General features: G+C 43.4%; 2 protein-coding genes across 20 annotated transcripts; one reads left to right on the forward strand and one right to left on the reverse strand.

Moving 5' to 3' along the window:
- Positions 1 to 15,170: 15,170 nt before the first annotated feature.
- Slc25a53 (solute carrier family 25 member 53) lies at positions 15,171 to 113,235 on the reverse strand. 18 transcript variants are annotated; one of them, XM_036175011.1, is made up of 9 exons: positions 112,933 to 113,220; positions 107,332 to 107,467; positions 100,113 to 100,207; positions 98,321 to 98,524; positions 97,750 to 97,917; positions 75,436 to 75,510; positions 43,521 to 43,716; positions 42,641 to 42,757; positions 15,171 to 17,643 (listed from the first exon to the last, which is right to left on the reverse strand). In XM_036175011.1, exon 9 carries the CDS (start codon positions 17,610 to 17,612, stop codon positions 16,674 to 16,676), a length of 939 nt encoding a protein of 312 aa, XP_036030904.1. In that variant the 5' UTR covers positions 17,613 to 17,643; positions 42,641 to 42,757; positions 43,521 to 43,716; positions 75,436 to 75,510; positions 97,750 to 97,917; positions 98,321 to 98,524; positions 100,113 to 100,207; positions 107,332 to 107,467; positions 112,933 to 113,220; the 3' UTR covers positions 15,171 to 16,673. The 18 variants fall into 18 exon arrangements, 15 of the variants coding, with proteins under 15 accessions (XP_036030904.1, XP_036030899.1, XP_036030897.1 ...); XM_036175006.1 differs by having other exon boundaries at positions 97,754 to 97,917; positions 112,761 to 113,220; XM_036175004.1 differs by having other exon boundaries at positions 112,761 to 113,220.
- On the forward strand, positions 26,926 to 30,078 carry Zcchc18 (zinc finger CCHC-type containing 18). Of its 2 annotated transcripts, XM_036175002.1 has the most exons (4): positions 26,926 to 27,175; positions 27,505 to 27,556; positions 27,726 to 27,865; positions 28,272 to 30,078. In XM_036175002.1, exon 4 carries the CDS (start codon positions 28,385 to 28,387, stop codon positions 29,561 to 29,563), a length of 1,179 nt encoding a protein of 392 aa, XP_036030895.1. In that variant the 5' UTR covers positions 26,926 to 27,175; positions 27,505 to 27,556; positions 27,726 to 27,865; positions 28,272 to 28,384; the 3' UTR covers positions 29,564 to 30,078. The 2 variants fall into 2 exon arrangements, with proteins under 2 accessions (XP_036030895.1, XP_036030896.1); XM_036175003.1 differs by lacking the exon at positions 27,505 to 27,556.
- Positions 113,236 to 120,653: the final 7,418 nt, after the last annotated feature.

Here is a 120,653-nt window from a genome sequence, read left to right on the forward strand (position 1 = left end):
ACACTGATATGCCTCTTTGAGCTAGTCTGCTCTAAAGTTTCTACCACCTGCCCTGGAAACTTCTTGAACTAACTTATTCAAAATTTTCACCCACCTGCCATGGAGCCATCAACTTGAGACTACCTTCTATCATATTAGCTTGGGAAGACATTTAGGACACATGGCATAATTCTTCCTTCATGGTATATATGATTCTGTTTGAATATTCTGCTGTTTCTTTTCTGTTAAAGTTGCCACAATTGCTATAATATTGTGTAGCAAATATGTATGTGGAGTCCTTTATATCTGATACTCCAAAATGTGATTACCACACATAGAAAAGCATGTTTGTTCAAGATATAGTACAAAAAAGCATATCAAACCAATTAATTAGCAGTGTGTTTATGTTATGAATGTATTGAAATGGGAATACACTGCATTGCAAGGACATAGCAAAAGTGTATAAAATTTAGTTCGTTCCTGTCACATGATGAAATGTCAACACCACTGCTTTTAATTTCTTAATAAGGAAATGAAACAAAAATAACCATTTATGTAGTTTTTTTTTAAATAAACCTAATTGCATTTTAAAGATCTAGCAAGAAAAAGCAAAAACAATGTCTATATTGTTTCAATTTTTAAATGATAACATACCAATTTCAGATTAGCTAAGCAAAAATATAATTAAAAGTTACAGAATTTTGTTCATAGTTCTCACGTATTGAGATGATATTGGAGTATATCTCAGAGACATAAAACATGAAAATTTATCTACAAAACTAAAGTTGCTTGTATGATTACACTTATATTTTGCAAAGTGTCACAACATGGGTGTGTGCATTCACATAGAAAACTCAGAGGCACCTTAATAATGAATTGAGCCTTTCACAGCTGCAGGGGATCCAGTCTCTAAGAACTGAAAATCTTTCCCTTCACCTAGGGCATTTTTATTTTTCTCTATATTTACAGTTTAGCCAGTTGATTTCCATATGTTCAAAACAACCTGAAAGAAGCTCCCAAAAATATAATGGCAAGTGCAAATTCTTCAATTCATCAGGCACCACAGTTTTCCCATCCTGAACCAAGTTTTGCTTAGGCCTTTGTATCCTTGGGAGACTCTGAGATAAGATTCACATAGAGCAACAAAAGAAACAAAAGGTATCAGTTCAACAAAAGATGGATTAGGGCTAGATGCTACTCTCTGGAGCCTAGACCGGGTGTAGCCACAGATCCTCCATTCTTTTATACAAAAATCAGTTCTCTTGAAGGTTATGCAGCCTCACAGTAAATATAGTCTTTTTTCTATCTGTCTTACAATCCTTTGTAAGTAGACCAAAACACATTTGAAAGCCAATAAAGTTCCCATTGCTAGAAGGAGGGCAACACCTGCTAGGATGAGAAGCCTATTAAAGTGATTCGGAGGACTGAATGAGGCTATGGTATCTGCAAGACTTTCCATAATGTCCATTCCTGTGGTATCAGGTAACTTTTTTGCAAAAGTTTCTTATTTTCTTTCTGTAAGTTACAAACCATTTGAGAAGAATTAGGGTGACCCAACAAATGCATCTTAACCTTACCCCAATCATACTTGCTTTCATTAAATCTCAAGGGTGTGATACAATAAGAAGAAACATTATAATCACATTTTAATTTCATCTGCTCCTTCAAAATTTCTAACTGACACCCTAACAACATGACAGCCTGCCTTAACTCAGCTAATTCATTTACTATCTCATCAATTTTATTCTGTTTAGTCCAAAGTTCTTCTGAATGTTTATGCCAATCTCTAATGAATTCAGCGGTTTGGATTTCTTTGTGAAGCGCTACTCCAGCTGTCGCTGCTGTAGCTGTCAATGCAATGATTCCCATAATAACTGCGAACACCAGTCCAACCATTTGATGTGTTCTTTTTAATATTCTTTCAGTGAGCTTCTGTACCGGGATCATCATAGGAGAGTCTTACCATGGCCATGACAACTTCACTGGTATCCAGATTGGTGGCTTTGCACTAAGATTATACAATCTTTCAAAGGTCAAATTTAAAAACATACTTAGAATTAACACATGTATGAAGGGTACAACATTCACAAATAATGCTGTATTTATTTGGGTGACATTGTACAGGCCCTTTAAGTAGCAAGTAAGGTAATGGTGCACATGCCATAGAAGGATGGCTTTGATTTAGTCTAAAAGACAGAGTGTACTTATCATCCTTAATGTTTAATTTTTCTTCCCTTGCCTTAAGAGGTAGAAAGCACTTGCTAATTTCCACAAGTTAGTCTGAACTGAATTGCCAAATTGCAGGAGGGGACTTGCCATTCCAACTCCATGCCACTATCATAGGTTCATTAGCTGGAGCACTGATTTCCACAGTTCCATTCAAATTATACCATTTCCATCTTAATTCTGAGTGAGAATATTTTGTCTGAGGGGAGCAGTAAGGGCTCCAATCAGTGACATCTCCATTGGAGATATTAATTAGCACTCAAGGTTTCTCATTCTTACACTGTTGTTGGTGTACCTAGTCAGATTCCTTGTTGGTAACCCTCAGCTCACAGAAAGGTAGATTTATGGAACTAATAGCATTAATCTCCTATCCTTTAAAACCAGATGCATGAAGCATATAAAGCTTATTACAATAATCTTGGATAGTATTGACTATGGATAGCCATATTTTATAAGTTGTATTTAGGCACTGAATTCCATTTCCCATGCAAATAGGAATTCCTTGTACTCCAATGGTATAATTGTCAATAACTCTACCCTCCTATATTAGCTGAGCACGACCTCGGTTGTCATAAGGACCAGGTAGCCAAGAAGATTAACCATTACAGGAATGTTCATACCTCCCCAATTTACTGCTAATTTAATTGAAGGATTGGGGATAAAAGCCCAATAATTATGGTCCATCCCTTTTTCCTGCACCATTACCATGGAAAGCGTGGCAAGAAATGTTTGTAGCTTTCAGAGGCTTGTGAGTCATGTGAAGTATCATCTCTCCTTTACCACACAAACTCTTAAGCTGTCCCCAGGTGGAAGGATTAGTTGTTTGTTGCAAAGATGTCCTGTGTCTTGACTTGGGCAGAGGATCTCTGCATCTGCAGAATCTTGGAGATGTCTCTTGCTCATGGCAGATTTTTATCAATTTCAGTGGAATCCACAATTTATTATCTCCTGTGGAAACATAAACATAACCTCGGCCTTAACACTTCCCCTTGGCTATTTTGATGTTAAAACATTTATAATACATGGGCTGATTCAATTGAGCAATTCTTTCCATAACTCAAATGTTCTTTTCTGTTTCATTGGTATTTAAAAATTTAAAGTTAGTAAGGCATTGTGTAGTCTATCTCTGGGGGTCCTCATATCCCCATTATGTTTAGCAAACATCTCTTTTAGAGTGTGATTGGATCTTTCAAAAATTGCTTGTCCTATAGGATTGTGTGGTATCCTGGTAATATGTTTTATATTGTAGCATGAAAAAAATTGTTTCATTTTACTGGAATCATAAACTGGGACACTATCAGTCTTAATTTGTGCTGATATGCCCATTAGAGCCATTATTTTTAATAAATGTGTAATTATAGAATCTGCCTTTTCAGAATTTAAGGCAGATGCTCTTTGGAACCCAGAATAAATGTCAATGGTATGATGAACATATTTTAATTTTCCAAAATCTACTAAATGAAATACATCCATTTGCCAAATTTCATTCCTTTGAGTACCTTTAGGATTACTTATTGCAGGTAAAGGAACTTGATTATAAAAAGAACAAGCAAGACAGATTTTTTTATGATTTCCTTAGCCTGTTGTCAAGTAATAGAAACTTTTTTCTTTAACCCTCTATTATTAACATAGTGTTTCTTAATGTAAGAGCCCCAGAAATAGGTGCTTTTTTATTATGCAAGGAAGAATCCATTCAGTTTTTTTTTTTATAAACTGAATTTGCTTACTTTTTGGATATTTGTTAATTTCTCCTAAGAAATTACTACAAGCTCTTTACCAGTCATCATTAATCTCCCACAATTGCCTAATTTCAGTATTGGTATAGGGTACCACAATCTCAGCTGGATCCATACCTGACAGTTGATGAAATCTTAATCTTCCCTTTATGGTTAGTTCAGAAACTTTTTCTATATAGGTTTTTTATTTTTTTACTCTGTGAGATAAGAAAATCCATTCCAAAATATAATCCTCTCTCTGCATAATGAGTCTGTTAATACTCATATTGTGGGTACCCCCCAAAAGACCACCAGAGACAATCCTGTATGTAAAAGCAAAGAGCCTTTATTCTCAAACTCAGAGCTTGGACTCTGTCTGACACAGAGAGCAGAGATCCCAGAGCCCAGGCAGGGTGGGGTTTTTATCAAAGCAGAGGCTGGGAGTATAGGGAATGCTTGGAATGTCAGGTATTTCCTCTTAGATGCAGGCCCCACTGGGTGGGGCCAGCTTATGGCTTTTCCTGAGTCGAGGTGTTGCCTGTCAGAAACTATGTCTGGGCCTCTAAATCTGTCATAGCAGCTATGTGGTCAAGCTGTTTTGGTGCCCCCCCCCCACTTCCTCCCTTCACAAGTACCAATGACAGGACTGGATCATGAATTCTATCTGTCCAGGGCTTCAAGGGTATTGGGACCTAAGAACCATTAGCTAACAGATTTTTCTAGAGCAGCAACATCTGTATCCATTGCCATTCTTTAGGCCCTGTAGTTCTGATCTTTGAGTACAACCAGATTATAATCTTATATAATACCGCTTTGGTTCTGAACAAAGAAAGTCAAGTGTCTTATCTTACTGCAGAGCCATTTTAGTTAATAAATTTATCAACTGACAATTCTGAACTTATTTTCCTGGTATGTCAATGGGTATTATAGTTGGCCATCTTGCCTCTATGCCAGGGAGTTTCCTTTTGATCCAGCATTTTAACCTATTTTGGGCAGGGAACATGGGACAACATATTCTCTTCTGGAACTGCTTAGAGCTGGCATTGGGTCACCATTGTCAGGGCTCCAAAAAGGTTGAAAGGCTAGTCAAAAGCTGGGCATGGGGCATCTGTCAGAAGTATGTGGCTATCTGACCCAGCTGTAGAGACAGGGAACAATAACATTGGCTGGGCTGGTCTATGTCAGCTTTTAGCAAGTCCAGAGTAGTGTAGTCAACAACTGAAGCTTGGAGATGTCTGCTAGCCAAGTAGAGACCTGTTGAGACAAACTAGGAACAGAAACTAAAACTTATGAACTGGCCAACCCAGTGATATTTGCTGTAGGGAGGGGAGTGGCACTTAGCCTGGTATGGAACATGGTCCTCCTTTGGCCTCTGGTCCTTTGTTTTCATCCATAGTGTAAGTTTATTGGAACATTAATTATTCAAGTCCATGATTTCCTTGCAGTAAACACATGGGTACTTCTGAAAGGGACTGTGGGGCTTGGGCCTTGCTCTCCTTTGCCTGGTCTGGGCTCAGATGTGCCTGTTACCAGAAGGGCTACTTTGTTTCATCTTCTTGTCTGTTTTTCTCTTTGTAGTTTGTACCTGGTTTATTAACACCTTATTGGCTACCTTTAGCAATTGGATGCTATTCATAAAAGCAAATCTCTAAGTTTTTGTAGCTTTCTTAGAATATCACCTTGTGCCAGACACAGTAAAGCATTGTTCATCATTCATTCAATTTCAGAAGCTTCAGAGTCAAAGCAAATAAATAGGTAGATTGCCTCACATAGTCCCTCACAGAAATCAGATAGGCTCTCTTCTGGATTTTGAAGGATATCAGTGATTTTTGACATGTTATTAGGTTTCCTTGCTCCCCGTTTCTTCTGGAGTCTGTCTTTACAAGTTGGCTCTATTACCATCTGAATTTATTTGTTTTGATGATCTTGTTCTGGAAGGGGGTCCCTGACCCATGACTCTGCCTTTAACTTTCCTGCTGGGAAACAAACCACCAACCATTTCCAGGCCTCAGTCCTTATTGTTTGCTGTTCCTTGGTGTTGGAAAGAATCAGTGGGAGCTGGTGGTAGCCACTCTAGGTGGGGAATCTACAGGTGGGGAGAAAGATGGACTCTACTAGGTCTATCACAGCTTGAAGTTCCATAGAGTGTGGGGGGTATGGTGCTTCTAATTGAACAGGTTGGTAGTGGAGAAAGGCTGGTAATAAAGACACAACCTGTCCTCCCTGGATGCTTCTGTATTGTGCCATGTGCTCAGAGGGCCCCTGATCTCAGAGTGACATATGGAGGGCAGCATGCTGGTTCTGGGTTTAACAGAGGCACCTTCCCAGTGATTTGGGTTCCTTAAGCCTTGATGGAGATACCAATGGTGGTGGACTTTTTGGTAATGGTAGGAATCTCTGGTACAGAGTGGTGCAAGGGGACAGTGGCAATAGCAGCTCCTCTGAGTCTTCCTGGAGGATCAATAGGGTCTTGATGGGGCTTCTGTTTCTTGGTTGAGATTGCATTTTGACTAGGAGGATTTTTTTTTAATATTGTTTCTGCCTGTCAATGCTCAATTGTATACAAGGGGGTGAAACAATGCAACTCACAGCTCAAATTTTCTATACAGAAGTTACATCATTATGCTGAGCAAATATATGGTGGGGTATTGGAGAGAGATCGAGGCAGAATGGATCATGTCCTGTGGAGAATGGCAGATTTGAAGAGGAAGGCAGTGTGGAATGGGCTGATGTGGGTGGCCTGCTTGTCCTCCACTTGTCGGGGGGGAATGGAGATGTCCTACCTAACTTGCAACTGAAGGCCATGTCTGGGTCCATGGTCCTACTGCACCCAGGATCTGTGTTGATGTCCATGGCTCCAGTTGCCACCATGGACCATGCAAATGCCTGGAGTCTGAGCTGATACCTGAGGCCAGGTTGGTATCTGAGGGTTATGCTGCTGCTGGGGCCATACAGATCTTGACCATCTTGTGTTGCCACCATGGTATCCAGGCTATAGCTGCCATGGTCCTACCACAGCCAGGGTCTGTGTTGATATCCATGGGCCATGTTGCCACTAGGGTCTGGGCCCACCCCTGTTGCCATTTTGGAGTCTAGTGACTACATTACTGCTGGGCTTATGCCAATATGGGAGGCCTGTGCTTCCACTCAGGGCCATGGTGACATCTGGGCCCAGGCTACTGCTGATGGCCATTTCTGGGTTCATGGTTCGGCTGCAGCTGGGGTCTGTGCTGATGTCCATTGCCTGTGTTAGCACAAGGGCCCATGTGAACCATGTATTGAACCATATGTTAAAGTACAAGGGCCGTGCTGAGCTGGCCCTGTCCCTCACTGGTCCTGGGAGAGCCTCCCCCATCAGAGACTTGACCCCTTGCTGGATCTGGGATAGCAGATATTGGATCCCAATGACCTTGGCACTGGAGAGTTGGTCCTACCCCTCATAGGAGAGCTTGCCAGCCGCTGTGCTTGGGAAAGCTAGCTCTACCCCTCACCTGAGGGGGGTGGTACCAGCGACCCAACTGACCAACTCAGCTACCACATAGACACATATCTAGGACTTTGAGTTTGCACCTCCAGCATCTTCTCCATCTATGTATGACCTGCTGGAGTGCATGAAGAGACTGGTCCTGAAGAACCAAAACTGTAGGATCTCCATGACTCGGGGATGTCTGAGAGGAGATTAGGTGAGGGCCCAGTATTGATGGTGTGCCAGAGGCCAGAGGCCTTGAACCTGACCAACAACAACACATTGTACAATGAACATTTGTAAGTAAAGCTGTTTGGACAAAAGCTTATACTTCATGATACACAGCAGCTCCCAGTAGTGTTAGGTGAATGAAGAGGTGATGAAGAGCTGGGAAAGATGGAGGAGCAAAGTAATTTTTTTCCTGCTTTGTTTTTTTTAATTTTTTCTTTTTAATATCCTTATTTATATTTGTATTTTTTATTTCTCTTTTTATTCTTTTTATTTTTTTCCTTTAGAAAGGGATGCTACAAGGATGAAGGTGGATACAGAAGGACTTGGAAACATGTAGGATGGGGGTGCACAATATGAAATTCCCAAAGAATCAATTTTTTTAAATCGTGTTAAAAAAAATAGACCTGTTAGCCAGGTGGTGGTGGTGCATACCTTTCATCCAGCACTCATGAGGCAGAGGCAGGCAGATCTCTGTGAGTTTGAGGTCAGCCTGGTCTGCAGAGTAAGATCCAGGACAGGCTCCAAGCTACACAGAGAAACCCTGTCTCAAGAAACCAAAAGAACAAAACAAAAACCTGTTAATAGCATTTGTTAGAATACTATTCAGTTTGTGGATTAATGAGACAGACTTACTGTCATGACATGCTCCTCATCCTGTGTTCAGTTCCTAATGGAGTATTGTGGAGAATGACAGCCTGCTGTGGGCACTGAGTATCCCTTCATGTTAGTGTGTATGCCAAAAATGTAGGGCACCGATGACTCTTTACCTTGACTATTTCCTAGGGTCATATTTTCACTGAGCAACCCTGAAGGATGATAAAACATCATCTAGACAAGGTATTTTTATTTTCTATAAAGGCAGCAGAATTTTCAGAATTACCAATACTGTCCTGTAATGAAACCCATTGGTTTATTTTATTTTATTTTTTCATTCTCTCCTTTGTTTTTTTCTTTTGGTGCGAAGCAGAGAATGTGGCCGCATTGAGAGGAGGAAGGATTAAAGGAGTTGGCTTGTATCAAGTTGACATAAAACTAGCCAAGACAGTGAGCTTTAGGAGGGAAAATTGGAATTTCACTGCCCTGGTTAAGGTGTAAATCTGCCCATAATTATCACAGCCTCTTCCTCACAAGGTGGCCCTAAAATGTCCTCATTGCTTCCATGGAGAGGGGGAAGATTGTTATCTTTAGTTACTGTTCTATTGCCATGAAGAGACACTGTAACCAAGGCAACTTATAAAAGAAAGTGTTTAATTAGGAGCTTGCTTACAGTTGACTCCATGACCATTGTAATGGACAGCATGGCAGCAGGAAGACAGGTATGCTGTGGGAGAAGTTGGTGAGAGCTTACATCTGATCCACAAGCAGGAGGCAGGGAGAGGGAGACTGGGCCTGGCATGGAAATTTGACATCTCAAAGCCCACCCTGACTGATACACCTCCTCTAGTAAGGCAATGCCTCTTCCAACAAGGTCACAGCATTAATCCTTCCTAAACTGTTCCACCCATGGAGAAACAAACATTTAAACATGAGCCTCTGAGGGTCATTCTCATTCACACCAGCACAGTCCTCGGATATCCTCGGGTGTCCTCAGGTGATGCTTACTTCTTCTCAGGTGCACCATGGATAATTTCTGGCTTCAGGGTGGTTTGTCATGGGTGCTTATGTTCTTCTGGAAATCCAAAGTGACTCAAGAGGAAAGGCTAATGACAAATCATTTATTTCTGTGCCTTCAGGGCGTAAAGGAGGCAGATATACCAAATGAAGGCAGAGGTATTGGGCTTTCATCCAGCTTTTAGTTCCCTCATGGGACTAAGAAAGAAGTCAATGCTTGTTTATCACAACTGCACCAGTGCACTGTTAGGCAAAGCACTGCAGGGGTGTCTGCAGTGGTTCACACCTCGAATCTCAGTGTGCAGGAGGCTGAAATAAGTGGATGATGAGTTCCAAACCAGCTTGGGCTATACAGGGAGACCTTAGATGTCTGACTTGCATTCAGTTACAAAACTAAGTTGCGTTCCAGACTGGTGGGTGTGTCAGTTAGCTCATGTTTTGAAAAAGTAACCTCCTCTTTACTGTAGCTGTATACATCTTATCTTATATAGGTTGATGAGAGCTGTAGTCCACTGCATCCAAAAGAGGTAAATGGCCAAAGTTCCCATGCTGATTAATGTGACTTATTATGTCACATTTTTTGCTTTGATTACTTCTTTTTCTGTGGCAAATACGTATTTTTTTCTTGAAACGAAAGAGAAATGCTTTATTTGTAAGAAACATAATTCTTTCATGAATATGTCTTTTGTTGTCAATAATTTGTAAAACCATAAGCAACTCGGGCTGGGGGGCTGTCTCACTGGGTAAAGTTCTTTCTGTGCAGACATGATGAACTGAGTTTGGATTCCTAGCGCCATGTGGAAGGGGAGGAAGGGGAGGGGGGTAAATGGGAAGCAAGGGGTGGGGGCAGGAGGAGAGGAGGGAGGGGAAACTGCGGTCGGTATGTAAAATAAGTGAAAAAGTGTTATTTAAATAAAATAAAATTTAAACAAAGAGAAACATTTAAAAAGGCCAGCTGGGGCAATCCACAACAGTAATAGCAGTGCTGGTAGCAGAGACAGGACAATCCTGAAAGTCTGTTAAGAAAGCTGCCAGTCTGTTCAAATTGGAGACTTTCTAGGTTTAGTGAGAGATCCTGTCCCACAAAGTAAGGTGGGGATCAACAAGGAACATTCAACCTTAACCACCCCCCCCCCCGCCGCCGCCCCATGCACACACCAGAGAGAGGGTAGAGGAGAGGAAAAACATAAGCAACTAATAAAACTGAAGCATTTCTGAAATTGGGAGGAAGGGGCTAAGTGTTAGCTCAGGAAGTACTTGCTGGACAAGCGTGAGGACCTGAGTTCAGTTCCCAAAGGCCACATATAATAAAGCCAGTTACAGTGACACACACCTTTCATCTTGGCACCAGGCAGGCTGATCCCTCAAGCTCACTGGCCAGCCAGGCAGCCTAGGCTACTTGATAAGTGCTTAGCCAACATGAGACCTTGTCTTAGAAACAAAAACAAGGTGGATGGCGTGTGTTGTCCCCTGGCATCCACACATGTACATTGCCTATGCATTCATGAACACATGCACACGCATGCAGATATATTTTAATAAGTATGTTGTACACACACACACACACACACACACACACACACACACATATATATATATATAACTAAATGACATGAAACTTTGAGAAACATTAAAATTAGATTCTCAAACGTGTTCACACTAAAATAGTAGTTTCTTTGTCATGGTGTTGAAGGTTGACAGAGGGTCCTTGAGTGCTGGATGATAGATATTTACCACAGAACTGTAGCGATAGCCCTTAAATATAGCTAATTGTGCTAAAACAAAAGTTTCAGCATCTTTTGGAGAAAATGAAATCTCTGTGCTTGTTTTTGTAGACAGAACAGTTACGCTCTGGAGGAAGAAGAATGTGGGAAGACTTCCTTTTAAGGCTGCAGTAATGACACAGGGGCAGATGGCGCAAACTCAGACATGGAAAACGGGGACAGAACAGCAAGACTGTAAGTTGTTGGAAGAATATACAAATGCTTCATTTCGGTTTGGTTTGGTTTGGTTTTTTGAGACAGGGTTTTTTTGTGAAACAGTCCTGACTGTCCTGGAACTCACTTTGTAGACCAGGCTGGCTTTGAACTCACAGAGATCTGTCTGCCTCTGCCTCCCAAGTGCTGGCATTAAAGGCATGTGCCACCACCACCTGGCTCAAATGCTTCATATGTGATAGGATTTCATCATAAATGAGTATGGAGAGAAAGGCGTTTTTAACACATATTAGGATACCTGTGTATTTATCAAGAAAATGTGAAAACGGACCTCTAGCTTCATAGTGTTTCCATGCTAGACCTTGAACATGCTAGGAAAGCACTCTATCTCCAGCCAGTGTCCTTACATTTTACACGAAATAATTCCAAGTATATTGGAGAAATAAATGTAAAAGGGAAAACTAAGAATAGATATTCAAAGAAAGATTTCTTTGGGGAAACACACAAATCACTGCAGAAAGAACAGACTAACAATGTGACATATTATAGTTATCAAAAGAAAACATAAAGGCAATGACAAAGTGGGCAAGTGAGGAAGATTATGTCTTTTCCGTACATAACAGACAGAAGACTGAAGATAGAAGAAATAACCCATTAATAAAATTGAAAAAGTGACAACTCCAAGAAGAGAAACTGTCAAAATTCTTGAATAAATGATTCACCAAAGAATAAATCCTAATGTCCACGAGGCATTTGAAAATATGCTCAACAGTATTAATAATCGCAAGTGTCAAAGCAGGAGACTTCATTTAACCTCCACTGGGTTGGAAAAATAATGTCAGGTAATACCAAAAATTGGCCTGCAGGTGGCGCAACAGAAACTGTTAAGCAAGGATTTACTGTAAGGGTGGAAATTCGTGCAGGATGTTAGAAAATGTTAGGCAGCATTCAGTTAAACTGAAAGTGTGCATACACAAACCAGTAATCCCATTCTTAGAAAAATATCCCAGAGACACCTGTGTTTATGTACGCACATTGTAATTCTTTATGGCTGAATCATATTTTGTAAATTTTTGCCTATTTTAGCCCATTTGTATGTTGCTGTTAAATTCTAAATTTAATGAATCTTTAAACCCATATTTATTAACTCCTTATGTTGTTGATCTCAAGCCCTAAAAGTAATTTTCCAAATATCATAAAAATGGCTAGATTATCATCACAAAATGCAATATTAATGTTGACATTTAAATTCACAACCCAATAATCACAGCCTTAAATTTTTACTGAAAAGATTTAAGTGGGAAGAAATTGGTAGATCTATGTAATTTTACAACATTGCCTAGGTTTTTACATGAACCATTGTTTTAAAGCACGTAAGTTATGCCACACTTTGGTTGTAAATCTTCATTTATAATTCATAGCTTCAAACTTCAATATACACATTTAAAACTCAAGTATGCATAAGGTGATTAGAGTAAATTTAAACAATTACCACAAATTAGTCTTAAAACATGCCATGTGAGTTGTCACTTTATAATATTTTGTGATCAGGATTGGGGCTGTAGCTCAGTTAAAGTGCTTGCTAAGCATACACAAGGCTCTGGGATTTATCTCCAGCACCACATAAATGGGACATGGTGGTGCACACCTGCAACCTGGAACTTGGAAGATAGAGGCAGGAAGATCAGAAGTTTAAGGTTGTCCTTCTCAATAAAAGGAGTTCAAGGTTGGCCTGGGCTAGAGATCCTGGGTCAAAAATTATTTGGCAAGAGCTGCATTTTTATGCATTTATTTATTTTGGGGTTCTGGGGATATCCTTTAGGATGCTAGGTAAGGGCTCTACCCCTCAACTATAGCTCTATAGAATAATCATAGAGATAAAAGATGGTCTTCTTAAAAGAACTTGAATGTATGAATATCATATCTAGAAACATTGAAAATGAATTATGGTCCAGGCAATATGGTGTAGTCCTTTAATCCCAGCACTTGGGAAGCAGAGGCAGGCAGACCTCTGAGTTCGAGGCCAGCCTGATCTATAGAGCAAGTTCCAGGACAGCCAGGGCTACAGAGAGAAGCGCTATCCAAATAAACAAACAAACAAAAAAAGTAAATGTATGCAATTCTCAGTCTAGGAAAAATATTTCTCTGTGTATAGACAGAATGCACGCTCATATAATAGAGCAAATGGGATAAAATGTTAATAGGTTGACCTGAGTAAAGGGTGTATAGATGTCCTTTAACCATTATTAATGAAAATTATCTATAAGCTCAAATTTATTTCTAATAAGTTATTAGAGAGAAGAAAAGGATACAGATTGACACAGTGACATTGGCAAATCCACAGTGTACTTGGAGATAAATGCATCTTTTGGATAAAAATATGAGGAAATGGTGCTCATTATTGCTCTTCAGCTAGTTACACATCTTTGTAAACAAGATTTTCTCCTGGAAGTTAGACATAAGCATAACTAGCTGCTATTTTAATTGTCCTTTCTTTGTCTAAGTATGTATTGTATTATACTTCTTTGAGTGGACAAGCATTGACATCCATCAGTATCCATGGGGATTTGGTTTCCAGTACTCTCTGTGAATATCAAAACCAGTCACTGCTGAAGTCCTATATTTTCAAAAATTGTGTAATTCTATTTGCATGAAACTTCCCAACTAATACATTTTATCGTTTTATTTTTATTTGGGTTCATTTTTTTATTTTGTGGAGAAGGAAGAGGACTTGTCACAACCTTATGCAGCCCAGAATGTCCTGGAACTGTGTAGCCTACGGTTCCCTCAAACTCCTTATCTTCCCACCCCCACAACCCTAGTAAGGATTACAGATATGTGCCACCATGTCCTGCTCTATCCCATGTATTTTAAGTCATTTCTAGTTAATTTCTAGTATCTAATACAGGTTAAGTGTTCTGTAAATGATTGTTAAACTGTGTTGTTTGAATGAATAACAAGGCAAAAAGTTGTACATGTTCAATACATATGTTGTGGGATGTCTTTCTATATGCTGTGAATATGTATTGCTCTGATTGGTTGATAAATAAAGCTGTTTGGCCTATGGCAAGTCAGGTTATAGCTAGGTGGGAAATTTAAGAGATAGACAGGAAGAAGAAAGGCAGAGAGGCAGAAGAAACACCAGCACCACCAGGAGAAGCAAGATGTGAAAATACCAGTAAGCCATGGCCATGTGGCAACTTATAGATAAACAGAAATGGCTTAAGTTATAAGAGCTAGCTAGTGAGAAGCCTGCCATAGGCCATACAAGTTGATAATTAATATTAAATCTCTGAATGATTATTTTGTAAGCAGCTGCAGGACCTCAGTGCTGGGCGGGGCAGGACTAAACCTTCCGGCTACATATGTAATTCCCCCAAATATTTTTGGCCAAAATTATTAAATCCAAAGATGCAGAATCTGTAGGTAAGAAAGTCTAACAACATTGTCCCAGCCCACTCACATCTACTGTGTGGAAGTTCATCTATGACACTTCAGGAAGTCCACTTTCTATTGACCTTCTTGGCAAAGACTAGCATTCTTATAGCCCAACAATCCTTTTTTTTTTTTTTTTTTTTGGTTTTTCGAGACAGGGTTTCTCTGTGTAGCTTTGTGCCTTTCCTGGAACTCACTTGGTAGACCAGGCTGGCCTCGAACTCACAGAGATCTGCCTGCCTCTGCCTCCCGAGTGCTGGGATTGAAGGCGTGCGCCACCACGGCCTGGCTCAGTCCTGTCTTTAATGCCTGTAGTATTCTGATGAATTCTGATCTCTAGACATGTTGGTCATTATAAAGGACTTTGGTTCAGTGAGGAGGTGCAGGTTGAGGAATTTATCATGATATCATGTACAAAGCAAGAACTGCAACACATGCCATCTTGGAAATACTAAAAATTCTAGAGATAAAAGAGATAGGACAGCTATGCAATGTGATTCTGCTTGTGAAAATTTTAGTGCTAATGTTATAGTAGCTAGCATGTTGTAAATAACACAAACTCACCAAATATTCTGGTTGAACATAATTTTATTATTATTGTTACTGTTATCATTGGCATCATCATTAGCACAAAACTAAATCCACTATTAAAAGAAAACAAACACATCCCAAAGGCATGTGTCTTGTTGACGATGAGTCAGTAACATTATCTTCATGTAATAGGGATAGCACCCTGAGGATATAGACCATATCACAGCTTGATGATCAATTCAATAATTCACCAACTTTATTGAGCACCTAGGCACAATGGAGGATTTAAAAATGCATATAAGAATCCCTGCTTTCAAGAAGTTTACAGTCTAGTAGGAGGTATTGAAGAACAGCAAGAACATAGGACCACATGGGATCAGTGACATAATGGAATCAGTGCATGTTGACGAACTGTTGGAAGGGGGTATCACAAAACTTATGTCACATTCAGGTGGGAGAATATAGAGAAGGGGCTCCATACAGACAGTAGCAATGGAGCTGGACTTTTGGAAATTGGAGGCCTTTTAGTGTGTGGGGAGGGCAGTTCCTGTAGCGAGACAGTGTGGGCCAGAGTATGGCCATGGGTGAGATCTTGGAATGTCTGGGGAGAGAAAAGCAACGCATTTGGCTAGCCTATGCAGTCCATGCATATGGTGTAATAATATGCAGAAAGTTATATGGGGTCCATATTGGCAATGGCTCTGAATGACAGGCTAAGATCATTAGGCTGTGGTTACTATATAGTTGTCCACATCAACAAAATTAGCAGTTAATTGTGAAGAGATACGGTCATGTTAGTTCCGGGTCTCTTATGGAAACTTAAATGGTTTGTAGGGAACATAATCACTTTACTATCTAAAAAAAAAAAAAAATAGTCCTAACAGATAACAACAAACCACCTACAGTAATATTTTTCTCTATTTGGCATGTGATTAAATTAATTCAATCTCTTACTTCAAAGCCTTTATTCGTTCTATCCAGGCACCAAATCTCCTCAATCCCATCTCCAGCATCATCATCAGTTTTTGTGGTACCAGATGGTTGAAGTAAACCTAATCTGGGGTTTGTAATCAGAGCAGGTACCCCCAAAGTGGAACCCCCATCACTTGAAGTAAGAATGGCAGTGAGCAATGTCAGGAAAATATAGTACAAGTTCATCGAAATTGGAGTTCCACTTGGTTTGGTCAGGAGGACACATAGAAAGATCTCAGTACCCGAGTAGGGTCTTCTTTAAAAGCATCCTCTTACTAAAAAAAAAAAAAAAATCCTTAAAGGAATTATATTTAATCTGGGCTACAGCTTATTTAAAGGCTCCAGGTTCTGGGCTACTGAAGCTGAGTATAGACTAGGGAGATGTTCCTTCTTTGACTAAGGAATCTGATAGGCTTTGTCTGTGACTAACAGGTGAAAAGTTAGGAGCTTCTCCCATGCAGCAACAGATTACTGATACTAAGTAACGGTTGTATTAGGGAACCGAGCCAAAGAAATATACTATACACAACCAAGAGTGAAGACTTAAAACAAAGATGCCATGGTCACACTTCATTTAGTCAGTCTTTCATCTCTTTTTTCATCTTTCTTGGTGTGAGCCTTTCTCTGCAAGAAGTCATGGATAGCAGTAGTAAGACCCCAGGTCACACTGGACCTGAGAATAATCAGAGATCCTCCTCTGTATATCAGGAGTATTTTTCGACCTCGAGTGTCCCACACATCTTGTGCAGAGGCCCACAGGCTTGGCATTCTCTGCCAGCCAATATGAGACTGCATATTGGCAACCAGCACAATCAGAGGATACAGAACCAGGCAGGTGATCGTTCCATTGACACTACCAGACACCAAAGCAGGAACCCAATGGGGCAGGCCTTGCCTTGTCAAGACATCCTGGATAGGATCCTTGAAGGAGAAATAGAGAGCACTTCCCAGGCTGTTTCTGACAAGGACTGGCCAGAAACCACGATAATAGCCCAGTGACAGCCGCCCCCAAAGCCCATAAGAATTGAATTCCTTGAGAATGCTGGAGGTGCTGGGGAAGCAAGCCTGCTTGCGAGCATCCTGAAGCACATTTTGTACCCTTTCAAAGGGGCTGAGTGCCACAGCTTCTACCACACCAGACATGAGCCCTGCAGTCCAGCGCTGTCCCAGGGAGTGTGGCCCCACAGGGGAGAGTAAGCACAACAGACTATCATAAGTGCCGAACAACAGAGTCCCTTGCAGGGTCTTGGAGAGAAGAGGGGGGTAGATGCCCCGGTAGAAGTGCTGAGGGCCTTCATGCCAAAGCTGTCTCACAGCCTCTGACACTGCCATAGCATGGATCTGCTGCCGGAACACAACCTTATAGATAGGAAAGGTGAGAAAAGTAGACATAAAGTTGGAGATGGCCCCCAGGGTGTAGGCCTGTGAGTGCCAGATTTTCTTTCCTGGAACTTCTGCTCGTGTCCTGTGTTGAAGCTCCTTCCCAGCAGACTTGTCCTGCTCCTCCATGCTGAGGACAACTGGATGCAGATGGAAGAAACTAGCAAAAGGAGACAAGAAGTTAGGCTGACTATTTTCCATGTCTTCACAAGTGTTTTCCTGGTGTGGTCTGACACAGCACCATGAGAAACTCACATGTCAGGAAACACTTTTGAAAGTTCCTAAGAACAGACATGCCATTAGGAAATTAATAATTCATCAACCTAAATCAAAAGTTTACTTGATTTCCCTTGACAGTCACCGCTGTGGTATTTGGTGACACAGTAAAATTCAAACATTCAGAAAATTATGACTGAAAATCATAGAAAGGGGGAAAGAGGGCTTAAAAACCCATTGCATTCTATTCTTTCCACAAAACTTTGCATTTTAAAAATGCACATTTGTGGGCTGGAGAGATGGCTCAGAGGTTAAGAGCACCGACTATTCTTTCAGAGGTTCTGAGTTTAATTTCCAGCACCCACATGGTGGCTCACAACCATCTGTAATGGTATCTGGCACCTTCTTCTGTGTACATAATAAATAAATAAATCTTAAAAAATAAAACAAAAAACCAACACACCAATCAGCCTGGCAGTGGTGGTGCATGCCTTCAATTCCAGCACTCAGGAGGCAGAGCCAGGTGGATCTTTGTGAGTTCAAGGCCAGCCTGGTCTACAGAGCGAGATCCAGGAAAGGCACAAAGCTACACAGAGAAACCCTGTCTCAAAAAAACCAAAAAACCAAAAAAAAACCAAAAAACAAAAAAACAAAACAAAAAAACCAAAACCAAAAAAACAAACAAACAAACAAACAAACCACCAATCAACATAAAATACAAATAAATAAATTTGGGGTTGGGGATTTAGTTCAGTGGCAGAATGCTTGCCTAGCAAGTGCAAGGCCCTGGGTTTGGTCCTCAGCTCCAGAAAAGAAAAAAAGAAAGAAAAAAATGTGCATTTGTGCTTGCATGCGTGCCTGGGCATGCGCACCCAAGAGGCCAGAAAAGGCCACTGGAACTCCTGGAGTTACAGCCAGCTTGAGTCACCTGACATGGGGCTAGGAACTGAATCTTGGCCTTCTGCTGAGCTGTCTGTTGCTCCATCCCCAAACTTTGCTCTTTGTTACCTACTAGATAAGTAAGTTTTTTCTCTCTTTCCGAATCTACTGTGTGCTGTGCTCCAGGTTGAACCCAGGCCTTATGTGTGCAAGGCAAGTGTACAACTGTACAACCAGACTCACAGGCTCCACTCCACAACGTTTTTGGTGTGTGTGTGTGTGTGTGTGTGTGTGTGTGTGTGTGTGTGTGTGTGATATGTTTATGTTAGTGTTCATGTGTATGTGTGTGTGTATGCATGTGTACACTTGTAGAGGCTAGAAATTGATGCTGGCTGTCTTCTACAGGTCTCCAACTTATTTTTTGAAATAGGGTATGTCTCTGAACCTGGATCACACCAATTGGCATTGCCTTCCCAGTGCTAGGATACATGCATGTGCCACCGTGCCTGGCATGTTTATGTGGGTGCTAGGGATCCAAGCTTGGATCCCCACTTTTTCAGAACAAGCCCATTACTGATTCACCTACTGCTCTAAAACCCTGCACAAACTGTCTCATGACAACACCCCACTCCTCCCTGACTGAAGGAAGGAAAGAGCAGCTGCTTCTGGAAGTTCCATGTGACATGGCTCAGTACCTGGCAATTTTCAAACTGTATCTTTTATGTGTATAGCTACATAATACAGCAGGGTTTCTCATTTTGAGCTCTGCTGACATTTGGGGCAAGAGAATTCTTTGTCTTAGTGTCTGTCTTAGCCACTGAAGGATGTTGATCGGTGTTCCTGGCTACTACTCACTGCATACCAGAAGCACCAGTCATGATCCACACATATGATAATCAAAGTAGCATCATCAGGGGATGTAGCTCACTTGAGGGAGTGCTTTCCTACTGTTCATGAAGGCCTGTATTTGATCCCCAAAACTGTACATAATGTTGCAAGTGTGTAACCCATCACTTAGGAAGTAAAGACAGGAGGATGAGAAGTTCAAGGCCATCCTCAACTACTTATCAAGTTCAACCAAGGAAACATAAGACCTCACTTAAGAAATCTTAAGACATGGAGAAGTAGTATTAGAAACAGTTTGGGGGCCAAGACAGAGAAGAAACTTTACAATCAAGAGAGAAACAAGAGCTAGATGCAGTAGTCTGTAGCTGTAGTCAGAGTTACAAGGGAGGATGAGGTAGGGGGATCACACTTGAAACTGAATTTCAAAAGCTAGCTGAGAAACAAGTGAAACCTTGTCAGGAAAGACAGAAACAGGAAAGAAAGCGTGGAGAAGGAAGGAGGGGAGGGAGGGAAGGAAGGGGGTCTATAGCGGAGAGGATAGGTTTGTACATGTCTGAAAAGAGAGAGTGTGCAGCTATGGCAGCTGGCATGTCAGGGAGAGGAAGCACACAGCTGGCCAGGTAGAAACAAGGATGTAGAGAGCTCATGCCGATCAGGATGGAAGGCAGGCAGAACAGGAAGTCTAGTAACAATTGTAGACAGCAAGTTTCACACAGAACCTAGGTCACTGTGGTCTGTGGTTGAGACTCTGCCTATGTTTGTAGGCTCTATGGCCCACTCGATAGGGACATCGGGAGCTCAGGCTGAGGCCCCAGTGAGAAGTAGAGGCCAGCTGCTACATGCAACCTATGCAGGCCTCTCTGGGATGCTGCACTCACAACTTGCCTTCCAGTGCTTCTGCTAGAATCACCTACTTGGCTCTGCTTGGGCCTGGCCTCTGGTCCTGTTTCACCTCCCCTCCCCCCATATCATTTCCACCCCCTTTGCTGAAGCCACACTCATTTCTTGGAGGTGTGGGGGAGTCAACCTTCTTAGCTCTGCCCATTACCACCTCCCTTGCTCCAGCACTTCATGTTATCCAAAAGCCCCAGCCTCCTTAACTTCCAAGAGCAGGAGAGAAGAAGGGCTTGTGTTCCTGGGATCCTTTGGCTGAGAACTTGCCAGAGGCAAAGGTTCAAGGGGCCCATTTATTGCATCCTTCTGGAATAATTCTGGGCTTCTCACACTCACTTCCATATCTCAGGGGCTAGAGTGTGTGTGGGGAGGGGGCGCTAATCCCCTACCTCTTCCTGCCTAGGTCGCTCAGACCGCCACAGCTACAGGAGCCTGGACCATTTCACTGCTCTCCCTTCCACATCTTACCTTGGCCTTAACAAGGGATGAAATAAAGGGTCCGCACATCTTCTAACCCTGAGTTGAATAAAACACCAGTTCCTGCCCTCCTTTTTATAAAGATCTGTTCATCCACTCCATAAGGCAGTCTGACTTAGTAGAAGGAAAACGGTTTGGCACAACCGTATCGGAAAGCCTGGTTCTGTTTTTAACATTTTATATGACTTTAGAAAGTTCATGACCTCTTGGAGCCTCCTTTACTTTACTTATAGAATTATCAGGCAGGGAAAATTGTTCTGTAGTCATCCCCAAAATTGGCTATGTGAGGGTTTTGTTTTGTTTTTTACCTCTGGCTGATAATGAAGCTGAACTTTTGTACCACCTATTCCTCTTACCATTTATGCAAACAGTTTTGAGGGATTGAAAGTGAACAGTAATTTAAAAGCGCCTTACCTTAAATATCTCACACAGCATTGTAGAGATCTAGTTATCTGTATTTTACACAGGAAAGAAAGTTCATATTTTTCTTGTGGATTTTTCTTTGAAGACACTTTGGGGGGCAAACCTAGAACTGAATTCTGCCTCCACCACTTTCTTCTTTTTTTAAATTTATTTATTATGTATATAGTGTTCTGTCTTCAGGCCAGAAGAAGGCACCAGATCTCATTACAGATGGTTGTGAGCCACCATGTGGGTGCTGAGAATTGAACTCAGGACCTCAGGAAGAACAGCCAGTGCTCTTAACTGCTGAGCCATCTCGCCAGCCCCCACCTCCACCACTTTCTTAGCTGTGTGATCTGGGGAAAGGCAGGAATTTCACTGTCTCACATTCTTCTGCTACAAAGTGGTGACAAAAAGGTCTAACAGAGGGCTGCTGTAAAGATTAGTAACATAAAATGCAATAAAGTTGCTGAAAATTATGACTTGGTGACCTTAATTTTCAAAGGTATCAAAAAAGATTATCCCCAACCTCATTATCTGTCTTCACAGAGCTCATGTTCCTGAAGACCAGCTAGAGCCATATGAAGTAGTATGCTCAAACTGTTCCTATGGGAGGCTGGGAAGGTCTTTCTTCTATGAATTCTAAGGCTCAACAGAATCTTCCAGGAGAACCTGGCACCCTAACATTAATTTCAAAGTGTGGGATGAAGAATGGGCTTGGAGCCTGCCTTGACCCTATGATCTGTCTCCTATGTCTACAAACCTAATCAACTGAGCAGATGGCAACTAAGACTTCGCATGCTAGTCTAGTGAAGATGGGTATCATAGATGGGCATCTTAAGACTCAGTCCTACATCTATCTCTTCATTTGGGGGACTTCTCAGCCAGTCCTTTGCTCAGTTGCACATATTGATCACCTTTCAAGTCGTTGTTAAATCACTATGGACTTAAAGATGGATAGAATTTGGTGCCTGTCTTCAAGGACATGGGAGTTTAGTGGGGATAGACAGTTCAGCAATGGACTGAACCACACTAGAAAACAAAATAAAAATAATCAAGAAGAAGAAAGACAAGAACAATTTATTTTGTCCAGCACAGGGAAAACTCAACCGTGGCAAGGATGTGGAGAAAAGACAACCATATAACACTCCTTATGAGTATATAAATTAGCATAGAAACTATGGATATCAGTATGAAGGCTCCTCAAAAAAGTCAAAATAGGGGCTAGAGAGATATCTCAGAGGTTAAGAGCACTGGCTGCTCTTCCAGAGGTCCTGAGTTCAATACCCAGCAACCACATGGTGGCTAACAACCATCTGTAATGGAATCTGGTGCCCTCTTCTGGTGTGCAGGCATACATGCAGACAAAACACTGTCTACATAATAAATCAATGTTTAAAAAAAAGTAAAAATAGATAAAGCCAATGGTTCAGCTATTCCACTCCTGATATATACCTGGAAAAAAATAAAATAGGCCTACAAAAGAGACACCTGAATTGTCAAGTTTATTTCCACACTATCCACAATGATTATTACAGAATCAGTCTAAGTGCTCATTAACAAATGGATAATGGAAATGAGGTACATAGTACAGTGGAGTATTATTCAGCCACAAAGAGTGAAATCCTTCATTTGCAGCAGAATGGAAGGGCCTGGATGCTACCATGCTAAGTGAAATTAGTCAGGAACAGGAAGTCAAATACAGCATGCTCTTTTTATATGTGGAAACTTAAAAATCGTAGATCTGAAAGTAGAAGAGCAATTATTAGGGATTGGGAAGGTAAGAGGGCATAAGAAGGCTGGTTCAATATGATTGATGCAGGCTATATTCATATAAGGCAACATTACACTGACCCCACTCTAATGCTAGAGATCTACAAAAGTCAGGAGTCACTCTCTCCAGAGGAGTTTTTAAGACTTCCCAGCGCACTGAAATATGCAATTAATATGTGTTAATAAAAATGTTCTCAGGAAAAAGTGTGACTTAAATAAGTCACCTCTTGTTAGGTGGAGGAGTGGAAACAAGTGTTTTGGACCGAGGAAGAGATCTAAAGGAGGAAATGAATGTTGACGGGGCAGGGTCTCCTAGAACATCATGTTTAGGCTTTGCATTCACATTCATAGAAGACCTGCCCTGGCTCCCATAGAACTCTGGATGTGTTCCTGCTTGCCACTTACCTGGCTTTGACTAAAGGAGTATGTACTCTGTGAAGACACAACAGCCCATGGTGGTGGTGGTGGAAAACAAAACACTAACAAGAGAACAAACACACAGAACCAGACATAGCGGAGGCTAACAGAAAGGAGTCCTCATGATGGCCACATTTACTTTCCCCACCGATGTATGCTGTAGAGAACAAAACACTGGAGTCAGACAACACTCTGAATTCTGCTCTGCCATTCCTTAGTCTTGTGACCCTGACTAGTTCTCCTCAACTCTCTGAACCTTACTATCATTATTGTTTTATATTTATTATTTTAGGAAGATGTGGTGGCAGCTAAGATCAAATCATGACAAAATTGCTAACACGTTTTAGTGGCTATATTAGGATCTTTATTGTATTAGGATGGTTCCTTTTATCCTTTTTCTTTTTTTTTTTTTTTAAGTCTTAGGGACCAAAATCAGGGTTTTGCTTTATTTTGTTTTATTTTTCACATATTAAGAAAATAATCTTCCACTGAACTGCATATCTAGCTCTGCAGGATGCATTTATGCTTTCCCCCTCAACATGGAAAAGGAAAGTATTCATGGGTTCTAGAGTTTGGCAGCCCTGGGCTAGCATCCCACTGGTTCCACTCCCAAGTAGCATGGCCTTACAGAAGCGACTTCACTCTCTGAAACACTCACTCCTCTCCTTTGAAAAATGGTATACCATGCCTGTGTCAGCAGGGCTGCTGAGAAGTTTATATGAGATAACAGATAGAAAGTTCCTGGCATAGAGGAGGTCTGCTGCCAAAAGTAGCCACTATTATTTCATCTGAAAGCTTTACCTCCTAACCTTCAAGCTTTTAAGGTTCATTTGTCAAAATTGGAAAATGTGGCCTCATTAGAACCATCCTTTGGTGCCCACTCTCGCACATGTGGCCAGAGATAGGAGATGTTCTGTATCCCAATGGACCTTGCTGGTAACTTTGCTCTAAAACGTTCTTGCTTCAACATCTAATCCTATACACAATCCATTCTTTTCATTTTTTTAAAATCCAAACTCTCAGGTCTATCCTTAGTTTCTTGATCCTACCCACCAGGTCCAACATAATATTTACTTTGGTGATGAAGCAAATGGAAACACAGAGCAAGTGTCTGCTGTGGGGTTGTGGTCTAACATCATGGTTCTAGGAAACAGAAGCAAGAGTATGAAGAAAACCGATTAGTTACTCCCAGACCCACTCCTAACTCTCCAAGGTGAGTCACCTGCCTCCTATATGCCTTTACCACTCCCTACTTTCCGTCACCTCTACCCCACTGTTCCATCCCCAAAGGAAGGACTACAATGGATGATTATACTATACAAATGATGCTTCCTTTCAAATTTGGATTGCTTATGACAAGTCTAGTCATTACAGTTGTAAATAAGAGGGCAGTGGTGGCGCACGCCTTTAGTCCCAGCACTCGGGAGGCAGAGCCAGGTGGATCTCTGTGAGTTCGAGGCCAGCCTGGGCTACCAAGTGAGTTCCAGGGAAAAGGTGCAAAGCTACACAGAGAAACCTTGTCTCGAAAAAAAAACAAAACAAAACAAAAAAAGGCAGACAGTACCTTAGCAGGTTGAAGATGAAGCCAACAGAAATTGCAGGATTTCAACCGGTTCCTGTGCTTCCAAGCATCAGGAGTTGATAGTAAACCCTGCCTAGGGGCCTTCTAGCCACCCACCATCTACACAGAGAAGTGGTTGGTACCTGTTGTCTAAGAAGCAGAAGGCAAGGGAAATGGAGCAGGTTTTCTAGCCTCTAGCTTCACGGCCCATTCACTCTGGACAGCCTTGCATGCCGTTTCCATGGAGTTGCTCCTTCTTTAGGGCCAGTGATGCCAAAGCCAGCAAAGGAGAAGTCCCCTGAAGAGCTCACAGAAGGGCAGCCTAGCAACCTATCCTTGAGCCAGGAAATGAAAGAGCTATATCAGCGGCTGAGAGCTGTGGTGTGGGTTAGGTCAAATGGTGTTTTGTTTCTAACACTTCTTCCTCAAGCAGGTGTTGAAAGGGAAGATGTTTTGAAGATTGTAGGGCAGTGTTTCTTAACTGTTTGGGGGCCATGGGCCCATGTGAAAATTCACAGAGTGATGGTATCAGAAAGAAGGGTTCGAATCCTTTGCATGCAGTTTCAAGAAAGATTTGATGTAGGGACTTCTGTTCTGGGATTTTCATACAAATAGGCTATGGACAAACATTTAAGTGGCAGGCCCATTTTTTGATAGCCTTCAGTATGGCGTGGTGTTTAGAACAGTGGTTCCCAGACTCTCTACAACCCAGAATCAATTATAGCAACAGGTAAAATACAAATGACAGTTTTTTCATCCCCAGTCCCAGGAAAGCCAAATCCCCAGAACTGGAGCCCAGGAATGTGAATTTCTAACAAGCCCTCAAAATCATACTGTGATAGCCAGCTGGGCACCCATGCTTTAGTTTGTAGCATGAATTCTGGATTGAAAGCTCTGGCTTCACCCTGTGATTTTAGACAAGTCATCTCTGAGTCTGATTTCCTTTGGGGTCCTAGAAAAACGCTGATATTTTTATAAACAGGTGGTTTAGTTTTGTGTAAAAAAATGTGACCAGAAAACTACCTCAGTTTCCTCTTTGGTATAATGCATATCATGAAGGTTGCCTTCCTCTTCTTTTCCATCTCTTCTCACTCCCCTCCTCAGTACAACTGTCACCTTAGCAAAGCTGCTGAGATAGGCTGTGAATATGTACGTAAGGGTGAAAATGGGCTCTCTGGGCAGACAAGCAGGGCAGAGTGTTGGCATCAACACAGAGGAAAACGCTGCCATCAACAGAACAACAGACCGGGTAGCAAAATCCGACGCTATTAGCTTATTTGGTGCATGATACGGGGACAAGATGCCCAAGCTCATGGTGGCTCAGTTTTCTCATCCGTAAGTTGTAGACAACAGTTCATTAATTTTATATAGCCCTAAACGGGTCCTTTCATCCTCATTTTGGCTTTTGTCCACTAACCCTTAATCTGACACCAGAGAGGGGTTAGAAGCCAGGGCTTGAGTGTGAGCTGTTAATTCTGTACTTCCTACCCATACTGCCTAGGTGCTTACATCCCCCTCTCTGTTAAATGGGCACACTGTGACGTTTTATCACAAGACTGGTGAGAAGAATAAATGAGATGTCCGTGCAAGCGCGCTGGCACACCGAAAGCGCTCGGCAAATGCTACCCTCTTCCCCCTATACAAAGGTGAAGAACTCTCATTGTTCACTTGCTTTCGGTCCCACCTCGTGTTTAAGTCATCGGGTCGCAAAGCAGCGGAGGAGAGCCAAGGCAGAAGGCGATAGGAAGAAGGGAAGAGAGGGGAAGCTGCAAACTCACGAGTGAAATGTAAATGGGCCAGGTCCGTGAGTCCGAGCTGCACTTGACGCCGCGCCCGCTCCCGCGCCAGTCTGCCGCAGCCCCCTCGAGCAGGTTCCCCCCTCTGGCAGGCATTAGCATCCTGGCCCAGGCTTTGCGGGGAGGCCGCCCCCGCGCACCGCTGATTGGCCACGCCACTGCTCTCGTCACGCTCTTTTGTCTCAATGGGCAGAGGCTAAAAGCAGCCGCTGCAGCTCTGCAGGCTGAACTGGAGAGCAGGCGGGGGCAGCAACAGCTGCCTTGGAAACCGCGGCGGCGACTGCGTTATCCCTGGCTGGGCGGCCCAGCTCCATTGGGTAGCCTAGACAGCTCAGTGGCCGAGGCGCCATACTTTCCCTGCAGGGCCTAAGAGACGACACAGCTATTCCTGGCGCCTGGTTATCCATCCGCCGTTCATCTACGAAGTCCAGGTAAAGAAAGGGAGGTGCAACCGCATAAGGTGGAGATGGGAGGATGAAACCTTACCATTTGGGGCTTCAGAACAGGCAATTTCGAGGCAAGGGGGTGAACACCCTAGTAGTCGGGCTACATGGTGGGGGGAGGTGAGCTAAGGGTAGGATTTGCTTTGATGGGAGAGAAGACTCCCCTCCCCCCCCCCCCCCCCCCCCGCGGAAGGTAGCAAAGGGCCGAAGGAAAAATTCACAATTGGTCTGTTCCGAAGTCCCTTTTCTCTCAATTCTTCGGGGATAGATACGGGGGCGGGAGGGTATCCAACGTCTCTTCTTTTTCTCCATGGCAGCCCATCAAAGCCGATTGCAAACTTGAATTCTGTGTGGCTGATTGCAGAACTGGTAGGCCGCTGGTTACCCGAGTGAAGCCTGTTGGGGGAGGGGCGGGCCCTTTGGCTTTTATTCTGTAGGGTTTTTCCTTCTGGCAACAATGGAGTCGCTGAAGGAAGGATGAGACTGCTTCTGACGTCTCAGACCCTCCTTCTTTTCCCTTCCGTTTGCTGTGGCGCAGTCTAACCTAGAGGTTCCGAGCACCCGGATCTGAGAAGCCCGTGGACAGAGATCAACCCTACCCAGAACCAGAACCCACACGGAAAGCACCTGTTGCAGAGGCTGCATTAAATAAAAGTGAAGGCCAGTTTTCGAGCTCTGGTAAGAATCAAAAAAGGGGGAGGGGAGCGTTGTGACCTAATAGCTTTTAAGGCCTTACTCATTAACATAATTCTGTGAGGCTTACTCTATTGCCCTCTATTTTGAGAGCCTAGTATGGGCTCCAAAAGGCAGCTAGAATTCCAAGCAACAGTTGTTGCCTCTCCTAGAGAACAGGCCGTGAGTAAGGTGGGGTACAGTGAGGAGGGAGTAAATGTATGTGGCTCTGACAAAGGCCTCACTAGGACAGAGAAATCTTATTGCTTCTCAAGGTTGTAAGTGCCAGTTTCCTGCTGAGTAGTTTTAGGGCACTGAGCAAATATACAAGACTGTAGAAAAGGTGATTAGAAGCTTCTTTCCAAGTCCATTGTGGTTTTGAGCTTTTTTTTTTTCTTTCTTTCTTTTACAGTTACTACCCAAACACGAGGGAGATACTGCCCAGGAACGTTGCTGCCGATTGGGCTGGTTTTGTTCACAGAGAGCCCAAGCATCTTGTATTCAGATATCCAATTGTTGTCAGACATGGCTAGCATCCTTGCTCGGATGGGTAACAGCCGAAGGCAGAATTCAGCTTTTCTGCCTTTGGCCCATTCCATGATGAGGGCCCTGGGGAGAAGTCTTGGTCCTTTGATAGCCAACATAGCAGAGAGAAACATGAAGTTGTTCTCTGGGAGGGCAGAGCTGGCCCAGGGGGAAGAAACCTTTGAGAACTGGCTAAGCCAGGTCCATGAGGTCCTTCCAGACTGGCATATGTCTGAGGAGGAAAAGCTCAAACGCCTGATGAGAACCCTTAGGGGCCCTGCTCGGGAGATCATGCGTTTGCTGCAGGCTTCCAATCCCGATCTAAATGTGGCAGATTTTTTGCGAGCAATGAAGTTGGTGTTTGGGGAGTCTGAGAGCAGTGTAACGGCACACGGTAAATTTTTAAACACCCTGCAGGCCCATGGAGAGAAACCGTCCCTATACGTGATCCGTTTAGAGGTGCAGCTGCAAAATGCTATTCAGGCAGGGGTCCTTGCTGAGAGAGATGCAAACAGGATTCGACTTCACCAGCTCCTTGTAGGGGCTGAGCTGAGTAGGGACCTGCGCATCAAGCTTAAGAGTCTTCTCCAAATGCATGCGCATAATGAGCAGGAATGCCTTCCCGACTTCCTGGAGTTAATCAGGATGGTAAGGGAGGAAGAAGAATGGGATAACACTTTGTTTGCTCAGAAGCGGCCCAGAAGATCTGAGTCAGTAATGGAGAGGGCAGCCAGCCCTGTAGTGTTTCAGGGCTCCCTGCCTATAGTGATAGGCGGTGCTGATTGCAATGTAATAGAGATAGATGATTCCCAGGATGACTCAGATGAAGATGTGATCCTGGTGGAGTCTGTCCCTCCACTGTCATCCCCAGGTGCCCCATCCCTCAGAAGCAGAGACTTCATTCAGGATCAGATGCTAGCTATTGACTCCCCCATCAATTTTGATGATGAGTCTCCTTCCACTAGCAGTGGATCTGGGCAAAGGAATAATGGGCCTGGGGATCTGCGTAGAAACAGAAAGCGAAAGTATCCAATCCGCTGTCCGCACTGTGGTGAAGAGGGCCATGCAAAAGAAACCTGTGACAACACCAGCAACAAGGCCCAGGTTTTTGAGAATCTGATAGTCACTCTGCAGGAGCTGACTCATATGGAGAGATCAAAACCCTCTACACCATACTAAGGTGTGAAATTCAGCCCCAGATCAGTGTTTAACCCTCCTCAGAAGCTTATTCTGAAACAAACAGGGATGGGGTGGGCTTCGAAGGAATTACTTCAAAACCAGTTTGCTTGGGGAAGGAAAAGCAGACTTGTATACCACATAATGGGGAGGGCGGCCCCACATCATTCCTTGCTTATTCATCCCTCTGATTGCTTAATGGTTGTGTTTCTCCGTGTGTCTTTCTCTGGTGATTTTAGTCTGTTCACAAAGTAGTCTCTTTTTGAACCTTCCAAGTGAAAAAAAAAGAAAAAAAAGAAAAAAAAAAAGAAAAAGTACATATTACCTGAAATTCTCACCCTGATACAATCATTGTCAGCCCTTTGGTGAATGTCTTACATATTTCCCTGTACCTGTGTGCCTAGATATATATGTATAGATACAAGTGGTCAAATAAGTGCTGTTCTACATGTATTTTTTCATCAAGCAGTATATATTGTGGACTTCTAAATAAATGAATACATACGCATCGAATTTAATGTCATGCATGCTATCTCTTTGGGGAAGATAAAAACTGAGACTAACTAACAGTTGTAGTAGGGTGTTTTACTTAGAGGGAAGATCGGAAACTGACATGAGCTAAGTGTCTCTTCAAAGCCTCCTTGCTCATAGAGCCACCTGCACCAAGTAGTTAATGTCTCAATGGCCTCAAATGTATCTTGTAAAATGTGACCATGGGTCAAAGAGGGGCCATCCCTGTCCATCTGTTTCTGCCTCACCTCTTGGCCAGAGATCAGAGGCTGAAGATGACATCTGATATTTTTTCTTTGAGCATTTTCCTTATGGGTACATTAGTCTTTATACTAAGACTAATGGAGGGTGATTTCATATAAGGCTGACAGGAGAGTGTAATGAATGCTGATCTAAGGAACTGAAGCATTTGTAAAAGATTTATTTTTATTTGAAGTGTAGGACTTTTTGCCTGCATATATTATGAGCCTATAGAGGCCAGAAGAGGGCATCAGATCCCCTGGAACTGGAGTTTCTAAGGGGTAGGTACTAGAACTAAATCTAGGTATTCAAGGGCATAAAGTACCCTTAACTGCTGAGATATCTCTGCAGCCTCAATCTGGATCATTTTACCCCAATATAATAGGGTTTGCACAGGTCCAAGAGAGAGTGTGCAGCTATGGCAGCTGGCATGTCAGGGAGAGGAAGCACACAGCTGGCCAGGTAGAAACAAGGATGTAGAGAGCTCATGCCGATCAGGATGGAAGGCAGGCAGAACAGGAAGTCTAGTAACAATTGTAGACAGCAAGTTTCACATAGAACCTAGGTCACTGTGGTCTGTGGTTGAGACTCTGGCTATGTTTGTAGGCTCTATGGCCCACTCGATAGGGACATCGGGAGCTCAGGCTGAGGCCCCAGTGAGAAGTAGAGGCCAGCTGCTACATGCAACCTATGCAGGCCTCTCTGGGATGCTGCACTCACAACTTGCCTTCCAGTGCTTCTGCTAGAATCACCTACTTGGCTCTGCTTGGGCCTGGCCTCTGGTCCTGTTTCACCTCCCCTCCCCCCATATCATTTCCACCCCCTTTGCTGAAGCCACACTCATTTCTTGGAGATGTGGGGGAGTCAACCTTCTTAGCTCTGCCCATTACCACCTCCCTTGCTCCAGCACTTCATGTTATCCAAAAGCCCCAGCCTCCTTAACTTCCAAGAGCAGGAGAGAAGAAGGGCTTGTGTTCCTGGGATCCTTTGGCTGAGAACTTGCCAGAGGCAAAGGTTCAAGGGGCCCATTTATTGCATCCTTCTGGAATAATTCTGGGCTTCTCACACTCACTTCCATATCTCAGGGGCTAGAGTGTGTGTGGGGAGGGGGCGCTAATCCCCTACCTCTTCCTGCCTAGGTCGCTCAGACCGCCACAGCTACAGGAGCCTCCTTAACCCTCTTTCAGGTTTACAGCTTTTTCCTTTTCTCTAGCACTCTCAAATCTATCCTGAATCCCAGATTATAAGATTATTTCTGCTCACCTTTTCACAGTCTTATGCTATGTTTTGGGGTGACTTCCTCAGGTTTACATTTTGTGAAGCAATAATTTGACTCTGAAAGTAGGTAACTTTCAAGAGAGGCACACGCTGAAGGTACCATTGCCATTCCTTTCATTGCAGTTGCCTGGGAGATTCAGTACAGATCAGTGATTGGAAAACCTCTGCCAGTCATCTTCTTGGCTTCCTGCCCCATCCTTTTAACTACACAAACCTGAAAGTGTGTGGACTTTTATTTCACCAAAAATGATGCAAAGTGTTCGTTTCTATTTCACATTGTAGGACACTGAATTTTCCTTCATTCAAGAAATATGTACTAACTGAGTGGAGTGGGGTGTGCTTTTATCCCAGCACTCTGGAGGGAGAGGCAGGCAGATCTCCTTGAGTTCAAGGCCAGCCTAGTTTACATAGAGAATTCCAGGACAGCCTGGGCTACATGGTCTTAAAATAATTGAAACAAAAAAAGAAAAAGAAAACTATGTACCTTCAACAGGAAGATATCAAGAGGAAAAAAACTGGCATTTCTGCCTTTGTTTTGTGTCTTTCCCCCTTTCCCTTGGGCTACCTGTTAACCTCTGCACACAAGCATGTTCATCATTTAAGGAGTGCCTCCATGCATCATTCACCTCTCTACAATCATCATGGGTTTTAGGAATAGCAGAACCTCACAGGAAGGACGTTCCCTCAGACGAGGGCAATTCTCTATGATAGCACAGCTACACATAAATGTAGAAGTAACCAACTGCAGTGTGCCAGATTGAATCTCTTAAGCACTTATAGCAATAAGGACTTCTTCAGACCACCCTGCAGAACCAGAACTGAGGCAATACAGTCAAGTAGGTAACACTCAGAGGAGACCTGCTTAATTATGCACACCCTGCCCCTTGGCCCAGTCTTCCTCTATTTAAACCTAAAGCTCATGTGGTTACCCAAGACATAGACTTGGGGATATCTGTTCCTCTTCCCAATATTGTCACATTGAATAAATCTCTCTCTGCATTTCACTATTACACATCTAATTAGTATTTTAGGGATAGAGAGCCTACCCTGTGGAGAAAAACTAGCAATGACTATCCTGTTCAGATTCTTCTTGGCTTCCCTGAACAGCACAGATCCCTTTGGAATGAGGAGTGTCTTGTGACTTATTATAGGCAAAAGGTAATCAGAAAGTTTCTTCATGACCTAATATAAGACAGAAAGTCAGGGAAAGATCAGTGCTTCTATGAACCAATTTGGAAATGAGACATTTTAGTTATCTAGGCATGGTATGGGAAAGGAATTGAGATGGATGAAAAAAGTATATATAGTATTTGTGTGTTAAAAAATACAGTTCTCAACTCAAACAGGAATAGCTAGCTTGTTTAGAGTCAAATCTGAGTGACCATGGCCTTGTAAAAGGGATTTAGGTGCCCCCAAATCCATGTTCCAATGTGGAAGTAATTTCATGGAGTCTTTATGGTAAAAGAACATTTTTACAAATGTGTATAGGCAGATTTTTCTGTCCCTCCTGCCAGCTCCCAAATAATGACATGGAGACTTTTTATTAATTATAAAAGCTTGGCCAATAGCTTAGGCTTGTTTCTAACTAGCTCTTATAATTTAAATTAACCCATCTCCATTCATCTACGTGTTGCCATGTGATTCATGGCTTTTACCACTTTTCTTGCATGTCCATTCCCTCTCATCTGCTGGTGACTCCATCTTTCTTCTTCCCAGAGTTCTCTCTGTCTCTCCCTCTCCCACCTGCATCTCCTGCCTAGCTAATGGCCATTTAGCTTTTTATTAAACCAATCAGAAGGTGCCTTGGCAAAGACACATATTCACAGTGTACAAAAAGATTATTCTGCAACATTTCCCCCTGTCTAAATAAAAAGGAAAGGATTAATATCAACACAGTAAAACTATATACAATAAGAACAATTTTCAGGTAAGAATTACATTTATAACATTCAATCCATTTGTATTTGGCAATTTCAGAGAAAATACTCCATTATCTATCCTATCTTGATGAGTCCAAAGTTCTTTATCTAATTTACCTTCTATCATAGCTAAAGAAAACTGTAACTATGACTATCTGTTTTCAATTCCATCAAAGACCCCGGAAGATATATTACCTTAGTAAACAGGAAGTACACTCCAAACAACTTCAAAAATTGTAAGAAATGATAGAAACAGATGGCTTCCTGGACAGTCACCCAAGGTTCCTCTGTAGCATTGGGGTATCCATCTTCAGCCTATAAGTCTAGAATATCTGACAGACTTTTCTATGAAGGAGAAATTTTTGAAGAACTGTCCTACCTTGTCTTGGCAAAATTCAGCAGTCACCTTTTGTGTCATGCTTGTCCAATTTGGACAGCATACTGTCAGCAGTCAAAGCAAGGCAGTTTCTTGCTCAGTGGCTAACTTTTGCCACAAAGAAAGCATACTCCATATGGAGTTTCTTCAATGTACATCATCTTCTCTGAAGTAGATTGGTATTGCCAGGAGCAGATGTGTCTCACTGACATGAAAAGCTTTATGTTACTAAAACATCTTAAATGCCATATGCTATAGGTCTTTGAAGTGTTTGAAGACCATCTATCTATTTAAAATATATATGTTTAGCCTTGAAAACATACCTAATACAACTACGAGTTTGATTGTTATAGATGACTAACTACTAACTTGCATTTCTTAATTATCCTAAATAGCTTATAATAATAGCTTTGTAAAGGACTAAAACTTTACATTATATTTTTATGTGACCTGCATAGGCACAATACCTTAAACAAGAATAGAAACATATAGAGTATGTTCTAACAAAATAACCTTAAGTTTATATGAATATACAAAAATCCATACCAACGTAAAATATTTGAGACTAGTGGTTGTTCAAAAGTGGACTCAATAGTACACCCTTTTATCCCATCATTTCTATATCATATCCCCTCTTTTCCCTTCAGAAAGAGATCCCTAAATCTAATCTCCTTTGTTTACCTTTTTTCTAACCATTACCAATAACAACTTGTCACCAACCCTCTTAAATGATGATAAACATCCATAATCAACTGCAAAACCCAAACCCACCCATTCCTACCACTTGGGAATTTAGGCATCATATTTTCTAGACTGCTTCCTGTGGTCTGGAAGCAACAAGGAAACCCTGGGAAAATTGGGATAATGGTCAAGTCCTGGGAGAATTAGCTATATTATTTGTTGTCCAGTCTCTATGCAATGAACGTGAAAGGCTTATTTGAAGTCCTGGGTGGAATAGTCTGTGAGGCTGGACCATCTCAGCCAGCAACCTTGAAGCTGTTCTAGATGCAGAGCTCAGAGGAAACAGCTCAGAGGAAAGGCACTCTGAGATGCTGGATCACCTGGGCCACAGCTTTTCATTGATGTTTGATCCCCTTGTTCTGAAAACAAAAACTTTTAAAGGTAATATTACATATCTGTATTAAAACAAGTATGGGATATGTGGTGTGCACAAGTCAATTAAAGATGATTTTTTTGTTTTATGTTTGAGCAGGTAAAATATACATCACCTGTCCTAGCAGAGTAGGGAGGGAGGGCAGCCCTTGGTATGACCTACTTGATAGCACTGCTTCACATTCAGGCCTCTTCCTCATTTCCAAACTTGCCTTTAATACTCTTTTATCTCTGAGCTACTGGAGACTTTAATACGTAAGAGTCAATTCAGCTTTATGAAATTTTCCAAATTATTAAGTTTTCAAATGATTGTACTAATTGTTTTTCATGGAATTTTTCAAGCACACAAGAGTTTAGAGAATATTGTAATGAAACGTCATCTACTCATCAACATCTTCAAGAATTGTTCATGTTTTATTTATCTACTAAATAATTAATTAATTTTTGGTTTTTCAAGGCAGGGTTTCTCTGTGTAATCCCAGCTGTCCTGGAAATCACTCTGTAGACTAGGCCAGCCTCTGTACATGTTTTAATGCTGTGGCATATGTCTTTAATCCCAGCACTTGGGAGGCAGAGGCAGGTGCATCTCTGTGAGTTTGAAGCCAGCCTGGATTACCAAGTGAGTTCCAGGAAAAGGCTCAAAGCTACACAGAGAAACCCTATCTCGAAAAAACAAAACAAAAAAAGTAATACATATTACAAATATATATATTTTAGTTCATGCATTTGTCTTTATTTTGGGCAATTCTTTTGTACATATAACTTGACTTTTGAATTGATTTTCCTATCACTTATTTTGTCTTCTACCAATCTATAGTCTCTTTTCTCTTTTACTTACAGTATTATTTATTAAATTATTACATTTATTTTCAATCTTTCATTTTACACACAGTATATACACTTTGGCCATAAAATTACCATTAGGGATTGCTTGAATTCTACAAGCTTGCATGAAAGGCAGATTTTTCATTATTATCCAGTTCTGTGTTTGCTGGTTGGTATTTATCCCCATGGTACTTCATACTATTTTCCAAAATATCTGTTCTACTCTAGTCTCTTCTATGGAGTCCAGACTCATAACCAATTGTGCATATCACACACCTACTTGGATTAAAACAATAAGCAACGTAAATCAAACACCCTCAAAACAGAATTAAAAACAAATGCTCCCTAGCCTGGAGGGATGGCTCAGCAGTTAAGATCCCTGGCTTACCTTGCAGAGGCTCTAGTAAGTTTGGTTTCCAGCACTTGCATTAAGTAGCTTATAACTGTCTGTAGGTCCAGCTTCAGAGGATCTAATGCCCCCTTCTGGCCTTCAGGGTCAATGCACATGGTACAGATACAGAGAAGCAACCAAAAAACACTTATACATCTAAAAATAAATAAAATTTAAATAAATTCCAAAAAAAAAATCTGCTCCTCTGTTATTTCCATTTCAGTTGCTTCTTTTTCAGCAAATATTACCATAGTTCACTAGCTGTTGAAATCAACAAGTTTCTTTTTGATGCTGAAGATGAACCTAAGTTCTTGTGCATAGGCATGCACTTTACCACTGAATGACATTCCCAGTTCTAATCAAAATCTTAAGATGGGTGTTATCTGTGACTCTCATTCACCTGCTGTCAGCATGCCCCATCATGTATTTCTATAGTTTTTCTTGTGTCTTTCTACTTCTGTCTCCCATACCACTATCCTCACACACCCCACAATAACATCTTATCGAGACTACCAACCACTCACAAGAGCAGTCCATTCTCTTCCATCTCTGACTTGAAAGATGACTAATCCATCTGATTATAGGTACTTGAGTACTCTCAACCCTTATTAGAAGTCTGCTGATTGCCTATTTCTTCAGCATACAAGGGTAATAGTAGGGAAATATGTATCATGGTGACTTAAGCATTCATTCTATCATTGTTTCTGAAGTATATAAACGGAGGAGATTATAATTGCTGTGAAACAAGCTGTATGGAAAGCTTGCCCTCCACCTCCAAACATGGAACAGCAATGAGGTCTCCAGATTCAGAACACCTTTAAGAAAAGGAACAATCACTGATCACAGCAATTCTTCTTCCTCAAAACTGATGCAGACTCTCAGGCTAAAGACCAATGAAAGAATTTTGCCTCAAGATAGTGTATACAGAATTCGAACCCATAGTTCCAACCACTTCATCTTTACCCTAGCTGAATACCACATCTTGAGATGTTGAGGAGAGCTGGTCCCATGTTCTCCTACTGTAATGAAAGTGCATCACTACCCTCTTTTGACTACTATAAACCTTCCTTTGGTGGGGCTACACCACTTCTCAAGGATATATTGGTTTAGTTTGAACAAGCAAAGCTGTGCTAATTAAATCATGATCTCAATGCACCTTTTGGACTTCATCAGGCAGTGGCTTAGTGGTATACGAAGTTTATTTTTCAGTGCTAAGGCTCAAAGCCAGGGACTTAAATATAGTAGGCAAGTAGTCTACCCTTGAACTACATATAGCTCTGCTTTTAGAGAAATTACATTTCAATTATAATGTGTTATATTATGTATCAAGGTGGTTAGCCAGGGTTTTGTACCCTGTAATGGTAAACAAAGGAAGAAAGGCATGGTTTGTGTATTTCTTCCCTTAGCAGGTATACAAATTTGGGAAAGTGATTATCCTCAGTGTGCTTCAGCTTCCACATTGGTAAAGTGAAGACAATAACGGGAGGTTCTCCATAGCACTGTAGTGAGGTTTAAATGAGTCAACATCTGCAGAGTCTTAACTTGAAGAGAAATCTCCCAGACTCTCTGCACAGAGTTCCACTAAAATCAGTAGCCTGAGGAACTCTCCCCCATGTGGAGAAGAGGAGATAAGTCTGAGAGAAAATCAAATAGTTCTTCTCCCAGCAGGAACTGTCTTTGCACCAGAAAGGCACTGTAGGATGTTTTGTTAGTTTGGAAGGGGAGGGAAGGAGCTCTGTAAGAAGCTGAGTAGCTCAGGTCTGAAGAGAAGAGGGCTGGTCTGGCTGAGAATGCTTAAGTTCCCTGGTTCCTTGGATTCAACTCCCAGTACCTGAAAAAATATGTTCAATGGAAGGGAGTAAATCAAATCTCATGCAAAAAGATAGCTCCTATTTTGGAGGATAGGAGCTGGCAAGCCAAGGAGGTGTAGAAGCTCAAGGGCTAGGCAGGAGACTTGATGCAAGAGAAATATCAGGGAAATTATTTTGATATTTTTGTATAAGTTGCTAACATTTATTGTATGTCCTCTTAAAATAATTTCTTTTAATATTATTTATAAAATATATATTCTATTAAAAAACAACTTTCAACCACAGAAAGGAAAAAAGTCAATGTGAAAGTTTCCTCCCTCTCTCCCTGTAGTTCTATTTGGTGCATATTCTTCCAAATTTGCTTTTAAACAAACACATGTGACAGGTCAAGGCAGTGCAGAGATTCTTTTCCACCTTGTATTCCTGCTGAGGCCATTTTAGGCTTGACTAGAATTTTATCTCCTTGATGGAGAGTCCCATGGAAAATTATCCAACTCTGTTAAAGTAAACCAAGATCAAGATGCCTCAGCTAACTTAGCTTCTGTTAAACTGCTTGCTTGTGTAAAACCTTCCCCTCCAGCTACCAGCTTACCTTAGTTTCAGTTAAACCACTTGATTTCCCAAAACCTTCCCCTGAAGGTACAAAGCAAGATACCAAGATGTGGGTTTTACCTTTATAAGCCCCTGCTCTAAATGTTCAGTGCTACTCTTGGGTCCCCAACACCTGAATGTAGTCCCAGAGGGCTGGAATAAAGACTTTCAATTGGCTATAAACTGTATCTGAATGTTCATCTCCAGTAGGCTCCCTGTAACACAAGAGGCATACATATTCTTACTCTTCTCCTATAATAGTTGGGCCATGGATATCACATGGTATTGAGATTTTTCTTTATTTTTTTCTATTGTAGTGGAATGGATTGCCTCTGTAATAGTCCTGGTAGGAGCAAAGATAGTATAAAAGAAACCTGTTTCCCTCATTTTGATTATCCAACCACAGAGACAATGAGCCCCAGTGAACTGGAATGCCCCAACGTTGCAGACAAATCTTGGGTGACTGTCCAGGCAACCAGCTGTTTCTCTCATTTCTCACATTTTTTGGAAGTCATTTGTTTGCACTTCCTCCTTACTCAGTTAATATTATTTCCTTCTCTGGTCTCTGATGGAGTTGAAGATTAGTTTAGTTTTCCTTGTTAACAAATTCAAAACAGAAACTCACTAAAGAGGTGTAAAATATGTAAGTTTGAAAGACATCAAAAGATAGTTTTCAGTTGGTAATACAAATTAGGATAGGAAGTGAACTAGGTGCATTTTGGACTCACTAAAATAGGATAAATAAATGAGGGCTTTTTTGTCTGAATTGGTCAAATGTTAATGGACTGGATATTGTTAATGTAATTCTTGACTGTGTATATTGTATATACTTATTATACTTATTGTGTATAATTTCTCTTATATTAGTTACAGCCTTCTTTTATTATTTTAGACAAAAAAGGAGAAATGTGGTGATATATTGTGTACCCTAATAAAGATTACCTGGGGATCAGAGAACAGAGCCAGCCACTAAATTAGAAATACAGGTCAGGCCGTGGTGGCACACACCTTTAATTCTATCACTTGGGAGGCAGAGATCTTCCTGGATCTCTAAAGTTCAAGGCCACACTGGGCTACATGAGAGAAGCAGAACAAGGCAGTGGTGACACATGCCTTTAATCCCAGGAAGTAATATCGCAGGACACAGAAAGGTATATAAGGCATGAGGAAACAGGAACTCGCTCTCTTGAGGCTGAAGATTTCATAGAGGTAAGCTAGTGGCTGGCTATTCTGCTTCTCTGATCTTTCAGCTTTCACCCTGATATCTGGCTCTGGGTTTTTTATTATAAGGCCATCTAAGATTCATGTTATAGTTCCAATTTTCCATAATAGATAATTTTAGAGAGGTTTAATGTTATATTGAGTTGCTTTTCCACTTTCCATTGACACATCTTTTCCTTAGCATGAGAAGTCTGTGGCTATCAAAGGGGACGTCAAAGTGTTTTTGTGATACAATTATATACCACAAACCAACCTACAGCCCTTATTATTCTGAAAGCCCATGGGGCCCAGACCAGCTCAACTCTGTGGAGGTGTGGCTTTAGTGTTCATAAATGGCTTTAGCAGAAGGTAATCCAGTTGCTAGTCCAAAGTATATATAGATACCAGTTACTTTCTGTTTTGTAAGTAATCCTGATAAGGAGCATGTCAACCATCCTTGGGATACCAATTAATTTCTATCTAACTTTTATACATTGTCTTTACTCTAGTACATGGGGAAGCTTCATATTTTTAGAGATCCATGGGAGAGGAAGCATCTCTTTTTATTTTATTATTTTTTTATTTATTTGACATATCAACTACAGTTTCCACTTCCTCCTCTCCTCCCGTTCTCTCCCCCACCTCTTTTCTAACCCCCCACCACTCCTCAGAAATGATAAGGCCTCCCATAGGAGTCAACAATGCATGGCATACAAGTTAAGGCAGGACCAAGCTCCTCCCTCCTACATCAAGGCTGAGCAAGGCATCCCACCATAGGGAATAGGTTCCAAAAAGCCAGATCATGTGCCAGGGACAGATCCTGGTCCCACTGCTAGGGTCCCTACAAACAGAACAAGCTACACAACTGTGACCAGCATTTCTTTCTTTAGAAGCTTAAGTGTACCACCATTCTTATATCCAAGATTAGTCCTATCTCCAGAGTTTGGATCTCATCTTCTCTTCTTAGATACCCTATACATTAGCTCTCTTCTCCCTCTTCTACATCTCTATGCTTCTTTCTCCTACCATGTCTGTGTTAACATATACACATTTCCAAGCACCTACCATCATTATAGAGGAGTTCTCTATTAATATGTACACATTCCCAAGTATCTATCATCATTATAAAAAATGTTCCTTTGGAGGCTAGAGAGATGGCTCAACAGGTAAGAGCACCACCTGCTCTTCCAGAGGACCCAGATTCGATTCCTAGCACCCACATAATGGCTCACAAATATCTGTAACTCTAGTGCCAGGGGAATTAACACCTTTTTTTGCCTCTGCAGGCACCAGGCATGCATGTGGTGCACAGATACACATGGAAGCAAAACATATATACATTAAAATAAAAATAAGGGTATAAATAAATACATTATGCCAAACTGCTATTAAGGGAAGATCTCCCACAAGCAATGGTTATGCTGTGTTCAGTTGATAGCCCTGGGAGATCTGTTCATTTCTGAAGGGAAATGGAGGAGGTATAGATCTGGGGCAGGGGCAAGGTGTAGGGGGATGGGGAGCAGTGGAGGAAGGGAAGTTGTGCTTGGGATATAATGTATGAGAGAAGAATTAAAAAAGGAGAAAAGCAAAAGACAGAGAAATGCTCCCTTAGTTGTATGTGACCTCCAGCTGCTCGTCGGTTATGTTATCCCCTTATGCTCTACTCACTACTGCAACATCCAATGTCCAAGTTAGGCATTGTTGTAGAATAAAGCTCTCTCTAAGTTGGGTCTTAATAACCATCTAATTGCACTCATGATTGTGTAGGTGAGGAATCTGGATGAGACTTACTGTAAAAATTTCCCAAGCTGACCCATTTATTATTCTCTTCTCTTTTTTATTGTTTCTTTTCTCATCTGGCACATTCTATCTGGATATTTCATCCATGCCTATAACCTCATCTATCATTCAATGTATATCTTTATTCCACAGTTCTGTCCAGTCTTCCAAATTCCTGCGCATTTTACCTAGATGCCTCACAGATACTTCATACAGGGCCAAAGCTAAAACATCCTCTCCCTTAAACTTGTTATTTTTTCCCTTATCTTCTTAATCCTATATTTACCATATGCCTAGGTGCCCAAAGGAGAAATCTGGGTGTCATTTTAACACTCTCTTCCCTATATGCATGGAGTCCCTCATGCCTATTTAAGTTTTTAAAGAGCTTGTCTATGTATCCATTCCTTTCTATCATAGACATCAGGTCTGGCAGAGACTTGTGTGGGAGTCTTGCTCTGTCCATCTGACTTATAGACTGCATAGAAATGAAAGTTTACTTCATGTTTAACACTGCTTTTTAAAATACAGAGATATTAGGATAGGGAATACTTGATTCTCGAAGCTCTTCATGGGAGAGATACTTGGGGTGCCTGTGGTGAAAATCTACCTATTTATGGTGGGGCTATACAAATTAATGAAAACCTCCAAGCAGGCAATTATCAAACTTCTCATTCCTCCAAGCATGCCAATTAAAAATGTCATCACCCTTATCTTATGTGCTTAGAAACTCTGCCTAAAAAACTACATAAAAGTATTGACAAGTAACCTGAAGCAGTAAAAAACTCAAACTCAAAGAAAACTAGCATTTCAAAGAAAAGGTCAGAACTAGATGAGATCCCCATTTTTAAGGCTTTTAGCCACAACATAGCCCTAAGTCATGTTCCTGAGTGGTGGCTTAAATTGAACCTTACTGGCTTGAAGATCAGAGGACAGAGTTCAGGGTTTTCATATCAGCTGGACAGTGTGGAGGGAAGACTTCTGGAATGGAGGGAGCCTGATTGGGAGGATCCAGATTCTGCATAATAACTGCCCATGTTTCTTGCTGACCTTTGAATTATGCAGATGTAGCACCATCTCTAAACAGCCTAGCTACAGGCTAAACTCAGTTCCACTTGTTCTTCACAGAGGTTGAGGGTGTTCTCCAAGTTCTGTCCACTTGACTACCTGCTAAAACATAAACAAAATATCAATGCTCTTCATAGGGACACAATGGTACCCATAGTCTGTAGAAAGTCTTTTACAATGTCCACAAGACAAACCAGAATGATTGGATTTACATAGAGAACAGGAAAATGTGATCTGTATTGAAAAGTTTAGGCACTCAAAAAGATTGATCCCCAAATGACCAATATGCCAGATTAGCAGACAAGGGTTGTTGTTATTTTTTGGTTGTTATTTTGTTTGTTAGTTGTTATTTTTTTCAAGACAGGGTTTCTCTGTGTAACAGCACTAGCTGTCCTAGGACTCCCTCTGTAAACCAGGTTGGCCTTGAACTCACAAAGATCCATCTGCCTCTGCCTTCGGAGTGCTGGGGTAAAAGGTGTTCACCATTACCACCTGGGTGCAGATAAGGATTTTTCTTTTTTAAATGTAATTCTTTTTTTTTTCTTGTTTCTTTTTTTTTTTCTTTTGGTTTTTCGAGACAGGGTTTCTCTGTGTAGTTTTGGTGCCTGTCTTAGATCTTGCTCTGTAGCCCAGGCTGGCCTCAAACTCACAGAGATTCGCCTGGCTCTGCCTCCTGAGTGCTATGATTAAAGGTGTACACCACCACCACCCGGTAAATATAATTCTTTATTGATTCTTTGGAAATTTCACACCATGTACTCTAATCCTGCTGACCTCCCAGTCCCTCTCTATCTACCCCTCACTCCTGCAATATGCTCCCCCCAAAAAAATTAAAAACAAAACAAACAAACAAGAAACCCACCTCACTCCTCCATCTTTCCAACACCTCTTCATTCATCCTAATGTCATCAGGAGCTGCAGTGTGTCATGTAGTATATCCTTTTGTTCAATCACCCCCATTTCAATGAGTCATTGATCTGATTCAAGGCCTCTGTCTTCTAGTACACAATCATTACTGGGTCTTCATCGAAACGCCTCTCAGATACCCTGTTGTTGCCCTGAGTCACAGAGAGCCTGTGGTTATCATTCTGCAAGACCAGACCCTTCCAGAAAGTCATAGATGGGGCAGCTGTTAGGGTGGGCCAACCCAAGGCCCAGGATGTGGGTCTGAGTGGTAGCCCAGCTGGTTGGTCCAGGCCATTGGGATCACCCCTTCATGTGAGGGACAGAGCCAGCTCTCCTAAGCCCAGGCCATTGGGACCAGCTCTCCCATGCCTGTGGTGAGGGGTGGGACCATCTCTCCTGAGTGCTGGGGTCAGCTCTCCCATAGGGGGAAAGGGGTCACCAGCTCTCCTACTGCAGTGTCTAGCGATGGGCAGGGCCAACTATCCTGGGGCCAGTGAGAGATATGGTTGACTCAGCATGGCCCTCGGATTTCAGCATGCATGATTCCTATGACCCCAAGAGGTAACATGAGCCATGGACATAAGCCCAGACCCTTGCTGCTGTTGGGCCATGGACCCAGATATGGCCCACAGCAGCAGTCCATGCCCAGTCCCATGTGGCTGTGCAGGCCACTTGGATTCACATGGCCCTCATGGCAACAAGGTCTGTGTATACCAACATGGCCACAGGTGGTGGTGGCCCAGACCCCTAGCATCAACATTGCCTTTGATAGGATCAGGAGCCATGGACATCAACTCAGAGAACCTGGCTGCTGTTGGGCCACAGACCCAGATATGGCCTTGGCAGCAGCCTTGGCCCAAATGACACCATGACCCCAGCAGCAGCATTGGACACCAACATGGCCACAGGGAATGGCTAGACCCTAGGCAACTGTGTGGCCTCTGGTGGCACCATGGGCTACAGCCATCACAGACTCTCACTGTGATAGGACCACGGACCCAAACATGGTCCCTGGTAGCAGCCCAGGCTCAGATACCACAGCCCCAGGTGGCAGTGCAGGCCACCCAGATCGTCATGGCCCCTGCAGCAGAAAAACCCTTGGACACCAACATGGTCCTGGGTGGCAGCCCAGAACCCTGGCATCAGCACAGCCTTCAATGGTATCTGGAGCAATAGACATCAACTCAGACCCTGGCTGTGGTAGGGCCACAGGCATAGACAGGGCCCTAGGTAGCAGCCCTGGCCTGGACAACACCATGGCCCCAGATGGCAGCATAGGCCACTCACATTGGCATGGCCCTGGTGGTGGCATGGCCATATGGTCTGGGTTCAAATGTCACTTTGGCCCCAGGTAGCAGCACAGGCCACTCTGATTGCTATGACTTCAGCAGCAGTGTAGCACTTGGACACCAACATGGCTCCAGGTGGCAGAACAGACCCCTGGCATCACCATGACCTTTGATGGTATCATGAGCCATAGCTATCCACAGAGACCCTGGCTGCTGTAGGGCCGTGGACTGAGACATGGCCCTCAGCTGCAGCCCAGTTCCAGATGTCACCATGGCACCTTATGTGGCAGTGCAGTCCATTCAGATCTGTATGGCCCTGCTGCACCCTCAGATCCCCACCTGGCCTCAGGTGACAGCCCAGACCCCAGGTATTTGCATGGCCTTCAGTGGTATCAGGAGTCATTTATATTAACACAGAATCTGGCTGCAATAAAGCTACGGACCTAGACATGGCCACTCGCCTTAGCCGGGTCTTGGATGTCACCATGGCCCTGGGTGGAAAAATAGGCCATCTAGATTGATATGGCCCCAGTGGAAGCATGGTCCTAGGAGACCAACATTGACTCAGGTGTTTGAACAGACCCCAGTCATCTGCCCAGCCTTTAGTGGTTACTGAAGCCATAGACATTAACATAGACCCTGGGTGTTGCAGGGTCATAGACACTCTCCACCCCCCCCCCCCCCACTGCAGCAGCCCAGGCCTGGATGTCATCATGTCTCCCAGTGGCAGCATAGGCCACTCAGATTAACATGGCCCTGGTGGTGGCATGGACCTCGGACACCAAAATGGCTACAGGTGGCATCCCACACCCCAGGCATCCCTGTGCCCTTGGTGGCAACATGGGTCATGGACATCAACATAGACCCTGGCTGTTGCAGACCCAGATATGGCTGTAGGCAGTAGCACAGGCCTGGACATCACCCTGGTCCCAGGTGGCAAGCAGGCCACCAACATCAGACTATTCCTCACTGCCCTAGCTTCCTCAGAACTACCTCTTACCACAGCTCATGAACCATTCCACCTCTCTTTCTCTCCTATTTTCCACCATATACTTGCTCATCATAATGGCTCCTGACTGCCCAGCACCTGCATGTGGATGATTCAGGCAGCTCGGACCATGAGGACCCAGGCTGCCCCATGGATCAGACATGGTTTACTAAGCAGCTTTGTTACTATGCCAAATGATAGAGAGTGGAAATGCTCATTCAAATAGTGAACAGTAATCCTGTAACAACAATGTAAAGACAGCCAGCCTGTAGATATAAATATCTAGAAGAGTGGGCATAGCAAACCTACTCAGAGCTACAGCAGCCTCTGATGTTGTGGTCCTGTTGATTGTCAGTTTTCAGGTAGACCAACAAACAGTTTTGCAAATTGTCTTCTTGCTTCTGGCTACTATTAATAGCCCTTCTGACATACACACAAATGCTAAACACATTTGTTGTGTGATATTTTGATCGTGTTCTGACAAATAAAGCTTGCTTGGAGTCAGAGGGAGGAGACAACCACTAGCTAACCATAGATGTTTTGAGGACTGTAGAAAGAGGAGACAGGAAATAGTAAGGCAGAGTGGAGAGAGCATCTCAACCCTTTTGGTCAGAGGAACCAGGGAGGTAGGAAGCAACTATGGTTGCTCCCCTGATTTTCTGATTGTTCATGTTTTTACCATGATACCTGACTCCTGATTTTTATTTTTATTTTTATTTATTTTCTTTTTTTCTGGAGCTGAGGACTGAACCCAGGGCCTTGCGCTTGCTAGGCAAGCGCTCTACCACTGAGCTAAATCCCCCAACCCCTGATTTTTTATTGATAAAGATTAATTAGATTAATGCTTCGCGCATCTACACTGATTCCAGAACTGTCCAGCCCTTTAGCATAGAGCTTTAATCAGGACTTCATTGATTTCAAGTAACAAAAACACAAGTTAAACTCAAGACAAAACAGAATCTATTGGAGGCCTCACAGGTAGATGGGACTCAAGTACAAGCAAGACTGGAGATTTAAACACCACTGGGAAGCTCTCAGTTGCTCAGCCACCAAATCCCATTCTTTTAGACAAGTTTCCCTCCTAAGTTTGTAAAAAGGCTACCAGAAATTTCTAACTATACATCCCATAACTGGGCCACACAAAACTAATTGAGGGGGAGTATTTAGATGCCTAATATAAACTGGAACATACTATTTCTCCCCAATTAAACCAGAAAAAAAAATCAAAAAGAAGAATTCTGACTGTCTAACCTAGATCACATAGTCCATATATTAACCAATCAAATCAACTGTGGCTTAGGAGATAAGATATTGTGAATGGAAGGCCCCACTAGAACTACACAGCTGGACAGAAAACAATAGAACTTTAACTGATTTTCAGTCCATGACATAGCTCAGTGGGTAAAGGTACCTACCCCAAGCCTGACCACTGGAATTCAATCCTCAGTACCCACATGGTGGAAGGAGAGAGCCAACTGCAATGGAGAAGGAAAGAACTGACTTCCACAAGTTCTCTTCTGACCTCTACACATGTAGTCACATACATCAATAAAATATAACCAAAAAATGAATTCTATCTAGTTTCTTGTGTTTTCAACTTTAATTGGTGGCAATTATATGCTCCAAGCAACCGTCCAGGTAATGACAGAATCCTGGATTGTCTTTTACAGCAGAGATGGCTTGTTATTTGTTTTTATCTTTTTGGGGGGCTTGCCACCCAGCTCCCAAATAAATCACACATGGAGGCTTATTCTTAATTATGGGTGTCTGGCCTTAGCTTGCTTGTTTCTAGACAGCTTTCCTTAACTTAAATTATCCCATCTAGCTTTTGCTTCTGGACTTTTCCCATTCTCTTACTTACTCCGTGGCTTGCTGTACAGCTGGGTGGCTGGCCCCAGATATCCTCTTCCTTCTGTGGCTGCTACTTCTTTCTCCTAATTTCTCCTTCTATATATTCTCTCTGCCTGCCCTCCAAGCCCATCCTTTCTCCTTCCTTGCTATTAGCCATTCAGTTCTTTATTAGAACATCAGGTGTTTTAGACAGACACAATGACACAGTTTCACAGAGTTAAACAAATGCAACATAAACCAAAGCAACACACCTTAAAATAGTATTCCACAACAATAGATAGTTACTCCTACCTACCCCAATATCTGTTCTCTGTCTCCATTTTGCATTTTGATGAATACAATGCAAATGTGAAAGCTCAGTTGTCTCTAGTATGCTAAGGAAAACTATCAAATTAGGAATGAGAAATACAATCCTATTCAACCCATTTGATATGGATGTCTGGAAAGTTACACCTGAGACTCATAACATTCTCATTTCCCACAGCCAATCAAGGCAAAACAATAAAGTCCTTAAGAAAAGAGGCAGGCCTGGGAGGATAGGCCTGTAATTCTGGCTACTTGGAGGGCTGAGGAAGGAGGATAGCAAGTTGAAGACCTTCTTAGGTTCATGGTTAGCCTTTGGTAGTTAATGAGATCTTTTAGATATGATATGGCAAGTAGTAGAGTGCTTAGGGAAAGCCATAGGTTTAATCTATTGGAGGGAGCAGGGAGGTAATGGCTAGCAAAATCGCCAGAGTTTGGAATATAGGCTCTTCCAATTACTAGTTCTGTACATCAAATGTCTTTATCTCTATGTTCCTGTTTTATCATGCACAAAATGGCGTTAATGATGCCTATGTATCTCATAGGTTTATTGTGAGGATTTAACAAGATGACTCACATGGTTATTAATAATGCTTACTGTATGGCTCACTGAATATTGCTATTTCTCTTAGGGATTACCAAATTTTTTTCTGCTGGAGATCTTCAGAGATGGTACCTTTCTCCACAACTTCACTTTGATAGTTTCTGTCTCCAGTCCTATTCCTCCATAGGAGTCCCTATGCTGGCCCAGCCTGTGCTTTGTAAACCTTACTAGGACCAGGTCAATCCTACCGGAAAAGTACTGATGACTCTCCATTATCTAGAAAACATAGCCCAGAGTACATTGATCTGCTAAACAAACTCATTCTGGATCTGCACTGTTTTAGTTAGGGTTTCTATGGCTGTGACAAAACACCATAAGCAAAAGTTTGTCACTTGAATCACAGCAAGAGTGAGACATGGGCCCTGGCCCCAGAATTAGAGCCAAAAAAGCTAGAAAGGCCAGTGAAAGAAACACAGTTTGGCTCTGAGATCAGAGCTTTCTCTACCTCTGACTAACCAGTGAAACCAACCAATCACAGAGCAGGAAATCTTGTAACAGGACCCTGCATCCCAGAACCAGGAAAAGCAACACACCCTGGATCTGGGACTTGAGCCAGAGAAAGAAACTCCTTCTCCCTCAATGCAGCACCAAAGAAAAGTGCCCTGAATGAGAAATTAGTGCTAAAGAAACACACTTTGTCCCTAGGATCAGAGCCAGTGAAAGGAAAATGCCCTGGATTCAGAATTAGAGCCAGAAAGCCAAGACTGTTCAGTTAAAGGAACACACTTGGGCCCTGATTTCACAGCCCTCTCTTCCTTTATCCCACCAGTGAAACCAACCAATCACAGAAGAGGAAATCAAGAAACCTCACCCTGCAGAGGGGAAGCAGGGAAAGAAACACAGCCTAGATCTTAGAACTGAGCCAGAGAAAGAAACCCTCTAACCCCAGAGCCAAGGAAAAATTACGGGATTGTGAAACCAGGGCAAGAGCAACACACTTTGTATTAGGGGCGGAGGCGGCAGACTGAGTAAAAATATAAGCCCTGGCCCTAGAGTTAGAGCCAAAAGGCTAAGAAAGGTCAGTGAAGGAAACACAGTTTGTCTCTGAGATCACAGCCATCTCTGGCCCTGACCAAACAGTGAAACCAACCAATCACAGAAGAGGAAATCATGTAACCTCACCATGCAGAGGAGAACCAGGCAAAGAAATACACCCTAGGTCTTAGACCTGGGTTAGAGAATGAAACCCTCTAATCCCAGAGCCAAGGAAAAATTGTGTGACCCAGTGACCAGGGCTAGAGCAACAACACACTATGTATCGGCAAGCGGAGTGAGGAAAAATACGAACTCTGGTCCCAGAATTAGAGCCAAAAGGCTAAGAAAGGCCAGTGAAGGAAACACAGTTTGCCTCTGACATCACAGCCATCTCTGACTCTAAGGAACAGACCAGTGAACACAACCAAAACCAGAGCTGAATATCAGGCACGCTGACCCTGCCTCCCAGAAAAAGAGAAAGAAACACACGTGGATCTGGGACCTGAAACTCAAGAAGCAACATTTTCTCCCTAAATGCAGCCCCAGGGAGACCTGCCCTGACTGTGAACCCAGTGCCAAAGAAACACACTTTGTCCCTGGAATCAGAGCCAGTGAAAGAAAAACACCTCAACCAGAGATTCAGAGCCAAAAGCCTAAGAAAAGCCAGTGCAAGAAACACAGTTTGGCTCTGAGATCACAGCCCTCTCTGGCCCTGACCAAACAGTGAAACCAACCAATCACAGAAGAGGAAATCATCTAACCTCACCATGCAGAGGAGAACCAGGCAAAGAAATACACCCTAGGTCTTAGACCTGGGTTAGAGAAAGAAACCCTCTAATCCCAGAGCCAAGGAAAAATTGTGTGACCCAGTGACCAGGGCTAGAGCAACAACACACTATGTATCGGCAAGCAGAGTGAGGAAAAATACATACTCTGGTCCCAGAATTAGAGCCAAAAGGCTAAGAAAGGCCAGTGAAGGAAACACAGTTTGCCTCTGAGACCACAGCCTCTCTGCCTTTAGCCAAGCACTGAAACCAACCAATCACAGAAGAGGAAATTCAGTGACCTCACCATGGAGACCAGAACCAGGGAAAGAAACACACCCTGCATGTGAGACCTGAGCCAGAGAAAGAAGCACATTATCCCTAAACCCAGAGCCAAAGAAACATGCCCTGAGTCTGAAACCACTGCCAAAGAAACACACTTTGCCCATAGAATCAGAGCCAGAGAAAGAATAATGCCCTGTCCTCAGATTTAGAGCAAAAATGCTAAGAAAGGCCAGTGCAAGAAACACAGTTTGGCTCTGAGATCAGAGCCATCTCTGCCTGTAGCCAATCCGTAAGACCAGCCAATCACAGAGCAGGAAATTAAATAACCTCACCATGGAGACCAGAACCAGGGAAAGAAACACACCCTGGATCTGAAACCTGAGCCAGAGAGAAGAAATGCATGATCACTAAACCCAGAGCCAAGGAAACCTGTCCTGACTGTGAAACCACCGCCAAAGAAACACACTTTGTCCCTTGAATCACAGCAAGTGTGAGACATGGGCCCTGGCCCCAGAATTAGAGCCAAAAAAGCTAGAAAGGCCAGTGAAAGAAACGCAGTTTGGCTCTGAGATCAGAGCTTTCTCTACCTCTGACTAACCAGTGAAACCAACCAATCACAGAGCAGGAAATCTTGTAACAGGACCCTGCATCCCAGAACCAGGAAAAGCAACACACCCTGGATCTGGGACTTGAGCCAGAGAAAGAAACTCCTTCTCCCTCAATGCAGCACCAAAGAAAAGTGCCCTGAATGAGAAATTAGTGCTAAAGAAACACACTTTGTCCCTAGGATCAGAGCCAGTGAAAGGAAAATGCCCTGGATTCAGATTTAGAGCCAGAAAGCCAAGACTGTTCAGTTAAAGGAACACACTTGGGCCCTGATCTCACAGCCATCTCTTCCTTTATCCCACCAGTGAAACCAACCAATCACAGAAGAGGAAATCAAGTAACCTCACCCTGCAGAGGGGAAGCAGGGAAAGAAACACAGCCTAGATCTTAGACCTGAGCCAGAGAATGAAACACTCTAATCCCAGAGCCAAGGAAAAATTACGGGATTGTGTAACCAGGGCTAGAGCAACACACTTTGTATTGGGGGCGGGGGGTGGGGGGGAGAGACTGAGTAAAAATATAAGCCCTGGCCCTAGAGTTAGAGCCAAAAGGCTAAGAAAGGTCAGTGAAGGAAACACAGTTTGCCTCTGAGACCACAGCCTCTCGGCCTTTAGCCAAGCACTGAAACCAACCAATCACAGAGCAGGAAAATCATGTACTGTGACCCTGCATCTTGGTACCTCAGCCAGAGTAACAAACAGTTATTCCCTCAATGCAACACCAAAGAAACCTGCCCTGAGTGTCAAACCAGGGAAAAAGAAACACACTTTGTTCCTGGAATGAGACGCAGGAAAAGAAAAATGCCCTAGCTTCAGAATTAGAGCCAAAAAGCTAACAGAGTTCGGTTAAAGAATCCCAGTTTGTGCTGGATGGTGGTGGCCCACGCCTTTAATCCCAGCACTCAGGAGGCAGAGCCAGGCAGGCCTCTGTAAGTTTTGAGGCCAGCCTGGTCTCCAAGGCGAGTTCCAGGAGAGGCACAAAGCTACACAGAGAAACCCTGTCTCGAAAAAACTTAAATAAATAAATAAATGAATGAGTGGATCAGTAAATAAAAGAAAACATAAATAACCGAACAACGAAATAAATAACATAAAACAAAATAAAGAAACACAGGTTCTCTCGGAGATCTCAGACATCATTCACTGCCCCTGAGGAGCTGAAGTGTTAAAACAACCAATCACAGAGTAGGAAATCAGGGACCCAGAACAGGGAAACCAAGGATCCCAGAACCAGGGAGAGACAACAACCTAGATTGGGGACTTGAGCCACAAAAAAATAATTTATCCCCAAAGCCAGCACCAAAGAAACATGCCCTGACTCTGAAACCACTGCCAAAGAAACACACTTTTTCCCTAGAAGCACAGTCAGTGACAGAAATGTGCCCTGGCCCCAGAATTAGAGCCAAACAGGAAGGAAAGGCCTGTGAAAGCAACACAGTTTGGCTCTGAGATCACAGCCATCTCTGGCCCTGACCAAACAGTGAAACCAACCAATCACAGAAGAGGAAATCATGTAACCTCACCATGGAGACCACAACCAGGCAAAGAAATACACCCTAGGTCTTAGACCTGGGTTAGAGAAAGAAACCCTCTAATCCCAGAGCCAAGGAAAAATTGTGTGACCCAGTGACCAGGGCTAGAGCAACAACACACTATGTATCGGCATGCAGAGTGAGGAAAAATACATACTCTGGTCCCAGAATTAGAGCCAAAAGGCTAAGAAAGGCCAGTGAAGGAAACACAGTTTGCCTCTGAGACCACAGACTCTCTGCCTTTAGCCAAGCACTGAAACCAACCAATCACAGAAGAGGAAATTCAGTGACCTCACCATGGAGACCAGAACCAGGGAAAGAAACACACCCTGGATCTGAAACCTGAGCCAGAGAGAAGAAATGCATGATCACTAAACCCAGAGCCAAAGAAACCTGTCCTGACTGTGAAACCACCGTCAAAGAAACACACTTTGTCCCTTGAATCACAGCAAGTGTGAGACATGGGCCCTGGCCCCAGAATTAGAGCCAAAAAAGCTAGAAAGGCCAGTGAAAGAAACGCAGTTTGGCTCTGAGATCAGAGCTTTCTCTACCTCTGACTAACCAGTGAAACCAACCAATCACAGAGCAGGAAATCTTGTAACAGGACCCTGCATCCCAGAACCAGGAAAAGCAACACACCCTGGATCTGGGACTTGAGCCAGAGAAAGAAACTCCTTCTCCCTCAATGCAGCACCAAAGAAAAGTGCCCTGAATGAGAAATTAGTGCTAAAGAAACACACTTTGTCCCTAGGATCAGAGCCAGTGAAAGGAAAATGCCCTGGATTCAGATTTAGAGCCAGAAAGCCAAGACTGTTCAGTTAAAGGAACACACTTGGGCCCTGATCTCACAGCCATCTCTTCCTTTATCCCACCAGTGAAACCAACCAATCACAGAAGAGGAAATCAAGTAACCTCACCCTGCAGAGGGGAAGCAGGGAAAGAAACACAGCCTAGATCTTAGACCTGAGCCAGAGAAAGAAACACTCTAATCCCAGAGCCAAGGAAAAATTACGGGATTGTGAAACCAGGGCTAGAGCAACAACACACTATGTATCGGCAAGCGGAGTGAGGAAAAATACGAACTCTGGTCCCAGAATTAGAGCCAAAAGGCTAAGAAAGGCCAGTGAAGGAAACACAGTTTGCCTCTGACATCACAGCCATCTCTGACTCTAAGGAACAGACCAGTGAACACAACCAATCCCAGAGCTGAATATCAGGCACGCTGACCCTGCCTCCCAGAAAAAAGAGAAAGAAACACACGTGGATCTGGGACCTGAAACTCAAGAAGCAACATTTTCTCCCTAAATGCAGCCCCTAGGAGACCTGCCCTGACTGTGAACCCAGTGCCAAAGAAACACACTTTGTCCATGGAATGAGAGCCAGTGAAAGAAAAACACCTCGACAAGAGATTCAGAGCCAAAGGCCTAAGAAAAGCCAGTGCAAGAAACACAGTTTGCCTCTGAGACCACAGCCTCTCTGCCTTTAGCCAAGCACTGAAACCAACCAATCACAGAAGAGGAAATTCAGTGACCTCACCATGGAGACCAGAACCAGGGAAAGAAACACACCCTGGATGTGAGACCTGAGCCAGAGAAAGAAGCACATTATCCCTAAACCCAGAGCCAAAGAAACATGCCCTGAGTCTGAAACCACTGCCAAAGAAACACCCTTTGCCCATAGAATCAGAGCCAGAGAAAGAATAATGCCCTGTCCTCAGATTTAGAGCAAAAATGCTAAGAAAGGCCAGTGCAAGAAACACAGTTTGGCTCTGAGATCAGAGCCATCTCTGCCTGTAGCCAATCCGTAAGACCAGCCAATCACAGAGCAGGAAATTAAATAACCTCACCATGGAGACCAGAACCAGGGAAAGAAACACACCCTGGATCTGAAACCTGAGCCAGAGAGAAGAAATGCATGATCACTAAACCCAGAGCCAAAGAAACCTGTCCTGACTGTGAAACCACCGCCAAAGAAACACACTTTGTCCCTTGAATCACAGCAAGTGTGAGACATGGGCCCTGGCCCCAGAATTAGAGCCAAAAAAGCTAGAAAGGCCAGTGAAAGAAACGCAGTTTGGCTCTGAGATCAGAGCTTTCTCTACCTCTGACTAACCAGTGAAACCAACCAATCACAGAGCAGGAAATCTTGTAACAGGACCCTGCATCCCAGAACCAGGAAAAGCAACACACCCTGGATCTGGGACTTGAGCCAGAGAAAGAAACTCCTTCTCCCTCAATGCAGCACCAAAGAAAAGTGCCCTGAATGAGAAATTAGTGCTAAAGAAACACACTTTGTCCCTAGGATCAGAGCCAGTGAAAGGAAAATGCCCTGGATTCAGATTTAGAGCCAGAAAGCCAAGACTGTTCAGTTAAAGGAACACTTGGGCCCTGATCTCACAGCCATCTCTTCCTTTATCCCACCAGTGAAACCAACCAATCACAGAAGAGGAAATCAAGTAACCTCACCCTGCAGAGGGGAAGCAGGGAAAGAAACACAGCCTAGATCTTAGACCTGAGCCAGAGAAAGAAACGCTCTAATCCCAGAGCCAAGGAAAAATTACGGGATTGTGAAACCAGGGCTAGAGCAATGCAATTTGTATTAGGGGCGGGGGCGGCAGACTGAGTAAAAATATAAGCCCTGGCCCTAGAGTTAGAGCCAAAAGGCTAAGAAAGGTCAGTGAAGGAAACACAGTTTGCCTCTGAGACCACAGCCTCTCGGCCTTTAGCCAAGCACTGAAACCAACCAATCACAGAGCAGGAAAATCATGTACTGTGACCCTGCATCTTGGTACCTCAGCCAGAGTAACAAACAGTTATTCCCTCAATGCAACACCAAAGAAACCTGCCCTGAGTGTCAAACCAGGGAAAAAGAAACACACTTTGTTCCTGGAATGAGACGCAGGAAAAGAAAAATGCCCTAGCTTCAGAATTAGAGCCAAAAAGCTAACAGAGTTCGGTTAAAGAATCCCAGTTTGTGCTGGATGGTGGTGGCCCACGCCTTTAATCCCAGCACTCAGGAGGCAGAGCCAGGCAGGCCTCTGTAAGTTTTGAGGCCAGCCTGGTCTCCAAGGCGAGTTCCAGGAGAGGCACAAAGCTACACAGAGAAACCCTGTCTCGAAAAAACTTAAATAAATAAATAAATGAATGAATGGATCAGTAAATAAAAGAAAACATAAATAACCGAACAAAGAAATAAATAACATAAAACAAAATAAAGAAACACAGGTTCTCTCGGAGATCTCAGACATCATTCACTGCCCCTGAGGAGCTGAAGTGTTAAAACAACCAATCACAGAGTAGGAAATCAGGGACCCAGAACAGGGAAACCAAGGACCCCAGAACCAGGGAGAGACAACAACCTAGATTGGGGACTTGAGCCACAAAAAAATAATTTATCCCCAAAGCCAGCACCAAAGAAACATGCCCTGACTCTGAAACCACTGCCAAAGAAACACACTTTGTCTCCAGAAGCACAGTCAGTGACAGAAATGTGCCCTGGCCCCAGAATTAGAGCCAAACAGGAAGGAAAGGCCTGTGAAAGCAACACAGTTTGGCTCTGAGATCACAGCCATCTCTGGCCCTGACCAAACAGTGAAACCAACCAATCACAGAAGAAGAAATCATGTAACCTCACCATGCAGAGGAGAACCAGGCAAAGAAATACACCCTAGGTCTTAGACCTGGGTTAGAGAAAGAAACCCTCTAATCCCAGAGCCAAGGAAAAATTGTGTGACCCAGTGACCAGGGCTAGAGCAACAACACACTATGTATCGGCAAGCAGAGTGAGGAAAAATACATACTCTGGTCCCAGAATTAGAGCCAAAAGGCTAAGAAAGGCCAGTGAAGGAAACACAGTTTGCCTCTGAGACCACAGCCTCTCTGCCTTTAGCCAAGCACTGAAACCAACCAATCACAGAAGAGGAAATTCAGTGACCTCACCATGGAGACCAGAACCAGGGAAAGAAACACACCCTGGATCTGAAACCTGAGCCAGAGAGAAGAAATGCATGATCACTAAACCCAGAGCCAAGGAAACCTGTCCTGACTGTGAAACCACCGCCAAAGAAACACACTTTGTCCCTTGAATCACAGCAAGTGTGAGACATGGGCCCTGGCCCCAGAATTAGAGCCAAAAAAGCTAGAAAGGCCAGTGAAAGAAACGCAGTTTGGCTCTGAGATCAGAGCTTTCTCTACCTCTGACTAACCAGTGAAACCAACCAATCACAGAGCAGGAAATCTTGTAACAGGACCCTGCATCCCAGAACCAGGAAAAGCAACACACCCTGGATCTGGGACTTGAGCCAGAGAAAGAAACTCCTTCTCCCTCAATGCAGCACCAAAGAAAAGTGCCCTGAATGAGAAATTAGTGCTAAAGAAACACACTTTGTCCCTAGGATCAGAGCCAGTGAAAGGAAAATGCCCTGGATTCAGATTTAGAGCCAGAAAGCCAAGACTGTTCAGTTAAAGGAACACACTTGGGCCCTGATCTCACAGCCATCTCTTCCTTTATCCCACCAGTGAAACCAACCAATCACAGAAGAGGAAATCAAGTAACCTCACCCTGCAGAGGGGAAGCAGGGAAAGAAACACAGCCTAGATCTTAGACCTGAGCCAGAGAAAGAAACACTCTAATCCCAGAGCCAAGGAAAAATTACGGGATTGTGAAACCAGGGCTAGAGCAACAACACACTATGTATCGGCAAGCGGAGTGAGGAAAAATACGAACTCTGGTCCCAGAATTAGAGCCAAAAGGCTAAGAAAGGCCAGTGAAGGAAACACAGTTTGCCTCTGACATCACAGCCATCTCTGACTCTAAGGAACAGACCAGTGAACACAACCAATCCCAGAGCTGAATATCAGGCACGCTGACCCTGCCTCCCAGAAAATGAGAAAGAAACACACGTGGATCTGGGACCTGAAACTCAAGAAGCAACATTTTCTCCCTAAATGCAGCCCCTAGGAGACCTGCCCTGACTGTGAACCCAGTGCCAAAGAAACACACTTTGTCCATGGAATGAGAGCCAGTGAAAGAAAAACACCTCGACAAGAGATTCAGAGCCAAAGGCCTAAGAAAAGCCAGTGCAAGAAACACAGTTTGCCTCTGAGACCACAGCCTCTCTGCCTTTAGCCAAGCACTGAAACCAACCAATCACAGAAGAGGAAATTCAGTGACCTCACCATGGAGACCAGAACCAGGGAAAGAAACACACCCTGGATGTGAGACCTGAGCCAGAGAAAGAAGCACATTATCCCTAAACCCAGAGCCAAAGAAACATGCCCTGAGTCTGAAACCACTGCCAAAGAAACACACTTTGCCCATAGAATCAGAGCCAGAGAAAGAATAATGCCCTGTCCTCAGATTTAGAGCAAAAATGCTAAGAAAGGCCAGTGCAAGAAACACAGTTTGGCTCTGAGATCAGAGCCATCTCTGCCTGTAGCCAATCCGTAAGACCAGCCAATCACAGAGCAGGAAATTAAATAACCTCACCATGGAGACCAGAACCAGGGAAAGAAACACACCCTGGATCTGAAACCTGAGCCAGAGAGAAGAAATGCATGATCACTAAACCCAGAGCCAAAGAAACCTGTCCTGACTGTGAAACCACCGCCAAAGAAACACACTTTGTCCCTTGAATCACAGCAAGTGTGAGACATGGGCCCTGGCCCCAGAATTAGAGCCAAAAAAGCTAGAAAGGCCAGTGAAAGAAACGCAGTTTGGCTCTGAGATCAGAGCTTTCTCTACCTCTGACTAACCAGTGAAACCAACCAATCACAGAGCAGGAAATCTTGTAACAGGACCCTGCATCCCAGAACCAGGAAAAGCAACACACCCTGGATCTGGGACTTGAGCCAGAGAAAGAAACTCCTTCTCCCTCAATGCAGCACCAAAGAAAAGTGCCCTGAATGAGAAATTAGTGCTAAAGAAACACACTTTGTCCCTAGGATCAGAGCCAGTGAAAGGAAAATGCCCTGGATTCAGATTTAGAGCCAGAAAGCCAAGACTGTTCAGTTAAAGGAACACACTTGGGCCCTGATCTCACAGCCATCTCTTCCTTTATCCCACCAGTGAAACCAACCAATCACAGAAGAGGAAATCAAGTAACCTCACCCTGCAGAGGGGAAGCAGGGAAAGAAACACAGCCTAGATCTTAGACCTGAGCCAGAGAAAGAAACGCTCTAATCCCAGAGCCAAGGAAAAATTACGGGATTGTGAAACCAGGGCTAGAGCAACGCAATTTGTATTAGGGGCAGGGGCGGCAGACTGAGTAAAAATATAAGCCCTGGCCCTAGAGTTAGAGCCAAAAGGCTAAGAAAGGTCAGTGAAGGAAACACAGTTTGCCTCTGAGACCACAGCCTCTCGGCCTTTAGCCAAGCACTGAAACCAACCAATCACAGAGCAGGAAAATCATGTACTGTGACCCTGCATCTTGGTACCTCAGCCAGAGTAACAAACAGTTATTCCCTCAATGCAACACCAAAGAAACCTGCCCTGAGTGTCAAACCAGGGAAAAAGAAACACACTTTGTTCCTGGAATGAGACGCAGGAAAAGAAAAATGCCCTAGCTTCAGAATTAGAGCCAAAAAGCTAACAGAGTTCGGTTAAAGAATCCCAGTTTGTGCTGGATGGTGGTGGCCCACGCCTTTAATCCCAGCACTCAGGAGGCAGAGCCAGGCAGGCCTCTGTAAGTTTTGAGGCCAGCCTGGTCTCCAAGGCGAGTTCCAGGAGAGGCACAAAGCTACACAGAGAAACCCTGTCTCGAAAAAACTTAAATAAATAAATAAATGAATGAATGGATCAGTAAATAAAAGAAAACATAAATAACCGAACAAAGAAATAAATAACATAAAACAAAATAAAGAAACACAGGTTCTCTCGGAGATCTCAGACATCATTCACTGCCCCTGAGGAGCTGAAGTGTTAAAACAACCAATCACAGAGTAGGAAATCAGGGACCCAGAACAGGGAAACCAAGGACCCCAGAACCAGGGAGAGACAACAACCTAGATTGGGGACTTGAGCCACAAAAAAATACTTTATCCCCAAAGCCAGCACCAAAGAAACATGCCCTGACTCTGAAACCACTGCCAAAGAAACACACTTTGTCCCCAGAAGCACAGTCAGTGACAGAAATGTGCCCTGGCCCCAGAATTAGAGCCAAACAGGAAGGAAAGGCCTGTGAAAGCAACACAGTTTGGCTCTGAGATCACAGCCATCTCTGGCCCTGACCAAACAGTGAAACCAACCAATCACAGAAGAGGAAATCATGTAACCTCACCATGCAGAGGAGAACCAGGCAAAGAAATACACCCTAGGTCTTAGACCTGGGTTAGAGAAAGAAACCCTCTAATCCCAGAGCCAAGGAAAAATTGTGTGACCCAGTGACCAGGGCTAGAGCAACAACACACTATGTATCGGCAAGCAGAGTGAGGAAAAATACATACTCTGGTCCCAGAATTAGAGCCAAAAGGCTAAGAAAGGCCAGTGAAGGAAACACAGTTTGCCTCTGAGACCACAGCCTCTCTGCCTTTAGCCAAGCACTGAAACCAACCAATCACAGAAGAGGAAATTCAGTGACCTCACCATGGAGACCAGAACCAGGGAAAGAAACACACCCTGGATCTGAAACCTGAGCCAGAGAGAAGAAATGCATGATCACTAAACCCAGAGCCAAGGAAACCTGTCCTGACTGTGAAACCACCGCCAAAGAAACACACTTTGTCCCTTGAATCACAGCAAGTGTGAGACATGGGCCCTGGCCCCAGAATTAGAGCCAAAAAAGCTAGAAAGGCCAGTGAAAGAAACGCAGTTTGGCTCTGAGATCAGAGCTTTCTCTACCTCTGACTAACCAGTGAAACCAACCAATCACAGAGCAGGAAATCTTGTAACAGGACCCTGCATCCCAGAACCAGGAAAAGCAACACACCCTGGATCTGGGACTTGAGCCAGAGAAAGAAACTCCTTCTCCCTCAATGCAGCACCAAAGAAAAGTGCCCTGAATGAGAAATTAGTGCTAAAGAAACACACTTTGTCCCTAGGATCAGAGCCAGTGAAAGGAAAATGCCCTGGATTCAGATTTAGAGCCAGAAAGCCAAGACTGTTCAGTTAAAGGAACACACTTGGGCCCTGATCTCACAGCCATCTCTTCCTTTATCCCACCAGTGAAACCAACCAATCACAGAAGAGGAAATCAAGTAACCTCACCCTGCAGAGGGGAAGCAGGGAAAGAAACACAGCCTAGATCTTAGACCTGAGCCAGAGAAAGAAACACTCTAATCCCAGAGCCAAGGAAAAATTACGGGATTGTGAAACCAGGGCTAGAGCAACAACACACTATGTATCGGCAAGCGGAGTGAGGAAAAATACGAACTCTGGTCCCAGAATTAGAGCCAAAAGGCTAAGAAAGGTCAGTGAAGGAAACACAGTTTGCCTCTGACATCACAGCCATCTCTGACTCTAAGGAACAGACCAGTGAACACAACCAATCCCAGAGCTGAATATCAGGCACGCTGACCCTGCCTCCCAGAAAAAGAGAAAGAAACACACGTGGATCTGGGACCTGAAACTCAAGAAGCAACATTTTCTCCCTAAATGCAGCCCCTAGGAGACCTGCCCTGACTGTGAACCCAGTGCCAAAGAAACACACTTTGTCCATGGAATGAGAGCCAGTGAAAGAAAAACACCTCGACAAGAGATTCAGAGCCAAAGGCCTAAGAAAAGCCAGTGCAAGAAACACAGTTTGCCTCTGAGACCACAGCCTCTCTGCCTTTAGCCAAGCACTGAAACCAACCAATCACAGAAGAGGAAATTCAGTGACCTCACCATGGAGACCAGAACCAGGGAAAGAAACACACCCTGGATGTGAGACCTGAGCCAGAGAAAGAAGCACATTATCCCTAAACCCAGAGCCAAAGAAACATGCCCTGAGTCTGAAACCACTGCCAAAGAAACACCCTTTGCCCATAGAATCAGAGCCAGAGAAAGAATAATGCCCTGTCCTCAGATTTAGAGCAAAAATGCTAAGAAAGGCCAGTGCAAGAAACACAGTTTGGCTCTGAGATCAGAGCCATCTCTGCCTGTAGCCAATCCGTAAGACCAGCCAATCACAGAGCAGGAAATTAAATAACCTCACCATGGAGACCAGAACCAGGGAAAGAAACACACCCTGGATCTGAAACCTGAGCCAGAGAGAAGAAATGCATGATCACTAAACCCAGAGCCAAAGAAACCTGTCCTGACTGTGAAACCACCGCCAAAGAAACACACTTTGTCCCTTGAATCACAGCAAGTGTGAGACATGGGCCCTGGCCCCAGAATTAGAGCCAAAAAAGCTAGAAAGGCCAGTGAAAGAAACGCAGTTTGGCTCTGAGATCAGAGCTTTCTCTACCTCTGACTAACCAGTGAAACCAACCAATCACAGAGCAGGAAATCTTGTAACAGGACCCTGCATCCCAGAACCAGGAAAAGCAACACACCCTGGATCTGGGACTTGAGCCAGAGAAAGAAACTCCTTCTCCCTCAATGCAGCACCAAAGAAAAGTGCCCTGAATGAGAAATTAGTGCTAAAGAAACACACTTTGTCCCTAGGATCAGAGCCAGTGAAAGGAAAATGCCCTGGATTCAGATTTAGAGCCAGAAAGCCAAGACTGTTCAGTTAAAGGAACACACTTGGGCCCTGATCTCACAGCCATCTCTTCCTTTATCCCACCAGTGAAACCAACCAATCACAGAAGAGGAAATCAAGTAACCTCACCCTGCAGAGGGGAAGCAGGGAAAGAAACACAGCCTAGATCTTAGACCTGAGCCAGAGAAAGAAACGCTCTAATCCCAGAGCCAAGGAAAAATTACGGGATTGTGAAACCAGGGCTAGAGCAACGCAATTTGTATTAGGGGCAGGGGCGGCAGACTGAGTAAAAATATAAGCCCTGGCCCTAGAGTTAGAGCCAAAAGGCTAAGAAAGGTCAGTGAAGGAAACACAGTTTGCCTCTGAGACCACAGCCTCTCGGCCTTTAGCCAAGCACTGAAACCAACCAATCACAGAGCAGGAAAATCATGTACTGTGACCCTGCATCTTGGTACCTCAGCCAGAGTAACAAACAGTTATTCCCTCAATGCAACACCAAAGAAACCTGCCCTGAGTGTCAAACCAGGGAAAAAGAAACACACTTTGTTCCTGGAATGAGACGCAGGAAAAGAAAAATGCCCTAGCTTCAGAATTAGAGCCAAAAAGCTAACAGAGTTCGGTTAAAGAATCCCAGTTTGTGCTGGATGGTGGTGGCCCACGCCTTTAATCCCAGCACTCAGGAGGCAGAGCCAGGCAGGCCTCTGTAAGTTTTGAGGCCAGCCTGGTCTCCAAGGCGAGTTCCAGGAGAGGCACAAAGCTACACAGAGAAACCCTGTCTCGAAAAAACTTAAATAAATAAATAAATGAATGAATGGATCAGTAAATAAAAGAAAACATAAATAACCGAACAAAGAAATAAATAACATAAAACAAAATAAAGAAACACAGGTTCTCTCGGAGATCTCAGACATCATTCACTGCCCCTGAGGAGCTGAAGTGTTAAAACAACCAATCACAGAGTAGGAAATCAGGGACCCAGAACAGGGAAACCAAGGACCCCAGAACCAGGGAGAGACAACAACCTAGATTGGGGACTTGAGCCACAAAAAAATACTTTATCCCCAAAGCCAGCACCAAAGAAACATGCCCTGACTCTGAAACCACTGCCAAAGAAACACACTTTGTCCCCAGAAGCACAGTCAGTGACAGAAATGTGCCCTGGCCCCAGAATTAGAGCCAAACAGGAAGGAAAGGCCTGTGAAAGCAACACAGTTTGGCTCTGAGATCACAGCCATCTCTGGCCCTGACCAAACAGTGAAACCAACCAATCACAGAAGAGGAAATCATGTAACCTCACCATGCAGAGGAGAACCAGGCAAAGAAATACACCCTAGGTCTTAGACCTGGGTTAGAGAAAGAAACCCTCTAATCCCAGAGCCAAGGAAAAATTGTGTGACCCAGTGACCAGGGCTAGAGCAACAACACACTATGTATCGGCAAGCAGAGTGAGGAAAAATACATACTCTGGTCCCAGAATTAGAGCCAAAAGGCTAAGAAAGGCCAGTGAAGGAAACACAGTTTGCCTCTGAGACCACAGCCTCTCTGCCTTTAGCCAAGCACTGAAACCAACCAATCACAGAAGAGGAAATTCAGTGACCTCACCATGGAGACCAGAACCAGGGAAAGAAACACACCCTGGATCTGAAACCTGAGCCAGAGAGAAGAAATGCATGATCACTAAACCCAGAGCCAAGGAAACCTGTCCTGACTGTGAAACCACCGCCAAAGAAACACACTTTGTCCCTTGAATCACAGCAAGTGTGAGACATGGGCCCTGGCCCCAGAATTAGAGCCAAAAAAGCTAGAAAGGCCAGTGAAAGAAACGCAGTTTGGCTCTGAGATCAGAGCTTTCTCTACCTCTGACTAACCAGTGAAACCAACCAATCACAGAGCAGGAAATCTTGTAACAGGACCCTGCATCCCAGAACCAGGAAAAGCAACACACCCTGGATCTGGGACTTGAGCCAGAGAAAGAAACTCCTTCTCCCTCAATGCAGCACCAAAGAAAAGTGCCCTGAATGAGAAATTAGTGCTAAAGAAACACACTTTGTCCCTAGGATCAGAGCCAGTGAAAGGAAAATGCCCTGGATTCAGATTTAGAGCCAGAAAGCCAAGACTGTTCAGTTAAAGGAACACACTTGGGCCCTGATCTCACAGCCATCTCTTCCTTTATCCCACCAGTGAAACCAACCAATCACAGAAGAGGAAATCAAGTAACCTCACCCTGCAGAGGGGAAGCAGGGAAAGAAACACAGCCTAGATCTTAGACCTGAGCCAGAGAAAGAAACACTCTAATCCCAGAGCCAAGGAAAAATTACGGGATTGTGAAACCAGGGCTAGAGCAACAACACACTATGTATCGGCAAGCGGAGTGAGGAAAAATACGAACTCTGGTCCCAGAATTAGAGCCAAAAGGCTAAGAAAGGCCAGTGAAGGAAACACAGTTTGCCTCTGACATCACAGCCATCTCTGACTCTAAGGAACAGACCAGTGAACACAACCAATCCCAGAGCTGAATATCAGGCACGCTGACCCTGCCTCCCAGAAAAAGAGAAAGAAACACACGTGGATCTGGGACCTGAAACTCAAGAAGCAACATTTTCTCCCTAAATGCAGCCCCTAGGAGACCTGCCCTGACTGTGAACCCAGTGCCAAAGAAACACACTTTGTCCATGGAATGAGAGCCAGTGAAAGAAAAACACCTCGACAAGAGATTCAGAGCCAAAGGCCTAAGAAAAGCCAGTGCAAGAAACACAGTTTGCCTCTGAGACCACAGCCTCTCTGCCTTTAGCCAAGCACTGAAACCAACCAATCACAGAAGAGGAAATTCAGTGACCTCACCATGGAGACCAGAACCAGGGAAAGAAACACACCCTGGATGTGAGACCTGAGCCAGAGAAAGAAGCACATTATCCCTAAACCCAGAGCCAAAGAAACATGCCCTGAGTCTGAAACCACTGCCAAAGAAACACCCTTTGCCCATAGAATCAGAGCCAGAGAAAGAATAATGCCCTGTCCTCAGATTTAGAGCAAAAATGCTAAGAAAGGCCAGTGCAAGAAACACAGTTTGGCTCTGAGATCAGAGCCATCTCTGCCTGTAGCCAATCCGTAAGACCAGCCAATCACAGAGCAGGAAATTAAATAACCTCACCATGGAGACCAGAACCAGGGAAAGAAACACACCCTGGATCTGAAACCTGAGCCAGAGAGAAGAAATGCATGATCACTAAACCCAGAGCCAAAGAAACCTGTCCTGACTGTGAAACCACCGCCAAAGAAACACACTTTGTCCCTTGAATCACAGCAAGTGTGAGACATGGGCCCTGGCCCCAGAATTAGAGCCAAAAAAGCTAGAAAGGCCAGTGAAAGAAACGCAGTTTGGCTCTGAGATCAGAGCTTTCTCTACCTCTGACTAACCAGTGAAACCAACCAATCACAGAGCAGGAAATCTTGTAACAGGACCCTGCATCCCAGAACCAGGAAAAGCAACACACCCTGGATCTGGGACTTGAGCCAGAGAAAGAAACTCCTTCTCCCTCAATGCAGCACCAAAGAAAAGTGCCCTGAATGAGAAATTAGTGCTAAAGAAACACACTTTGTCCCTAGGATCAGAGCCAGTGAAAGGAAAATGCCCTGGATTCAGATTTAGAGCCAGAAAGCCAAGACTGTTCAGTTAAAGGAACACACTTGGGCCCTGATCTCACAGCCATCTCTTCCTTTATCCCACCAGTGAAACCAACCAATCACAGAAGAGGAAATCAAGTAACCTCACCCTGCAGAGGGGAAGCCGGGAAAGAAACACAGCCTAGATCTTAGACCTGAGCCAGAGAAAGAAACCCTCTAACCCCAGAGCCAAGGAAAAATTACGGGATTGTGAAACCAGGGCTAGAGCAACAACACACTATGTATCAGCAAGCGGAGTGAGGAAAAATACGAACTCTGGTCCCAGAATTAGAGCCAAAAGGCTAAGAAAGGCCAGTGAAGGAAACACAGTTTGCCTCTGACATCACAGCCATCTCTGACTCTAAGGAACAGACCAGTGAACACAACCAATCCCAGAGCTGAATATCAGGCACGCTGACCCTGCCTCCCAGAAAAAGAGAAAGAAACACACGTGGATCTGGGACCTGAAACTCAAGAAGCAACATTTTCTCCCTAAATGCAGCCCCTAGGAGACCTGCCCTGACTGTGAACCCAGTGCCAAAGAAACACACTTTGTCCATGGAATGAGAGCCAGTGAAAGAAAAACACCTCGACAAGAGATTCAGAGCCAAAGGCCTAAGAAAAGCCAGTGCAAGAAACACAGTTTGCCTCTGAGACCACAGCCTCTCTGCCTTTAGCCAAGCACTGAAACCAACCAATCACAGAAGAGGAAATTCAGTGACCTCACCATGGAGACCAGAACCAGGGAAAGAAACACACCCTGGATGTGAGACCTGAGCCAGAGAAAGAAGCACATTATCCCTAAACCCAGAGCCAAAGAAACATGCCCTGAGTCTGAAACCACTGCCAAAGAAACACCCTTTGCCCATAGAATCAGAGCCAGAGAAAGAATAATGCCCTGTCCTCAGATTTAGAGCAAAAATGCTAAGAAAGGCCAGTGCAAGAAACACAGTTTGGCTCTGAGATCAGAGCCATCTCTGCCTGTAGCCAATCCGTAAGACCAGCCAATCACAGAGCAGGAAATTAAATAACCTCACCATGGAGACCAGAACCAGGGAAAGAAACACACCCTGGATCTGAAACCTGAGCCAGAGAGAAGAAATGCATGATCACTAAACCCAGAGCCAAAGAAACCTGTCCTGACTGTGAAACCACCGCCAAAGAAACACACTTTGTCCCTTGAATCACAGCAAGTGTGAGACATGGGCCCTGGCCCCAGAATTAGAGCCAAAAAAGCTAGAAAGGCCAGTGAAAGAAACGCAGTTTGGCTCTGAGATCAGAGCTTTCTCTACCTCTGACTAACCAGTGAAACCAACCAATCACAGAGCAGGAAATCTTGTAACAGGACCCTGCATCCCAGAACCAGGAAAAGCAACACACCCTGGATCTGGGACTTGAGCCAGAGAAAGAAACTCCTTCTCCCTCAATGCAGCACCAAAGAAAAGTGCCCTGAATGAGAAATTAGTGCTAAAGAAACACACTTTGTCCCTAGGATCAGAGCCAGTGAAAGGAAAATGCCCTGGATTCAGATTTAGAGCCAGAAAGCCAAGACTGTTCAGTTAAAGGAACACTTGGGCCCTGATCTCACAGCCATCTCTTCCTTTATCCCACCAGTGAAACCAACCAATCACAGAAGAGGAAATCAAGTAACCTCACCCTGCAGAGGGGAAGCAGGGAAAGAAACATAGCCTAGATCTTAGACCTGAGCCAGAGAAAGAAACGCTCTAATCCCAGAGCCAAGGAAAAATTACGGGATTGTGAAACCAGGGCTAGAGCAACGCAATTTGTATTAGGGGCGGGGGCGGCAGACTGAGTAAAAATATAAGCCCTGGCCCTAGAGTTAGAGCCAAAAGGCTAAGAAAGGTCAGTGAAGGAAACACAGTTTGCCTCTGAGACCACAGCCTCTCGGCCTTTAGCCAAGCACTGAAACCAACCAATCACAGAGCAGGAAAATCATGTACTGTGACCCTGCATCTTGGTACCTCAGCCAGAGTAACAAACAGTTATTCCCTCAATGCAACACCAAAGAAACCTGCCCTGAGTGTCAAACCAGGGAAAAAGAAACACACTTTGTTCCTGGAATGAGACGCAGGAAAAGAAAAATGCCCTAGCTTCAGAATTAGAGCCAAAAAGCTAACAGAGTTCGGTTAAAGAATCCCAGTTTGTGCTGGATGGTGGTGGCCCACGCCTTTAATCCCAGCACTCAGGAGGCAGAGCCAGGCAGGCCTCTGTAAGTTTTGAGGCCAGCCTGGTCTCCAAGGCGAGTTCCAGCAGAGGCACAAAGCTACACAGAGAAACCCTGTCTCGAAAAAACTTAAATAAATAAATAAATGAATGAATGGATCAGTAAATAAAAGAAAACATAAATAATCGAACAAAGAAATAAATAACATAAAACAAAATAAAGAAACACAGGTTCTCTCGTAGATCTCAGACATCATTCACTGCCCCTGAGGAGCTGAAGTGTTAAAACAACCAATCACAGAGTAGGAAATCAGGGACCCAGAACAGGGAAACCAAGGACCCCAGAACCAGGGAGAGACAACAACCTAGATTGGGGACTTGAGCCACAAAAAAATAATTTATCCCCAAAGCCAGCACCAAAGAAACATGCCCTGACTCTGAAACCACTGCCAAAGAAACACACTTTGTCCCCAGAAGCACAGTCAGTGACAGAAATGTGCCCTGGCCCCAGAATTAGAGCCAAACAGGAAGGAAAGGCCTGTGAAAGCAACACAGTTTGGCTCTGAGATCACAGCCATCTCTGGCCCTGACCAAACAGTGAAACCAACCAATCACAGAAGAAGAAATCATGTAACCTCACCATGCAGAGGAGAACCAGGCAAAGAAATACACCCTAGGTCTTAGACCTGGGTTAGAGAAAGAAACCCTCTAATCCAGAGCCAAGGAAAAATTGTGTGACCCAGTGACCAGGGCTAGAGCAACAACACACTATGTATCGGCAAGCAGAGTGAGGAAAAATACATACTCTGGTCCCAGAATTAGAGCCAAAAGGCTAAGAAAGGCCAGTGAAGGAAACACAGTTTGCCTCTGAGCCAACAGCCTCCTCTGCCTTTAGCCAGCACTGACACCAACCAATCAACAGAGAGGAATTCAGTGGACCTCACCATGGAGACCAGAACCAGGGAAAAGAACACACCCTGGATCTGAAACCTGAGCCAGAGGAGGAGCACATGATGATCACTAAAAGCCCAGAGCCAAGGAACATGCCCTGTACTGTGAAACCACTGGCCAAAGAAATCACCCTTTGCCCATAGAATCAGAGCCTAGAGAAAAGAATAATGCCTCTGTCTCAGATTTAGAGTCAAAAATGCTTAAGAAAGGCCAGTGAACGGAAACACAAGTTTGGCTCTGAGATCAAGCCATCGTCTGCCCTGTAGCCAATCCGTAAGACAGCCATCACGAGAGCGAGGAAATTAAATAACCTCACCATGGAGACCAGAAGCAGGAAAGAACACAACCTGGATCTGAAAACCTGAGCCAGAGAGACCCGAATGCATGATCACTAAAACGCCAGGAACCAAAAGAAAAGTGCCCTGAATGAGAAATTAGTGCTAAAGAAACACACTTTGTCCCTAGGATCAGAGCCAGTGAAAGGAAAATGCCCTGGATTCAGATTTAGAGCCAGAAAGCCAAGACTGTTCAGTTAAAGGAACACACTTGGGCCCTGATCTCACAGCCATCTCTTCCTTTATCCCACCAGTGAAACCAACCAATCACAGAAGAGGAAATCAAGTAACCTCACCCTGCAGAGGGGAAGCAGGGAAAGAAACACAGCCTAGATCTTAGACCTGAGCCAGAGAAAGAAACACTCTAATCCCAGAGCCAAGGAAAAATTACGGGATTGTGAAACCAGGGCTAGAGCAACAACACACTATGTATCGGCAAGCGGAGTGAGGAAAAATACGAACTCTGGTCCCAGAATTAGAGCCAAAAGGCTAAGAAAGGCCAGTGAAGGAAACACAGTTTGCCTCTGACATCACAGCCATCTCTGACTCTAAGGAACAGACCAGTGAACACAACCAATCCCAGAGACTGAAATAGGCACGCTGAAACCTCGCCACCATGCAAAAGAAGAAAGAAACACACGTGAGACCTGGAGCCTGAAACAAAGAAAGCAACATTTTTCCCTAGAAATGTGCCCTTAGGAGACCTGCCTGCTCAAAGAAACCTCTGAAGCCAAAAAATTCCCGCCAGTGCCAAAAACACAACACTTTGTATGGAAGAGAGTGAAAAAAACACCTGGACAAGAATTAGAGCCAAAGGCTAAGAAAGGCCAGTGAAGAAACACAGTTTGCCTTCGGGTGAGATCCACCAGCCTCCTCTCCTTTAGCCAAGCACTGAAACCAACCAATCACAGAAGAGGAAATTCAGTGACCTCACCATGGAAAGACCAGGAACCAGGGAAAGACAACACACCCTGGATGTGAGACCTGAGCCAGAGAAAGAAGCACTTATCACCTAAACCCAGAGCCAAAGAAACCATGCCCGTGAGGTCCTGAGAAACCACTGCCAAAGAAACACCCTTTGCCCATAGAATCAGAGCCAGAGAAAGAATAATGCCCTGTCCTCAGATTTAGAGCAAAAATGCTAAGAAAGGCCAGTGAAGGAAACACAGTTTGGCTCTGAGATCAGAGCCATCTCTGCCTGTAGCCAATCCGTAAGACCAGCCAATCACAGAGCAGGAAATTAAATAACCTCACCATGGAGACCAGAACCAGGGAAAGAAACACACCCTGGATCTGAAACCTGAGCCAGAGAGAAGAAATGCATGATCACTAAACCCAGAGCCAAAGAAACCTGTCCTGACTGTGAAACCACCGCCAAAGAAACACACTTTGTCCCTTGAATCACAGCAAGTGTGAGACATGGGCCCTGGCCCCAGAATTAGAGCCAAAAAAGCTAGAAAGGCCAGTGAAAGAAACGCAGTTTGGCTCTGAGATCAGAGCTTTCTCTACCTCTGACTAACCAGTGAAACCAACCAATCACAGAGCAGGAAATCTTGTAACAGGACCCTGCATCCCAGAACCAGGAAAAGCAACACACCCTGGATCTGGGACTTGAGCCAGAGAAAGAAACTCCTTCTCCCTCAATGCAGCACCAAAGAAAAGTGCCCTGAATGAGAAATTAGTGCTAAAGAAACACACTTTGTCCCTAGGATCAGAGCCAGTGAAAGGAAAATGCCCTGGATTCAGATTTAGAGCCAGAAAGCCAAGACTGTTCAGTTAAAGGAACACACTTGGGCCCTGATCTCACAGCCATCTCTTCCTTTATCCCACCAGTGAAACCAACCAATCACAGAAGAGGAAATCAAGTAACCTCACCCTGCAGAGGGGAAGCAGGGAAAGAAACACAGCCTAGATCTTAGACCTGAGCCAGAGAAAGAAACGCTCTAATCCCAGAGCCAAGGAAAAATTACGGGATTGTGAAACCAGGGCTAGAGCAACACACTTTGTATTGGGGGCGGGGGGTGGGGGGGAGAGACTGAGTAAAAATATAAGCCCTGGCCCTAGAGTTAGAGCCAAAAGGCTAAGAAAGGTCAGTGAAGGAAACACAGTTTGCCTCTGAGACCACAGCCTCTCGGCCTTTAGCCAAGCACTGAAACCAACCAATCACAGAGCAGGAAAATCATGTACTGTGACCCTGCATCTTGGTACCTCAGCCAGAGTAACAAACAGTTATTCCCTCAATGCAACACCAAAGAAACTGCCCTGAGTGTCAAACCAGGGAAAAAGAAACACACTTTGTTCCTGGAATGAGACGCAGGAAAAGAAAAATGCCCTAGCTTCAGAATTAGAGCCAAAAAGCTAACAGAGTTCGGTTAAAGAATCCCAGTTTGTGCTGGATGGTGGTGGCCCACGCCTTTAATCCCAGCACTCAGGAGGCAGAGCCAGGCAGGCCTCTGTAAGTTTTGAGGCCAGCCTGGTCTCCAAGGCGAGTTCCAGGAGAGGCACAAAGCTACACAGAGAAACCCTGTCTCGAAAAAACTTAAATAAATAAATAAATGAATGAATGGATCAGTAAATAAAAGAAAACATAAATAACCGAACAAAGAAATAAATAACATAAAACAAAATAAAGAAACACAGGTTCTCTCGGAGATCTCAGACATCATTCACTGCCCCTGAGGAGCTGAAGTGTTAAAACAACCAATCACAGAGTAGGAAATCAGGGACCCAGAACAGGGAAACCAAGGATCCCAGAACCAGGGAGAGACAACAACCTAGATTGGGGACATGAGCCACAAAAAAATAATTTATCCCCAAAGCCAGCACCAAAGAAACATGCCCTGACTCTGAAACCACTGCCAAAGAAACACACTTTGTCCCCAGAAGCACAGTCAGTGACAGAAATGTGCCCTGGCCCCAGAATTAGAGCCAAACAGGAAGGAAAGGCCTGTGAAAGCAACACAGTTTGGCTCTGAGATCACAGCCATCTCTGGCCCTGACCAAACAGTGAAACCAACCAATCACAGAAGAGGAAATCATGTAACCTCACCATGCAGAGGAGAACCAGGCAAAGAAATACACCCTAGGTCTTAGACCTGGGTTAGAGAAAGAAACCCTCTAATCCCAGAGCCAAGGAAAAATTGTGTGACCCAGTGACCAGGGCTAGAGCAACAACACACTATGTATCGGCAAGCAGAGTGAGGAAAAATACATACTCTGGTCCCAGAATTAGAGCCAAAAGGCTAAGAAAGGCCAGTGAAGGAAACACAGTTTGCCTCTGAGACCACAGCCTCTCTGCCTTTAGCCAAGCACTGAAACCAACCAATCACAGAAGAGGAAATTCAGTGACCTCACCATGGAGACCAGAACCAGGGAAAGAAACACACCCTGGATGTGAGACCTGAGCCAGAGAAAGAAGCACATTATCCCTAAACCCAGAGCCAAAGAAACATGCCCTGAGTCTGAAACCACTGCCAAAGAAACACCCTTTGCCCATAGAATCAGAGCCAGAGAAAGAATAATGCCCTGTCCTCAGATTTAGAGCAAAAATGCTAAGAAAGGCCAGTGAAGGAAACACAGTTTGGCTCTGAGATCAGAGCCATCTCTGCCTGTAGCCAATCCGTAAGACCAGCCAATCACAGAGCAGGAAATTAAATAACCTCACCATGGAGACCAGAACCAAGGAAAGAAACACACCCTGGATCTGAAACCTGAGCCAGAGAGAAGAAATGCATGATCACTAAACCCAGAGCCAAAGAAACCTGTCCTGACTGTGAAACCACCGCCAAAGAAACACACTTTGTCCCTTGAATCACAGCAAGTGTGAGACATGGGCCCTGGCCCCAGAATTAGAGCCAAAAAAGCTAGAAAGGCCAGTGAAAGAAACGCAGTTTGGCTCTGAGATCAGAGCTTTCTCTACCTCTGACTAACCAGTGAAACCAACCAATCACAGAGCAGGAAATCTTGTAACAGGACCCTGCATCCCAGAACCAGGAAAAGCAACACACCCTGGATCTGGGACTTGAGCCAGAGAAAGAAACTCCTTCTCCCTCAATGCAGCACCAAAGAAAAGTGCCCTGAATGAGAAATTAGTGCTAAAGAAACACACTTTGTCCCTAGGATCAGAGCCAGTGAAAGGAAAATGCCCTGGATTCAGATTTAGAGCCAGAAAGCCAAGACTGTTCAGTTAAAGGAACACACTTGGGCCCTGATCTCACAGCCATCTCTTCCTTTATCCCACCAGTGAAACCAACCAATCACAGAAGAGGAAATCAAGTAACCTCACCCTGCAGAGGGGAAGCAGGGAAAGAAACACAGCCTAGATCTTAGACCTGAGCCCGAGAAAGAAACCCTCTAACCCCAGAGCCAAGGAAAAATTACGGGATTGTGAAACCAGGGCTAGAGCAACACACTTTGTAATGGTGGGGTGGGGGGCGGGGGGTGGGGGAGACTGAGTAAAAATATAAGCCCTGGCCCTAGAGTTAGAGCCAAAAGGCTAAGAAAGGTCAGTGAAGGAAACACAGTTTGCCTCTGAGACCACAGCCTCTCTGCCTTTAGCCAAGCAGTGGAACCAACCAATCACAGAAGAGGAAATTCAGTGACCTCACCATGGAGACCAGAACTGGGGAAAGAAACACACCCTGGATGTGAGACCTGAGCCAGAGAAAGAAGCACATTATCCCTAAACCCAGAGCCAAAGAAACATGCCCTGAGTCTGAAACCACTGCCAAAGAAACACACTTTGTCCCTGGAATCACGGCCATCAATGAAATATGTACTGGCCTTAGTATTATAGTCAAAAAACTAAGAAAGTCCAGTGAAAGTAACCTAATTTTTCTCTGAGATCACCACCTTCTCTGCTGCTAACCTATAATAGTAACCAATCCCTGGACAGCAAATATTCTCTGTTGAGGTCCTATATAAACCCCCCTGTCTATTCAATTGTTGGCTGTTCTTTCTCACCCTAGTAGAGGCTGACATATCTTGACTTCTCTTTTTCAAAATAGTTTTGCGTTTGAAGATCTTCATTTGCCAGTGCAGAGATTAACCTTGCTAAGGTGTCTCTTAGTGGACTGAGCAGAAAAGACTTTGTAGAGATGTTCCCTTAGGTTGGTTGAGCAAGGTGGATCAGAAAAAGTAACTTTTTTTCAGAGTTGGAGGAGATTGCTACATTTCTCCAGGGGTTTCCCCTTTAGCAGAGTGAAGCAGAACCAGCAGTATCTTCAACCATAGAAGAAGCAGAGCTCTGCTAGGAAGCCCACTTCAGTGGGGGCTGAGCCAAGCTCAGCTGTAGTGGCTCCCCAGTTGAGGAGCAGGATTGCTATATCATGGGTGGAGACCATCCCCCACAGCACCTCAACTCAAGGTATTGCCTGGCTCCAGAACAGTCAGGATATGTTCCCCTCCAGGGCTGAGGGGATGGCTCAGCTGCCAGAGCTGTCTTAGCAGCTCAGGGTGTCGCCTGACTCCCTGACCCATCAGGATCCCTTTCCCCAGAGTTGCAACACTCCCATACAATCAGTATTACCATTTTAAATTTCCTTATCTTCTATTGGTATGGAAGAAAGTATTCTAAAATGAATGTTACCTTCAAATTGCCTGAAAAGATATAAAAGGCTGTGGAGCTGAGGGAGGGGTGTCATACTTGAAACAATACTGCCAATGCCTAGTAAATAATTGCTAAATCAAAGTGATAGATAAATTAATCTTTCAGGTCTCTTACTTTCAAAGCAATTAAGTTAAATTATGATATATTTATGATTAAAGTATGTGATGTCTCAAAAAATGTCAGTTTCTCTTTTCTCCTCATCCTCTACATCCATCCATATGGTGGCAAATGCAGGGATGAGCAGTGATGTGCAGACTAGAATCTCAGCAGCTGAGGAACTGGAAACATCTGTGCATCCTTTCTCTCTTGTACCTGGTAATGTCACAGCAGGTACAGCATCACATGGCTTTCAAAGTAGTCTTGGTCAGGAATGGAAGTGTTTCCAACCTAATGGAATAAAAATAAATACAATCACCACTTGAACTTTTTAGCCAGGACAGAAAACCCAGTAGAGACACAAACGTGGCCTTCAGCTGGAACGTGGCCCTTATTGGCCTGTGCTGCTTAAGTCGATGTGCAATTTTGCCACCTGGTGGCTACTGGGTATTATTTCATTGAGTTGCTCTATACATTTTGCTGACAACTCTAGTTGTACTTAAAATATTCTGGGAGGGCACAAAGCCTCTGAGTGAAATGTTAAGGGAAGCGTTTAAAGTCAATCATATCTTTCCTCATATCTTACAGAGTTTCTTGAGGATAAAAAATGGTACTTGTAATTAACGATTGAAATTGTCTGTTAGGAGCAAATCCAACATGGTCTCACTCAGTGCCAATGATACTCATCCAATAGCTTGCTCATGAACACAATTCAGCCTCAGCTCTAAGCCAGTCTTATAGAATTTTCAAGACACAAGAAGCCATACTGTGCATTTTGTATCAGTTTAAATCCTGACTACTGACTGCTAAGAAATTCTGACCCAAACAACTACACATAGCAAGATTATTATTTCATACAGAGATTGGTTACACCCTAAACAGAATTAAACCTATGCACAGGGACTTTCTGAGTGGCAGAATAATAACCTTTCCCAAACAGTAATGACTGAGTTGGAGATGTATGTTGGTAATGGTAATGAAGCATTTGCCAAGCAAGCACTATGGGCTGGGCCTGCCTGTCTGTCTTGCAGACTGGCTTGTAATATGGTTATTCCACACACTAGAATTCTAAAACCTCCAAGGTACTGTCCATCCAATTGATGGATCTCTAGTTATAAAGCCTGGCTTTGGGCCCAAATGCTTGCCTGCATTAAAAAAAAATCAATCTATGCAAAATAAGCAAATTAATTTATTTAGAATTTTGGCCAAAGCTGAGGAGAAAGGAATTCTCAATTTCTCTGCTAGCTTAGTATTACAACTTAGAGAAAAGATTAAGCCATAGCTGGTTTATCATACCGTAGTGGTAAACCATACCACTAGAACTCAGTGGTAGAGTACTTACTTAGCAGGTGTGAGACCCTAAATTAAATATCGTACATAAAAAGGTTTTTTTTAAGATGCAGCAAAAATCAGGAACTATGCAAGTGAAGATTTAGCCATAGGCCATGGGTCTCCAGCTACCTAAAGAGGAAAATATAAGTCTTTCTCTTCGTGCCACATACCAGAGCTCTTGTATGGCGACTTTTCCACTCCTAACCTGGCATTTCTGGGGAGGTTCTCAGTTGTAAACCATGGCTTCAATCTTAGCATATCCTTGGCCCCCTGGACAGTGGCAGGACAGACCTACCAGGCCAGTCTGGACGTTCTGATTTGTGTTCTTTTGCTGTTCTGCCTTTGCTTTGTTTGTTTTGTGTGGATCTGTGTATTTGGGGCTGGGTTTCATTTGTTTTGTAATGTGTCTGGGGAGAGATCTGGCAAAACGGAGCCAGTGGAAGTCTATGATTAATGAAATGCGTCCTGGCCATTTTCAGGTTGGTGGGAGGGTTTCAGGAGTGGGTATAGCTGTGGGCTGCCCCCTTCCAGAAAACTGTAAGACATCAAATAAAGATCAGCTGCAATTGCGTTTCTGATTCCCTGTCCTCAAGTTAAAAAAGAAATTATTTGGTGGGGCACGCCTTTAATCCCAGCACTCGGGAGGCAGAGCCAGGCAGATCTCTGTGAGTTCAAGGCCAGCCTGGGCTATAAATCGAGTTCCAGGAAAGGCACAAAGCTACACAGAGAAACCCTGTCTCGAAAAAAAAAAATAAAAATAAAAATAAAAAAAGATTCTACTTTCTGAGGAGAGAGTTCACTGTAGGTAGAAAAAAAAAAAAAACATTGCCTACCATACTTCTCTAGTCTTCCTTCTCATAATTAATTTTTCTCTGTCAATTATTCTGTCACAAATGGATTTTTCTACATAATTTGCCAGAAGTTAGAAAGACCCCTTTCTAATTGTTGATGACTCAAGAGTCCCACTGTAAACGACTACCACTTGGATAAAACTCAGAAAGGGTTTTTAAGACTCATTTGCCATCTTAGACTTGTGTGATACAGGCAAACCTGAAGGAAAACTCCTTGTTTAAGAAGATCATCTTTGTTCCACCACCCAAGCATACACCAAAGGACATCACAAACAACTCCAATGTAGTACAGTCAATACCAATAACCCAAGAGACCTAAAATAACACTGGCGAAACACATGACATTGGTCTGCACAATTATTTGGAGGTGAGGATTTAACAAAAAAAAAAGAAAGAAACCACCAAGAACTCACACAGATAAATGGGAATACAGCAAACTAAAACCATCACTGCACAGCAAAGCAAACAGAGGAAATGTCTGCAAGGCACACATCGACTAAGAGGCTGGTGCTAGAAATCTGTATCTCTATATATCTCTATAAACAATCTATAACTCAGTTGCAGGAAAACAAATGACCCAATTTTAAAGTGAATAGCTCTCAACAGACATTTTTTTTTTCCGAGACAGGGTTTCTCTGTGTAGTTTTGGTGCCTGTCCTGGATCTCGCTCTGTAGATCTGGTGGCTCTGACTCTGGATTACTGGGATTAAAGGGATGCATCACCGCTGCCTGGCCAAAAAAAAAAAAAAATAGCTGGAGGGACAGCTGTGGGTACTGGAAACCAAACTCTTATATTTTTGGTTGTGAACCTAGCCTTTAACAGCTGAGCTATCCCTCCAGCCCCAGACAATTCTTGAAGGCATGCATACATGTGGCCAACAGACATATGAACAATTGCCCCTAAATGATACTGATCTATATCTCCCTGGGGCACTGGTTAATTATGAAACTCAGTTAAAATTATTATCACTGCTAATGCTGATTTACTTTTATAGTGTCCTTGCCGCCCCCCCTTTTTTGAGAGATCTGGTTGGCCTGGAACTTGCTATGTTCCTCTGGCTATTCCAGAATTCATGAACCTATTGCCTCAGCCTCATGAGTGCTGGGGGTGGGGAGTTGTTATCATACCAGGCTGTAGTAAGTTCTGATTATGAGCACTCCTTCTGATGTTCATTTTCCTTCGATAAGCAAAGACATCGGTGGCCAGACCATTGATCCTTTAACTAGAAGTCGCTGAACTCCTTTTCTCCTGTGTTTCCCCTGACTGCCCTACAGGGCAGCTTCATGCCTTAAGCCTGCTAGACTCCCTATATACAAGTATTCCTATTTCGAATACTTTGCAGATGCACTGAGGAAACTACACAGTTATTCTAGGTGCTTGCTCTGGCTTCTGAAGGTGTAGCCTCAACCAAGACAGGTTTTGTGTGGGGGTGGACCTTTTGCCATCACAAGTGTCAGCCTGTGACATGGTGGGTGACCTCCCATGGTAAGTGATCTCCCTTTTCCTCAATTTAGCCTCTCTGTGCTAGTTCTCTGCCTAATGCACAACTAGTTCCACAGACTATGTGAGGAGATAAGGCTAACTCCTGAGAATTTGCTTTTTCTTTCTTTCCTTTTTTTTTTTTTTTTTTTTGTTGTTGTTTTTGAGACAAGGTTTCTCTGTGTAGCTTTGGTGCCTGTACTGGATCTCGCTCTGTAGACAGGCTGGCCTCAAACTCACAGAGATCCGCCTGGTTCTGCCTCTTGTGTGCCGCAATTACAGGCGTGTGCCACTACCCTGCTTCTTTCTTTTTAATCTGAAATTTTTTCATTTTACATACTAATCACAGTTCCCTCTCCATCCCCTTCTTCTGCTCCTCCCCACACACACCTTCCCCCCACTCCACTCCCCACCCCCACCCACCCCTCAGAGAGCACAAGGCCTTGCAGTAAACTATCTAGATGGCTCAGGATTATTTGCACCTTGCCAAGGAGAAGCACTCCCCCTGGTGGCCTAGCTAGGGACTGCTGTGACTAGTGTTAAAGACACAAGGTATCAGGACAGGACCCTTTACTTTGCAAGTGGTGCTGCTTTTGTTTATGCCTGGGAAGCAAGGAATTCCTTAGCCCTTTGCAGCATCTTGCATTGCAGCTTTTCAGCAGGCCTATGATGACATCGGCCAGTGTTGCAGTTTGAGGCTTAGGGTGTCTAAGGTTTGACAGCTCTCTGAAACTCTTCTAGCAAGCAGCACCTTCGGTTTTGCTCTGGCTCCTTACAGTCTTCTACCTGTCTTCAGTCTCAGCTCCCCAGCCTCCCTACTTCCATAACCCACTTCTTCCTGCCGTTTTGAACTTTTAAGCTGCTCATCTTTTACCTGTCATGCAGCCTTGCCACTTTTGTAACTTGGCCTGCTAACCTCACAAGCCTGCATCTCCAGCTATCAAGCAGCGGGCCACCTTGCCACTCTGCCAGCAGCAGCTTCTGGCCAGCTATTCCTGAGGTTGCTATCTGCTGCTTCTTTCCTGTTACCAGTGCAGAGTCCAGCTTTTCTTTGGGCCACCAGCTCACAAATGATGACACCATGGACACTTCTTTAATTATGAAAGCTCGGCCTTAGCTTAGGCTTTTTTCTAACTAGTTCCTATAACTTAATTAACCCATATTTCTAACTTACATTCTGCCACGTGACTTGTCTCTCTCTTCCTTACTGCATGTCCTGCTTTCCTGCTTCCTCCATCTCTGGCTGGCGACTCTGCCTTTCTTCTTCCCAGAGTTCTCTCTCTGCCCGGAAGTCTTGCCTGTACCTCCTGCCTAGCTTTTGGCCATTCAGCTTTTTATTACACCAGTCACAGAAATACATCTTCATACAGTGTGCAAATACCCCACAACACCACATTACTATAAGCAGAATACAAATAACCCCTTGGGAAAAGCTTTTTATTAGCTATAATCTTACAACACCAGGGGAAGCAGGTCAGAAGACTGTTTCCCAGCTGACTCATCAGGAGAATCAAAAAGTTTGCTTATATGGTCCAAAGAGGGGTGATTTCTCCACCCATAGCAAACTACACACTCAAATGAAGATTTTCTTGTTTTGTATCTATAGTTATCATCAAAAAGATGAGAGGCCAGAGTTGTAGCACAATGGCAGAGTGCTTGCCCAGCATGTCAAAATCCTGGGTTTGTTTTTTTTTTTTTTTTTTTTTTTAGCTGAGGATCTAACCCAGGGCCTTGCGCTTGCTAGGCAAGTGCTCTACCACTGAGCTAAATCCCCAACCCCCAAATCCTGGGTTTTATCAATACTGCAAAAAGGGCTGCTGAGATGGCTCAGTGAGTAAAGATATCTAACACCAAGCGTGATGACCTGAGTTCAATCTTCAGGACCCACACTGTGGAAAGAGATCCAACTCCTGCAAGATGTCTTCTGTCCTCTACATGGCTGCTATGGCACACATTATACATGCCCAAACACATATATGCACACACTAAATAAAAGATGTGGAGAAGGGGAACATATATTTTTTATTAGTGAGAGTGTAAATTTGTAGTGTCATTATAAAAAACTACATGCACTTCCTAAAAATGAAAAAAAGAACCATATAATGCTTCCAATCTAAATTTTGTGTGGTTTAAAGGACCACAGTGTAAAGGACTTTCCACTGTTAGGTAAGTGTTCTACCACTGACTGCACCGCAACTCCACTTTTTCTACACTCCAATTTGAAATAAGTATATGCAAGAGATACATTCATCCCTATATCCATTGCTGTATTATTGAAAATCACCACATTAGCCAACTTCAGTTTCCAGTAACATATGGAAAAAGAAAATGGGGCACATCTCTAGAATAAAACACTTTTTTTCTTATAAAAATTTCTCTCCATTTCAGTAATACAGATGAAACCTGCATGAAATATGACAAATCTTTAAAGAACAACAAATACAGAGTTAGGAGAAGTGCCTCAGTAGTTATTAGCACTTGCTGCTCTTTAGAAGACCAGAGTTCAGTTTCCAGCACCCATATCAGATGGCTCACAACCACCTATAACTCCAGCTCCAGGGGATCCAATACCCTCTTCTGGCCTCTATAGGCATCTGCATACATCACACACACACACACACACACACACACACACACACACACACACACACATCATTAAAAGCAGAGAGAAAGTAACAAATATAGCACATTTGAGGAATCTAAAAACTACTATGTTCTTGGAAACAGATGAAGAATGGTGGTAACATTTATTCATCAAAAATTAAATAAAAGCAGCTGAGTGGTGGTGGCACACACCTTTAATCCCGGCACTCAGGAGGCAGAGGCAGGCAGATCTCTGTGAGTTCGAGGCCAGCTTGGGCTACAGAGTGAGTTCCAGGAAAGGCTCCAAAGCTACACGGGGAAACCCTGTCCTGAAAACTCAAAACAAACAAACAAATAAATAAATGCAAAACAAAAGACCAAAACCCGTTGCTGGAGAATGATAAGAATAGAAGTTGGCAGTGAAAATATGGGAAGACTCAGATATAGGAGGAATAAGTTTTGAGACCTACTGCTTAGCATGGAAACTATACTTAAAAACATTGTGTATTTCAAAATTGCTAGCAGTACATTACAAACCTTCCTACCATAAAAACAGTATTCTAGGTGATTGTCATATTAATTAGCTTGACTTATTATTCAAAGTTATATGCATAAATCCAAATGTCACTTTCAACCAATTATTGTGTGATTTGTTGATAAAATAACACAACTAAAGTCAACAAGATATTTTCTACACAGTATGTAAAAAAATTAAAATAAAGGCAAGCAAGCATACAAAAAAACCCTATTTGAACTCATACCTGTGAATAAGTTCAGAGCTGACCATTGAGGGAGCAGTTAGCCTTTCTTACAAATGTAATTTTGCAAAATGCCTTGGAAATTGGAGTCCTCCCTCAAATTCCATGCTAGAGTGAAAAAGGCCCACTCAAGATCCCTGGAGGCTTGTGCCAGGAGAAAATGCAATTTCCCAGGACCAGTAACTTGATACACAGCTAAATCCAGAGATGTTTCTTGACTTTCACTTGAGCTATTGTATGCTGTAACACTGCTATGTGCATGCCAGAAAAAGACAGGTGAGTTTTCTCTACCCTGTGTTTTAGTAAAAAAAACAAAAAAAACAAAAAACAAAAAAACAAAACAAAACAAAAAACCTGTAAATATCTTCATTTGATTTTTTTTAAAGATTTTAAGATTAAGATTTGTGTATTTATTTATATGTGTATAAGTGTTTTGTGTGCATGTATGCCAGGTGCCCACCAAGGTCAGAAGAGGGTGTCAGATCTGCTGGAACTGGAGTTACAGGTTGTGAGGCACTACGTGAAAGGTGGGAATTGTACTTAGTCCTCTTCAAGAGCAACAAGTGCTCATAACTGCTGAGACATCTCTCCAGCCCCTTTCTTTACTTCTTAATGAGGGTCTGAGACTCTACTTTTATTTATTTTTTCTGAGACAGGGTCACATGCAGCCCCACCCTGCCTCCACCTCCTGAGTGCCCTCAGTTTCCACAGTTCTGGGAATGGGACTACTCAGGGCTTCATGCACGCTAAGCAAGTTCTCTACCAACTGAACTACATCCCCAGCCTGCTAGGTTAGTTTTCTTAAGTCAGCTAGGCAGTGGTGGTATACACCTTTAATCCCAGCAGAGGGATTAAAGGAGGCAGAGACAGGTAGATCTCTGTGAGTTTGAGGCCAGCCTGGTCTACAAATTAAGTTCCAGGACAGCCAGGGCTGTTACACAGAGAAACTGTCTGAAAAAACAAACAACCAAAAAGTTTTCTCATGTCATCTCTACTTAGACCACCAGTTCTCTAGTTATGGCCCATGAGTTAACATATTAACCCATGGTATTTGCAACTTAAATTCAGTGCCCATCACAGGACAACAGAAAGGAAGTCTACGGATGGAAACCAATGTCAGAGTTTATCTTGGAGCCAAGTTTGAGTGACCATGACCCAGGAGCATAGGCTCAGGTTGCCCTGAATACCATGTTCCAACATGGTTATTATAATGATAAAACAAATGAAAGTCACAGATCAAAGCAATTTTCAGACAGACAGGCTAAAGCAAGGAGGAGAAATCTCTTATATGCCTCAGATGCTATACGATGATATTGTTAGCTTTTGAATTGATGGAAGCTAGTGGTCTGTTGGGAAACCCTAAAAGTCACAAGCTGTTAGGCCGAACACAGATGTGGGCAATGAATGACTATTAAAGGGGCTAAAAGCAGGACATGATGGCACATGGCTTTAATCCCAGCACTCGGGAGGCAGAGGCAGGCAGATCTCTGTGAGTTCGAGGCCAGCCTGGTCTCCAGAGCGAGATCCAGGAAAGGGGAGGGCTACACAGAGAACCCTTGTCTCAAACCAAACAAACAATGAGTCTAAAATAGTCCAGGATAATTTGGCTCCTAATCCGTACCACTCTAACTCTCCAAAAAGCATAGATTCTGATCAATCAGCCTTGTAGAATCATTAACAAAGGTGCAGACTTTTTCTGAGAATTTCAATCTGTATTTTAATATGTCATCCAGATTCAGACACAGAACTTTGAGAATCACTGGTTTAGATTGTCTGCTAGCCAGTTGCTTCTCTGGATAACAGCAGCAGGTTTAGGTGATTCCAAATCACTAGAAGACTGCTTGCTGGTAGGTTCACAGTTCCTTGCTATGAATTAAGCTTCCAACACCAAATAATTGGTACACAAACATTCCATGTATTCCTCCTGCAGGTGAGGTGGTGAGGCCTGCATCAATGTCCTCTTATGAAATTACAGGCTCCATGAGTAAATGGAGCACTTGTTCTGGGTTAAGACTCATTCTCCAAGAGGGTCCTACTCTCACATGGGAAATGATGTGACCACCAATTAACTACAGAAACTTGCCAGGAGGAATATTCTGTGCATTTTACCCTCCAATGCTTCCTCCCTCTTTCCCTTGACCTTCCTTTCCTTCCATCTTCGTGTGTGTGTGTGTGTGTGTGTGTGTGTGTCCCCGCATGCTGTTTGAGACTGAGGCAGGGTCTTGCTATGGAGCCCTGGCTAGTATTAACTATGTAGGAAAGGATGATCTCCCAACCTTGGGAATCCTATGTCAGCCTCCCAAGTAATGGGGCTTATCTTCAAAACTTTTCTTTTAAACTTTGTGTGTATGTGTGTGGAAGAGGGCACTTGGTGTCCGCGGTAGGTCTGTCTGTCTTTCTTCTTTTTCTTTTCTTTTTTTTTTCCCGGTAGGTTTTTCTAACAGAAGATAGATCACCCTCTAAAGTTTCTCGGTGCCTGAGCTCCAAATCAGATGGCAACTAGCAGGCCGTAAACAGCTGCAAAAGTGGAACAGGTTTGGCACTCAGAAGAAATTTCACACCAGTAGTGGGAGTCTGACGAAATTTTAGGACATTGCACGAAATTCATCCCAACGGGATCCCCGGAGTGTGGATCCGGGCCTGAAACAACCTTCCCCAGAATCTTACGTTCCTTCAACAGTTTGCGCACTCCTCCCACCAAAACAAAAAACAACCCCTTAAAGCACTGGAAACAGCGATACCTCCTGAGGTGACGCCATCAACAGTCGCCGAGTTAGACCCGGCTCTTACTTCCTCTCGTGCTCTCTCCTCAATTTAGTTCCCCTCTGTATGCGCCCACGTAGGTGGACTCAGCAGCGATGGCACTTGCCGCACCGACCCCATACCTCCCGAAAGGCTTAAGGGAAGGTCGCCACTAATTAGAAGTATGCTCCTACTGCTTCTCCAACCATCTCGAGCTAGAGTTTAACCCCGGGAGCTCCTGAACGTTAGGGAGTCAATTTGTTCTTGCACCCGAGAATCTTCTATGCTAAAACAAAATGCTGGGCCTGGCCCTTTTCCATCTGTTGAACCCTAATTTGTGTTCTAGGTTTTATTTGGAAGCTTATCAATCATTCTTACGTTAGAATTAATTTTCTCAGTTGATTGTGATTCATTTAAGCTGCTGGACCAATCCTGACCTCCAATGTGCCATTTCTGATGTGTTCATCTTGAATCTGTAACTTTCTACTGTTTCCCATTTTTGTGTCTCATACCTAACTCGCCCTGTATGCCTGAAGCACAGAGCCTTTTTGAAACCACAATTTCTAGGTTTGACTCTCCACTCATTTTTTTTTAATCAAAATCATAATATCTTGAGCAAAAAATTGAAGCATGCTATTCCATTGCTTCCTGTTCTGGAGCATGGTGATACTAGCAATGCATACCTCCAACGCACTAATGGAAAGAGAAGCAATATACTGAACTAGACATTATAATTCATGAGACTGAGAGTATTATCTTCTGCCAGAATAAACTGTTGGAATCAATAATAAATGGTAACAGCTAGATTTGGAGTTGTAGACAATAATAGAACAGTGCTTATACATTCATTTTTCATTTATCCCTAACAACATTTTGGTAGTTGTTAAATATACTCTTCCCACCTCTCTTTTATGTTCGGTGGTAGTTTAAAGTCAGCTAGACCTGCCCCATGTCAAATATTGGGACTTCTCAAAGGCTTGGTCTTTATGCTACAATAATATATCTTGTTATCCACAGAATGGTTTGCCAGTGTTAATCTTACTTTATTTTTACTTAGACTCCACAAATCTCTGATCTTAACATACTCAGTTAAGGAAATGAAAAAATGCTTCAAGATTTTGTGATAAAAGCAGGTGTGATTATCCAAAGTGAATGTACTGGATAACTTCCCCTTCCAGTAGTGCCGCAACTGTCCGCTTCTGTTCATTTTGTAGTCTCTGGATCAAAAAAGACCACTCAGCAGCAGCAGCAAAAGTAAAAACCTTCTCTGCTAATCTATCTTACACAAACCACTTGCCACCTTGTTAATTTTAGCCCACTCTTTTTATTAAATCGGCTTTCAGTTATCTGCTTTCCCTATTGCCTCATAACAAATAAGTCTAAAACACAGCGCTGTAAAACCTTCTACTTGTTTTGGACTCAGTCCGTGCTTCAGTGGGTGAGACAGAGCTGGTTGTGGTTGTGCATTACTTCAATCCCTGCACTTGAGAGGCACAGGGAAAAGGATATCTCTGAGTTAGAGACCTACCTGGTCTCCATAGACAATTCCAGATCATTCAGGACTACATAGTAGGACCCTGTCTCAAAGGAAAAAGGAGCTGACACAAGATACAACATTTACAGGTACCTCCTACATGCAGTGAAACAAGCCAGGCCTTTGGAGAAATTCAAATACTTTATGTTCTCACCTTTGTGTAATCTAAATCCATTACAGTCACAGACAGAAAAAAGAGAGATGGTGGCCAAAATATGAAAAGTTTCAATTAGATAGGAGGAATGATTTTTCAAATTATTTTCATTTATTTATTTTGTGTATGAGTGTTTGACTGCCTATACATCGGTGTGCACCCTGTGTGTACCTGGTGCCTGCAAAGGCTGGATTCCCTGGAACTAGAATTACAGACAGTTGTGAGCTGCCGCCTTGCAGGTGCTGGGAACTGAACCTGGGTCCTCTGATGAGCTATCTCTCCAGTTGTAGGGGAATGATTTTTGAGATCTCTCATCAGAATGATCACTATGGTAATAAAAGGGTATTGGTGTAGGGAAAGGGGGCTGGCTAAAGAAACCCACCCTGATTTTGATATTAAGGTCTCAAGGAGTGAAAAGTGCTATGTGGTAAAATAAAGTCAAGAAAAGTGAAAAAGAAAAATGTAGAAAGAAGTGCTCTGGATCCAACACACGACTTTATCCAGAGGCTCTTTGTCACATGGCACAGAGTGTCTTAAGAAACAACAATAACAAAAATGATTTGTGATAAGAAAGAAAGAAAGAAAGAAAGAAAGAAAGAAAGAGGGAAGGAAGGAAGGAAGGAAGGAAGGAAGGAAGGAAAGAGGGAAGAACTATGGAAAGATGGCTCAGATCAGGGCAGAAAGAAACACAGTTTGGCTCAGTCAGATCAGATCCATCTCTGCTCCTGGCCAACTGACTTGTGAAACCAACCAATCACAGAGTAGCATGCTGGCCCTGGGGATAAAGAAATAGCCTGGGTTTGGGACCTGAGCCAGAGAAATGAACACTTTATCCCCAAACCCAGAACCAAGGAAACATGCCCTGACTCTGAAAATAGTACCAAAGTAACACTCTTGGTCCCTAGAATCAGAGTCAGTGAAAGAAACACAATTTGTCTCTGAAATCAAGGCCACCTCCGCCCCTAGCTCACAAAACTGACAAAAACTAAAAATCACTGGTTGCCCCCAAGACATCCTATACAAACCGCCCTGCCACATCAGTTGTGGGCTGTTCTCTCCACCCTGGTAGAGGCAGCTACTCTCTTGGACTCCTCCTTCCCATAAATCCCTTTCTCAAAAGAGTTTTGGGTGTGAAGATCTTCATTTGCCGGCACAGAGAAGAAGAATCTTGTTAAGATGTCCCTTAGTTGACTGAGCAGATAAAAAAACCTTGCAGAGATGTTCCCTTAGCAGGGCTGAGTGAGGTGGAGCTGAACAGCAGAACTTTGCTGAGAAGTCCCTGAGCAAGGTGGAGCAGAAAAAGTAACTTTTCTGCAGAGTCAGAGGAGATTGCTACTTTCTGCAGGGTCCCCCCCCCCATTTTGCAGTGTGAAGCAAAGGAAGCAACATCTTAGGCTGGAGAAGCAGAGCTCTGTTAGGAAGCCCCCTTAAGTGGGGGCTGAGCAAAGCTCAGCTGTAGTGGCTCTCCAGGAGAGGAGCAGGATTGCCATATTCTGCAGAGACCATCCCCCACCACACCAGGTATAGCCTGACTCTCCCGAGGGTACCCATCCCTGCTGAAGCAGTTCCAGGCCTGACTCTCCCCAGCAGTCAGAAAAACTTCCCCTCCAGGGCACCCGGGATACCTCATCCTCCAGTTGTCAGCTGTTGCCTGATTCCCAACTGGCCAGGATACCTCTTGCCAGAGTTGCACAACTCACATTTTGGTGCCAAAATCCAGGGCCAAACTCACAGAGTTGCAACAAATGTACTTACAATTGGACTTTGAAAATTACTATGAGTATATTTCTAATGTTCATCTCAGATAAGCTAAGCATGTCAGGTAATGATTATATTACTTTGCTTGACTGAATCATTCTGAGAAAATTTTAAAATCACAGAGAAAAGTTTGGAGATATCTAACAAGGGAAGAACGTTACCCCAAAATCTGAGAAAAACAAACAAACAAAAAACTTCACAACTGAGGAAATTCAAGTTGCCTACAAACACAATGCCCCCTTTCCCAAAGATATTTCAAACAAGTTGGTTAAAAACAACAAATGAACTATTTACTCAAAGCTTTAATCTCTGTGATCTTGAATTTAGCTATACTGGCCCTTGCCCTGTTATTCCTCAACAATGCAATTAATAAAACTGTAGGGTAAAGGGGCCAGCCAAAGAAACCCACCCTGGCCCTGAAACTAGAACCACTGAAAGAAACACACCCTGGCCCTAAGACCTGAGCCAGTGAAAGAAACACATCTTGACCGGGAAATCAGAGCCAAAGAAACCCACCCTGGCGCTAAAACTAGAGCCAGTGAAAGAAACACTTTAGCCCTGGACCCAGAACTTATTAAACACACCCTGACTCTGAAACCAGTGCCAAAGAAACAGACTTTGGCCCCAGAATCAGAGCCAGCGAAAGAAATATGCCCTGGCCCTGAAATTAGAGCCAAAAAGCTAAAAAGGGCCAGTGAAAGAAACACACTTTGGCCCTGAAACCAGAGCCAAATCTGCCCCGACCAACTAAGCAGAAAACCAACCAATCAGCAGGAAAAATGAACCAATCCCTGAGCAGAAAACCAAGCAATCCCTGAGCACCAAGCAATCACTGAGCACGAGATGTAGCCAATCTGGGCTCAAGGATCGAAATCTGACCAATTCCTGCCCTGAAAACCTTCTTCCTGGAAAAACTCCGCCCCTAAGAATCCCTATATAAGCCCTGTGTCTGCTCAGTTTGCAGCTGCACCTCTTCCACTGAGGCAGGCATTTTTCTGGATTCCTCCCTCCCAAGAAGTCTCTTGAAGGAAGTTTGCGGGAGACCATCTTTCGCCGGAGCAGAGATGGAGCCGGAGTGGAGCAGAGAGCCTGAGCAGAGCAGAGCAGAGACAGAACCTGGGCTGAGCGGAGCGGAGCAGAAACACTTTTGCTGGGGAAACCTGCCCCTAGCGTTCAGGTTTCTGGAGTGTAACAACTTCGCTGGAAGACGAAACCCTCCCTTACCAGAGCAGAGCTGTTACACTGGGGAAACCATTCCTTGGAGCAGGGCTGTAAACTGCTATGCTTACTGTGGTGTAGTATTCCTTCGTTCCTGAGTGCCAAAATATTTTTCCATCCATGCTGCAATACTTAGAAAAACACCTTAACAATTACATTTAGAAAAGAAAATTCTCGCTGGGCGGTGGTGGCGTCCGCCTTTAATTCCAGCACTCTGGAGGCAGCCAGGCAGATCTCTGTGAGTTCGAGGGCAGCCTGGGCTACAGAGAGTTCCAGGAAAGGCGCAAAACTACACAGAGAAACCCTGTCTCGAAAAACAAAAATAAGTAAAATAAGTAAACCAGCTCACATCTTCTATTTAATTTTAAGCCTAACTTATATACACATATCTAGTGATATGTGAATCTGAAGGGAAGAGGAAGGAGACGAGAGGGTAACTGGTATTAAAATCGAAATAGGTTGTGTATTATGCATGAAAATGTCATAATGAAAACCACTGTCCTATGTAATTAATATATACTAATAAAAACGTAGCATACCTCTCCCTCGTGAGATGCTCAGAACCATGTCTTATGTGTATACCACCCCCTTAATGTCCACATTAAATTTGCTGTGTATATTACTCAATACTACTATATAAGCTCCCTAACATGCTTCATTAAAGCTCATCCTGATTTTGCTGACTCCCCATAGGAGCCCTTACCCTTTTGGAGGAGAGGATGGGGAGTGGGTCTGGCAGCAGGGGAAGGCTAAGGAGGAGTGGGAGGGGGGAATGAGAGGGGGCTCTGTGGTTGGTATGTAAAATGCATTAAAATTTTTCTTAAAAACTCATCCTGAAATAGTTTTCACTGACATAATCATGTATCTGGAATGAATTTCACTAACATCACATTGAACTTCATTACCATACTTGTTAACGTTCATAGAGCTACAAATAAAAGTAAATGAAAAGTTTTCTATGCAGTGTGCAACAAAATCTTTCTGTCTTTGTTGCTGAGATAATTTCACTCAGATTGGACCATTGGCAATGTGCCTAGCCATGCACAGAGATGTCCTTTAGTAAGGAACCCCCCCCCCCAAATGCCAGACCTGTCAGTGAAATGATCCACAGCAAGAATCCTCCTGCTTGGCACCAGGAAAAAGACCTGGTAACTTGAGTCTGAGGCAAGATAAAAGGCCATGGGAAATTATGGGGGCACAAGAATGCAAAGAAGGGGCTGGGGACATGACTCAGTGGTTAAAAGCACTTGTTGATCTTCCAGAGGCCTACATTCAATCCCTAGTACCCACATGGTGGACTACAACTGTTTGTAACTTCAGTTACAGAGGAGCTGACCCCCTATTCCAGCTTCCAGGAGAACAAGGCATGTACATGGTAGACAGACATAAACACAGACAAAACACCCATACACATAAAATCTTTTTTGAAAAGAATGATGGCTGCATGTAGAAGAATCCAAGTAGAAACATACTTATCATCCTGTACAAAATTCAACTCCAAGTGGATCAAAAACCTCAACATAAGCCCAGATACACTGAACCTGATAGAGAACGTGGGAAATAGCCTTGAATTCACTGAAACAGGAAAAGACTTTCTGAACAGAACACTGATAGTGGAGGCACTAAGATCAATAATTAAAAAATGGGAGCTCATGAAACAAAGAAGCTTTTGTAAGGCAAAGGACACTATCAATTGGACAAAGCAGCAGCCTACAAAACAGGAAAAAAAAATTACCAACTCCACATCTGACAGATGAATAATATCAAAAATATATAAAGAATTTAAGAAACTAGATATAAAGGAAACAGCCCAATTAAAAAATGGGGTACATTTTCTCAAAAGAGGAAACACAAACGGTTGAGAAACACTTAAAGAAATGTTCAACATCGGTAGTCATCAGGGAAATGCAAATCAAAACTACCTTGAGATCCCATCTTACACCTGTCAGAATGGCTAAGATCAGTAACACAAATGGCAGCTCATGCTGGAGAAGATGTGGAGCAAGGTGAACACTCTTCCGTTGCTGGTGGGAATGCAAACTCATACAGCCACTATGGAAATCAGTGTGGCAGCTCCTCAGGAAGATGGGAATCGGCTTGGGCATCTACCCAAAGGACACTCCGTCCTGCCATGGAGACGCTTGCTCAACCATGTTCATTATTGCTCTATTTATAATAGCCAGAAATTAGAAACAACCTAGATAACCCTCAACAAAAAAATTGATACAGAAAATCTGGTACATTTACACAAGGGAACATTACTAAGTCGTTTTTTAAAAGGGACATCATGAAATTTGCAGGCAAATGGATGGAACTAGAAATATATTCTGAGTGAGATATCCTAGACCCAGAATGACAAATATGGTTATGTATTCACTTACATGTGGACATCAGCTTTTCCACATGTAAGTGAAAAGTCAATGATAACTAAGATACAATCCCTAGAATCACAGAAGGTAGGTATAGAGTAAGGGACTAGAGGGAACAGTTAGATGAACAGTTAGATCTCATTAGGAAAGGTAAATAACATAGACATGGATGAAAAGGGGGGCTGGAATGGGAGGACCAAGTAGGGAGGGTAAAGAGAGAGGGAGTTGTGGAAGGGAATACAGAGAGAAACAACTAAACTTAAGGGCCATTTGAGGGGTCGTATGGAAACCTAATACAGTAGAACCTTACTAAAATATATACATATATAAAGGTGAGCTAAATGAAATTGGCAAATAATAGGGGAGACAGAATCCCAACTGCCATCTCTTGTCACCCAATGAAGCTTCCAGTACCAGGACTGGGTTACATCTGAGTTGTTGGCTAGAGGGGTCCCATGGGAATACCACTGATAGCAAGGCCCCATTGCTGAACACAATATCTATATTTAACATGGAGATATTAAGCTGGTACCTAAATAGAGCCTTCATGCCTAAGTTCCAGCAACACTAGTACAGGAAAGTACTCTTCATGCTATCAAAAGAGAAACATAAACACCAAGCTGGTCACAAAACCTTTATCTACAATGGTGTACTGCCTACAAAATATGTTAGGGCAATGGTGGCACAATGCTTGTGTGAGTAACCAACCAATAAATGATTTGACTTAAAGCCCACTCCATGAGATGGAACCCATACCTGACACTGCTTGGGTGACCAAGAACCTGAGACTAGATAGTTCAGGGACCAAGAGAAAAACCAAATAATACTGGTCTAAAAAGAGAAAAAAAAATGTAGTGATAACATGATTCCTAATGATGTTCTGCTATGCTCATAGATCAGTTGTGGTGGTATTGTGTTGCCCAAAATATTGTTCACCCTAATAAACTTATCTGGGGCCAGAGACAGAACAGCCACAATATTAAACATAGAGGATAGGCAGTGGTAACACACGCCTTTAATCCTAGCATTCCAGAGACAGAGATCCATCTGTTCAAGGATACAGCCAAACATGGTGACTCACACCTTTAATCCCAGGGAGTGATGGTAGAAAACAGAAAGGTAGGTATATAAAGGCGCGAGGACAAGAAACTAGAAGCTTTTGGCTGGTTAAGCTTTTAGGTTTTGAGCAGCACAGTTCAGCTGAGATTCATTCTGGATGAGGACTGAGACGTTTCCAGACTGAGGAAACAGGATCACCTGAGGAACTGGCGAGGTGAGATAGCTGTGGCTTGTTCTGCTTCTCTGATCTTCCAGCATTCACCCCAATACCTGGCTCTGGGTTTGATTTTATTAATAAGAACTTTTAAGATTCGTGCTACAATCAGTGCTTCCTGTAGTAGATGGGAACAAATTCAGAGACCCAAAGGTGGATATTACACAGAGAGTCCTTGGAATACACAGCTCTAAATGGGATGTCTCCCTCAAATCCCTCCCCTCAGAGCTCAGGGTACCCCAAAGAAGAGGAGGTGGAAAGAAGGTAAGAGCCAGAGGGGACGGAGGCTACCAGGATCAAAAGGCTTTCTAACTCAACTGAACAAAGCCCGTATTAACTCACAGAGCCTGCACCTGGTCCTCTGCACATATATGGGGGCTTCTGGTTTAGTGTTTTTATGGGATTCTTGTGCCTGCTCGTGGACTCTTTTCCTTCTGTTGGTTTGTCTTGTCTAACTCAATGTGGTAGTTTTTGTTTTATCTTATATTTTATTTTGTTATATATTTTTAAAAAATGAAAGAAAGAAACCTAGCCACTAGGGTAAAGGTTAACAAATGAACTGTCACTTATGCCTCCTGGGAGAGGGAAAATCAGTTTTCTTCAATAGAGTGACACTGGGTATATCAACCACTCCAAGACAGGAGTCATGTCCACGAGTTGTTGACCAACTTATACAGGACTCCACAGTTGGTGTGTGTGTGTGTGTGTGTGTGTGTGTGTGTGTGTGTGTGTGTATGTGTGTGTGTGTGTATGTGTGTATGTGTGTGTGTGTGTGTGTGTGTGTGTGTATGTGTGTATGTGTGTATGTGTGTGTGTGTGTGTGTATGTGTGTGTGTGTGTGTGTATGTGTGTGTGTGTATGTGTGTATGTGTGTGTGTGTGTGTGTATGTGTGTGTGTGTGTGTGTATGTGTGTGTGTGTGTATGTGTGTGTGTGTATGTGTGTATGTGTGTGTGTGTGTGTATGTGTGTGTGTGTGTGTGTGTGTGTATGTGTGTGTGTGTGTATGTGTGTATGTGTGTGTGTGTGTATGTGTGTGTGTGTGTGTGTGTATGTGTGTGTGTGTATGTGTGTATGTGTGTGTGTGTGTGTGTGTGTGTGTGTGTGTGTGTGTGTGTGTGTGTGTGTGTGTGTGTGTGTGTGTGTGTATGTGTGTGTGTGTGTATGTGTGTATGTGTGTGTGTGTGTGTGTATGTGTGTGTGTGTGTTTGCGTGCACGCATATGAGCACTTGTGAATGCTTTTATTTGGTTACAGTTTGGTGGTTTGTTTGGGTTTTTGGCGTTTATTTTGCTTTCTTTGTTTGGGGGGTTATTTTTGTATTGGGTTTTTGTTTGTTTTCTGAGAAAGAACTGAAAAGGGTGGGTGGGTAGGGAGGGGAAAGGCTCTAGAAGAACTTGGAGCAGGGGAAGAATATGATCAAAATATATTTAAATTTAAAAATTGTTTTAAAATGATAAAAATAAAAATGAAAATAAGAGACACAGTGGCTTTGAACATTCCCACAAAGGTAAGAGTGTAAAACAAATGCAAGTCACTTGGCCTCTGGCAGGTTAGGAGCCATTAAAGAAGTTCCTGGACTTCTCAGTTAAAGGCAGTTTTTCTATATAAGGAATCAACCAAGGGATCTTTACCTACTGTGTTATGGGATTTTTGTTGTTAAGATTTCAGAAACAAACTTCTGCTCATATTTAATGGTGTCTTCAACAAAGTTCTGAAATCTAGGTCACAGGCAGGATCAATCTTGCAAGGTAAAACAAAACAAGGCTTAGGACTCCTGAAGAACATGTTGGTCCATTCTGTGGTTTAGAGGGCTGGGAATTACGGTAACATCCTTAAGAATTTGACTCCTCACTCAGATTCCAGCACACCTGATGCAAATACATTTATAGCAGTCAAGTGTCTGGGTCTATTCTTTGCACTATGTGAGAGGGGTTGGAAAGGGATAACTACTTTCAAAGGTTTCAAAATGACATTTATTGTGTATGCCACTGTGAAGGCTTTATGTTGGATTCATTTGCTAAGGAGTAAAGGTCTATAAATTACAAGAACAAACAAACAAAAAGATAGCCATTTGAAAGACACATAAGGGCAATTCTCTCCTGAGAAGCCCATACACATGTCTCAGGATTATAGATTGTCTTTTTCTTATGCCTTTCTAGCTACACAATAAATCAATTCACTAAATTTGCTTCACTCTGGATTGTCCTGAAATTATTTCTATATCATAATCAAGGAACTGCCTTTACCTGAGCAGAAAGCCTAAGGAAAAAGGTGACTTCCCAGGCTTCTAGGAGCTTATATTCTATGTCTCCCTGCCTCCCTGCCTCCTACCCTACAGCTAAACCTTCAGGTGCATATAATCTCTTCTATGAGTTGTAACACTGATATTGGCAAGGCTAAGAAATACTGAGAAATTTTTGCTTCCCAATTTGGGTACAACTCTAAATAAACTCAGTTTTCATTTTTTTTTTAATAAAAAGGCCTGCAAAATAGCCTAGTCCCATATCTACATGAAAGTAGAAAAGAGCTAGAGAGATGGCTAGGAGATTATGTGCACTGGCTGCTCTTGCAGAGGACCCAGGTACTATTCCAAGCAACCACAGGGTCACTCACCAACTGTTGTAATTCCAATCCCAGGGAATACAATGTCCTCTTCTGGCTTCCTAAGCATGCACATAGTACACAAATATATATGCAGGCAAAATGTCCACATACATTAAATTTGAATGTATGTTTGTATACCACTTGCATTCCCAGTACCCACAGATGCCAGAATAGAGGATCAGATTCTCTGAAACTAGAGTTACAGATGGTTGTGAGCCACCATTCAGATGCTGAGAACTGAACTCAGGTCCTCTGCAAGAGCAGTAAGCACTCTTAACTGCTGAGCCATCTTTCCAGCCCCAAACAATTATTTTTAAAAGGTAGAACTGAGCTCACAAAGTTGTCTTCTGACCACCACACACTCCCTGTGGTAACACACAAATTATGAATACCCATTCATGTGCAATTGTGTGCATTCTCATGCACGCACACACACATACACACAATAATAAGTAATTTTTTAAAAATTCTGTTAATGAGACAATGCATTCTGACCAAAGCCAAAGCATTACAGCCAGGCGCTTTGGTTCTACATTGAGGTTCACTTAGTTCAGATTGGTTTAGATAATAGTATCTCAGTGTGATCCTAAACTCAGTAGTATTAGCATTTCCCCTGTAGGGGACATAGTGGCCTATGCTTTAACTACGTTTGCAGCTGACTCAGAAGCATGGAGAAGTTTGAGAATCACTGACTTACACTGCTTGCAATGGCACTGACTTTCTGGCTTACAAAGCAGAAGGCTGCATAATTCAGAAGAATTAAAATTGTATGGTAGGTGCACAATTCCCTGACATGAAATGAGTTCTTTGCAAAGTGAAAGTGCACACAAATATGTCAAATGTTCAGACCAGCAAACTTAGGAGTTCTGCATTGTGCTGACCTAACTCAAGATCGTAGGCTGCACCTCTGAGGGGGATACTTTGTGGCTGAGTAAGACAGATTCCCTTACGTCGATCCTTCCATTATATGGGAAACACTCTCAACCAACCAAGCAACCAACCAACAAGCTGGTTTGGGCTTGCAGGCTGCTCAATTCTCCCAAGTGGCTGCACAAGGAAGCAAACCAGGAATATCAAAGGTCTGTAGGGAAATGTCATCTTCATTCTATTCTATTTTTAAAACCTGTTGCATCACTACTTCAAGGACCTGTGCCAGACCTCTTAACCAATGCAGTCTGGTGATCTTCACTAGGTTTTCTTACACAAAACATATCTGAGACCAAGGAGGAGGAGCCACCTCTGACTGGAGCACTGGATACATGTCAATCACTGAAAAAAGTCACTGTCAGTATGAAGGATAAATTATTTAAGTTTCTAGTGTGAGGACTCCTTTTGATGTTAATTTTCCTGGAAATAAAACAGTAGCAGATAGGGGAATGTGGCTTCCTAACTGTCAGTTGCTGGACTCCCTCTTGCTACCCTGGCTGCCTTGAGCAAAAAGACTGTCAGTCACATAGCCAGGTGGACTACTCTTAGGCCAGCAACAGACTTTTAGAATATTCTAAGGATCCCTTAAGAAAACTATAGGATGGTCCAGCTGATTTCTCCTGATCCTGAATGTACCCAGGGTTGTCTGAAAGTGTACCACTTGTTTTGCTATCACAAGCCCTGGTGAACCTTAGATGACCCCCAAACTACTTCTACATAGCCCAGAGGGAGTGTACGTCCCTTGATATTCAGAAAAGGAGATTTCTGTCACTGGTATGTAACAAGGCTATGAATGGTCCAAAACACAAGCCTCAGTGGCTCAGGCTGTGCAAACAGGTTGCTAGAGCTCACTTACTGAGTTGGCTTAGACAAATTCTCCTATGCTTTCTTGTGATGTGGTAACATTAGGCCCAATAAACAACTTTTCTCAAATGGTCTTTCCTTACCTACATTTAGTAGTGCAGGCTGAGCTGATAACACAAAGCAGCAGCAGAGAGCAATGGGCAAAGGCATCATCCAAGCTGAAGCTAGCAGGCCAAGAAAGATGGCTAACTGTTACCAGTTGAATATGAAGCTGCTGAAGAGTTCCAGAGTGGCCAGGGCAGGAAGCAAGGCTGCAGAGTGAGAGACAAGACAGGGTGGAGAATTGATGCTGAAGAAGCACAAAAGCCTATAAGAAGCTAGAAAAGAGAACGTGCAGATCCTACTCACCAGCAGCATTCCAAAGGGCTGTGAAAAACTTATGGCCAAAGGCATCAGACCCTGAGTCAAAAGCTGTAGTAACATGGGCCCAAGTTAAAACTTAAGGAATACCAACTTACTGGGCCTACAAGAGAATGGCCATAGATTCTCAATGGGTAAAAGCACTTGCCACCCAACCTAAAGACCTGAGTTGGACCCCATAGACTCATGATAAAAGAATAAAAACAAACTCCAGCAACTTGTCCTCGGACCTCTACCAGCATACCACGGCATGCATGTGACCACATATGGAGGAATCTCAATACATATGCTTACTTGAATGCTTTAATGCCAGCTGGAACCAAGGGATACAGAATCCCACTTTCTTTGACCACCTTAGAGCTGTAGCACTTGTACAGTTAGTGACATATGTACCCAAGACCTGATGCTTCCACCTGTCATAGAAGCTCACTGCGGTTAGGCACCAAAGGCCAGTGGGCAGTCCTTGAGGTCACTCTTCTTGTTTACCAAGCTTGGGATCTAGGTAGAACAAAAGAATTACCATCCAAATGACACAACATATTTATTCTTACTTTGTGCTCTGATTGTCCCTGTTTAATATGAGATGGCAACCAGAAAGATGTAAATGGCAAGAATAAAGCCCAATTCCTAAATCAGGAGCCTCTCCAATGGTCAGGCCATAGCAAGAACAATCTCAGGAGCCTGCTTTGTTTTGTTTTGTTTTGTTTTTGCTTTTTTTTTTTTTTTTTTACAGAGGAGTAATAAAAAAGGTCACATAGGGCATGCTGTCCTTGAACTCATTACCTGTAATCACCTCTCAAGTGCTGAAATTACATGCATGAGCAACCATGCCCAACATAATACTCAAAACTTAGCTTTTTTAAAAAAAATGGTGAGGCTGAAGAGATGGCTCAGTATTTAAGAGCACCAGCTGCTCTTCCAGAGGACATGGGTTTAATTCCCAGCAGCCATTTCTAGTGTCTCACACAGACTGTAATTCACATCCCCACCTATCAGGCACCTTCTCCTGGCAAAAAAAAAAATAAACAAGAAAACATTTTAACATTTAACATTTTGAGAGAGAGAGAGAGAGAGAGAGCGCACAAGCATCTTCTGGAGCTTGGCTGTTGTGATCCATCAGAAGTAGGTGCCATGGGCTGGAGAGATGGCTCAGAGGTTAAGAGCACTGACTGCTCTTCCAGAGGTCCTGAGTTCAATTCCCAGCACCCACATGGTGGCTCACAACCATCTGTAATGAGATCTGTTGCCCTCTTCTGTAGACATAATAAATAAATAAATTTTAAAAAAAGAAGTAGGTGCCATAATTTTTTAATGTGTGGGGGTTGGGGTGTTCATGTGCATCAGAGTGAACATGTATATCAGTGTCTAAGGACACAAGCGAACCCCATCGCTATCTACAAGGAGGCCATCCACATCCTTTGAAACAGATTCTCTCATTGGCCTGGAGTTCATCAATTAGGTTAAACTGGCTGGCCAGGGAACCCTAAAAATTTTCCTATCTGTATCTGCTTTTCCAGCACTGTGGTTACAAGTGTGTACATTCACTAGGTTCTGAAAGCAGGCTCTTATGCTTGGAATACAAGCACTTTAATGACTGAGCTATGTCCCTAGCCCTCTTCAGTAATTTCTAACACAAATAAGTCTGAAAAGCAGAATCAGGAAAAGACATTCATCCCTGATAAGTCTTTTTGCACCCTGAAGGCCTCTCTGCCAATGCAGCAAACTGAATCAGACCAAACTGGAAAAGGCCAAGTTTAATGGGTAAACCATTCCTGGCTGATTCCTGGCCCCTCAGAGGGGAGACCGTGGGGTGGGGGTGGAGGACGGGAATGGGAGTGGAAGAACCACCTGTCTGTTTTCTGGGATGCAGCTTATATACCCTGTGGGAGTGGTCTTGAGCCTCTCTGGGGGAGGAGCTGTGTTTGGCAGGCTTTGAAGGGGTGGGTTTGGGGAAAGAGATGGGGGGGTGGATCTTCCACCAGAACATTCCAGACTCTTTGGGTATAGGGATGCCGGTTCAGGTCTGACTACTTCCTGCAAGCATGGGATGACGTGGGGAAGAGGAGTCAGGAGTTGGTGGGCTCACATTCAGCAGGAGGTGTGAGTGGAGGAGCATCAGGTTAATTGTCATCCTGGAGACCTCAGGCATCTGTTTCTTCAGGAGGCAAAGAAGGCAAGTTTCTAGGAAAAAAAAGATCATTAACCTCTGCCCTAGTTGTACTGTAAAGATGAATGTACAGAGCAGAAGAGCAGATAGGTCCATTAGTGGGACATCTTGGAAAACCAGAGGGTGGAGGGTCCCAGCCACTGGACAGACCACATATCCTGAATAGGTGCTCCCTTGAGCCTGGAGGTACCAGCATGGATGTCCCAGAAGCTTGGCAGCCAAGGGGGTGGTGAGGATCACAGTATGAACGGAGAAGAGACCTCAGAAGAGAGAGGTAGGGGAGGTACCCGGCCAGTGGGGGAGTTTGGGCCGGGAGGTAGTGATTGAGGAGGAAGGGCCTTCTGTAAAGGAGCTCAAAAGGGCTCAAACCTGTAGGAGAGTGTGGGGTAAGGTCAATGGGGAGAAGGGAGGGCCAGGATAACCTGAGTTCAATGGAGAGCTTGGTGAACAGTGGTTTGATGAGTCCATTGGCCTTCTCACCCTTTCCTGAGGATAAAGGTGTCAACCATAGTTAGGAGGTAACGGGGTTCTAGATTAGGTGTGGCCATGTGAGTGAAGTCCACCTGCCAATCCTCACCTGGTTGGTGTCCTCGAAGCTGGTGCAGAGGCTGACATATCTGGAGGGCCCCTGTGAATGGGCCTGTGAAATACTCAGGAGAGTATGGGGGCCAAGGTGAGTGTGGCCCCCAAAAGACTGAGAACATGTCGACCAAGCAGAGGTGCAGGGCAAGCAGGTATGACCAGAAAAAAGAGTGTGAGAAGAATCGCCCTGCAAGAATGCAGGGAAGTGTCAGGGTCTTAAGTGGGAAGGAAGGGATCCTGTCCACCCCCATGACAGAAATTGGTAAGGGGTAGGACCTGAGTAAGATGTCCAAATAGAATAGGTAGCTCCTATGCCCAAAAGAAAGTCAATGGACTTACCTGTTACCTGCAGCATCAACCTAGGCTCAGAGAGGGCAATGGGAGTCAGCAGGTCTAGGCCATATCAGTTCTCTGTCAGGCTTACAAGTTCTCAGTTGCCAGTTCTGGTCAGGTTGGACCTCCATGGCATGGCATAGAGGACGAGCCTGCACGGCGGCATTCCAATTTCCAGTGCCCAGGTTGTCAGCCCACAGGGCATGGCCTCCTGGGCGGCTGGGGATCAGGGCAATACTGTGACCCGTGGCCCGGCTTGCCACATTTGAAGCAAGTTTTTGGCGATGACTTGGGCTGAGCTATGGTGGGATGGAGCCTCGTGGCCAACTTCCCTTGTACCCCTGGTGGCCTCAGAGCAGCTGCTAGGGCTTGGGCTTAAAGCATTTTCTGTTGCAGCCTTGCCCGTCAGGTTGACTCCGCTGTCATTCTGGAGCATTGAAAACTTTAAAAGCCATTTTCACCAATTCCTGTCGGTGAGTTTGGGGACACTCCTCATCCTTTTTAATTTCTTTTCCAATATCTGTCACTGACTGAGAAATGAAATGGGTGGGAAGGCAGGAGTCTGGTGAGACTGAGTATGAGAAGAAATCTGTGAAAATTTGGGGGTGGTTAGGCCAGTGTGTAGGCTGAGGCATTGGGAGATAGGGGTGAGTGGTGGGGAGAGGAGGGAACAGGAAGGAGGGTAAGAAGGAGGAATTTGGTCTTAGATTCGTGGCCCTGGAGGAGGGAGTTGGGTAGGTAGAGTTTGGGAGAAGTGGGAGAGGGGCCAGTGTCCCTGGCAGCATGGTCCGAGTGAATTTTTTTGGATCCCAGTTCCCAGATAGGTGAGAATCTAGAGGCACATGACCCTAGCCAACAAGACCAGTGCTGTGAGACACTGGCCCCTGTAGGGAGGATGGGAACGCAAACCCAAAAACCGTGGATGTAGGGCAGTTCTGTCCAATTATAACAGATATTCCCAATTGGAATAGATTCTGTAAAACACCCCATAGGGGCTTTGGGGGATCAGGCTTTGAATGGCAAGTGCCATTTCTCAAGTCAATGCCGGGGACCTGAAGCCTAGTATAATGTGTCCACCTGTGGTAAGTCTTGGGTCAAAAAAATGGGTGTGTATGAGAAATTCCCTTCAACAGAAGGTCTTCTGGAGAAGGGGTCCCATGAAACAAAGGCAGCCCTTTGCTCCAGCTCCAAAATGGGCTGAAAGGGCTGGATGGAGCAAAGGCAGCCCTTTGCTTCTGAAAGGGTCAGGGGCCTGGCGCAGCCATGTCTCTGGTAGGACACCCCCCCAAAAAACAAAGAGGCTCTAGGCCTCCTAGGCAATGACTGGAAAAGGAAATTTACCTAGCCGGGAGCCGATCTCAGTCTGGAAGAGAGCAGGTGTGGGGGAGAGCGGTGTTTTCCCACCATGCGGCCCTAGGCCAGTGGGGAAAAATTCTCCCTCGCTGGAACCTCCAGATGGTCTTTTTGCGCCCTGATAGGCCTCTCTGCTGACGCAGCAATCCAAATCAGACTGAATCAGGAAAAGCCCAGGTTTAATGGGTAAAGCGTTCCCGGGTGATTCCCCAGCCTCTCAGAGAAGAGATGGGGCAAGAGACTGGAAGAACCAGCGTCTGTTTTCTGGGATGCAGCTTATATCCCCTGTGGGAGTGGTCTTGAGCCTCTCTGGGGGAGGAGCTGTGTTTGGCAGGCTTTAAGGGGCAGGTTTGGGGAAAAAGATGGGGGAGGGGTGTAGATGTAACCGACTCCCTAAATAAGAAGAGGAAAGACAGAGCAGCAGTGAGGGGAAGGTTTCCAGCTCTCAGCTATTGCTCTGACCTCTTGGCTTTTAACTCTGCAATTGGCTCCGTGTTTCTTGTTTAAGAAGACGGTTACAACTACAGAGGGGAGTTGAGTTGGCTCTTCCACCAGAATATTCCTGACTCTTTGGGTATAGGGATGCCAGGGTGCCAGGGGTTGAGTTGGAACATCCACCCAAACACTCCCCAAAGAAATGCTACTCTAGAGTGTGGGAAAACAGCAACATTTTCACAGATTACCCTTCATTTATCATTCACGGCTGTTCCCTCCCATCCTGCCTGTGACAAACAAGTAACCCAAAGGTGCCCCATGACATAAACACACTGGAAACAGCACACACCTCATGGGGACATCAACAACAGTCGCCCGGAATTCATTCCATTTTTTACTCCCAACTCCTCATCATCCCCTCTTATCTCTATTCCCTGGGTGGTTAGACATGCCTGACTCTGAGCTGGGAAAAAAGGCCCTGAGATTCCCTGCTTCTTCTTCTTCTTCTTCTCTCCAGTGTTGGTGATGGTGTCCTGCCCATGGCCCCCAGGGCAGTAGCAGTGACACTGGCTATACTACCCTTCTGAGGGGCCTCAAGGATGGTCATCATTAGTGAGAGCTCTGTGTACTTCCAAGGGCAGGCAGGAAGCGCCAGGAAGTACACTACCTGTATCCCCAGCCTACTCTAATCTCCAGTCTGTTGGATCCCCAAAGTTTTGGTTACTACCAGATTTTCAGCACATACCTAGTAAGCACAGACAAATTAAACTACAGATTCTGGAACTGAGTGGCATGTGAATTGTGAGGAGAATATTTGCTGGAGAGCAATGTGCTGAGTGGCTCTAGCAATCCCAGAATTCACTCTGTAGCCTAGGCTGGACTCAAAACAAGACAGTCCAAGTGCTGAGGTAACAGGCATAAGACACAACGGCCCCTTTGAATTGCTTTGGTTTTATCGTTTTGTTGACCCCCTGGCTTTTCTCTTTTTATGCTGTCTCATTTATTTTATTTTAAATGTTACACATTACCACTGTGTGTTCCTCACTGAACTGGTAAATTTTGAAGCAGCCCATGGAGACCTGTTCCTTCTGAGTGTTTGGATTACTCCACTGTACCACTACGTCTGTTTCAGTGGATTTCTTTGCTTTTATTTGTCGTGTATCTGTTTAATCTGGACTTTCCTTTGTTTTGTAACTTGCCTGGACAATGATCTGGAAGGCAGCTTAATTAGATTCCTGATAATATGTCCTAACCATGTCCTGACCATTTTCAGGTTGGCAACAGGGTATAAAAGACAGATATAATTACCTAATTATCTGCCATTTTTCAGAAGACTATTAAGAGCCAGGCTCTAAAAGGCTTTATATAAACCACAAAAAAAAAAGCCAGGCAGTGGTGGCGCACGCCTTTAATCCCAGGAGGCAGAGCCACGCAGATCTCTGTGAGTTCAAGGCTAGCCTGGTCTACAGAGTGAGTTCCAGGACAGTCAGGGCTACACAGAGAAACCCTGTCTCGAAAAAAAAAACAAAAAAAAAATGCCTTAAATGAAGACTGGCCATGGCAATACTTCTGATCTGCATTTGAATCCTTATGGTGATTATGTCTTCTGTGGTAGAGCAGATCTTCATCAAGGGTGAAAACAAAAATACCTACACTACTTTCTAAATACTGATTCCTGATTTGTTTTCTCTGTCAATTAGTCTGTCCTTCTGATTTTTATTTCACATATAGTTTAGTACCAGTAAGTAGACAATGCCCCTTTTTCTTGACGATGAATTGAGTACAACAGAAGTTCTACTGTAAAGATAAATTCACAGGACGTCATAAATCAAAAAAGGTATTTTGTATTATTCACTTTGTGCACAAACCACTAAACAAGTCCAGTAAGGCAGAAAAGACCTTTTCTTAATTTAATTTAGAAAGACCACCTTAGCACTATAATGTATATACTACTATACACTACATACAACACTACATACAACAATGGACAACATGAACAAATCCATTTTGTTACAGTCCCATATAAGACCAGCAATGTAAAAATGCTAGACATAAACAGAGTCAGAAACTTATAGATCACTGGTGCTTGTATGAGTTTTTTACCTTACCCCAAAAGGAATAAGTGAAAATACCAATCTATGGGGTTCCATTAAATCAAAATTCCTCTGGATAGGTGAAGATGGGGTAGCTGAACAGTTTGAGAGAGAAAAAAATTCCAAGATGTTGTGGGATATTTGTAAACTGTGTAACAGGTATTGCTGTGACTGGTGTAATTAAAATGGCCAACAGCTAGGCAGGAGGTACACGCAGGAATTCCAGGCAGAGAGATAACTCTGGGAAGAAAAAAGGCAGAGTCGCCAGTCAGACACAGAGGAAGCAGGATGGGCAATACAGACATTAGGTAACAAACCACGTGCCAGAAAGTAGATTTAAAAAATATGGGTTAAGTTATAAGAACTAGTTAGGAACAAGCCTAAACTAAGACTGAGCTTTTACAGTTAATAATAAGTCTCCATGGGCTGGAGAGATAGCTCAGAGGTTAAGAGCACTGGCTTTTCTTCCAGAGGTCCTGAGTTCAATTCCCAGCAAACACATGGTGGTTCACAACCATCTGTAATGAGATCTGATGCCCTCTTCTGGCCTGCAGGAATACATGCAGGCAGAACACTGTATATGTAATAAATAAATCTTTAAAAAAAATGAGTCTCTGTGTCATTATTTGTGGTCCCCACGAGAAAGTATGACTACACAAAGATATAGATAAATGTTGGAGAATTTATGGACTAGGGAACTCATGCAGATTATAGGAGAAATTAGTACTTCCCTTACTAATTATGCTATTTTAAAAATCCAGAAAAGGAAGAGATTACATTATAAGTATGTAAATCCCACTTTCACAGTGGGTCTTATGAATAGAGTCTAGAGCCAGGCACATGTCAGGTAGAAGGAGTTCTACCACTGAGCTCTGTCCCCAGCCAGGAATTTTTCATACACAAATGGTATGAAATTGGTAACTGGAAGGGAAGGGATACATGCCAATACTGACTTAAGCCTTATCAAAATGGCAAAATTAATCACTTGTCAACTGACTGATGGATAAATAAGATTGTGTATATATACACAACGGAACACTTGATAGCCTTCAAAAAGAAGTAAATTCTGAGACATGGGTGACAGCTCAGTTGCTGAAGTAATAAAGTCTATAAAATGCTTCCCTTCCAAGAACAAGGACCTTAATGCTATCTCCAGAACTCAAACACAGAATACTGGACCAGAGGACTATGGAGAAGTCTCAATATGTGAAGTGCTGTCCCCTAAGCATGATGATCTGAATTCAACCTCCCAAATCCACATAAAACTCCTGAAGGGGTAATTTACAATCCTACCCCTAGGGAGGCAGGACAACAGAAGCCCCAGCAGGTGATGGCCAGTCAGACTAAGTGAATCATGGTGCCTCATTCAGCATGTGATTCTGTTTAAAAAAAAAAATGACATTGAAGATACCCAAAATCAATCTCTGACCTCCATATGGTGTGTGTGTGTGTATGCGCATATGAATGTGTATGCACCCACTTACATGGATTCATTCATACACACACACACACACACACACACGAAATGTTGCCCATGGGGCTGGAGAGATAGTTCAGCAGTTAAGAGCACTTGTTCTGCACCTGCATGGTGGCTCACAACTGTCTGTAAACTCCAGTTCCAGGAGATTGAAACCCTCCTTCCTGACCTCCAGGCTTGCATACAGAGCACATACATACATGTGAGCAGAAACGTTTATACACACAAAAAAAAATAAATCTACTTTTAAAATGTTGGCACAGGGCTATGGAGATAAGAGACAGGAAGATCCTTAGGGCACATGCCTACATGAGAGGTTCCAGGCCAATAAGAGACCCTAGGTAAAGAATAAAATTGTATATATGGCCTCAAGAATGATATGGAAGATTGCAAACAAAACACACATCTATTCACCTCAGAAATGGAACCTACAAGAGTCTAACGTAAGGACTGTACCAAAGTCTGACATGGTGAACCAGTGAATTTTTACTGGAGTTACTAACAGGGGTATGGCTGAGAGATTACTTACTTCACCAAAGCCCACCTCAACATGGGTAATGTTCACAAAGGCTGCAAGTAACCCTGGAGCTCTTTTCAGCTTGCAGGTGGCTTGACAGTCCAAGAATCTCTTCTCTCTGAGGCTGGGTTTAGTAGTCTCCAAACCCAGCAGTTGTTTACTCCTTTTTATACTGCTAGTGAGGCCCTGAACAATCTCCCAATTTTCTGTTCTCCCAGACATTTGACTGCTCACAAGACTTCCCAATCCCTACCAGACAGAATGTTTCAATTGGAGGAAACCACCATACAAAAGCATTCAGTGCACATGTGCCTACATTAAAATACATGCCCACACACATGCACTTACCCTGCCATTTGCAACAGCACAGATGAAAAATGTATGACATGAAAACAGCCAGGCCTGCACAGGACCAATTCTCTGTCTTCTCACATGTAGGAATCTAAGTCAATCATATTCATCTTAGCAGAGTTGAATGATGTACCTGGAGGGTATGGAGAATGGAAAATGAAGAAATGAGTTGAATTTTCAATTAGATGGGAGGGGTTTTTTTTGAGATTACTGCAATGGATGGGAACTACTATTAACAACAGGGTGCTATATGTTTCAAAATCACTAAGGAAACATTTCAAAAGTTCACATTAGAAAACACTAGTATTTTGGATGTCAGAAAGTTATTTCTCTTGATTTCATAAATCCATATCAAACACATATAATACTGTGTCTCCATATACATACTCAACTTTTCAATGTACAAGAAAATAGTGTAGCCGGGCAGTGGCAGCGCATGCCTGTAATCCCAGTACTCGGGAGGCAGAGGCAGGTGGATCTCTGTGAGTTCGAGGCCAGCCTGGTCTCCAAAGTGAGTTCCAGGAAAGGCGCAAGCTACATAGAGAAACCCTGTCTCGGAAAAAAAAAAAATAGTGTAAATAAAACATCAAGGATTTATATGTACTATGAAAATAAGATGTATTTGCCTTCCTCTCTAGTGTGCTATCATTCATATCTATGCTCCCACAGAAGTCCTGTATAAGGGAAGCTATAGGAATCAGGATTACTGAAGGAATCTCATGCTGGGAGTGCAAATGAACCACGGCCAATAGCCTTGTTCCCTGGCATCAGCAATACTAATTTCCTAGTTCTAATCAGTGAATCCACAGCTTATTCCACAAGTGCCTATCTTCTTGAACTTTGTTTTCTCTCTTTTTCTCTTTTAACACCACTATGGAAAGTGGGGAGACAACTGACAATTTCTGTTTTCCCAGATTCTGCCAAAACCAAGGGTAGATTAAGACTCATGGGAGCTGGAAAAAAATGGCTCAGCAGTTAAGGGCACTTGCTGCTCTTCCAAAGGACTTGAGTTCAGTTCCCAGCATCCATATCAGGTGGCTCACAACCACCAATAACTTGAGCTCCAAGGGATCCAACACCCTCTTCTGGCCTCTGCAGGCATCTGTATACATGTCACACACAAACACAAACATCAATCCATATAATTTGAAAAATAATAAAAATATCTTTGAAATTCATGTTCATAGTTATGTTTATATATATAAATATATGTATAATGTGGTTTTATCAATTTATTTATATCCATGTGGAAGACCATTCTTATCTAGCCTGGGCTGTGGGCTCCAGTAACACTTTCCGGCTCCCCCATTTCAGCTCTGTATTAGGCATCAGGAGAATAGTAGTGGAATCTCCAGGGAATTTATTTCAGATTTACATTCAGGTGCCCTCCACACACCTGACCAACCTAGCACTCTCTGTGCTAACCATTCCTTTTGCTGGGTTGGAGGCACAGAGAAATCTGAGAAGCACTAACTTTGACTGCCTGAACTTAGAGTGGTTTCGCTAGTGAACAAAGCAGCAGATTGGATTATCAAAATAATTGAAAATGCATTTAGAGTTTAAAGCAGGTACACAGTTCACAGTTGCAAGTTTGAGTTGGCTAGGGAAAAAGGTGAATTGCAAATGTTCATGAGCGCTAAGTCGAGCCCTGAGTTCCTGTATTACTGTCCTGACTAGAGATTACAAGCTCTATATGGAGTGGGAAACCCTATCTATCATCAAATAAGATAGATCCTTTTGTAGGTGTCCCGCTATTGCATGGGCAAGTGGTCCGAACAGGATTAAGCTGTGTTGGGACAAAAGTTACAGCCTGTCAGTCCAAGTTGGTGCACAGGAACCTAAATTTATCAGAAACATGCCTGAAAGAAAGTTTTACTGTACTTTATTTCTAAAGTATGTTTATGCATCAAAGTTTTAACATCAAAGTTCCTGTCTCAGACTCCTACAGTCTGTGATTCTGGATAAGTTTTCCTGATACAATATGGATCAGCCTCCAGACCATTATTTTTATAAGTGTCTGTGCTTCAAAGCAGATGACAACTGGCAGGCTGCAAAGGGCAAAAATAAAGTGTTACTTCTTTTGCTCATTCAGAGCTTCAAAGGCAGTACTCACAAAAGCAGAGTCTGGCACTTGATACTTAACACAAATCAACCTGCTTACCAGCATCGGAATTGGAAACCAAGGCATTCAACTCATTCTGTCCAGACACAACACAGATATGTGTGTCCTGACTGGCAGTAACTTTCTTACTGATCTTATCTTCCCTTAGTCTGTCCACTGCTGCCCTCCCTTAGATCCCACCAGCTGCTCACCATAATAACCAAAAGATGCTCCAATCTTATCAACACACCAGAAATAGCAATATGCTTCCTCATGAGACTTTATCACTGGTTTGACCCCATGGAGTTCCTGGGAGGGCCAACAGGTACTTACACCCAGGCATTTTTTTATGCTAAAACATATAAACTACCTGGCCTACCCTTTTCTCATTTGTTAACATTTCCTCAAATCTATGTTTGAGGTACACTCTTATCATTTATTCCGAAGTGGGAATTCATTTCCCTCTTCAGTGAGCAGTATATTGTGACCCATTTTAGCAGCTGAATCAACCCTTGCTTTCAATGCACTATGTTCAATGTGTTAACCCTAAAGCTGTACCTCTTTAACTTCCATCATATACCTAAGCAGCAGAGACATTTTATAACATTTTATAAACTTAGTTCCTGGTATAGAATCTCCACTGTTCCATTATGTTGTACTTTCGGTTTTATGTTTTATTTTTTGGTAGGAAGTCAACATGCATCCCTGCTTGCCCTCAAACCCACAGTCACCTCTCTGCCTCATAGTCCCAAGTGATGGGATTACAGGTCTAAATGCTACATGCTCAGCTGATAGTTTTGACAACACAAAGCCATTGGGTTTGTTAATGCCAAATATAGAGACCTCTAACTGTAAAACAACTAGACAAGTAGGAAAAAAATGGAATGACATTGTCTACAAAGATTTTTAGATTTGAACCCAAAAGCAATAAAAGCAACCATAGATAAACAGGGTTATAACCACTCTAGAGTATAGAGACAACATCCATATGGTAATAAAACTGAAAGATAACTAAGAGGTTTGATATCAGTATCTATAAGGAATTCTATATAAAGCAGGAGAAAAAAAAACTCAATTTAAAAATGACTTAAAAACCTTAATAGACTTCTAAGAGACCTTAGCACAACTGACACCATTTTAGAGTCACCCATCAAGTAGGTCCCATCATCTGCCAAAATGGGAACAAAGATCTAGTACATCCAAGACCTAGTCTGTAGTTAAGGTCCCTTGTGAACCTTGCTTTCTGACTTCTGGAGTTCTGCTTCTTGCTAACTGAAGTGTGATAACCAGGATGTGTTTTTTGTGCATAAAATCCAAAGGGTTATAATGCTCAGGGCTGCATGATTTGAGCAAGTTCCCCGTGCAGCTGCCAGCTGGCAATAAACACTTTCTTTTCACCTTTTAGAGTGTCTGTGTGGTGGTCTCTGGTGGGCTTATGCTGCAAGAATATCACTACATCAGTGCTAATTATAAACAGTTGGTTTCTTTGTTTTTTCCAGACAAGGTCTCCTTATATAGGGCAGGTTTGCCTTTAAACTGTGATCTTCCTTTCTCTGCTTCCCGTGTTAAAATTACAGGCATACCAGACTAGGCTCTACTGATGATAAACTGTTTCTATTATGCTTGGGAGATGGCTCACTCGGTAAAGTGCCTGTCATGCTGGCATGAAGACCTGAATTCAATCTCCAGAATTCACCTAAAAATGTAGTGTAGTGGTCCTGCCACTATTGGGCAGAGAAAAGCAAATGCCAGCGCAGCATAACTGATGAATCCCAGGCCTGTAGGAGACCCTGTCTCAAAAAACCAAGTGAACCTGGGTGTGGTGGGGCACACCAGACAGAGGAACACAGTAAGACCTTGTCTCAAACAAACAAAAACAAAAATAAGGTGGATGGTGCCTAAGGAAGGACACAGGGTTGACCTTTGGCACACACGGGCATCAGTATTTGTGCACATACACACAAAAACTTTTCCATGTCACATATAAACAAAATTCATGTGGGAGTGTTCTAGGCTTCCTGGAGTTCCCCACTAGTATGAGTTCCCAGGAATTATGATCCCCACAAGAAATATCATTTGGGTAGTGGTAATGGATCAACCCAAAGGTCCTGGTACCTGGTATTTGGTACGTGGAGGAAGACCTAGTTGCCAGTTCTTGTAACCTGAGACCATAGCTCAAACTATAGACACACATTTCCTGATATGTGCTTCATTTTTTTCCTATAATTTGTAACATTGCTTTGGGTAAGGCAGAGACAGACTTAGAAGGTCTTGCCTAAGTTTTAATAAAAGAATAAATAATGTTTTCTTGTTACTATGAGGGAGCATTCTGACCCACGTCAGCAGGAACACTATTTGGTAACTCCAGTAACACTTTCAAGTTTACATGTCAGCTCTGTTCCAGGCTGTGTTCAAATGTTTGGCACTGTGGCATGAAGTTATGGTCTAGAAATGTGTTGGGCCATATTCATAGCTATGCTGATACACATGTGAGACACAGGTTGGATAGGAATGGTAGCTCAACTGTTTTCCAACTGTGGTCCTATTAAGTTTCGTTAGAAACTTAAATTCTGGAAAACATCCCACAAAAGCTGATGAAACAGCTCTATTAGTACACCCATCAGTCTATGTTTTTAACAAGTCTCCCTGAGAAATAGGATGCTCAGAGAAATTTAACTTGGATTACCTGCTACACTATTGCTCTCTCATTAACAAAGCGGCAGGCTGGACAGTTCTGAAGCATGAAAAGTTTGCTTAAGGTTTTGATGAGCCCAAGATTTCATGCTGTTACTGACTTGGCTTACTAAACAAACAGCTAGCACAGAAGAATTTCAAATGCCCAGAGTGCTGCAAATTCTCTCACCAGCAATAAACCTCTTGGTTTGGACCTTAGGTATTACTTGACCTCCTCCACTCCCCATCTGCCCCCCACCCACCCACCCCCAGCCAAACAGCTGCACCCGGTGCTAAAAGCCCCGAGGGAAAAAATGCCCCAAGGAAAGTTTTGCTTTATTTTTCTGTCCAAAGGATTTGACAGCGGTCCAGAGAGCACTCTGCCGGTCCTTCCCAGGGCAGTCTCCAGGTCCCTAACTCTGTGTGCTATAACTGCTCCAATTCAAAAGCAAATAACAACTTCAGAATGTAAACTGCGAAAATAAAGCCTAACTTTCCCCCCTGCTCACAGACGATAGGGAAGCTACAGAACACACCAAGAGCAGCATTCGATAATTTGTACCACAAAACAACTATTCCACCCGAGGCTGAATGAATCTAAAACCAAGAGCCCAGATCATTTCATACAAACGCGACATAGGTGTGTGAGTACCGGCCAGCAACACTTCCTTCCCGAGATTTTTCCTTCGCTTTATATTTCAGAGTCCATCTTTGCATCTCGCTGGGCGCTAACTGCAAACAGCCTTGGGGGAAAAAAAAGAAAAGAAGAAAGAAAAAAAGAAAAAGAAAACAAAAGACCCCCTCTCCCGCTGAGATCAACACACCGGAAACAGCTATACACGCCGATGTGGCGTCATCAACAGTCGCCGCGAATTCCTTCTGTCCCTTATTCCCCCTCTCACTTCAGTTCCCCTCCCTTTGAGCCTCTTATGGCTGTACGTTTCTAGCCTTGAACCAGAAAGACGTGCCGAGACATCCGGTCTTGTCCTTTCCCCTGCGGCCTCCAGAGGCGGAGGCAGCGGCAGGGGCAGTAGCCTCGCTGGACTGGGTTCCAAAGGCCTCTGGGAAGGTCACAGCCTCTGATAAGCTCGCACCATCCTTCCGGTACCACCCAGGACCCCATCCGGCCGAGCCTTCCGTGGGCATCCCTAGCCGGCTCCAACTTCCAGTTAGATTTGCGAGGCGTTGGCGGGCCAGCTCACTGTTGCAGCCGAGCATCTTTTATGCCAAAGTATATAAAATGACTGGCCTGCCCCTTTCTCATTTGTTCGAGGTTGATTCACAAGGTTATCAGTCATTTTGAAGTTGAAATTCATTTTCTTATGATAGTTCATAGTGCCCCATATAAGCTGCTGGACCAACTCTGGCCCTCGGTGTGCCATTTCTGATGTGTTCACCTTGAACTTGTAACTCGTTCGTATGTAACTTCAACTGCACGCCATAAGTGCAGTGGGGCGGGGGGGGGGGGGGGGGACAAGTGTGCCAAGCAGGTTCTCACCTGCCTAGCCATCTCCCTAGCCCATAGGAACTTTTTGAACCGCAGTTTCTGGATTGAAATCTCCACTCACCTACTATCAACCATGGTGTCTTAGGCAAATAAAGTGTTCAGTTGGCTTGCTCTTCTGTAGAATGACTATACTAGCAATACCTACTGAGAAATATTTTGTAGCACAAAGTTAAGCAGTAGTATATCAAAGTATATATATTTAAAAATTATTTTTAGCTTTTAAAATTATTTTACATGTATAGGTCTCTTGCTTGCATTTATATCTGTGTACGTGTTGCCCACAGAGGACAGAAGAAGGGGCTGAATCCCCTGGAATTGGAGTTATAGAGGACTGTGAGCCACCACGTGGGTGCTGCGAACCAATCCTTGGTCCGCTGAAAGAGCGCCAGATATTGGTGAAATTATTAAGGCCACTCCATGTAGTTAAAGGGAGGTTTATTTTGTGGGGCAACTTACAAGTGAAGGGGTAGGTAACAGGGTCTGGGAAAGGTATGGCGCAGTCCGGCAGGGTTCTCTGGAGAACTCTGCTCAGTCTACCTCCAGCGTCCAGGTCCAGAAACCAAGAGAGCCCGCTGCAGCCGGATCTCGAGTCTTCAGGGTCCTCTCTCAGCCCCGCCTTGTAGGCGTGACCGTTACCGAAGCCCCAGTGAGGGGTTGGAACTTCCAGGCCAAGGCTGGAATGGCTACCCACTACACTTAACTGATGAGCTATCTCTCCAGAACCCGACCATTATAATTCTTGAAATCGGTGGAATTACAGTCTCGCCTATCTCAGGTTGCCCATAAATAATAAGGATAATAATGGCTATTGGAGGAGCTATGGAGCAGACCACATGGCAGTGCAAAAACCATTGTTGCTTAAACCTCACAAAACGCTTTGGTGGTAGTTTAACTATGCTGTCCATTGCTCTCTTTTTGAACTTGTTTTGTGGGGAATTTTGTCTGTTTCTTTTTCCCTGATGGAAATTGATTCCATGGCTTCAGGCATAGTAGGCTAGTGTTCTCCCATTAAGTTACATTCAATCTAATCCCGTTGATTTTTGAAATAGCAAGTTTGAAATTTCACAGGGGAACTAATGGCTGATATGTAAAATTAAAACACAAATATAATAAAAAATTTAAAAAATAACTAAAAAGAAAAAAAAAAAGAAAATTCATTTCAGTCAGCTAGCAGCGAAGTGAATGTTCGGCCAATTGTCGCTAATCAAGAATAACTGGAGCTGGTGCTTTAGTGCAAATAAACTCAGGTGTGGCTGGGGAGATGGATCAATAACTAAGAGAACTTGCTGCAAGAAAGCATGAGGACCTGAGTTCAAATCCCCAGCTCTCAGGTAAAAATCTGGTAAATCCGTTACCTCAACATCCAGGCTATGAGGGACCACCCTGTCTTAAGGGAATAAGGTGGAGCACGTGGAGAGGGGGCACATTAAAAGAAAATTTCAGGTATACCATTGTATTTCTCAAATGTCATCAAGAAAAAGAGCCAACCAGACAGTGGTGGCACATGCCTTTAATCCCAGCACTCAGGAAGCAGAACCAGGCGGATCTCTGAGTTTGAGGCCAGCCTGGGCTACAGAGTGAGTTCCAGGAAAGGCATCAAAGCTATACACAGAAACCCTGTCTCAAAAAACCAAAGAAAAAAGAAAAAGGGCTATAAAGTCTCTTAAATTGCACACACACACATACACACACACACACACACACACACACACGCACACAAATTGTATTAGTAGGCACTTGGGTTCTCTTTTGAACACAAGGATAGCCACCAATAAATAACCAATTATCTCATGAAAGCAGTCAGTCACCTAGGGTAGGAGTAAAATAACAATGTTCACTAATAGCTCACCTACCAACTTCCTTTAGCCCACACAACCCTCAATACTGCCTATTTTACCTCAGGCTATTGGGGATAAAAGTACAAGATCCTCACCTCACATTATTCTTGGTAGACCACATAGCATAGACCACCATGCTTAGTTAGCAGTATAATAAACTTGCCGGTCTCCAGCCAACGCAGTAGTCATTTCTATAGTATAAGTCGATTCATATATTGTTGGCTCATTCCTGAAAAATCCTGTTTTTCCAGGATTAAAACAAAAAGATTCAATTAGTTTTGCCAGAGTTCCCAGTTCCCAGGATTCCCTTATCTCTTTACTCCCACTCACTCTCATTCCCAAATTCCTCAGGCAGTCCAGTTCTCCTTAGTGAAGGGCTGGTAATTATGGCACATGAAGGGAGACGATAAATCCCCATGTATTGAAGGTAACTGACATATACTACCTTGTCCCCATCTATAGTGGGTAGCCATTCCAGCTTTGATCTGGAAGTTCCAACCCCCATTGAGGCTTCGGTAATGGTCATGCCTACAAGGCCAGGCTGAGAGAGGACACTGAAGACTCTGAGATCCAGATGCACTCAGGCTCTCTTGGTTTCTGGACCTGGACACTGGAGGTAGACTGAGCAGAGTTCTCCAGAGAACACCACCAGACTGCGCCATACCTTTCCCAGACCCTGTTGCCTATCCCTTCACTTGTAAGTTACCCCACAAAATAAGCCTCCTTTTAACTACGTGGAGTGGCCTAAATAATTTCACCAATACCCGTCCTTGTAATACTTTTATAGTTCCTGATTTTCAACCCCTCTTGGCATTTCAGGGCCGGTTTGCCTACACACACACACACACACACACACACACACACACACACACACGCATGCTGCAGATAAATGCTGCAGCATCCAACAATATCACACATAGCAAGCTGTGGTGCTCTGCGCAAAAGTGGCAAATTTTATGAAGATAAGGCACACGAATAGCATGGAAGGCCTTTTCTCACAGCTTTCTCCTTATTTCTAGCTATTGTCAAGTTGCAAAGGTCAGTTCAGTATAAGTCCAGTTATGGAACCCAAGAAAGAGGAGGAAAAATCCTGTTTCAAACGCAATGTGTTGGCAGTGGGAAGACAAACAGAGGAAGATGTCTCTCAGGCCAGAAGATGCATAGAAAGTGAGGAGACTGGTGAGTACTGTTTACCTTCAATCCCAGAATCCTACTCCAGACTTTTTAACTACCTTTAATTTCCCTAACCAACCCAGTTATTTTACTTCTGGACAACTTGCCATGATCACAGAGTGCAGTACCAGGTGCCCCTGCTTAGAAGGTGAGCAAAGAAGATGTGCCTAAATGGTATGTTAGAAAAGGAAATGCATTAAAGTATCTCTACTTGTACTCATGATGTACCTTTTGAAACAAACTCATATATAATGCATGTATTCATGTTCACCAGTGCATTCTGTTGTATGTTTTAGGTATGATTCTTAAGGACTGTCCCTGTGTTGTAATGTGTATGACTATTCCACATTGTAGGGAACATACCCTGCTGATAACCAGTTTAGATAAAACTACTAGCAACTACTAGTTGCTCCTTTATCTGGAGAATTTCATTCTGTAGAAGAGCTTCCCTGCCTATAAGACTCATACCACATTCCTACCCTGTGCACCTGTGTCCAATGTCTGCTTGATGGTAAGGGTTTAAGGTACCCTTAGATACCTTAAGGTATTCTTTGCCTTAAGAATAACCAATTCATTAGCCGGGTGTTGGTGGCACATGCCTTTAATCCCAGCACTCAGGAGGCAGAGCCAGGTGGATCTCTGTGAGTTTGAGTCCAGTCTGGTCTACAGAGGGAGTTCCAGGAAAGGTGAAAAGCTACACAGACAAACCCTGTCTCGAAAAACAAAACAAAAGAATAAATACAGAATTTAAGGCCAGTCAATGCAACTTAATTATCAAAACTGTCTCAAAACTTTTTTTTTTTTTTTAAATATGATAAAAGCCAAGGCTAGGAGTTTCATTCTATGGTAGAAGGATACTACAGCATATGCAGGTCCCGAGTTCAAATCCCTAACATCATATCATTATATCATTGTTTTGTTTTGAGCAAAGTTGTCACATAGACCAGGCTGGCCTAAAACTGCATATGTAGCCAACAATGGCTTTGAATCATAATCATCCTGCCTCTTCCTTTCAAGTCTTCATTGGAAAGTAACTCAATTTTATACTTATTTTGTCAAAGCATGTTAAATTACCTTTATCATTAGACTTGTCTCTAAAATCATTAGTTTGATACCGTTTGTCTTATAAGAAAAAAAATAGATATGCAAGACAACGAAAATAAAGGAGGAACTCTGATTTAGGGACAGAAACCTGGCCTAGGGATGTGGCTCAGTGGTAGAATACTTGCCTAGTATGTACAAGGCACTGGGATCAAACCACAGTAACAACAAAACACCTGAAACCCTAAACCCTTCATCAAAATGGTGGACTCATTCCTTGTCTCTGCAGCCCTCATAATTTCATACCTATTAAGAGGACTGATAGGGTTGGGGATTTAGCTCAGTGGTAGAGTGCTTGCCTAGCAAGCACAAGGCCCTGGGTTCGATCCTCAGCTCAAAAACAGGGGACTGATAAGTAGACAAGCTGTACTTGTTATAGTTCAGAGAATAACAAGTGATTTAAGCCATGCTCTGTCGTGGGTTGAATAGCAGTTCTCTCAAAAGATATATCTATTTCTTAATATGTAGAACCCGTGAATATTACTGTAGATAGCAAAAATAGTAGAATCAGTTACAGATTTTGATTGGAGGACTTTATACTGAATTATATGATTATGCCTGAAGCCTTGTAACAGTGTGGTCACAGACGTGAGGCAGATCTGACAAATATGCGTAAATGTTGTGAAGACTAAGATGCAATGTAAAGATGAAGTCACACGTGCTGGAAGGTATGTGCAGCCACCAGAAACTGAAAGAGACAAGGAACCATTTCTCTTCCGAGCAACTCCTGAGTGTGGCCTTCCCAGACCTCAGATTTTCAGCCTCCAGAACTTCATGAAAATAAATTTTTGTTGTCTTAAGTGACCAGGTTTGCGAAAGTTGTTTATATTAACTTTACAAACTTAAGATAGCACTCAAGACTAAAGAATTTCTTGCCCTAGAAGGTCATTGAAAAGGCCTTAGTTCAAAAATTACTTCAGGATATGGGATTGCTTCTTGCCTTTGTAAAAAAAAAAAAAGGAAGGAAGGAAGGAAGAAAAAGAAAGAAAGAAAGAAAGAAAGAAAGAAAGAAAGAAAGAAAGAAAGAAAAGGTAGTGCTTTGACCCCTGTAGACTACACCTTACCTTGGACAGTTTGGACAATTATCTCATAGCTATTTCTGCAGACTTCACTCTGGGCGTGGAACCTATTCCCTTACCTTGAGCAGCATTCTTAGCTATAACTTCTATCATAGTTGTTACAAAAATTTGTCTGTTTTACAGTTTCAGATGTGTGATTTCCCATCACAGCCACTGTCCATCTAATCTTCCAACAAATCGTCATACAGTAAGAAGCACAAAGAAATCTGATGAGCAGATTTAAACAATACTCAAAATATGGAGGTTCAAATAACCGTAGATGAGAAGTTGATGCATCATTGTGACACCGTGAACAATAGTGAAGATATGGAATGATTACACCATGTTGTTTTATTTTATATACAAGGCCCTACAGTGCAGACCAGGCTGGACTTAAACTTTTGGCAATCCTCCTGCCTCAGTCTTCTGAATGCAGTGATTGCCAGCATAAGTCATAGGCTGGCTTATACCCTAAGTTATTAATAGTTTCTTCTTTAGTGTAGGCAAAATCTCCAGTCCACAGGAGGGATTGAGAAGAAAAACTGCCTAGCTTCACACTTGGCTTCTTATATAAATTCAATATGAAAGTAAACTAACTGAGTACAAGATTTTTAGAAAGTTAATATGGTTCATGATATTTGCTGAAATAAAACTTCCTGAGAAATGTAAATATACTAGTTATTGGACAGAGTAGGCTCCTGGGCCTCACAATGCTGCATAAGGGATCATGTGAGGACTCCATTTTCCCAACACTTATTTAAAAAAAAAAATGCTGCAAACCTTTTGTATAAGCCATGGCGCATTCAGCCTCACTAGTCCCAGACAGACCTCTGTGGATTGGTGCATTGGGGACTATAGGCAAAACACCATCATTTGTACAGTGTTTAAACTGGTCAACTTAATTAGATCTTAAGGAATGATAATTTTGAAAGCTACATTCTCAATGCAATACATTTTCTTACAATCTAAATAAAACAGCTGCATTCCGTTGTTATGTGAATACCTGCATCCAGAACATAGGGCTGGCTCTCTACATCTCTGAAATCCACATTCTTGGATATAGTCACTTTGGGAAGGGGAATATTGATTGGGGAAAAGGCTGAGGGTGTAGCTCTGTGGTTGAACAGTTGTGAGGCATGCTCAGGGCCCTAGGTTCACTTCCCATCATATAGTGACACTCACATGTGCTTTAAACATGCAGGTTTTTGTTATACTTCAAACAAATTACCATAAATTTTCATAGCATTTATACACTCTAGAGATGATTTAAAGTCTTTTGAAAAATGTGTGTAGATTATATACAAATACCATATCATTGTATGTAAGGAACTTGAGTTTCCACTAATTTTCCTATTTTTAGGGAGCAGGATTAATCAGAATTTTTTCCAGGGATAACTAGGGATGTATATATAGATTTTTAAAGGGGGCATTTAAAAAGCTGAATATTAAAACAAAAACATGCCTCCAAGGTTTGGAATCACTTGTCTAGAACACAGATAAAAGTAAAGTGCTAGGAGAAAGGAGCACCATGTGATACCTAGTAAGTTGATTTAAGTCGAACAAGTTAAGCTGCATAGTATCAAAGGAAGCAGGGTTGCGGGACATAACAGCATATGTCCCCTTTGGGAGGTAGGGAAGGCTTCGCCCAGGAGATAGCGCTTGAGCTGGGGATTTAAGGATTAGTAGAGGAGACTGGCAGGACATTCCAAACTGAATACACAACAGAAAGCACAGAACACAAAAGAAGCTGGACAAGGGTTGGTTTTGGGGTTTTTGTTTTGTTTTGTTTTGTTTTTTTGCTTTTTTGGGGGGGGTTTGTTTTTTTTTGTTTGTTTGTTTGTTTTGGTTTTTTTTTTGAGTGAGGTGAC

The sequence above is a fragment of the Onychomys torridus genome, chromosome X, assembly GCF_903995425.1.
Source record: "Onychomys torridus chromosome X, mOncTor1.1, whole genome shotgun sequence".
NCBI lineage: Eukaryota > Metazoa > Chordata > Mammalia > Rodentia > Cricetidae > Onychomys > Onychomys torridus.

Coding starts and splice junctions, on each gene's coding strand:
- Slc25a53 (XM_036175011.1), bottom strand. CDS start 17,612: ATGGAGGAGCAGGACAAGTCTGCTGGGAAGGAGCTTCAACACAGGACA.
- Zcchc18 (XM_036175002.1), top strand. CDS start 28,385: ATGGCTAGCATCCTTGCTCGGATGGGTAACAGCCGAAGGCAGAATTCA.